Genomic DNA, 143,145 nt, shown 5'->3' with positions numbered 1-143,145 from the left:
AGCCTGGGCCACAAGAGTGAAACTGCATCTCAAATAAAATAAAAAAAAAAAAGAAAGAAAGAAAAAAAATGTTGGCTTTTCCTCAAAATTCTCAAGTAATACTGGCACTTAGAGAGATTCCTCATGTCTACCTGTGCCATTGTGTACTCCCTCCGATGCCATCAGACATTCAGCTTGAGAAGCACAGCTCTGGGCAATGAGGAGAAACTGAAGTGGTTTAACCCAGGGAATGATATGTTCTGATTACTGTTTCTAGAAGCGAAGGCCCTTTGGAACACGGTGGGTGTGATGGAAACGGAAAGAGGTCTCTAGATGTGGTTGGCAGTGTTAAAGTGGCACTGGCGGGACGTAGTGACAGAAAGAAGAAGATGATGGGGTCAAGGAGGACTCCTGCGTGTGGCTTGAGAGAACGGGTAAGTGGAGATAGCATTGCCTGAGAACAAGGAGGTGGGAGGAGAAGGGGAAGCAGTGAGCAGTTCACGTTTGGGCCTGCGGGTTGGCAGTTCCTGTGGGATCCCTAGGGAGACATTCAGCAGGTGCCAGACATGAGCGGCTGGAGCTTAAGGAATGGAGAACTGAGGGTAGAGTCTTGAGTTAGTAGGAAAGCATAGGTGACAATCCTATTGGAATTGAGGGGCCTCAGGGCCATAAACGAGCTTCTGTAGGGGGAGCAGGGAGGGTCCTCCAAGCTGCTCCCTCTTTATCCAGGTCTCATGGAGGGTTCACAGGAGCAGGCGAGCCCCATTGGCTCCTGTCCTGCACAGATGGGCAAAGGGGTCATCTCAGGCTCCAGCGAAGGGGTGGGCCCCGGAGCTCCAGCTGGAAACCCCATTTGGGGGCTGCAGGGGTGTGTGTTAAACTGCTCCCTGGGTGGCTCAGGCCAGAGCAGGGCAGCTCAGAGAACAAACTGTTGTCTCTGCCATAAATCCCGTCAGCCATAAAGTCCCTTCCCCTGTGACCCCTTGGTTGGTGTGAGAAACTGAGGTCAGGGCAGGGCAGGGTGATGACCTCCTGACTCCGGGGCCACTGGCCTCCCAGCCCACCATACTGTTACTTTCAGGGCCTCGCAAGCCTGTTCAGGGACCCAGCACTGAGAGACATGGCTCCGGCCTGGGAGGCAAAGCCCTGGTTCCAAACCCAACAATGCCCTGGTTTTCCCTTCCACTGCTCGCCCCCTCTGCCCCCTTCTGTATCTTGGTTTCTTCATTAGCAAACTGTGTTGAGAATCCCCGCTTTGCCTCTGGAGGGAAGTCTAGGGCTAAAAGGAAAAGCACAATTCAGCTTCAGAGACCTGAAGAATCTACTTGAGCATGCCCCACCAACTTCATCTCTCTGCACCTCCGTTTCCTCACCTATAAAACCGGGATCACGGGCCGGGCATGGTGACTCACACCTGTAATCCCAGCACTGTGGGAGGCCAAGGCAGGTGGATCACCTGAAGTCAGGAGTTCAAGATCAGCCTGACCAACATGAAGAAACCCCGTCTCTACTAAAAATACAAAATTAGCTGGGCGTGGTAGTGCCTGCCTGTAATCCCAGCTACTAGGGAAGCTGAGGCAGGAGAATTGCTTGAACCTGGGAGGCAGAGGTTGTGGTGAGCTGAGATCGTGCCACTGCACTCCAGCCTGGGCAACAAGAGTGAAACTCCGTCTCAAAAAACAAAACAAAACAAAACAAAAAAACTGGAATCATGATAAACCCAACTGCCTCAAAAAATTGTGTGAATGAAAGTGAGTACTAAATGAGGTACAAGTACAGTATCAATGCACTCTAGTAAAGCTGTTTGAAATGAAGCGTATGCATTGCCCTTCGCAAAATGTTTAAAGGATGCTAAGGTGATTAGATAACACTTAGACAACTAGGGAAAATGTGATCAACAATGATTTTATGAATTGCCTGGGAAATGACATAATTTTTTCAATTGCACTTAATTTTCCTAAGATTTTTCTTCAAGACCAAAGCACTCATTTCCCAGCTGCCTGGAGTATTACCTGATGATGACACATAGCAGAGTTGTCTCCAGGAACTGCCTTCAGCTAAGGTAAGCTGCCCCCTTCAAGGCTATGCCCCTCCTCAGGGGCAGCCCACGTCCAGTGACTGGTCTTGCTTCCATTCAAACCACCTGGAGGTGCCATCCCAGCTCCGGAGATGCTCGTGGAATTGGCCAAGGCCTTTGTCTCCACTGTGTAGCAGTTCAACTTCTCCCTCCACCCCATCCTGCTTTCCTCATTCCCTCAGAGGACTCCGCTGCCCTGCTGCAGTGGTACAACTCTTAAAACTTTACCAACCATGATTTATGATGGGATGCAGGTAGAAGGGAAGGTCACACAGATGCAAAACCTCAGATGTTTGACAGGTTGGGGAAAATATCTTTACAATGATAATGGAATCAAATGACTGTTGCCAAGTGTCATCAATACAGTGGATAAAGACAATAAAGGGCTGCCAGTGTTTAATTACTAATTGAAGGTGAAGTGTGAAAGCCAGACGTTCTGCTTGGTGACATAAGAAGAGATTCCCATCTCCTGAGCATCAGGTCCAGAGTTCATGAAAAAATGAGCTTCAGAGGTTGAATTCTCAACCCCAACAAGTTGGCTATGCCAGAGTCATGGTCCTGCTTGGATGGAGCGGAACTCAGAAGATGGATGTGGGAACATTTGGATGGAGGCACTGAAACCTCTTAAATTCCTGAATTTCCCTGAACCCTATGAGTGTGCAGACATGGCTTACCACTCCCTGTTCAAAGCTGGCATTTCCATCTTATCTGAAGATGATGCAGAGGTCTCTACTTTGAAAGACAGGATCTACCTCATTCAGAATCTACCCTCATCTTCTTCCTGGCTGCCAGACCAATAACTAGGGTTAATCACAAGATGACCCAGCCAGATGAGTGGCAGACCTGCTAAAGACAATGCTAGGGGACTACCACAAACTTAAACATGTAACTCCAGTTGCAGCTGCCATATTGGATATGGCCTTTTGGCTAGAGCAAATTAGCACCACGACAGGCACTGGGCATGGGGCCACTGGGTTGGCAAATGCATTCATTTCTATCACTATCAGGAAAGAGGACCAAAAAGAGTTATATTCACGTAGGATGGATAACAATCTTTCTCCAGGGCTATGGTAATTCTCCTAACCTCTGTCATAATGCACTCTGAAAAGATGTGGACCGTCTAGACATCGTGCAAAATACCACAATAGCCCACGATGTTGAAAAGCTACAGCATACTTGGAAGGCTAAGTCAGGAGAATCGCTTGAACCCAGGAGGCGAAGGTTGCAGTGAGCCAAAATCGCACCATTGCACTCTAGCCTGGGTGACAGAGTGAGACTCTGTCTAAAAAAGTAAAAAAAAAAAAAATAGCTGTAGCATGTTAATTAGGCCAGATAAACAAGAAGTGGCAAGTACGTTGGAGACCTTAGAAAGACACATACTTCACAGAGTAAGAGAGAAACTATACGAAGGTTCAGGGACCTACCACGTCAGTGATGTTTCCAAGAGTCCAGAGGCCAGGGCATGCTGGGTCAACCCCCTCTAAAGTAAAAAACGACTTATGGCATCTTGCAGCTCCCACCACGGAGGAGGAAGCAGAAGGTCTGGTAAGGCCCTTTGGGTTCCAGAGGTAACATATTTTCCACTTGGAAATGTGTTCTTTCTGATCCATTTACCAAGTGACATGGAAACGGCCAACTTTGAGTTGGACCCAGAGCAGGAAAGGGCTCTGCAAGCAGCCCAGGCTGCAGTGCAAGGAGCTCTGCCTCGTAACCCAGTCTGGGCTATGCTGTTGGAAAGTGGCCATGGTAGGGGCAGGGTGCAGTGGCTCACGCCTGTAATCCCATCACTTTGGGAGGCAGAGGCAGGTGGGTCACTTGAGGTCAGGAGTTCGAGATCAGCCTGGCCAACATGGTGAAATCCCATCTCTACTAATAATACAAAAAAAATTAGCCAGGTATGGTGGCGTGTGCCTGTTATCTCGGCTACTCAGGAGGCTGAGGTGGGAGGATCACTTGAGCCCAGGAGGCAGAGGTTGCAGTGAGCTGAGATCGTGCCACTGCAGTCTAGCCTGGGCTACAGAGTGAGACTCAGTCTCAAAAAAAAAAAAATTGAAAGTGTCCATGGTAGGAAAAACATGCCACTTGTATTTTTGGGGCACACCCCAGTAGGACAATTAAAATGTAGACTTCTAGAGTTCCAGAGCAAGGACATGCCATCTCCAGCAGCAAATGGCATCTATTTAAAAAATAGTCCCTGAGGGGCTGCCAGGCCCTGGTAGAGACAGGCGCGGGACCAGACAGCATCAAGTGACTATGGGAATAGAACTGTCCATCATAAACTGGGTTCTTCAGACCCACCAAGTCACAAAGTCAGGAAACCTGGCAGGAAATGCCACTCCCAGGATGGGATGTGAGCAGGGCCTGAGGGCAAAAGTGATCTGCACGGGCAAGTGGGCCAGACGCCCCATCGCCCACCACTGCGTAACTCACAGCCAAGCTCTAGTCGCCACTGCCCAGGAGCCGACCAGTTCCGCCAGCCTAACCCAGAGATGGCAATCATGGCAAGGTCTGGAAAGAACTAGAGGCAGGGCTGATGGGCAGGCAGGAAAATGAGAATCTGGAATCAGCCATGGCCCTCACCACATTCAGGAGGAAGCCCAAGTCCTGTGCAAGGCTGCACAATTCACCATGACCTTGAGCCCTATATTCTATTTCACCCCATTTTCCACCGCTCTCAGCTCTGTTCCACCCCTTACACACACACACACACACACACACACACACACACATACACACACACCATTCACAATGGTTGTTTGCTATGCTACAGCCACTCTGAACTTCTTCAGTTTCCAGAACACACCAGACGTCACTTTCTCTCTCTCCTCTGAGCCTTCACACATGCTGGTCCTTCAGCCTGAAACACTCTTCCTCACCTCTACCTAGCTAACTCCTACTCCTCCTTCAGGGCCCAACCTTAGATTTCATCTCTCTCAGGAAGCTTATCCAGGGTCACCAGAGACTGAGTTAAGTGATCCAACTCCTGCAGCCCTTTGTCACCCCCTCACTTCTCCATACCACTTCTTTCTGAATGAATGGAGTAGTTAACACCATTCTGTATTATAATTTAAAACACATAGACATTCAACTTGGCATTAATCAGTGCTCTCTAGAGAAACAGAGCCAATAAGATATCTATAGATATATAGAAAGATGATTATGAAGGACTGGCTCATGTGACTATAGGGATGGGGAAGTCTCATGATCTGCTGCCGCAAGCCGGAGACCCAGGAAAGCTGGTCATGTAGTTCCAGTCCAAGCCCAAAGGCATGAGAAGCAGAGAAGCCAGGAGGGTAAGTCCCCATCTGAAGTCAAAGATTCAAGAAACAGGACCACTGGTGTAAGTCCTGGTCCAAGTTCAAAGACCCAAGTACCAGATACACTGATGTCCATGGGCAGAAGAGACAGACGTCTCAGTTCAAGCAGAGGAGGTGGTCTTCACCCTTCCTTCACTCTGTTGTTCTACTCAGAACTTCAACAGATTGAATGATGCTCACTTCCATTGGAGAGGGTGATCTTCTTTACTCAATCTACTGATTCAAATGCCAATTTTTTCCAGAACACCCTCCAGACACACCCAGAAATAATGCTTCGCCAGTTTTCTGGGCAACACTTACCCCAGTTAAGTTTACACATAAAATTAACCATCCCAAACTTCAGCCTCCAAATTCAGCCAAAATCTGCTATTTGACTTCAACCTTATCCTGGGCTTTGGAAAGCAAATAGACAAATGCTAATGTCACTGTCATTTCTGGCATTCCTAAGCTGTGGGTGAGAACTGGTCATGTAATCATATAGGTTTCGCATGGCGTCCAATCATTGTAACAATGTCAGCAATACATAGAAGACATACCGTTCAGGCATGTTGTTAATTTCTGAATATTTACTTTTAGGGGTTTTTTTTTTTTTTAATTCACTCAGGCTGGAGTGGAGGGCAGTGGTGCAATCGTAGCTCACTGCAGCCTCAAACTCCTGTGCTCAAGTGATCCTCCCACCTTGGCTTCCCAAAGTGCTGGGATTGCAGGCATGAGCCACTGTTCCTGGCCCTGAACATTTACTTTTAAACATAGGAAATAATTCTAAATGTAACTTGAAGTGAAAATTGCCTTGTGGGATTTATATCTTATCAGACAGTCAAAGGGTAATGTATCATTGCAAGCATAAAGCCTGCAATAATTAATGACAATTGTGAACACTGTTGATTTTATATACAAAAACAATTAAGCAAAATAAATTGACAGCTATTGGTAGACAATTCTCTGTGAGTCTCTTGATTTTCTTTCTTTTTTTTTTTTATTTTCGAGACAGAGTCTTGCTCTGTCACCCAGGCTGGATGGAGTGCAATGGCATGATCTCGGCTCACTGCATCCTCCGCCTCCTGGGTTCAAGTGATTCTCCTGCCTCAGCTTCCCAAGTAGCCGGGATTACAGGCATGAGCCACCACGCCCGGCTGAGTCTCTTGATTTTCTGCACATCTTGGGAACAGAGGCACTGTCTCTTCAAGGTTGTTTGTACGTTATGAACAGCCCTGGAAGATCTCCATAGTATCTCCCTTCAGACCAAAGCGTAGGTTTGTCGAATGTCCAATATAACAAAGAAAAAGTCTTCTCCAGGGCAAAAGTCAAGTCAGTTTCCTGACCATTATAAACGATTCGGTTGCCCTAACTCAGGGTCTCTCCTCTGTAACACAAACCCACGGCATGTGCAGCCTCCACCTGGACCCCTCCACATCATCCCCGTCAATGAAGCTCATGCTGCCTGCAGTACTGTGAATAAGAATGTCCTTGTCTCTTGGGTTGATGGGTGCACCAAACCACCGTGGCACGTGTATACCTATGTAACAAACCTGCACATTCTGCACATGTATCCCAGAACTTAAAGTATTAAAAAAAAAAAAAAAAAAAAAAAGAATGTCCTTGTCTCTGACCCTGGAATCTTGTGTCTTCTGCCAGGATCCATGAAACAATGCAGGCTAACTTGTTAACTTGTATACAAGTAGGATAAAAATCTCAGACCTTTTACAGTACTTGACAACAGTTTACTTAAATATTAAGAGAGGGTATGTCCTAGGTCAGGTTTCTTGGGAAGCTGGCTCTAAGATTGCAGGACTCCTCTCAGCTAGTCAGGCAGAAGAGGTGGCCCCAGGCCATCTCCTTGGGTCTGGGGAAGAGAGGCAGGTATAAAGCATCAGGCAGTGGGTGAATTCCCAGATGCCGCTGTCTGAACCTGCACTTCTCCTGTTTCCAATCTACATGCTGACCCTCTGCAAGGAGTGCTGAGATTCAACCCAGCTGAACACCGAGCCCCAGGGATGGGAACTCCACAAGTTCTGCACCCCGATTAGCAGGCAGACGGGGTTGTCAACCAGAGAGATAGAGGGCTGCCCGGACCAGGGTGCAGACCTCTCCCAAAAGCTAAAGACTTTAATCGAGGAATTATACATGTGACTATTTTTAGCCAAGTGAAATCTGTAGAAAGCAGATAGGCTCAAAATGCAGCAAAAACCTGCTTGGAATTTACAGAGAAGACCTCCACGGGAGGGAGGAGGGGTGACTGGGGGGCTCTCTTTCCAAGAAGAAAAGGTGGAAAGAATTTGATAAAAATGTAAAGGAGGGGTATGGTGGCTCATGCTTGTAATTCCAACACCTTGGGAGGCCCAGGTGGGAGGATCGCTTGAGCCCAGGAGTTCAAGACCAGCCTAGGCAAATTGAAACCCTGTCTCGATTTGATTATATAAAATATATATGTATTTTTTAAAAAAAGGTAAGGGAGGACTCATTCCCACAGACACCCACTGTACATCAGGTATAATGCTCAGAGAAATGACATCTCAGTGTGGCCCAAACTCCAGACCCCATTCCACCACTCCCACATGCAAGGACTACCGTAAATTAGATACCGATTACAAATGCAAGCTCTGGTCAACATGAATAACAACAACAATGGACAGAAACACATCAGAGAAGCTGGCAAACTTCCCACAAAGGGCCAGAGAGTAAATATTTTGGGCTTGTAGGTAAGACTACTCAACTCTGTCACCATAATGCAAAAGTAGCCAGAGACAATATGTAAGTGAATGAATACAGCTGTGTTCCAATAAAACTTCATTTTTTAAAATGAATGTATTTTATTTTGGACTGGATTTAGCCGTAGACCCACAGTTTGCCAACCGAAAATGTCAAAGTAAAATTACAAAACACGATAGCCTGTTTTAAATATTAGCTCTGAGCAAATTAAAGGTTTTCAACCCCCATAAAATGTAAGATATTCCCAAGGTAATTTCAGGACATTTTAGAGATACCAATACAGGCTGGGCGTGATGGCTCGTGCCTGTAATCCCAGCACTTTGGGAGACAGAGGCAGATGGATCACCTGAGGTCTGGAGTTCGAGACCAGCCTGACCAACATGGCAAACCCCTATCTCTACTATAAATACAAAAAAAAAAAAAATAGTCTGGTGGTGGCAAAAAAAAGTAGGGTGTAGTGGCAGGTGCCTGTAAGCCCAGCTACTTGGAAGGCTGAGGCAGAATTGCTTAAACCCGGGAGACAGAGGTTCTAGTGAGCCGAGATCATGCCATTGCACTCCAGCCCGAACGACAGAGCGAGACTCTGTCTCAAAAAAATAAAAAATAAAGAAAGATACCAGCCCATAGAGCACTACAGGCCAGACAATTTGATAACATGACAAATTCTATCAAGGTGAAATTGTCTACTGTGAATCACATCAAGGTGGTTCTGGGACAGGATATAGGGTGGCCAGATGAAATGTAGGATGACCAGTGAAACTCATTTTAAGATAAACAGCGAATAACGCTTTCATATAAATATATCTCATGCAACATTTGGGACATACTTATACTAAAAATTATTTGGTGCTTAACTGACATTTAAGTTTAACCTGATGTCCCATATTTTTAATCTGCTAAATCTGGCAATCCTAATAACAGCATGTGTAATCTGAATTGAAGAGACTGTCAAAAGCCTACATCTACAGTTCTTTGTGACTGCAAGGCCAGGGCCAACTGAAGCTGGTATCCCGGGACTCCCTACCACCACCCCACAAAGGCCCTAGATCCAAAGTAGAAAATTCACTGTTGAAGCAGATAGATCCAGGTTCATACGCAAATTGCCTCGTACCTACTGGGTAGATGAGAAATTGTAGTTGTGGGTTTTAGTCATTTGCAGTTTCTTTTGTTGTTGTTGCTTTGTCTTGTTTTGTTTTAAGACAGAGTCTTGCTCTGTCACCCAGGCTAGAGTGCAGTGGTGTGATCTCGGCTCACTGGAACCTCCGCCTCCTGGGTTTAAGTGATTCTCCTGCCTCAGCCTCCTGAGTAACTGGGATTACAGGCGTGCACCACCGCACTGGGCTAATTTTTGTATTTTCAGTAGAAACGGGGTTTCACTGTGTTGGCCAGGCTGGTCTCGAATTCCTGACTTCAAGTGATCCATCCACCTTGGCCTCCCAAAGTGCTGGGATTACAGGCGTGAGCCACCACGCCCGGCCATTTGCAGTTTCTTGATGTGCTTTATTCTCCTTTTGTAAACGCTAACACTTGTTGGTGACCTTGGCCAAGTTTTTGAATTTTTCTTGAGCCTTAGTTTCCCCGTCTGTAACACAGGGATAATGCCAGCACCTTCTTCAGAAACTATTGGTATGAATTAAATGAGCCAATGTGTGTCAAGTGCTTGGCACCGTGCCTGACAACTAATGTGCTTTCTGCAGATTTTAACAAAGTCTCTGCTAACTGATTCCAGCTTCACATTCAACCTTCTATTAAATCTTCAGAACAACCAGAGAGTAGGTATTAAGATCCCCTTTTCGCAGAGCAGATACACTGAGGCTCTGTGCGCTCACTCATAAGGAAGAAGCAGGGGAGATGGGATTTGAACTGGCAGTTCTGGCTGCACTTGGCTCAACAACTGGCAAGGCTGGGCTGGGCTGGCTCCACACAGCCAGGATACAAAAGGCAGACTAGGCTATGGTTCAGCTTCCATAGACCTCAGACACAAGTCCCCCCATCTGCTGAGCAAGCTGCCAGCTTCCCAGCAGATGACACTAGCCTGCAGAACTGGCATTTTGACCTGGGTCAGGAATATTACCGTGGGCAATCAGCTCCAAGTTAGGCCACTGGAATCAGACCATCCAGGGGTTTTCCAGCTGCTGCGGGGTAGACAGGGGGAGAATTCCTCTGCCCCTTCAAGCATCCAGGGGTCTTCAGCCCTGAGGACCTCTCCCACTGCCCTAGATAGAAGCCCTCCCTTATGCCATCGGGGCCCAAGGCTTCCCAATCTCGGTTCCCCCCAAGCATCTTCCTTACCCACTTCTAGGCCTTACCTGACCCTGTACTTCTCCCTACCAGCCCAGGGCATGTTTAAAATCATCCAATCAATTCAATTATGTGTCATGATTTTCTTGGCAACTGTCTTCCTCATTTGGTTGGAAGCTCCATGGGGGCAAGACTTCATCTATCCCAGTAAACGTTTGTCGAATGACTAACAGACTGAGGCAACTAATATTTTTCAGGCATGTCTTATGTCCTAAGCACTTTACTTGCATTTTTGTTGTTGCATTGCCAGGCTAATTTTGTGAGGTTGAAACTAACAGTCTCATTTTACAGATAAGAAAACTGAGGTCCAGAGCCAGTCATAAAAAGCTGAGTGACATGGTAGTTAGGAGTGTGGCCTCTGCCACATGCTGGCTGTGCAGCTACAGGCACATCCGTCACCTGTGAGATGGGAACAGTCACTTTACTACCTCAAGTGGCTGTTGTGAGGATTCAGTCAGAGAAGGATGAAAGGTACTCAGTGATGTCTCCGAAATACAATTAATGCAGTGAAATTGTTAATATTATTACTTTTGCCAAACCAGACAGCTAATAAGTGCTGGTGCTGGGATCTGATTTCACTGTTCACACCACCACAGCAGAGAGAAGCAAGACAAAAAGGGGGTGGAGCTGGGAGCCTTGAGATTGCGGTCCTTGCATAGCTTTAGCCAGGCCTGACTGCACACTGAACCTTTTCCTAGAAAGATAGGCATGGCCTTGCCACCCTTGATGCCATGAGGCTGACAGGGTTGGCAGGCGAGTGGGCTACAAGCCCCATCTTTAACTTCATGGCTGAGTTACGCTGCCACCCAGGCTGGGGCTGGGCAGACTGTGCCAAAGATGGAAATGGGACAGGAGAGAAGAGATAGCCCAAGGCCTGGACTTTTCTGCTTCCAGAATAGCCATTCATCTCTGTTCTTGTCCAAACCTGGAAAGAGAGCTTTATGGTACCCCTGGGAAAGGTGTAAGATGCAGAGCGGATGAATCCTCACGAGGGAGCCATGGTCGCAGCGGCCCCTCCAGCTCAACATGCATCATGAGAAACGTTCAGACTCTGGAGCTGGACATGCCTGAGGCCAAGCCCCAGGCTCACCTCACCTGGACGTGTGGCCTTGGGCAGGCAGCTTTAGCCTCTGGGCCTCAGTTTTATCCATAAGGTGGGTAGAAAAAAACACCTCATCCTGGATTGCTGTGGGGTATAGAACAAAACGAAAACTAACGTGAGAAATGCACTTAGGCAAGGGGTGGGGAGCTAGGGGAGGGATAGCATTAGGAGAAATACCTAATGTAGATGACGGGTTGATGGATGCAGCAAACCACCATGGCATGTATATACCTATGTAACAAACCTGCATGTTCTACACATGTATCCCAGAACTTAAAGTATAATAAATATAAAAAGAAGAAGGAGAAGGAGGAGGAGGAGGAGGAAGAAGAAGAAATAATGCACTTAGGCTGGGTTAGGTGACTCAGGATGCTAAGGAACGTGGCCACTCCAATGACCATATGGTCCCCAGATATGATGGGACCTCCCAACACTTTGGGAGGCTAAGACAGGAGGATTGCTTGAGGCTAAGAGTTTGAGAACAGCCTGGGCAACATAGTAAGACCCTATCTCTATAAAAAAACATTTTTTAATTAGCCAGGTGTGGTGGCATGTGCCTGTGATTCCAGCTACTCAGGAGGATGTGGCAGGAGAATTGCTTGAGCCTGGGAGATTGAGGTTACAGCACGTTATGATCATGCTACTGTACTCCAGCCTGGCTGACAAAGTGAGATCCTGCCTCTAAATAAACAAACAAATAAATAAAAACAAACATAAATAGCTGGGCACGGTGGCTCATGCCTGTAATCCCAGCACTTTGGGAGGCTGAGGCTGGTGGATCACCTGAGGTCAGGAGTTCAAGACCAGCCTGGCCCAACATGGTGAAACCCTGTCTCTACTAAAAATACAAAAAATTAGCCAGGCGTGGTAGCACAAGCCTGTAATCACAACTACTTGGGAAGCTGAGGCAGGAGAATTGCTTGAACCCTGGAGGTGGAGGTTTCAGTGAACCAAGATTGCGCCATTGCACTCCAGCCTGCACAACAGAGCGAGACTCTGTCTTAAAAAATAGTAAGAATAATAAAATTAACATAAGAAAAGCACTTGGCACACAGGAGGGGCTCTGTAAATGTCAGGTGGAGTTCCCTCTACCTCCCAGTCCCCCTCTCCGTCTGAGTCTCTCTTCCCAGTTCATTTCAGAGCAAGAGTTGGAAGGAACAAGAAGACCATCTTGGAGGCAAGCCTTAGTTAGGCTCTGCAGAAGGGATCCAGGGCCAAACATAACATCAGATTATTAAAAATGTGGACTGTAAACACCGGCACAACAGGCCAGAACACAGTGGCCAACACACCACAGCCCAGCTGCTGCTCATGCCCGTGGCCACACCACCTGCTGCCCCTGATTCTGGGATGGACCCAGCTCCACAGGCACCGGGCACAGACTGGTGTGTTTTTCCTGAGCTGAGCCCTGGGGACCTGGCCAAACCCTGTCCTCATAGCGAGAAGTCCTGGCAGGGTTCCTCAGAGAGGAGAGGGCCTCCTACCCTGCCCCCTGCCCTTAGCCTTTAGGCTGGCCCTGAGGAGGTGACCAGAGACCAGGCCCCTCAGGGATTCCACAAGCTTGGGCCTGACAGTGTAGAGCCAGGTGCAGCATACAGGACGGGAACCCCAGCACCCCCAGTTGGCAGCTGTGTGAGCTTGGGCAAGCCACTTTACTTCTCTGAGCCCAAGAGTCCTCACCCAAAAAATGAGGGTATTGAAAGCCACCCCTCCCCAGCCTGTGGTGTGAGGGTTAAATGAGACAGTGCATGTAAAGCACAGTGCTGGCAGAATAAAGGTAGGACCAGGCCTCCGTGCACCCTGGCATCCCACGCCAAGCAGGACAAGTCTGATGCTGGGAACCAAGCTCCCATCATATCTGGGGGACATGTGGTCACTGGAATGGCCACTTTCCCTAAAGGTGAGCAGCCTGGGTGCAGAGCTGAGTGAGCAAGTCTTGGAGCCAAAGAATGCTGGATCTTTTTTGTTTTTTTTGAGTTGAAGTCTTGCTCTGTCGCCCAGGCTGGAGTGCAATGGTGTGATCTCAGCTCGCAACCTTCGCCTCCCGAGTTCAAGTAATTCTCATGCCTTGGCCTCCTGAGTAGCTGGGATTACATGGGTGCACCACCAAACCCAGCTGATTTTTGTATTTTTAGTAGAGATAAGGTTTCACCATGTTACCCAGGCTGATCTTGAACTCTTGACCTCAAGTGATCCACTCGCCTCGGCCTCTCAAAGTGCTGGGATTACAGGTGTGAGCCACCGATCCCGGCTGGAAAGGTGGATTTGAACCCCACCCCCATAGCTGTCACTGCCCCATCTATAAATAGTGATATTACTTACCTCACTGACATGCTTGCTCACTCAAGGAATTATTGAATTATTGAAAAAAAGCATGAGGACCTGCCTTGTGTGCAGCTCTAGTCTCCATGGAACCCTAAGGTTGGGTTCCTGTCCTTAAGATCATTGTGAAGATTCAAGGAGATACTGTATGGCAATGCCTGGCATTCGGTAAGTGCTCTTTCTGAATAAGCTGGCTTCCCTACGTTAATTACTGCCTGCCTCTCTCCCTCCCCACCTTCCTTCCTCCTTCTCTCTCTCCCTTGGTGGCCCTTGCCTCCTTCCTTCCTTCTACTCCTACCCTCCCTTCTTCCCTCCCTCCCTCCCTCTGTCCCTCCTTTCCTTCCTTCCTCTGTGGGGCATGAATCAGACATGGGCCCTCTGGGAATAATTACATAGAGAATGGGGCGGAGAGTTCAACCCCCTCATTCCCCAAACAGGTACCAAGCCCTTCTTGGCAGGTGCAGACCAGCGCCCGGAAGGAAAAGACAGGGCTGGTGGCCATAACAAGAGAGAGGATTTAACAAACAACCCACTCAGTTACCTTCAAAAGACCAAGGCTTTGGCCCCCAGACCTTCCTTCCAGCCCTGAATTCTCTGATCCTCAGTTCTGGGAGGGAAAGGAGAGGAGGGGCTGGATGACTCAGTGCCCCTCTGGGCAGAGTTTGTTCCAGCCCAGGGGCCCAGGGAAGCCCCTTGTGGGGAGGGGTAGCTGCTGGTCACATAAGCTGCAACTGGCCCTGGGACGCCCCATTGTCACCCCAGGGTCATGACCCCACAGGAAAAGAAGCTGTGGGACCCTCCCCCGGCCAAGGCCTCCCCAGCCTGCCCCGCCTGTGTCACCGCCCAGCCTGGCTGAAACCTGATCCGGAGAGATAGAGCCGGCCGAGCCAGCCAGTTATGTCTTAATGTAATTTAGCTGTAATCGCAGCGTGTTTTCCCTCGCTATAATTAGTAAAATGTGGTTGTTTTCTGTGTTCCTGGAAGATGTCTGAACCAGAGCCAGCTGCCCGTAGCTTCTCTGACAGGCTCTCCCAAACAGGCCCACTAGCAACACACTGGATTTCCCAACGCTATTTCCCCCTTTGACCTGAGTTCTCCTAATTCCTGAGTTGAGGCCTCTCTCTCCTGGCTCCTGAGGACACGTCCCAGGGTTTAGCATGGGGCCTGCATGCTGTAGGTGCCCAATAAACGTGAGTGGGTGATTGAGGGATCAAGCCAGCAACAACGAAAAACCATGTAGGGAAAGAATTCCTCATTTAGGAAGTCCACAAGACCCTCAAAGAAATGCGTGTGTTGTGTGTGTGTGCTCACAGGTGTGTGTGTTGTGTATTGTGTGTGTGTGCTCCCAGGCGTGTGTGTTCTCACAGGCATGTGTGTGCTCTGTGTTGTGCATATGTGCTTGCGGGCATGTGTGTGTTGTGTATGTGTGCTTGCAGGCATGTGTGTGTTGTGTATGTGTGCTAACGGGCATGTGTGTGTTGTGTGTGTGTGCTTGCGGGCATGTGTGTGTTGTGTGTGTGTGCTTGCGGGCATGTGTGTGTTGTGTATGTGTGCTTGCGGGCATGTGTGTGTTGTGTATGTGTGCTAACGGGCATGTGTGTGTTGTGTGTGTGTGCTTGCGGGCATGTGTGTGTTGTGTATGTGTGCTTGCGGGCATGTGCGTGTTGTGTGTTGTGTGCTTGCAGGCATGTGTGTGTTGTGTGTTGTGTGTGTGCTTGCAGGTGCAGCTGTCTGCATGTGGGTGTATCGGGGATAATGGGCACAGCCAGCTCTGCGTGGGGCTCTACCACCTTGGGACGTTTTGTTTGTGTGTTCCCACCAGACAGCGCTGGGTGTGAGTGTGGGAATTCTGTGTGCTGTGCACGGGGCCGCCCAGAGAGCACCAGAACTGGCCCTGAATGCTCTGCTGACTGCAACACAGCAAAGGATGTGGAGCCCCTGACTCTCCCTGTCCTGCAAGCACTGCTCACATCCTTCTGCCTCAGATCCTCCTTCCGCACAGTCCTTTGTCCTCTCACTCGGGCATCAGCAAACATCCCTCAGGTCCTCCTGTGCACTGTCATCTGTCACTCTCGGTGGCTTTCCAATGGGTCTCTCTGTACCTTCTTACTCCCCTACGAGTTCATTCATTCAATGAGCATTTCTTAAATAATTACGTGGGCTAGCTTGTGGTTTCGTGGTTTGTTTTTGTTTTTTTAATGAAAGGTCAAGATTCACGTTTTCTGCCTTTGCCAATTCTCTCCCAACAGGAAGCATGTTTCAGATCTCTTATTATTTTATTATCAATCGCTATGTAAAATAAAGTGGTGACAGCACTCACCCTTACAAGGCTCAAAGAGTTTTTGTGTACAGGCTACAGTCTAAATTCCTTTGCTCGGTATCCGTGACGACAGTGACGATGTCACAGAGGCAGTGGGGCAATCAGGGGAAGAACTCCCACAACACTTATTTGTGTGGCCTCAGGCAGGCGACTTCACCTTTCTGAGGGCAGTTTGAACATGCTTGATGTGTAAGTACGCAATAATGTTAATTATTATGTAAGTAATCGTGTGGGCTTTGCATTTTCAATTAATTGGTAATGCTTGGAAAGTGCCGCCAACAATCATTTCTCCAACCCAGCGCCCAAAGTTGTGTCCTTGGCAGAAATCAAGGGCATCTGCACTAGAGGAATGCCGAGTTCTGGTTGGCTGAATTCGCCTGGACTCTGGATGTTCTAATTGGCTGGAACACGAGTGGGTGTGGCCCATTTCCCAGAGCGCACTTGGCAGTCATTCTTGGAGACGGACGTCAGACCGAGGATTTGGCATTTTACCTGGGTTATTGTTCTTTTTATCTTTTCTCGGGAAATCTCACCAAATATCTAGCCCTACGATTTCTTCCAAATTCAGATAAATTCTTCCAAAACACATCTCTCCTTACAAAATGCGTAATTGTAGTATTTGCCCCACAGCGCTTGGGTGGCTGAGGTGGGAACGCGTGCTCCAGTGCGATGGTGCCGAGTTCCACCTTCTCACGTTGGGCGGGGGGTGTTCTGGGGACCTTGGCGCCAGGTCTTTACTCATGTGAGAGCCTCCGGTCCTCCTTGCAAATAGGGCATTTCTCCCGGCCAGGCACAGAAAGAAATTAGCTGTTTAAAAATTTTTGGTAAAATGCACATTAAAATGTTACCATCTCAACCATTTTTTAAGTACAGTTTAGTAATGTTAAATACATTCACATAGTTGTGCAGCCAATCTCCAGAAGTCTTTTCATCTTGCAAAACTGAAACTCGTATCTGTTAAACAGCAACTCCCCACTCACCCCTCCCTCCAGCCCCTGGTAACCACCACTCTATTGTCTGTCTTGATAAATGTGACCATTCTAGGCTGGGCACGATGGCTCATGCCTGTAATCCCAGCACTTTGTGAAGCTGAGGCGGGCAGATCACTTGAGGTCAGGAATTCAAGACCAGCCTGATCAACATGGTGAAACTCCGTCTCCACTAAAAATACAAAAATTAGCCAGGCGTGGTGGTGGGGACCTGTAATCTCAGCTACTAGGGAGGCTGAGGCAGGAGAATCACTTGAACCCAGGAGGTGGAGGTTGCAGTAAGCCCAGATCACGCCACTGCACTCCAGTCCAGGAACAAGAGTGAAACTCTGTCTCAAAAAAAAAAAAAAAAAAGACTATTCTAGGTGCCTCATATACGTGGAATCATGCAATATTTGTCTTTTGGGGACTGGCTTATTTCATTTAGCATAACATCTTCAAAGTTCACCTGTGTTGTGGCATATGTCAGGATTTCTTTCCTTTTTAAGTCCTGAATAATATTCCATTGTAGGTGTTGGTCACAGTTTATTCATCCATCAACGGACGCTTGGGTTACATCCCCCTTTTGGCTATTGTAAATAAAGCTGCCACGAACATGGCTGTGTAAATACCTGTTCGAGTCCATGCTTTTCATTCTTTTGGGTATATACACAGAAGACGAATTGCAGAATCATATGAAAATGTTATTTTTAATTTCTTTGAAAAACTCAGTGTATTGTTTTCTGTAGCAGCTGCACCATTTTACATTCCCACCAACACAAGTGTTCCCGTTTTTTTCATCCTCACCAATATTTCTTATTTTCTGAAAGTTTTTTGTATATTCTTTTGACAGTGGCCATCTTAATGAGTGTGAGGCAGTATCTCATTGTGATTTTCATTTGCATTTCCCTAGTGATTGCTGATTCTGACTAAGGGATTCTGTTTTAAACAATGAAACCAAATGGGGAATTTCTTCACCCCTGGTACCATCTGTACCATCTTTGAGACCAGAAGTGGTTGTGGGGCTTTTTCATTTTTGTTTTTGTATTAAGACAGAGTCTTGCTCTGTTGCCCAGGCTGGAGTGCAGTGGCTCAGTCTCAGCTCACTGCAGTCTCCATTTCCCAGGTTCAAGTGATTCTCCTGTCTCAGCCTCCCAAGTAGCTGGGATTACAGCCAGCAACCACACTGGGCTAATTATTATATTTTTAGTAGAGATGGGGTTTCACCATGTTGGCCAGGCTGGTCTCGAACTCCTGACCTCAAGTGATCTGCCCGCCTTGGTCTCTCAAAGTGATGGGATTACAGGCATGAGCCACCATGCCAGGCTGTGATTGTTCTTTTTTATGCATTCATTCATTCAATCACTCACTCATTCCTTTGCTATGCCTTGAATGCTGTACTGAGCTCTCCACAGATATTTAGGGGCAATACCAAGGCAATGCTACTGAGAGCAGATGTGTGAAATGACATTCAGATGCGACATGGAGAACTTCAAATGGCCACTGAATACATGAAAACATTCTTCACCTCACTGATAATCATAAAAATCCATACTGAAACAAGAAGATGAATTTTCTCCTTTTTTTTGCCCTGCCTTTCAGTAAAGATTTAAAAGATTGATATGAGTACTAACAATACGAGAAAACAGGTCCTAACACATATTATTAGGGAGAACATAAATTGAATCAACATTTTTGGAAGATAATTCAGCAAGTTCACATCTAGAATTTATCCTAAAGTAAAACTGGGGCAAACACACAAAAATAGGAATTTTACAATAATACAAATGACCATCAAGAGAGAATTAACTAAATAAATTATGATATGGTATGGGAGAAGACAGTGGCAGTGAAAGATGTCCAAAACAAAAGGCTGCTGCCAGATCTACGGGTTCCACATCCTTGGTTCAACAAACTGCGGATGCCAAACCTGTGGGCTGATTTCTTGTATCCACAGGTTCCCGCGAGGCAGACTGAGACTTGAGAATTCTTGTATTTTGGTATCGCGGGGATCCTGGAACCAAACTCTCATGGATACTGAGGGATGACTCTAAGCTAAAGCAAGTTGCAGAAAAGTCTACAGTGCATAGAAGCATACATATATACGTAATAGGGAGGTAGACGAATACTTTGTTTTCTGAAAAGATACGTGCTGCTCTTGACAGTGGTTCTTTTGATGCGATGGTTTGAAATATAGAAGACATAGACATAGAAGACAAAGATATAAGACTAATATCAAAGGAAGAGAAGTTTTAAAGATGTCTTCTATCTTTTGCAAGTCTGCATTTTCTTTGGAATGTTTACAATGTACTTGCATTTTTCTGCTTATAGTCAGAAAAAATAATAATATTTTAAAAATAAATTCACTTTGGGAGGCTGAGGCCGGAGGATTGCTTGAGCCCAGGAGTTCAACACCAGCATGGGAAACACGGTAAACCCCCATCTCTATCAAAAATGCAGAAATTAGCCGGGCATGGTGGCATATGCCTGTAATCTCAGCTACTCTGAAGGCTGAGGTGGGAGGATCACTTGAACCTGGGAGGTCGAGGCTGCAGTGGCGGTGATCGCACCACTGCACTCCAGCCCAGGTGACAAAGCAAGATCTTGTCTCAAAAAAGAGTTTATCTGGACAGATTATTGTGAGATAAAGGCCATTAAATATATGACAAAAAATATATATACTTTTCCAAGGGAGAGAAAAACAAACAAAAAATAGACAAACAAAATTATTCAATTAGAGTGGAAAGTTAAGTATTATCTGTGCATGATAAAGTCACAAGTCACAATACTTAAAATTGCAGAGTAAAGTCTAATCTCATAAACAAGTTTTTACAGGAATTGAAGCACATAACACAGATGTCATTTTGCCTCTACGGCATCTTGCAAGATAGGGGAGGGCGGGTTTTCTTACCACTGTCAGCATTTCCCGTTGATGGACGTGGATACCAGGTCCCAGAGGAGGAGGATCACAATCAGACCCTCTGAGGGGAAAGCATCTGAAGGTTTGGAGGGAGGGACAAGCTGGGTCGGTCAGGAGAACCCAAGAGCAAGGACAACTTGTCTTCCTTTGGAGGTGGAGTTGTCCACAGGCAGGAATAGACGCTGTCCCCCAGCTCGGCACCTTGGCAGGCTGATTCCATCTCAGGCACTCTTTCTTGCTGAACCCTGTGCAGCCTGAAATTCATATTTATCCAAAACCACGGCCAGTCCGCCCAGAGTGCCTCCTAAGATGGAAAGGCTTGCCATCTCAGTCTGGACCAGCCACCTTCCTTGGCAGAGAAAGAGCCCAGGGCATGGAGTGGGGTTCTGTGGCACCGCACTGTGTCCAGGGCCCTCCCGGCAGCCCAGCCAAACGCCATCTCATCACGTGTGACCCTGAGGCAGCTGGGGCCACCCTTCCCTTCAACCTGCAGATACAGCGCTCGAGTCCCGCCCCACAGGTACCTGCAGATCATGCGGCACCCTCCTCACTGCTTCCCAGGAGATCCCCCAGCGGCGCCACCTTCCCTCTGTATTCTGTCTCCTGCTCCTCAAGCCCACTGTCAGCCAGCTGTTCCCTGGTCGCTTCTGCCACCGTGGTCACCTTGGCCACCAGCTGCTGGCCCCACTCCACCCTGCTTGTCCCAGGTGTGAACACAGCCCACTCTTCTTCATTCCCCAAAGCACCCCAAGAGCAGGGCTTTTGCCCATGACAGAGGGATAGTGCTGCAAAGAGCAAAATTCAACTTAAAGCTGGAGAGAAAATCATCTGTCCCTAGAGTTTGTCAGCACTTCACCTCGACAAAGGATTTTCCTTTATGTTTCTCAGGAATTCCTTCTCTCTCTGTACCTTTACCCTAAAACCCAAGACTCCTACTATGGTGCCCCCTAAGATGGCTTCCATGAGAAGGGTGTGGGCAGTACAGGTGCCATGATACATCTGGGATACTCAGAAAAGCAAGTTGCCTGCAGCTCTGCCCTCCACGCCTTTGCTCAAGCTGTTCCGCTGTCCGATTCAGCTTTCCTCCTCTGCCTCTTCTCTTTCCTACTCTCTCCTCACCCTTCACGTCTCAGGTAAGGTTTCCCCTTTCTGCAGAGCCTCCCAGGATGAGTTAGAGTCCCAGCCTCAAGCATTCCACAAGCCCCTTACAACATATCATAACAGAGGTCGTAAGCCAAAACCCCAGGGGGATTTTGGTTGGTTTACTGTTGTCACCCAGGCTGGAGTGCAGTGGCACAATCTCGGCTCACTGCAACCTCTGCCTCTCAGGTTCAAGTGATTCTCCTGTCTCAGCCTCCCAAGTAGTTGGGATTACAGGTGCCCAGCACCACACCCAGCTAATTTTTTCATTTTTAGCAGAGATGAGGTTTCGCCATGTTGGCCAGGCTGGTCTCGAACTCCTAACCTCAAGTGATCGGCCTGCCTCAGCCTCCCAAAGTGTTGGGATTACAAGCATGAGCCATCGCACCCAGCCAACTTTGTTTTGTTTTGTTTTAATTTTTAACTTTTCTGTCGATGCTTTTTTTTTTCAGATTTTTAACACTAGTTTTAAGTCAATTTTCAAGTTTTGAAAAATAGGAGAATTCACATAAGTATCAAAATTTCTGATTTGACTTAAAAAGCTAGAGGCTCTGTCCACACAGGGTCCATTTTCCCATGAACCCAGTGTGGGAATATGGACCCACGTGGCAACAAGAGACTGCAGCTGATGGAAGCTACCACCACCACCAAGTGTGTCTTTGAAGTTCACCGCAATCCCCACCATTCCTTATTGCCTCACACTTGGTCCCCTCACTAATTTACCCTCCCCACCTGCCCTGTATCAGGGGAGCTTATGGCTCCTGCAAGGTTGGCATCCCCTGCCCTTGACCTGCCTTTTTCTCTCTAACACACTGTGAGCACTTTGAGAGCAAAGCTTCGCCATGTCTGCCTCTCTACGCTGAGACAGACACTGGCTCAGAGCTGGTGCTCAACAAATGCTTTGTCAAGAAAACACCTCAAGGCCCCTCTTCCCCCAGGAGGCCAGGACCCAGTATCTACGGCACCCAGGGACAGTGGGGCCATTGCTCTCCCTCTTGATCCAAGTTCCCCTTGGACACTGGAAGGCCCACATCCCATGTTCTCAGCAAGGCCTCTCCTTACCCTCTGGATTAGTGAGGGAAAACTCGTCAGCCCTGCACAGGTAGTCCCGGCTCCTCAGCGAGTGGCTTTTACACAGTGAAACCTCGTTTCTCCTTCGCATCACAGTCCAATGCAGTTGCTCCTGGCCAGGCAGCCTCCATGCAGTCACTCAGGGCCCAAGCCTCTTCCATCCTGTGCTTGCATCCTCTTCCAGGCCCTCAGAGTCCTCTCCTCTCAGCCAAGGGGCAAGAAAAGAGAAGGGGGCTCATTGGAGGGATTTTTGGTCCAGACCCAAAGTGGCATGAATCACTTCCACCACACTCCACAACCTAGAAATCACGCACATGGCCACACCTAATTGGAAAGAAGAAAGGGAATAGCAATGGAGCCATGTGACCAGGAGGGGTGGAAAACGCAGACACACATGAACACTGAGCTCTCGCTGCCAAGCCCTCCTTCTCCTTCATTTCTGCTCGGGAGGAATCCTGCAGAAGTGCTCCAGACTACAGGGACTTGATCTTTCAAGAGCAAGAAGCTAAAAAACAGTGTCCTAATCTCACTCCCAGCCTTGTTCAGTGACTCCTCTCAGGAACCGTTTTAAAGATCTATCGCTGCTACAGAACAAGTCACCCCAAAAGGGACTACGCAAGGGTGTGAATAGCAGGCATGCTTCACTGGACCAATCTAACAGTCTACACAGGTGCTCCAGCAGGGCAGAGTAGAACAATGTGGGACCTTTGAGTCCAGCCAACCAGGGTTCAAATCCCAGCTGCAACACTTGGCAGCTGGACGACCCTGAACATGCCACTTAGCCTCCCTGAGGCTCTGTTTATGCATCCTCATAGAGGGGTGAAAGCACTGTGGCCTTGGGGACTCTCAGGCTCCTGTAGCCCCCTCCTCCTCAGCTTCTACCCGCTTTTATCTCTTAAATATTGAGATTCTAGATACGATTCTTCTAAAGAAAGAGAAGCAGCAGAATGCGGAAGTTAAGTCACAAGCTCCAGAGTGCCTACCTTGCGGGGCTGCTGTACGGATTCAGTGTGATCATGCTGAGCCCTGGGCTTGGCCCCCACTAAGTGTTCCACACACATTATTGGTTCCCATGTCCCCAGCCCCAGCGGGACCCACCTGATGGTGTTCCCCCACTGCAGTGTATGTCTTGTACATACTGCAGCTATATTTAATTCCCCCAGCATCACTGCAGAAGCCAGACAATTGCAGAGATTCGACTCCTACAAAAGAACAAGGTGAATCTCAGGTGGGACCTGGGTAGGAATTCACTCCATTACACAGAAACAGGACTTCGCGTGGTACAGGGACCAAATCCCCCCTCAGTGCTCCCAGGCTGGACACATAGCCAGGGGGCCATTGATTCAACTCACATGACCACAGGCTGCTCCAGGACCCAGGATCCTACCCGGGAGAGGGTTTGGGACTGCTCAGAGGTGAGAAAGGGGCCTCTTGTTTACTATGGCTCGGGGGAAGGACTGATGGAGATTTAGGGGACCCACATATCCATCCCCTAAGCCACCCCTTGGCTGCCACTGCCTATGACAGCCCACATGTCCTAGAGTCTCCAGTCAGGGCGGAAGTCTCTTCATCAGGGATATGAGGTTCTCTGCCCAGTTGCTGAGGCCAAGGATTAAAGCATCTACCCGTATCACCCAAGGCCTGGACCTTATCTCAAAGTCAAGGCAGCACCCATAGAGGGAGCAAGTGGTGGTCTGGGGGCTCTACCCCTAACCAGCTCTGGGCCCGTGGGCAAGTCCATGCTCCCCTCCGGGGCCTGGAGAGGGGGGCATTCGATCAGGGCTTTTCAAAATGTGGCCTGGAAAGCTTCAGGCTCCTGTATCCCCACCTCCTCTGCTTCCACCCACTTTCGTCTCTTAAATGTTGAGATTCTGGATAAGATTCTTCCAAAGGAAGAAAAGCAGCAGAACGCAGAAGTTAAGTCACAAGCTCCAGAGGCAAAGAGACCTGGGTTCAAATGAGTAAGCTCAGGCAAGACAGTTCACCTCATTGATCCTCAGTCTCCCCATCTGTAAAATGGAAACCATACTGGAACACACGCCCGTGTGGGTTGTTCCTAGTATTAGGGGGAGATTGTGTACATAGAACTCTTGGTATTGTGTCTGCCACACGGTGAGTGCTCACCCTGTGGATGTAACCTACCGTTATCATTATTTTGAAAAGCTGCCAAATTTTGTGAAGGTTTACAGACTTTTGCTTTGGTGGTCTCTGATCTCATCAATCTCAGCCCCCACCTTCAGTTCCCATCCCAGCCATCCTCCCCACCTCAGGGGCTGACTCTGGATGCCATGGGGCCTCTGCACTGGGCCTGGGACCCCCATGCTTAGACCTGGATGGTGGACCCAGCTCTGTCACTGACCAGCTGGGTGGTCTTGGGTGAGTCATTTTACTTCTCCAGACCTCGGTCTTGTCATCTGTTAAGTGGGAATGATGTCACTATATACCTTCTAGGGGTGTTGTAGGGATTAGTACAGCACCTGACACATAATAAATGCTCAATGATTGCTGTAATGATTAAATTTGGTTGGGGTAGGTAGTTTGGGTTTCATTTTTTTAATCATGTTGGGGGGGTGGGCGCCCTCTAGTGGTGAAGCCCCATGTGGTGGGGGGTGCCTTAGCCTTTAGCCTGGGTGGGGAGGGTAGTGAAGGAAGGACCTGTGGACCCACATCTTAGACGGGGATCTTCCTGGAACCAAGGGTGAGTTCCAACCTAAGGTTACCACAGCTGGCCCTGGGACCAGTGATCTGTAAGCTGGCTTGGCAGGTTGGGCAGAGAAGGAAGTTCTGGCTTAGACCGCTGGGTAAACATCTCTGCAAAGAAGGAAGGCACAGTGGCCACCATAGAGCGAGAAGACAGGCATGAGAGGGTGCCGAGGCAGTTCTCATTCTCCCCTCTTCTGTCGCTCACCCTCACTACCATCCTCCCAGTCCATTTTACAGATGGAAAAACCGAGGCCCACAGAGGTAAAGGCGCTCTCCTGCGGTCACACAGGACATCCAAGGCAGAATGCAGGCCGGCACCTGAGCTCCAGGTCCAGTGCTCTCTGCTCCACACTACAAAGTCAGCTTGGCCACGCCAGGCAATGGGAAGCAGAGGACATTTCATTGAATCATACAGTGAAATTTCGAAGAAGAAGGGGAAAAAAGCAGCAGGCGGAGTTCCCAGGGCTGGAGCCCTGCCCAGCTGGTCCCAGAGCTCAGGGAGGGTGGGAATGACGCAGCCTGGGCCCATAGCGGTCTCAGGAGCACCATTCGCCGGGAATCTGCAGGCAACGGCGGCCAGAAGGGCTGCAGAGGCTCTGGGAAGGACGGCTGAGCCGGCGGCGGCCCAGGCTGACTCCACAGGGGCGCCAGGATTCCCTCCATTACAGAATCCAACAGGACCCCCACCTATCCCCAACCCCCCCAACACACAAACACAGAGAAGAGCCCAGGCCCAGCAGAGCGAACCGGCAACAGAAGCCTCCTCCACAAGGAAGGGGTCAGCCTGGAGCAGAGAAATCCCCGCAGACCCATGAGAGGGGCGGCCACGAGCAGGAATCCAGGCCCAGCTGTGGGCCGGGGCTGAGGCCGAGGGCTGGAAGCTGTGGACACGGCCAGCTCCCTTCCCCACTCAGATGGGCTCCTTTCCTGTCCTCCAACCTGGGAGGCCTCGCCTGCTATGTGTCCGAAAAGCTTTCTCACGAGTTATAGCTCAGCTGAGACTCACAACGCCTCTGTCGGATCATCCCAACCTACAGGCGAGGAAGCTGAGGCTCCATGCGGGGAAGGGAAGGGGCTGCAGGCTTTCAGAGCCATTCCCACCCAGCATGACTGTCTGACATCACCCCTTTTGACATCTTGAGATCTGCAGCATTAGGCTAGGGAAAGGAGGGCATGGATCTGGTCAGCCACTAGCCCCCAGGACCCTGGTAAAATGCTATCCCCTATCCCAGCACTCAGCAGCCCCCAGCCCCAGCGATCACACACTCCCAGAGCTAGATGTGGAAGGAGGTGGTGCATGGTGACACAAAGAAAGTAGGCTTTGGCTCAGCTGGACCTGAGTTCAAATCCTGGCTCTGCTGTGTGTTTTCTGGGTGACCTTGGACGTGTCATTTACATCTCAGCTGCCCAGTTTCCTGAGCTGACAGAAAAGCATAGTATCCTCTGCACTTGCCGTTCGTAGTAAAAATAAGAGCTACTGTTTATTGCACCCTTTGAGATTAGGTCCTGTTCTAATCACTGTAGCTGCATTAGATGATCTAAGCCTTTCAACAGTGCCGTGACATGTTATTACTCATAGCTCCATTTGCAGAGAGGAAACAGAAACATCCAGGAATAGGCAGAGAAGGGATTTGAACTCAGCCTGTCTGGTCCCTAAATACTAAGCTACGGTGTCCATTTATCACACAGAAAAAGCACATCAGCGATATCAGATGTGCTGTGGGGCTGGAAAGTTTGGGAGGAGTGGAGATGGCAAGGTTCAGAAACAGATTGGCCAGGGAGTGCCTGTCTCTGCCAGGATCCATTTGGACCAAGCTCATACCCTGGGTCTGGGAAGAGCTCCGGTTGTACTCTGGAGTCTCAGCTCACAGCTCCAGCCCGGTCCCTTCATCAAATCACCGACTTCTCAGTAGTCACTGAGGCTGTCTTCTGGGCCAGGCCCGGGACTGGACACGCAGGCGAAGGCAGATGAGGGGCACAACGCCATAGTCCCCTCAAGTGGAAAGAGGCCTCGCTAGATGCCATGATGGGGAGGAGGCAGGAAACCAGGGCCATCTCTATGGTAGGTGGACTCACTACCTGACGGAATGGAAGCTCTGCTCCCAGGGCTGAGAGGCCGAGCTCTCCTGGGGCCCCTCCCTGCCCAGGAGCTGCTCCTTTAAGAAGCCTGACTGGCCCCTTTAAGGAGCAATGGAGCGAGGCCATTTCCCACTGTGTGCCCCCTCCAGTTGCAACTAAAAGACTCCTGGCTTTCACACCCAGGCTGAGCCGGGGATAGGCAGCCCCCTGCTCCTCCCTTGACCTCCTGGCCACCCCTCAACCCACCCCAGCCCAAAGTCCCCATGCCTTCATGCCGCGGTCCCAGACCCTCAGTGGCCCCCATCATCCCATCCGCTCTTGATCTGTTCCCTGGCTGGGACTCCTGGCTGGGGCTGCAGAGCCCTTCCCTTCCCACTCCGTGCTTGGCAGAGGGGTGAGTGTCTGTTCTCGAGCTGGGCCCAGGGGGCTGGCCGAGGCCAGCGAGTGGAAAGGGAGGTGGAGGGCAGGGCTGTCTAAAGGGAACCCCTTTTTCCAAGGAGCCAGATCCACCCACCACAGGGATGGGGGATGAGGGCAGGCAGAAAGGGGGACCAGCCCAAAGTGAGTGCTGGAGAGCATCTATCTGCACAGAAGACTGAAGTAAGTGGTTAGGCTTCCGGAAGAACTGATTAACCAAGGAGGATCCAGACCCCTGCAAGAATGGGAAGTCCCATCTTCCTGGGAGTCTTGGCCTTCAGTCAGAGGAAGGCAGGCAACCATGCATCCAGAGGGGCACCCACTCTGCACCTGGCACCCTGCTAAGACACCCCACAGGTCTGATGCCAGCTCACGCCCGGACTTGCAGCCTTCCCACTCAGGTCCTCACCCAACTAGCAGAATGAGTAAGAACCTGGGCTTGGGAGTCTTGACAGATGCTGCAATTGAATCCTAGCCCCACCATTTACCACCCGTGTGACCTTGGACAAGTCATGTCACCTCTTGGGCCTTAATTTCATCATCTGTAAGATGGTGATAGGCTGGGCACAGTGGCTCACACCTGTAATTCCAGCACTTTGGGAGGCCAAGGCAGGTGGATCACCTGAGGTCAGGAGTTCGAGACCAGCCTGGTCAACACAGGTGAAACCCATCTCTACTAAAAATACAGAAACAAATTAGCCAGGCGTGGTGGCGCATGCCTGTAATCCCAGCTACTCGGGAGGCTGAGGCAGGAGAATCGCTTGAACCTGGGAGGTGGAGGTTGTGGTGAGCCGAGATGGTGCCATTGCACTCCAGCCTGGGCAACAAGAGGGAACTCTGTCTCAAAAAAAAAAAAAAAAAAAGATGGTAATAATAGTTCCCACCTAGGGAGCTGTTGCAATGAATGCTCAGGCAGTGCGTGCTCCTTTCTATGGTTCTGCCGGCCCTGCAGCCCCGCCCGAGTCTCTTCGGTCCTGTTGGAGCCCCAGGTGGGGTGTCCGGCCTTCCTCAGCAGTGGGGAAGGCCCTCCCCTTGGCTCTGCCATCCTCCTACCTATGTACTGCAGCTGTTCAGCAGAAGATGCACACAGCCATATTGTAGACTCCTGCAGAAAGACCTGCAGACGCTCACCACCAAGGCTCCAAGGGACCCTCCCCGGGGCACCCCTGTGCTGTCACCTACTGGAATCAAAGTGAGGTCGAGAGGGGCCACTGAGAAGGGGATGGATCTCCTCAGATCCATGTCTGAAGGCCCAGGTCAAGTTTGTGTCTCCCGCTCCTTAGCAGAATGGCCTCGACCCCTCTGAGCCCTTGTTTTCCCATCTGTGGTGTGGAGCGTGCAGGAAAGCTCCCAGAGACTTCTGCTGCTGAAGGAGCTTGTTAGCCTAGGCTGAGCAGAGCCAAGGGGATGCAAATTCAACCTCAAGGCTGCCCTTGCCTTTGTTTGCTTTATTGAGTAAAAGAAAATACTTTGAACATTTTATGGGGACTTGGGGAGGGGAGGAGGGGTCAGGGGAAGGCTCCATCCAAGAGAAACAGCTTCCAAGGAGGATCCAGCCAAGAAAACCCTAAGCGGGGGCCGGGGGTTTCTCTGAGTGTGGCCAGGGATGGGAGTCTGAGGGGACACAGGAGCCAGGAGAGGGGCGGAGCGCTGCAGACGGTGAAGAGACCCCTCAGGCTGGTCTTCCCCCGCCAGCTAGTGCCCCCTTTCCTGCTGCCGCTGCTGCCCCAGGGCCACCCAGAAGCCCCAGCTCCCCTATCACTCTCACTTGGGCTCGTTCATTCATTCTTTCATGCACTCCCTGACTCATTCACTCATTCACTCATTCACACAGGCAGTCACTGTTCCGCTCATTCTTTCCCTCTTTCATTCATTCCCTCCCTGGTTCATTCATTCTCTCACTGAGGCACTGGCTCAAAGGTGAACAGTCAAGGGCCCTGCCTTCAAGGCATTCTCTGGTTAGTACAGGACAGTCCCTGAGAAGGAGCATGCCTGAGGCTGTAAGAGGCCAGGGGACCCTCCCCAGAAGCGGTGAGTGTGGGGCACCAGCTGGTAAAGGGAGAGGGGAGGCCGTACAGGAGAATGGCACAGAGGTGGGCAAGTGTGCAGTGTGTTTTAGAAGGGGGCAAGAAGGCCAGGGAAGGGGTGGAGCTTAGCACCCACAGAAGGCCAGCCCTGGGCACATGGCAGGGGACCCCAGGACTGCTGTGGGCTGTCACCACTGCACTGGGCCAGGAGGCCCTAAAATTCCCCAGCACTCACTGTGGGCCTTTTCCCTAAATTTCCCAGGGGACTGAAGTCAGACTACTGTGGGACCCCTCCCATCCTGCCTGGGGAAGCCCCAGCATGGCCCTAGCTCTCCCACCCCGCAGGAAACCCCAGCACTTCCTGCCGTCCCGGCCACAGATCTGAAAACCTTCCTCTGGGCTCCTGTCCTCAAAGGCTGCAGGTCTTGAAATTCAAGCCCAGAGATTGCCAAAGCAGCTCGAAAACTGCTGAGTATTTTTCAGAAGAAGGAGGAGGAGGAGAGGTAGAAGAGGAGAAAAACAGAGAGCCTGGAAAAGAGTGAAGCTGGCCCCACATTGGAGCTCCTGTGGCTCTTCAAGCCCAACGGCTGCCCTGGCAGCAAGGGCTCTCAGGCGGGGTCCCTGGGAGTTCCAGGGGGGTCCCCAGGGTACGGCCTGGCTCCGCAGGGACACTGGTTCCCAGACCATATTTCCACCCTGAAAGGTCTTTCAGGCAAGTGTGTGATGATCCCCAGGGAAGCAACTCACTGCCCTTTGCCTCAGCTTAGCACCTGAAGGTGTTAAAAACTCCCAGGTCACCACTCCCACTGGGGATGCTGGCTGCCACCCAGAACTCCAGGAAAAAAGACCAAGATGGCCGACAAGCTCCCTCAAGCACAGCAGAAAGAAGAAGAGCTGAATCCAAACACCATCTCTCTCCTTTACTGAGGGATCTTGGATCAGTCAAGCAGCCTCTCTGGATCTCAGTGTAAATGTGGACAATAATAGCTGTGATAACAGCAGGAGTCCTATTTATTGAGTGCTTACTGCTTGCCAGATATAGGCTAAACACACAACTTCATTTAAGCCTCATGACAATTCTATGAGATTCCACTTTACAGATTAGGAAACTAAGCTCAGAGAGGCTAAGTACCTTGCCCAAGGTGATCCAAGCAACAAGGGAAAAAATAAAGATTCCAGCCCACCCACCCCAACTCCAGAGCCTGCAGACTTCACAGTTTTGCTGCATCTCAAGGCGTTTTTGTGCATTCATTGAACAAATGAAGAATGTCTTCTTGTGCTGGGCACAGGACATAGAGAGACGAATCTTGTATCTGCCCTCAAGGAGCTTCCAACCCAGTGGGTAAGACAGATAAATAACCAATTACAATGTAGTGTGGTTGTTGTTTCAGTATATGAATTACAAGATGCTGGGTGTATTTGTCAGGCTATTTAATGCAAGCTGCTTTAACAAGTAATCCCAGCATCTCAATGACTTAACAGGACATCACATGGTACAGTGCGTAAGCAGGAGCTTCTGCTCCATGCAGTCATTATGAGATCCAGGCCTCCTTGGAGTCTTCTGCTGGAATCCCCTACTGGATGTTGGCCAACAAGCAAGAGAAAGACGTCATGGAGGACTGCGTGGAACATTTTATGGGCTGGCCCAGAAATCGCATACCTCACTTGTCCATATTCCACTGGCTGGAACCAGTCACACTGCCCCACTTAACTGCAAGGGAGGCTGGGAATTGAGGAGATAGTGTTGGTGAGCATCTAGCAGGTGTCTGCCACCCTAGGGGAGGGAGACAAAGAGAACACATCCCTATTTGGGTTGAGCAGAGATGCTTCCAGGAAGTAAAGATCAAACTAGGTTTGATCAAGGAGAGCAGTGACCCTGAAGTGGGGCTTGGCTTGGCAAATCACAATATGTAACAAAGACCCTCCCCTTAGGTCCTCTCTTAACTGGAGACAGGTGGAATAGGGAAAGAGCTATGGACTGGGAATCTGAGCTGCAATCCTGGCTCTCTCCTCTGACTGGACAGGCAAGCAACCATCTGAGTTCAGTGTCCTCATCTGTAAAATGGTAATTAGAAGATTAACTTGGAGATTGGGGTCGGAACCAGGCACACAGAGCAGCACTTGATAGATGCCAACTATCCTTGCTGTTGTCTACTGAGGCTTCCTGAATCCACACTACTTAGCCCTTGGGTGTTCTCCAGCAGTGTTACCTAGACAGATTGTGAAGAAAATATTTAGTCTATTCCCCAGCATATGATCTGATTCCTACCACTTCGCAGCCCTGAAGGCTCCAAGGGAGTGAGACAGAAAACTCCATCTAGAGGCGGAAAAACCTGCCCCAGGACATAACTTTCCACCCAATGACTTAAAGACTTTCCTGTCCCAAACTGTCAGAACTGGAAGACACCTTACAGGTCATTTGGGTCATTATTCAACAGATGGAAAAACTGAGGTCCAGGGAAAAGAAGGAATTTTTCCCCAAGGCCCCACAGTCCAAAAACAGAACTCACAAATATGTTTCACCCCATGTGCCAACTCTGATCAATTGGTTGTGGCTGCCTGGAGCACACTGATAAGATTTCTGAGACTTGGTCTGGGCTCAGTGGGAAAGAATACCAGAATCGATTAGTCATGTCTGCTATGGGTGGCTTGGGGAAAGTAGACAGTACGTATTTACATTGCTCAGTAGATGACGAGAAAATGCATCAATCCTCCTCACCAACTTCTACCTTCTCCTTAAAAGGTTTAGCAACATTCATAGAAGATGGTTCCAAAATAAGTCAAAAGGACTTAGGGGACAAAAACCTAACTGTCCAAAATGAAGTGAAAGCACTTAATAAAAGCTCTAATGTAGACCCTACAGCAACAGTAACTCCTTAACCATCATTCAGGCACTATAACCCTGGACTCCAGTAACTGGCTCCAGTATCCTAAATTAAAGTAGACATTTGTTGTTGCTACTTCCCCTTCCTAGAAATGTCCCAATTTCCTCCTGAGGAGCTGCCTGTTCCCCACAGCACACAGTTTGTTGCATATGTTCCAATCTGCCCCGACCCCACCCAAAACTGGAAGTTGAGTCTTAAAGCAGAGACACAGGGAGACTGGAAAATTGTCGAGTCTTGGTGCCCAGCTGTCTAGGCTCAGGGTGAAGAGGTGACCCCCTCATCATAGGTGTTTCCACACAACATTGCCACTGTCTGTGTCTCCTGTTAGACAGTAAGTTCCTTAAGGACCGAGACCTTGTCTTATTCACCGATGAATCAACAAAGTTTAGCAAGCTGTCTGCATGTGGCAAGCATTCAATAATCTTTGCTATTCTTAAATGAATGAATAATTTAATGAATATTAAGAAAGCATATAAGTTCTGAATCAGAGGACAAGATTTAAGATTAGCTCTGCTTCTCACTAGCCATGTGACCTTGGACAAGCCTGTTACCTCTCCGAGCCTCAGTTCTCTCATGTATAAAATGGATACAATTCCACACACCTTCCAGGATTGTCGACAGGTTTAAATGAGATAATGGATGTGCAGGGCTTTGTAGACTGTCCAAGTGATGTTCAGAGGGCAATTACTCTCATCACCAAGATAGGAAAGAGGTTGATAATAGGCCTGAATAATACCAATAACAAGCCCACCCTAGCAGATAATTGAGTGAGGATGAAGCAGATGTTGTGTTTGTCCAAAAACAGTTTGTGATTCAATGTCTGTGTTGAAACGTAATTCAAACTAGCTTAGTCAACAAGAAGAATCTGTTGACTCAGGACAGAAAATTTTGGCACTAACTTCAGGTAAGGTTTGATCTGATAGCTTAAGTGATGTCACCAAAGACCTAGTTGCTAAGCACCAAAGATTCAGTAGCCAAACATTAATTGGTGGCTCCATTGCTGAGCACACAGTTAGAACCTAGGACATTTTTGTTCAAAAAAGATAAGCCAAATTGCCCTTAATGTGATATGCAGAACCAATAAAAACTTTTGATGAGTCAGGAATCAGGAACTTTGGTTGCATGAAACAGAAAGAAACATAAGGAAATGTATTGGAAGAAGTGACAGGGAGGTTGGAGAATAAGGCTTGGAAATAGACAGGAATCAGTGATTGGCAGGGCCAGCCAGGTCTGGAAGGACCTTGTAAAGCATTGTAGAGTCCCGGGGTCAATGAAAAGCATGGGGAGATTTAAGCAGGAGGGTGGCATGCTTCCATTCGTGTTTTAAAAATTCTCGGCCGGGCACGGTGGCTCATGCTTGTAATCCCAGCACTTTGGGAGGCCGAGGTGGGCAGATCACGAGGTCAGGAGATCGAGACCATCCTGGCTAACGCAGTGAAACCCCATCTCTACTAAAAATACAAAAAAAAAACAAAAACAAAAAATAGCCAGGTGTGGTGGCGGGCGCCTATAGTCCTAGCTACTAGGGAGGCTGAGGCAGGAGAATGGTGGGAACCCAGGAGGCGGAGCTTGCAGTAAGCCAAGATCGCCACTGCACTCTAGCCTGGGCAACACAGCAAGACTCCATCTGGAAAAAAAAAAAAATCTCTCTGTGACCGCGCTTGGTGGCTCATACCTGTAATCCCAGCACTTTGGGAGGCCAAGGTGGGTGGATCACCTGAGGTTGGGAGTTCAAGACTGGTCTGACCAACATGGTGAAACCCTATCTCTACTAAAAATAAAAATTTAGCCAGGCGTGGTGGTGCATGCCTGTAATCCCAACTACTCAAGAGGCTGAGGCAGGAGAATCACCTGGGAGGCAGAGGCTGCTGTGAGCCAAGATCGCACCATTACACTCCAGCTCTGGGCAACAAGAGCAAAACTCAATCTCAAAAAAAATTAATTGATTAATTAAATAAATAAAAAATAAATAAAAATAAATAAAAATCTCTGGCTGCAGCCTGCTGGAAAGATGGAAGGCAGGACAGGGCAAAAGAAGACTAGAGATGAGTTTGCCACTGTGGTCCAGGTGAGTGATGATGGAGGCACAGATCATGGTCACGTAGAGCTGGAGAGGTCTTGAGAAATGTGAATAAAAAGAGATCAACAGGATATGGAGATGGGATGGGCCAAGAGCCAAGAATGACCCGCAAGGTCCAAGCCTGGCAGCTGGGTGGGCAATGGCACCACTCACTGAAATGGGGGGCATGGAAAAAGGATGGTTTCACCTTGCTGGGTCTTGAGCTGGTGCCATTTGTCCTGCAGAAAGCCTAGGCCAGGCAGCTGGCCCAGGGAACTGGCCAGAGAGGGGCAGGCTGGAGAAGGACGCCCAGTTTGGTATCAGACGTCAGGGTAATTCCAAACTCTTTTGGGTACAGAGTTGGGCCTCCAGAGCCAAGTTCTGGGATGCTCTTTGCCTCTGGCTTCCCGCCATAGGCATCATCTGCAGAGAATATTCAAAGATGTAAACATGATGATTTCATCAAGGTCCGCGCGTTAGGGGACACATGTGCAGGCGATGGCAGCCCATCAAACCGTGGAAATTCTGACCCAGGATGTTGAGACACAACAATATGGAGGCTTCCCTCCCCCGCATCCCCTCTGGCCCGCGCCCAGTTCTCAAAAGTGGTTAATTAATGTAATGAATTATGACAAACGTGGATGGCGCCTCTGATTTGCTGACAGCTGATACAAACAGAGGCGGTGGCCAAGAAACCCAGTGCGTACATTACACACACACACACCCCCCACCACCACCACATACAACTCCACCAAAAATAGCTTGCAGCTAGGTTTGTAATTCAGTGACTTTTCCATCTGTACTGGAACGTGGCAAGAAATGACTGCTGCTGCGGCTCAGGGTAAATGAAGAGTTGGAAATATGTTGTCTCCCTGTGTTTTTAAATTATAAAGCCTTTCTTCTCCTCACCTCTGCCTCTCCCTATGACATACAGTCTAGGGTTACCTTTAGCCAACCCTGCATTCAGTGATGAAAGGAAGGGACTCACATTCACTGAGGACCTACTATGTGCCAGGGCTTTGTATGCTAAGTCAGAACTCTTTTGGTTGTAAGCAACAGAACCCCAACTGAATCAGCTTAGGAGAAAACCAAAAAGGGTGGATGTGAAAAGGCCTCTGAAATATTTCATATGATCAAACAAAAATTGAATAGTCGAACTATAAGAAGGACCAGGAGATAGCTAGGGTCAGTGACTCAATCCGCACCAGAGCTGAGGGCCTCCCCACCTTAACATAACATCTATCTATCTATCTATCTATCTATCTATCTATCTATCTATCTATCTATCTATCTATCTATCTATCTATCATCTATCTATCATCTATCTATCATCTATCTATCTGTCTGTCTGTCTATCTATCTATCTACATTTGATTCTCACTAGTCACAGATTCCATATTTGTGAATTCACCTACTTGCCAAAACGTATTTGCAACTCCCAAGTAAATATTCATGGCACTTTCATGGTTGTTCATGGGCATGCATGGAGTGGTGATAATTTTTTTTTTTTTTTTTTCTGAGACAGAGTCTCACTCTGTTGCCCAGGCTGGAGTGCAATGGTGCAATCTTGGCTCACTACAGCTTCTGCCTCCTGGGTTCAAGCAATTGTCCGGCCTCAGCCTCCCAAGTAGCTGGGACTACAGGCGCCTGCCACCACGCCCAGCTAATTTTTGTATTTTTAGTAGAGAAGGGGTTTGCCATGTTGGCCAGGCTGGTCTTGAACTCCTGACCTCAGGTGATCCACCCTCCTCAGCCTCCCAAAGTGCTGGGATTACAGGCGTGAGCCACTGCACCCACCTGTGATAATTTTTTGAGTCATATGATGCACATGTTTCCAGCTAAGGTCAAACAAGGCAATGCTCTGCTTCTTGTTCAGCTCTCATTTTATAAACAAGCATCCTTTTCAAGGTCCATTTAGTGCCATATTTTTATCTGGAGAAGCTTCATCCAGGAGTTACAGTGCTGCTGACCATGCGTTCAGTGTCAATGAATCCATAATATATATTAAATAAAGTGTTTAAACAGAAACACACATACAATGAGGTGTATGTTGATCCACGGATGAAAATGCTGTGACCAGAAGTTCACGGGAACCTAACCCTGTGGTTCCTCTGGGAGCAGTAGGTTGGTGTTCACTAGTTTCATTTGTGGCAACTTTACAGAACATAACTACCACCAGAAATGACAGTCAACTGTATCTCCTGTTTCTCCTTCTCTTGGCCTGCTTCCCTCTCTCCAACTCAGTGTCCGCGGCAGGGCAAGGAACAGGTCGCCAACAGGGGGGTGCCTCATAGCCTCTGCCACCAGAGAGGGGCTTTTCATGTTTGAAAAATCCAGGACCAGCTGGCGCGGTGGCTCAAGCCTGTAATCCCAGCACTTTGGGAGGCCGAGACGGGTGGATCACGAGGTCAGGAGATCGAGACCATCCTGACTAACACGGTGAAACCTCGTCTCTACTAAAAAATACAAAAAACTAGCCAGGCGAGGTGGCGGGCGCCTGTAGTCCCAGCTACTCGGGAGGCTGAGGCGGGAGAATGGCGTAAACCCAGGAGGCAGAGCTTGCAGTGAGCTGAGATCCGGCCACTGCACTCCAGCCTGGGCGACAGAGCGAGACTCCGTCTCAAAAAAAAAAGAAAAAGAAAAAAGAAAAATCCGGGACCAAATCAACTATAGTGGGAGTGGGGGATCTTGTGTATATACAGGGTGTCTCCTAGTGAAACTACATAAAATTCAGGAACACCAGTTCCTAAAAGAACAGAAGCCTGCTCTCATATGCCTGGAAAAAAGACTGAGCAGACAAACATGTCACTCATTCACACATACACACACACACGTGCACACACACGCACATATTTATTTAATTCTCATTGCACAAGTTTTACTATATCCACATACCACCTGTAACATTACCATCTAGTTTTTCTTAAATTAAGTCTTTATTTTTTTGCTTAAATGTATGTAAAAGGAAAATTTATATTTCTATCATATGTAGAAATTGATCATCAAAATAAACTTGTAACGTTAAAATAAAAAGCAAATGTTAGTCCAGAAGCCATCTGAAATCCTTTCGCCTGAAATTGGCCATATGTTTAGAAACATAGGTTTATGTTTTAGTCTCTGTCTCTGAACTGGGAGCTCTGTTCCAAGGAACCATCTCTCATTCACTGCAGCCCAGCGCAGGACTGGCACATATGAGCGTGCAATAAACATTTTATATTTAAGCTCAGGTTTCTGCCACCTGCATCTTCCTCTTAGGTATATTGGAGAGGACACTGGTTGAAGAGGAGCCCCTCAAGAGGAATGAAGGGGCCGGGTGAGGTAGCTCATGCCTGTAATCCTGGCACTTTGGGAGGCCTAGGTGGGAGGATCGCTTGAGTCCAGAAGTTTGAGACTGGCTTGGGCAACACAGTGAGACTCCCGTTTCTACAAAAATAAAAATTAAAAATTAGCTGAGCTGGTGGTGTTCACCTGTAGTCCCAGCTACTTGGGAGGCTAAGGTGGAAGGATTACTCGAGCCCAGGAGGGCGAGGCTGCAGTGAGCCATGATTGCACCATTGCACTCCAGCCTGGGCAACAGAGATCCTCCTCAAAAAAAAGAAGGAATGAAGGGATAGAGAGAGGCAAAGAGGGAATGGAAAGGGGGTGTGCCTAATGGGCTGAATCCTATCTGACCTCTTCTTAGAACTACACCTGCTACGGACCTACTGCCCCCCTGTGTACTTTTCCTGATTCCTCAACATCTTCATCTGGACTGTACCTACTTCCTAAAAAGCTCTCTCTTTTCTCTTCAAGACTCATTCTTCAAATACTACCTCCTCTTCTGTATCAGTTGGGAAGCTTTTAGCAACACATAACAAAAAACCCAGCTGCAAGAGACTTAACTACAAAAAAAGTTTTGTTATCTGAGACAATGAGAAGGCCCCATATTACTTAATTCAGCAGTGGAACAATATCATCAAGAACTCAAGCTCATTCCGTCACTTTGCTCTGCCATCCTCAGTGTAGCATCTAGTTTTCCTCATGGTCTCAAGATAGCTACAACAGTTCCAGCCCTCACATCCTCACAAAAATGCAGACTCAAAAAAGGAATCATGACTTCTTTGTGTCTGTTTTTAAGAATCATGAAGCCAGGCATTGTGGCTCATGCCTGTAATCCCGGCACTTTGAGAGGCTGAGGCAGGCGAATCGCTTGAGCTCAGTAGTGAAAGACCAGCCTGGGTAACATGGCAAAACTCCATCTCTACAACAAATACAAAAAAATTAGCCAAGCATGGTGTGCTTGAGCCCAGGAGGTTGAGGATGCAGTGAGCTGAGATCATGCCACTGCACTCCAGCCTGGGTGACAAAGTGAGACTCTGTCTCAAAAAAAAAAAAAAAAATCATAAAACTTCTCTAGAAACATGCCCCACCTCCACCACCACCCTTCAGACCCTAGTAGTTTGTTGACCAAAACATGATCACACCCCTCCCCGTCTGAAGCCAGTTATTGGCACAGGGGCTGCAGTTAGCGTGATGGGCTCTAATGAATCAAGACTCACACCTTGTTTGGGAGGCTGAGGCAGGAGGAGCCTGTGAGCCCAGGGTTCGAGACCAGCCTGGGCAACAAAGCAAGATGCTGTATCTACAAAAAATTTTTAAAAACTTAGTCGAGCATGGCAAAACACACCTGTAGTCCCAGTTACTCGGGAGGCTGAGGCAAGAGGATCTCTTGAGCCTAGGAGTTCAAGGTTGCAGTGAGCCATGATTGCGCCACTGCACCCCAGCCTAGGTGACAGAGAGTGACCCTGTTTCAAAAAAGAAGAAAATAAAAAAACAAAAAAAGACTCACCCTTTGAGGATGACGAGGGTAGGGGGGCAAAGTTTCTCTGAAGTACCTGACCCCATAGTGGAGCACAGAACCCGAGCCAGGCCCAGTTCTGCAGTGAGAAGCCGACCACATTCTTTTCAATACTTCTCTAAATACCCACCCCTCAGGCCACTTGGATAAAATCCCTCTTTGGTCCATGGGAGCCTCGTGTCTGATGGATTAAAATGTCTCCAGTTTTGTCCCCCTTTCTAGACTCCTCTACATAAAGACCACTCCACGCCATCTCTCTCCTTTGTCTAGACTTGTTGACTTACTTTGCACTTATCATAGCACAGTGTAATTTATAAATGATCGCTTACTAGTCTGTCTTTGTCGCTAGGCTGTGAGATCCTTCCAGATAGGCCAGAATTGTACTTAGATCTAAGAACCTGGCCCAAGGTAGGTGCCGGGGGAAATGCTAGTTCTATTGAATTTGCTGAAATGAATTGTGAGGCCAAGGGAGAGGGGGAGGAGGAAGAGGGAGAAGGAAGCCAGGAGGAAAGAGAGAAGAGGACAAGGCAGTCAATAAAATACAGGCTTTGGCTGCAGACAAAACAGGGGATGCCTGGAAGAGCCAATTCATTAACCGGGATGGAGATTCTATTGTGGGAAATAATCATTTGTTAGCTTAAATAAACCCTTTTACCTCAATTACATGTAATAGAATACAGAAGTATTGACTCAGCCTGGGGAGGAAGGCAGAAGTTCAAACCCACCACCACTTCACTTGCAGGCACTAATTGCCCCAGGGCTTAGGTCAAAGGTTATTACAGGACTGAAATTGTCAGTGAAAATAAAAGCAGGGCCTCGACTCCTGAATTAGCTAATTGCTCCTCTCCTCTGCTGGCTTTGCCCTGGCTTCATTTCTAATAGACGTGCTCTGTGGGCTGGCAGGTCCCCTGCCCAGCAAGCCACTATTTCCACCTCTCTCCTTGCTAACCCAAACCCTTATTCCACTTGGGCCCCTCCTCAGACTGTCTGGAGGTACAGAAAGCGTCTTAATGCATTAGAGGTTGGCAACAAGAAGGGAATTGAAGCAACTTGGATGAGTTGACTTCTGTCCTCAATCACAATATTACACAAGCGCTATGTTCTTTCTTTCTTTTTCTTTTTTTTTTTTCTTTTGAGACAGAGTCTCGCACTATCGCCCAGGCTGGAGTGCAGCGGCGCGATCTTGGCTCACTGCAACCTCCGCCTCCCAGGTTCAAGTGATTCTCCTGCCTCAGTCTCCCAAGTAGCTGGGATTACAGGCACCCACCACCACACCCAGCTAATTTTGTATTTGTAGTAGAGACGGAGTTTTACTATGTTGGCCAGGCTGATCTCAAACCCCTGACCTCATGAACCGCCCGCCTCGGCCTCCCAAAGTGCTGGGATGACAGGCGTGAGCCCCCGCACCCGGCCCACATGATGTTCCAGGCACTGTGCAAAGCCAGGTTCCAGCTTTGTGGGTTTCTTTGTGTCTCTGTTTAATCCTCACTAAGTCCTGACACTCTCCGCTAAATTAAACCAGGGCCCTAGGAAAAAGAGCTGATCCCAGGTCAGGGTTGGGAAACGCACAACACATTGAGACCACACGGGACGTCTTTCCACACCAGAAAGCAAAGAAGCCGTCAAAGCACAAAGGCCATGATGACAAAAAGACACAAGAGCCACTTGCAGGAGTCCTCACTGGCCAAAAATTGAAAAATTTGACCTTCAAAAAGAACAGTGACTACTGTGGATTGAAATCCATTAAATAAATTTTAAAATCCGGCCGGACGCAGTGGCTCACGCCTGTAATCCCAGCACTTTGGGAGGCCAAGACGGGTGGATCACTTGAGGTTAGGAGTTCATGACCAGCCTGGCCAACATGATGAAACCCCGTCTCTACTAAAAATACAAAAATTAGCTGACCACGGTGGCAGGCACCTGTATCCCGGCTACTCGGGGGGCTGAGGCACAAGAATCGCTTGAACCCAGGAGGCGGAAGTTTCAGTGAGCGGAGATCACGCCACTGGGCTGTAGAGCAAGATTCAGTCCCTAAATAAACAAATAAATAAATAAATAATTTTAAAATCCAAAAGTTCATAGTGAGACTTAAACAATGCACTCCTCATCTTTGGAGAGTGCTAGTTAACTAACGTTCTGAAAACTGGTAAATAAAGAGAAAGAATCAGGCACTTGTCCTATATTTCCTGTATGAATTGTATCTTGGGGTAACTGAATAGTTGATGGAAAGAAAGTTCCTGTTTTTAGGAAAATCCCAGTCAGTAGACAGTGAAGAGATCATAGAATTTGAAAATTGTCATTTTGCCATCCTCCTGTAATAATGAATTTAGGCCAAAGTTTTTCAGCCTTGGCACAGTTGGTATCTGGGGCCAGACAGTTCCTTGTGGTTGAGGCTGTGCTGTGCACTGCAGGATGTTCGGCAGCATCCCTGGACTCTCTCCGCTAGATGCCAGTGGCAGTCCCCCAGCCCCCAGTTGTGACAACTGGGGAGTTGGAGACAACCAACGGTGTCTCCACGCACTGCTGAAATGTCCCTGGAGAACAAAATCACCCCAGGTGAGAACCACTGATCCAGGCCACAGTCCTCAATGGCTGCACGGATCATTGGAGCCAAGGTGCTGTGGAATCAAGCCACATGTGAGTCTGAGGCAGCCCATGAGATGCTCAAGGAGGCTGTGGTGCCCACCACCACACATCATTAGCCCTGGCCCGAGCATCCCCAGTAGATCAGAAACTCAACGCAAATTCCCCGGTGACATTTCCCCAACCCTTCATTTTTTTCTAACAGAGTTGCCACTCCTATATGGAAAAGATAAGTCCTCCCCAGCTCCTTTTCTGTTTATTTCCCACAGGTTATGTTCTCTCTTAACCACGTGTTTGCACACGTTGCTGCTACTCCCTAGAATGCCTCATCCCCATTTTATTTCTGCCAATGCCTCCTCATTCTTCAGGTCTTCGATGTCTCTTCCTCCAGGAAGCCTTCTCTGACTCCTGTTTTGTACTATCCTTGCCCATTGTTGCTCTTGTCCCAAGTTGTGGTCATTGCTAACTGTCTGTCTCCTCAACAAGACTTGTAGGAGCAGAGACTGTACCAGATTCATTTTTTTTTTTTAATCTCCAAGGAAACCAGTGTAGAATAGGCACTTAGAAAATGTTCAAGTAGGCCAGGCACAGTGACTCACGCCTGTAATCCCAACACTTTGGGAGGCCGAGGTGGGTGGATGACCTGAGGTCAGGAGTTCGAGACCAGCCTGGCCAACATAGTGAAACCCTGTCTCTACTAAAAATACAAAAATGACCTGGGTATGGTGGTGCACGCCTGTAATCACAGCTACTTGGGAGGCTGAGGCAGGAGAATTGCTTGAACCCAGGAGACAGAGGTTGCAGTGAGCCAAGATCACACCACTGCACTCCAGCCTGGGCAACAGAGCAAGACTCTGTCTCAAAAAAAGAAAAAGAAAGAAAGAGAATGTTGGAAGTAGGAAGGAAGGAGGGAAGAGGGGAGGCCCGAGTTGGTGTAAGCTGTAAGCATCTGCATGATCGTCAGAGTGTGAGTGCACAAATGAGAAGTAGGAACACAACAGCCTTGACCATCTGATCTCCTTCCCTTCCTGCCTCCAGCTCCCATCGCTCCACTTGCTCCAAGCTCCTGTCATGCCACATTTCTGTAAACCTTCATACAGCTTTACTTCTTTCCACCTCTGCATGTGCTGTTCCTTCGGCCTGGGCTGCTCTTCCCGCTTTCTCTTTACAGTTAAAGCTCTATTCAGCCTCCCCAAGTCTCCTGACCCCCAGCTCTCATCCGCTTCCCAGCTAGTCATCACCTCCTCTGTGCATCCAAAGCTTTAGGTTCTGCCTCTCCACCTTCCTCTCTTGCTGCCTCAAAGTCCACCTGTTTCCAGCACTCAGCTGTGAGCTCCCCAAGGGCTACCTCTTGACACACCCACAAGGGACTGTGCTGAGGCACCTGTGTGCTCCCAGGGCCCAGGAGAATGTTTTCTAGGTTGATGCTGTGCATCTATGTGTGCATGTAGACCATCGAAGCATGGATTTGACTAGAGTGGGCTCTTCACATTTTTTACTCATGAACTCCCTTAAATAATTTTGAAAACTGTGTATTTTAGTAGAATCCATCTCATACTCAATTAAGTTCATCTAAATCAAATAAATATTCACTGAGAATGAATATATGAGCAGTGATGAGTGAGAGAAAATAAGATTTACACCCAAGTTTTTAAAAAGTGAGTGTGGATTTATAGTAGCCAGTAATCTTTTTGCACAAGTTAAGTGAAAATATTCCCCTCACAAATCAGAATAAATGTTCAAGAATTTACAAAACACAAACTTCAGCTAGGCGCGGTGGCTCACGTCTGTGATCCCAGCACTTTGGGAGGTTGAGGCAGCAGGTCACCCGAGGTCAGGAGTTTGAGACCAAACTGACCAACATGGCAAAACCCTGCCTGCACTAAAAATACAAAAATTAGCCGAGTGTGCTGATGCACGCCTGTAAACCCAGCTACTTGAGAAGCTGAGGAGGGGGACTCGCTTGAACCCGGGAGGCAGAAGATGCAATGAACAGAGATTGCACCATGGCACCATTGCACTCCAGCCTGGGCGATAGAGCAAGGCTCCGTCAAAAAAAAAACAAAAACAAAAACAAAAAACACAAACTTCCCTCCAAGACAGGATCATTTACTCAAAAATGACCAGTAGACAGCAAGTTTGAAACATTTTACCTCCTTCTCTTTAGAATTGGACAAAATACTTTACAGAGATATAAAGCAAGGAAGGAATGGATAAGAAAATGCTCCAGGCATTCCTCGTTCCCAGCATGCTGTCTCCAAATCTTAAACATTGTGATTCTGAGATGACTTTGTTGGTCAGCAGGTAGTTAGGTAGGTAGGTGGATGGACAGATAGATGGATGGATGGATGGATGAGAGAGTCAGAGAGAGAGAGAGAGAGAGAGCGCATGGTATGTAGCCATGAGTTTGTGTCCCTGAATGAGTTACTCTTACTGCCAATATTTCTCTTGCTATCATAAGACCCTCCCTTAGTAGTGAATACTGAATGCATTCCAGGACAATATTTGGGGAATGAAAGACACACGGTAACTCAAGAAAAACTGTCAATATTCCCCCCATCTGACTGTACAATATACCTGAATTCAGAGGAGCTCGACATGGGCCAAAACAGGGGCTGCATTTTGCCCTGAGCCCTTACCATGAATGCGTGGCACCAGGATTCAAGGGAGCTCCCCACACTGAGATGGGCCCTGTATTCCATAGTCTGGAGTTTTCTACCTCCAAGGGAACACACACAGTGAAATGCGGGGCCAGTAAGAGGTGTACCTTTCCGTTGTAAAATGCAGCTGAGTATTGTGCAAAGTGGGTGGGAAGAAGAAACACATGCAGTCAGAGGGGTGTTCTGCAGCAGATGGGTTAGGAAGGAGCTCTTGGAATATGTACACGGATTCCCTAAGATGACAGTATCCATGTGCCTCTTGGCCTGGGACTAGAACACACCCTTGTATGGCGATACTGTACAAAGAAGGCGGGAGCATGGGTATAAAAGAAGGGCGCAGAACAGTGGTTCTCAAAATGTGGTCCCAGACCAGCAACATCAGGATCTTTCGAGAACTTGCTAGAAATGCAAATTCTCGGGTCTACCCTAGATATTTAAGCAGAAGTTGTAGGGGTGGGCCCCCGCAATCTGTGTGTTCTCGAGCTCTCCTGCGGACTGATGCACATTCGAGTGAGAACCTCTGGTATAGACCTCTCTTGCTTTTGTGATCACCCCTTCTTCCGGTAACGACACTTCCATATTCCTAGCGGAAGCCACCCGCTCCCACTTTCAGACCTTAGAGTTGGGTAAAATTGGCTTATCCCTTCCCCAGCCCGGCTCCAGGGACTGGCCCATGTCCTAGGCCTGGACAATTAAACTATTCTGTCTGCCTCATCCCAGTGACTGATGTAAGAATACTCAAGAGAGAGGGTTAAGCCAATCAGAGTCCACCCGGGGACTTTTACTGGAGCCTCTGGGAAAGATATGTTCTCTTTCTGCTGAAGTTATTAGTGAGCCTAGAACAGCAAGGAAAGCCTTCCTGAGGATAAAGCCAATACAGCAGAAAGCAAGGAGAGGAGAGTGAGCACCTGGATCCAGCTTTGCCTGAAGCCGGAGGACTGTGCACTTTTCTGTTCCATAAGCCAATACATGTCCTTATTGGTTTGAGTCGGTTTTCATGTGTTTCTGTCACTTGCAGCCAAAAGAATCCTGAATAGCAGAGGAACAGGAGTGAAGGTGCAGAAGCAGGTTCCGGAACCTGGTAGACATGGCTTCACCACTTAATAACTGTGACTTTGAGCAAGTCACCTTGCCTCTCGGATCTTCCGTCCTTATGCAAGACAGGAGTCACACCAGCTCCTGGGTGTGGTGATTGGTGGAGCACTGTTCCATGTCGTAATAGTCACGCGCGGGATATGGGGAGTCACACAGATGGCGTGAGCAAGTGACCTCCCTTCTGTTTGCTGGTTTCCTCATCGGTAGGAAGCAGATTAAAAATAAGTATCCAGGAGGATTGTGGTGGGAATTAAGTGAGAGAATTGGGGGAAGGCCCCCGCCAAGCTGGTACTGGAAAGAGACTGAGGGTCTGTGACAGTCTTTTTAAATCGGCTGCACCTCCAACCCACCCCAGAGGGTGGATGACACGGGGCCTGCAGCTGCAGCGGTCAGCCTGGGAGACTGAAGAGCAGCGCAGAAATTCTAGCAAGTGCTAATTGGGTCGTGAAGCTGCCCCAGGGACGGGAAGGGATGCCTGATTAATGGCTGCTTGCTCTGCAGGGGGTCACACACCGGGGCTACCTGCCACCTTCCCTCCTTGCCAGAGCTGGAAACCTCAGCCAGGAAGCCAGGCCGTCTTGGGACAGCAAGGGTGAGCCTTGCCGCCATCTGGTCCCCAATTCGACTGCCTAATGTTTGTAACAGACCTGCAAGCTAATTGCATGGTCGGGGAGCAGCCTTCACATCTTTAGCACCTAATTCACTATTGTTCTTTGGGAGCCCCAATCCTGCTGCTGTGGAGGGAGGGTTCTGCCCCATTTATGGGGCTTTCAAGCCCGGGGCCATCCCAGCCTGGCCTTGTTAGGCTCCAGCTGGGCAGGCAGGCAGGAGGGCATCCCCTCAACGTCCCGCAGACAGCCTGGGGCTGTGCCTTCCCACACTTGTAACTCACCTGGCTGGCACTGGCAGTATACTCCCAAAACACAGCCTCTCCCACTAGTCATGGGAAAGGCCCTCCCCACCCACCCTGGTAGGGCCACTTGCTTCTCTGGCCCTCAGTTTTGGAGCTTTATTCCCCCACTCCACCCCCAGCAAAGGCAGGGATGGAGAAGAACGCTGGGAAGGTGAAAAATGGAAACGGGGAGGTCTGGGTTCAAATCTCAGCTCAGTCACTTTCTACCGTGGAACCTGGGCCAATTACATTCTCTAAGGTCCTCAGTTTTCCCATCTCCAAAATTTACATCCTAACATCTATCTTGCTAGGTTCTTGTGTCAACCAAATGAGATCAGAGTAACAACTAAGAGAGCAAGAGCTGGCCAAGCACGGTGGCTTGCGCCTGTAATCCCAGCACTTTGGGAGGCCAAGGCAGGCAGATCACGAGGTCAAGAGATGGAGGCCATCCTGGCCAACATGGTGAAACCCCATCTGTACTAAAAATACAAAAATTAGCTGGGCGTGGTGGCATGCGCCTATAGTCCCAGCTACCCGGTAGACTGAGGCAGGAGAATCGCTTGAACCCAGGAGGCGGAGGTTGCAGTGAGCCAAGATCGCACCACTGCACTCCAGCCTGGGCTACAGAGTGAGACTACGTCTCAAAAAAAAAAAAGACAAGAAAAGAGAGCAAAGAGCTTCCTCTGCCCCAGGAACCGTCCACTAGAAGCTGGATGTGTGCACATCAAGGGGGCTATAAAGCAGGAGGGCAAGGGGTGGCCATAGGGAGAGGACTCTGGGTCCAAACAACGCATAGGGTCGGGGAGGTGGGGAGAGTGCCCTTGTCCCCAAATCCACTTCTGTCCCAGATTCAGGGGCCCTTCGCCACCATACTTGCCTGCCTGCCCCTTGAAATGCTAGGGCAAGGTTCAATCTTCACTCACCTCCTGCACCATTATAGGGCTGGCGGGGTGGATGGTGAGGGCCTCTCCCCACTGCCCTCTGCTGCAAATTTGGGAAGGGTGAGAAGGGCCTGGCTGGCCACTGAAGGGACCCCCGACTCACCCCACCCACTATCATTCCTATGAATTGGTCATCTAATGGGCTCTGTCATTGATTCACTGGGGGACCTGGAGGAATTTGCTTCCTCTCTGTGGGTCTCGGCTCCCTCCTCTCTAAAGCAATGAGATGGAGAGAGAAGCCTGAGAGGATAAAGCCCCTTGCCTGGGTCCTCTCCCCTCTTCTGGGGCAGGAATCGTCCCCAGGTGTTTGCTCTGCTCTCTCTGGAGCATTACATTAGCCCCACAAGGTAGAATCGACTGGGATGATGAGAGACACCACTCACAGAAAAGATGTGCCTTGCCCAAGGTCACACAGCTGGCAAAGTGGCCACGTCAAAGGCAAACTGAAGCACTCCAGGTCCCATGTCTCTGTGGTCCCCATGACAGAAATATCCTGGGGAGGGTGTGGAGGGTGGGAGAAGGGCTGCCGTCGGCACCTGGGCATGTGGTCTATGCCTGCCTCCAACCTCTGGTGGGTTGGGAAATGATGGATGCCAAGGCAGAATCAGGGGTCAAGGGAAGAAGACTGGAACCTGGACAGATGCCAAGAGCTCCAAGCATCTGGACTTGGATCAAGTTAGAGCTCTAGAGACAGAAGGGCCTGGCTTTAAACCCCAGCTCCTCTATTTATTAGCTGTGTGACTTCAAGCAAGTGACTCTACCTCTCTGAGCCTGCTCTATAAAGTGGGGTTAAAAATGCCCACCTCAAAGGTTGGTGGGGTGGGCCCAGTAGGATTGTGCTTGGTACACAGTAGATGTTCCAAAAGTCATAGCTGTTTTCCCTGGGGTTCCTACCCAGCTGGACTATGGCAACCCTTGCCAGCCTCCTGCCTCAAGCAAGCGTGCCTAAGGAGACACGCGGCTGGGAAACGTGCCCCCAGACCACTGTGCTTATCATCAACATACTCATAGCTCAGGAAATGTCCAGAAAGTTCTGTCTAGAGGAAACAAAAGCTGGGCCCACATCTTCCAATGGCAGGGATGCTAAAAGGCAGGACAAGGAAAGAACGCTGGTCCCACTGCCCCCAGGGATGGAGCAAACGCAAGGTCTTTGGTGCAGGAGGTGCGAGCAGCCTGCAGACCCAGGACAGAGGCCTGGGCTGTGCTGGGGGCAGGGGTGCGTCAAAGCCAGCGGCAGGAGGCAGCGTCGGGTCAGAGTGAGAGCCCAGGCTATGGCACTGTGCAGCCAGCCGGGCCAGGTGCTGCCCAGCCTCCTCCACATGATAGCCAGAGCAATCCCTTTAGGTGTAAGGCACATCACGTGTGGCTCCTCATCTCCAAGTAGAAGCTCAGGTCGTGATCGTGATCTGCCCCCTCCCCTCAACCCCACCCACTCTGCTCCAGCCGTTCTGGCCCCTCTTCATCACAAACCTCCAGGCTGTGGTACTGTCTGTGGAACACGCTTCCCTCGCTTCCTTCCTGCTCAAATATCCCCCCTCCAGAAGCCTCGCTGACTACCCCATCTAAAACAGCATCCTCTTTGCCCTCACCACGTTTTATTTTTTCTTACGATTTGCCACTCCCTGGCGTTACATTTTGTATCTATTTGTTTTATTATTGACCTTCCCTAATAGACTGGAAGCCCCATGAGGACCAGGGAGGGCTCTGTGCAGTTCACTGCTGTATCTCCAGCCCCTGGGACGGTGTCAGGCACAGCGTAAAGTCAATAAATATTTTTTGGATGAATGAGCAGATGACTGCTTGCATTCTGGCTCCACAATTTTCTAGCAAACACCCATCTCTTAGGATTATTGTTTCCATTAAATAAAATGATACAGGAAGAGTGAACGCAGCTGACATGTAACAGGTGCTCCATCAATGACAACGTGAATCACTGTGATTATCAGCCAGAGTCTCAGGCTGTCGCCTGTTCACTGTGAGGCCTGGGGCAGGCTGATACTCTCTTGGAGTCTCTGTCCAGTGTGGAAGCAGGGGTGCCCACCTCTCATGCAGGGATACCCACCTCCTACACAGAGTTGTCTGATGGATACCCAGGCAGCGCACCTACTGAAGCCCCCAGCAGAGGTTCCGATGATGTTAGACACTTTCCAAGTGGCAGCCGTCACCATCCCAGAGAGGTTAAGATTTGGACACAGGCCCACCCGCTTCCGCTTTCTCATTCTGTGATCTTGGAGAAGTGGCGTAATGTTATTGAGCCTCAGTTCTCCTCATCTATAAAATGGGGATAATAATGGCATCCTGAGAACACCATGAGATGTGCAGCTAAAGAGCTTCACAAAACTCTACAGAAATGTGCTGTGATGGGCAGGAGGGCGAGCCACAGACATGCAGGACAGGGCCCGGGGTGAAGGGATAAGGCTTCATGACGCAGAGAGCGAGGCAAGACCAAGAGCTATGCTCGGAAGAAGTGGAATTGCCAACCCCGGCTAGGAACCTGCAGAGCAGACACTCCTACCCCTTCCCACTGCCTCTGCCCCCACCTCTCCTCAGGGTCTCAGGGGGACCTCTCCCGACCAGCCCTGGAGGGGGAGTTTTCAAGGCAGGCAGGTGACAGCCACAGGACCCCAGCAGCAGAGGTGCCTTCTGCCTCAGGCTATCTCCTGCCCCACCAGGAATATATGGTTTCCCCTACGAAGACACTTAGGTTGGAGGCCATGGAGAGGGGAAAAACAGAAACAGTCCCCCACTCTAAGCCTGACTGCTCACACAGCCCAAATCTCAGGGCAGAGGACTCACTAACCTTCAATCTGCCTCAATCCCGAGACTAACCTGGCCTCTCCCTGACATCCTGGGACAGGCCCTGGGAAATAAGACCTTGAAGGATGGGTTCTTGGAAGGTAACATCACCAGATTCCTCAAACTCCAGCCCCTGGAAGTTTGAGGAGAGACACGCCAGGTCCCAAACTGACCTAGATCCTCCCACCATATTCCCTTGTTCAACCTGTGCCTGGCAAAACACTGATGGGGAAGACACAAGTGATTCAATCAGTTAATCCCTAGACTCGAGCTCTGAGAGGCACGATTTCTTGTCTGTTTTATTCTTTGATGAGTTTCCAGTACCTAGAAGAGTGCCCGGCACTTACTAAGTGTCTAAGAAATATATATTGAATGGATGAATCCATCAATAAATGAGTGAATGAAGCAATGAATCAATGAATTACTAGAAGTGAAGTTCCCTGAGGGCCGGGATTTTTTTCCACGTTCTTTGATAAATCCCCAGGGTCTGGAATCGAGCCTTGGCACATGAGAGGTATGAGTAAATGCATATGAACAAATGACTGAAGCGGCCACTGAATCAATGACCCATTAGAATGGAATCTTCCTGAAAGCAAGGATTCCCATCTGTTCTAAGGCTGCCTTCTCGGTGCCTGGTGTAGAGTAATGTTGAATTCAAAGAATGAATGAATGGATGAATGTGCAAGGCCCTAGCTCTCCGTGCAAAGACCACAGATCGACCAGAAAGCATGAGACACAGAGGCCACCCTGCCCCCGCCCTGCCACCAGCCACCACTCGCCTCATGGTTTTTTAAATAATTTGTCTGTTGTTTTTAATTGTTGAGGCAGTAATACTTGGTTCATGAAACTGCAATATACAGAGAGGTGAAATAAATAGCTTATATATATATAATATATATAATATAGCTGGTTTTAAAATATTCCCTTATCATTGGTGTACTAGGTCACGTGAGTCACGGAAGGTCGATAGCAGCATCCTCCAGAACTGCGAGCAAGGCAGGGTCACCATGATTGGACGAGGCGTCTGTCGTCGGGAGGTCGAGGCGCGGAGAATTCCCAGGGGCACGCCTTCCCTGCGCGGTGTCTGGGGCAGCTTGCAGCGGACAATAAATAAATGACTGCAAACCAGAGAGCGATTTTTGTTGGAGTTTGGGGCAGGGAGAGAGGATTGGGAAAGTTCGGGGGAGTTTGTTGGTGGGCAGAGTACTACTTTCTCTTTGTTTTTCTTTTTGTTTTTTTCCTTTCAGAACCTTTGGGAAAAAGGACTTTGGTTTCTCGAAGTGTCGGTTTCCTCATTCAAGTCCTCCTCTGGGGACGAGTTTAGAGTTGTCTGTTCCTAGAGAGAGACAAGCACCTGTGGGTTGACGACAGTCCCTCTGCATGAGTCTTTTGTCATCGGGGGGTTTCAAGTCAACAATAAAATCCTTATCACCCCTCCCCCCAAGAGTTTTGGTTCAGTTTTTGTCTTCTTTTAAACACAATGTACAAAAATAGAGCTTCTTCCTTATTTTTCATGTAAAAATATTCCTCTGATGCAGTTCTCTGGGAGTGTGAGTGTGGCCAGGGCGACCTGAGGGGCCGCGGCGGGGTGGCCTAGGCGGGGTGTGTGGGCCGGATCCGACGGGACCTCTTGGTCACCGTCGTGTACTTGAAGGGCTTCTGAAGCTCCGGCTGCCCCTTGGGGTAGCGCTTCATGAAATGCACGTCCTGCTGGTTCTCCCGGGTCTTGGGACCCTTCCGCGGCCGCCCCTTCTTGGTGAAGCCCACGTACCAGCCGGAGTACTTCGCCGACATCAGGGCCGTGTAGTTGTTCTCCAGAACCTTCTCGATGAACACACACTCCTTGCTGGTGCCATCGGGCTGCAGGGGAGAGAGGGGGAGTATTCAAGAAAAAAAATGACTCAGTGATGCTCGCTAAAGCACAGTGAGGAAGGTTTTTTTCAGGACCATTGTGATCGTGGTAGGGACAACTGTAAGGAGGTTTTGCAGAGGGGGAGAGAGATTGAGCTCAACCCTGAATACAGCACAGGCAGGTGGGGGTTTATAACCAAGGAGCAGAGTAGAAAATGACTAAGAGAAAACATCGAGGGTGTGGGGGATTCTGGCTAAAGCCACCTAACAGGGTTTTTGCTGAGGACAGGCCAGGGTGACCAGACATCACCTGGGTGATGGAGGAGGATGAGGACCCTGATCATATATCAAGAGTGGGGGGTTCTTGCTAAAATGACTTATCACGGCTCTTGCTAAAACTGGATTTTACAAAAGTGCACAGATGGGCCTAAGAGAAGGTTCAAGAGCCTGACTCTAGTTTGGCCAAGTGAAGACTCTTTGTTAGGAGGAGAGAAAGGGGACAGTAGGTACAAGGGGCATGGGCAGGAGGCTGTGGCTGGGGCAGCACAGGAGAGACAGCCTTCACTTCCTGGATGTGTGGAGTAAACTTTTGTTACTGACTCCTGCATCTTTCCCCCACCCTCCAATTAGGTAACAGACTCCCACTGTCATTCAGAAATTTATTCCTGGCTGGGCGCAGTGGCTCAGGCCTGTAATCCCAGCACTTTGGGAGGCCAAGGCGGGTGGATCACCTGAGGTCGGGAGTTTGAGACCAGCCTGACCAACATGAAGAAATCCTGTCTCCACTAAAAATTCAAAAATTAGCTGGGCGTGGTGGTGCATGCCTGTAATCCCAGCTACTCGGGAGGCTGAGGCAGGAGAATCTCTTGAACCCGGGAGGCGGAGGTTGTGGTGAGCTGAGATCGCGCCATTGCACTCCAGCCTAGGCAATAAGAGCAAAACTCCATCTCCAAAAAAAAAAAAAAGAAAGAAATCTATTCCTTCTTCCCCACTCTCCACCCTCATAGCCCAGGGGCTCCACCTCATCCCTACCAGAGCAATATATCCAGACACTATTTTCCCTTTGGCCTCAGTGATTGGCTCACAGGTGAGCAAGTGACCCAAGCCATCCAGTCAGAGTGTTCCTTGAGACCTTTTCTAGGCAACCCCAAACATAGGTGGATTTAAGCTGGAGGAGTTTGTAAGGCTGAAGCAGAGGCAGCCACTTTATCACCATGGGGGGAGATCCTGTCTGACAGTGAAGCCAGCACAGATAAAGCAAAGCCAAGGAGGGGAGAAGGAGAGAAACTACATACTGGTCATATCATTTGGGCTCTAGATCCAGCCACGTCTGAAGCTCAAGTTACCTCACGGTTATGTGAGCCAATAATGGCTCGTTTCCTTTAAACCAGGTGATGATACTGTGTTCTATCGCGTACAACAGAAATGAGTCCTGATAGATTTGCATAAAACCCGACATTAAATCAGCAACTCAGCTGTAACTCAGCTCCACTGTGATCTAGTTAAATATAAATTACACGTCATGTGGGATGTGGTGCATCTTAATACTTGGTATGAAGTAAGGTGGGGGCCTCCAATAACAAGAGATTTCACATGGTCAAACTCCAAACTGTGCCATCGGTTGTGGGATCTCAGGCTCCTGGGCCGATGTGTGAAATCCCTTGGGAGCCTGGGTATGCTGGGCAAGGAGCACTAGATCTGGAGTCAGAAAACAAATGACCTCTAACACTTCCCTTGTGTAACCTCACGCCAGTGAGTCCCACTCTGTAAACCTCAAATTCCTCACCTACCTAATGGGAACAATGACTTCGGCATCATAGAGACACTGTAGGAGTGATGCTTATAAATGAATCTGACACACAGTGCTAGATTATTCCTGAAGGGCAGCTGCTCCTGACAGGGCGCTCTTGGATCTGATCTGGACAGGGGGTGGTGGGGAGGCAGGGTTTTAGTCTCCTCTCTGAGGCAGCCGAATTGTTCGATGGGGAAGAGTGGGAAACACACAAAGTTGGAAGGCCTGAATTAGCAGCACTCGAGTTTCCAACTGACATCTCCAAATTTAGGCCGGGCCCACTCCTCGTTACGGACGGATGCCCAGCCAAGCTGGAAGCCCAGCGGTCTGGCTGTGTGTGGAGACTGAGGTGCAAGTTCCAGCCTTTTGTTTGAAGTGGAAAACAGGCTGGAGCTTCCAGGAACGTTCACCTTTGAGCAGAGGGCAAGCTTGGGCCCTCCAGACAAAGTGCTGAACTTTGCAGAAGGGACAGGCAGGGTAAGAAAACACTCTGGAGGATGAGATCTTTCGAGGAGGCTGCAGAACAGGCAGGGGCAGGCCTGGGACACAAACGTGGGGCCCAGAGGACAGTATGGGTGGTGTGAGCAGCAAAGATCTATTGTGAGGAAAGCCAGGGTAAGCGTGCCAGGCAGGTGGAGAGGAGTCGTCCCTGGGCTCTGGGTACCCCATGGAAAATTCTGGATGCTGCCTGTCTAACCTGAATCCAGGTTCTTTGCCTGGTCTCAACTAAAGAGTAGGAGCAAACAGACCAAAGGCTACACCATGATGTTTCCCCATCCTAGAATACCTGCCACTGCCTGGAAAATGGCTTTCATCCCTCCAGGCTCAGCTCAAAAACTGCCTCCTCTGGGAAGCCTTCTAGGACTGCCCTTTATCTCCCTGGGCAATTCCTCTTCCTCATTCAAGACTCCATTCAAGTGTCAAGTCTTACTGGGCTCACGTACTCCATCTTCTGAACCCTATTCCTTCTCCCCACACCCCAACAGAGAAATTCCATATCTGCCCGCCTCCGCATTAGCCCAAGTGCCTGCTGAGGTCAGGGCTGCTTCTCAGTTCCCTTGTCACTGAGCACAGGCCTTAGCTCAAGACAGAGGTGTCCCGAGCATTTGGGGTTGAACGCATTTTCATGAGGATGGAAACCGTGGGATGATACATGAAAGGGGTTTCCTCCTGAAGAAGACAGACTCTCCCTCCTGGATCTGTTATAAATGTCCCACAGACAATCATAAGCTATGAGAGGTCCCTCCTGGGACACACTGATTAGGGAGACAAAGCAAGCTGAGCCCTAGAAATTGTCTAGCCCACTTGGTCTCCCTACTCATTCATTAACCATTTATTGATTGCCAACTACAGGCCAAACATTGCTACTTCCATTACTGCATTTCATCCTCTTCTTCGACTCTGCTTGGTAGAAGAAAGCAGAGCTCAGAAGCAAATTGTTTTGCCCAAGGTGATGGAGCTGGTAAGTGGCAGAGCTGGGATTTGAACTTGCCCTAGCCACTGCAGCTCACTTCTCCTCTGCCCAGTTCCGGAGAGGTCCGCAAGGGGAAAGGGTGGGGAAGAGCAGGTGCTGCCCATCAAAACATCTCACCTCCCCCAGGCCTACATAGCCACCATTGGCACAAAGCGAGGTTTTGGATGTACAAGGAGCTACCCAGTGCCAGACACACAGGCTCAGTGCATGCCTGGGTTCACTTAAAAGGGTTGAATGGCTTTGGCTGAAATTCACAAATCTTGGGAACCAGCCTGGGGCTATGATGATCACAAGTTCCCCTCCATGACCTCAGGCAAAAATGGATAAGCACCTAACAGCACGCTATACCTGGGCTTGACACTTGCCTCTGCCCCTGGCTACCACATGGCTATGACCCTGCTCACCACAGCAGATTCCAAAAACACCTATGCTTGGGCCCGGCCCCCAGAAACTCTGACACGATTAGTTCAGGCAAGGCAGAAGCATCAGTGTGTAGAGAGTAAGTGAATATTCCATCCCAGAACCCTGATGATGTAGCAGAACTTGATCTCTTTCCTACTACCACCTCCCACCTCTCGCTTCCCAAACTGCAGCCCTAGTCCTTCGATTTGATCTGAAGATGGAATCCTGATGACCTCCTCTGGCCCCTAGATCCAATCTTACCTGAAACTAGAACTACCCCCTGGACTGCTGTTTGTTGTTGTTGTTGTTGTTGTTGTTGTTTGCTATATAAGCCCCGTATTCCCTTTTTGCTTAAGGCATTTTAGATTAAGTTTCAGCCATTTGCAGCCAAAGTCATCTTAAGGAAGGTGTGCTGGTGGGCAGAGCACTCCCCTGACCTGAAAAGGTCTGTGGCTCTATGTTGCCCCAAAAAGGACTCATCAGTGATTGCAACAGGTGGTGGCAGATGAGAAAAATACAATCTGGGTTGCATCTCCAGAGATGGGAAAAAAAAAGCCTAGCACATCATGCTAGACACTCAACCACTGTTTACAAAATGAAAGGAAGCGCCACCTCCTGGGCCAGGTGACATGGGTTCCAGAGGGGTAGCAAGGAGAAGGGGGGCCGCCTGAGCATGCAGGGGCTGGGACAGAGCTGGCATCTGAATAGTACAACGCAGCAGAAAGAGTAACTCCAGCAAGGGCCTGCAACCTCTGGAAAGCTCTGTCAAGGGCTTGATGCAGGGACCCTTGCTGTGGCCAGAGATGTGCAGGGTTGGCACACAGATGGCCCAAGGAAGCTGCCCCACTGAGCCACTCCAAAGGAGCCGGCACTGGAGCTGAGACCAGGCATTCCCACAGGTGAAGAAGTGACCTGGTGACCCGGCTCCAAAGGGGAAAGGGACTAACACTTAGCAAGTGCCTACTCGTCTACTAAGTGTCTGGATTATCATTCCCATTTTACAGATGAGGACGCTGAGGCTCAGCAAGGCCAGGGGGCTTACACTCCCTTGGGTTGATGTGGATAATTCAGGCTCTAGCTTAAGAGTCAATCCACAGACAGCAGGAAACACGTTTCTAATTCTTTGGTGCCCTCAGAGCCCTTTGGCCAGGTACACAGATCTCAAATGAATGGATGCAGAATCGGCCCTCAGGGAGCTCCCAGTGTGACAGAGGATGCAGGCAGGAAGACAAACAGTGATAACCCAGGTCAGCAGACAGGCAGCACGGGGCTGCGCGAGGGCCTGTGGGGCTCCGGGGTGGGTGGGCTGACGGAGGGGTCCGGGAATGACCAGCCAGGACTCAGGGCAAGTGGACAGAGGGAAGGGCAGGCCCGCAGAGGGCCCAAAGACCCGGTCCATGGAACAGTGGTGCTCAGTGCCACGCATCTGGAGCATAAGGAATCCATGTGCCCAGGGAGGCTCCCTGGGGCCTTTGGTGTCCCATAGCAAGGTGGGAGGACCCATGGATGGGTTTGGAGCTGGGTGGGGGTGGAGGGCAGGCCATGTGCTGCCCTCCAATGCCGTATGTGCTGTAGAAAGCCGAAGGTGGACAGCAGGGAAAGGCCTGGAGGTGCAGAAGCCACACACCAGGCGGCTGGGGCAACGATTTCCGGGATGGTAGGAGGCCAGAACAGAGGCCGTGGCAGGGGTTAGGACAGGAGGGGACTCCCAGGACCCGAGGCCCGACTGGGCAGGGAGGCTGTGGCGAGGACCGCAGCCCAGGAGCCAGATTCCCACCTCGGGGGCCAGAGAGTGAGGGGGCGCTGGGCGGGGCAGAGGTCAAGCCTGGACAGGTGGATTTGGGGGCGTCCTCGAGTCCCCCGGGTGGGCCCAGAAGACAGAAGGCTGGCAAGGGATGGGGGCGGGCGTGGAGGCCCGGGCGGGAGCGGGGGAGGCGCCGGGGGCCGGGGCCGGGCCTCCCTCCGCTGCGCCAGGGCGCGCCGCGCCAGCTGAACCGTCACCAATATTAATGACGGGAGAGAGGGCGAGGGGGCAGGAAATCGGAGCCGGCTCCTGTGGAAGCGGTGACTCAGCGGCTAGCCCGCGGGCGGGAGGCGGCCGGCGGCGGGGTGGGGGGGCGGCCCGAGGGGACGGGGCTGCTCTTTTGACCCCCGTGCGGCCCTCCTGGGGTCAGGATGCCGGGAACCGCGCGCAGACGGCGAGGGCGGGCCGCGGCGTGGGCACGGGCACTGGCTGGTGCCGCTGGCCCCTCCTGGGGGAGAAAGAAAAACGAGCCGAAAACTCAAAGCAGGTTGGGCCTGGGAGGTGGCCCAGGCGGGCAGGAGAACAAAGCGCCTGACGCGGGGCTGGGCCGCGCCGCCACAGGAAACGACCGGCCAGGCCAGGGGGACCGGCCAGGCCAGGGGGACCCAGCGCCCGCGCCCCAGTCCGCGGCCCCGGCCCCGACCCCCCTCGCCGGCCGGCCGGCCTTGCAACGGCGGAAAGTGAATCACTAATTAAAACCACTCCTCGGCATCCCGGAGCCGCGCTCTGCGGATTACTATTATTTTGCTGTTTGAGAAGCCTCAGTTGGTGTGGGCAGTGCGGCTGGAATCTTTTCCTTCCAAACCAGGCTTTGAATCCCGCCGAGCTCTAGTGTGGGACCTGGGACAAGTGCCCGGGCGTGGCCGAGCCTCGGCTTCCTCATCTGTGGAATGGGGATGGTAGCGGTGGCAGCCTCCTGGGATTCACCGGGAGCGTTTCAGTTCAGTGCCAGGCAGAAAGTCGGTGCTCAATTAGCGGAGGCTATTATGACTGTAATTATTAACAAAATAATGCGACAATGCCCTGAGATTCCTGGCCTGTTACATCCTCCCCAGCCTCTTGGGTATGGGGGAGGGGGGAGGGATAAGACTTGGAGAATTCAAAAAATCAAAAACATAGCTTCAGCAAGACTGAAGTCATCTCCCCCATCCCCAACAAGATGTAATGAACCGCAAATAATCAGCTAGGGCATTGCCCCCAAGCACAAGCCCATCCCCCTTGGAATCCAGGCCTACCCTCCACCCTACTCCACCTATCCAGGCAGAACCCCCTCAATCCTGGTTACCCAAGCTGGATATGGGAGTCTCCCTGCAGAGAGAAGAGGACAGAAAACCTGACCCTACCATAGAGCTCCTGTGGATAACACCTTCCATTCGAACACCCAGAGGAAGCCAGTTCGTGACTTCTGCAAAGAAGTGCATCCAGGAAATGAACAGGGGTGCTGAGAAGCAGCATCATTGGAGACTCAGATCCCCACACACGTGGGTCTTCCCAACCTGAGGGTCCCCCTGACCTGCACCCTCCCCTGCCTCCGCCCTAATTTGTTACATGCAGCTCTCTTGCCAGTTTCAAAGTAATAAAATCTTCCTGAAATGCTAGAACCATGAGGCCCAGCGCTGCCAAGGTGGCCAGGTTCCAGAGGCCACTGCTGCAGGACGGCGCTGTAAGCCCCTGGCGATTATTAAAACGATCGCTGCAGTCACAGCCCTTGGCCTGCTGGTTCCTTGCTCCCAGAGTCAGGGACAGGTAGCTGGGGTGCCCCAGAGCCCCTCAAGGATCCTCCCACTACCAAGCAAGCCAGAGCTCCACACCCAGCAGCAGAAACCAGGGCCCTGTGTGCACCATAAGTCATAGCCATGGATACCTCAGCCTGGTGAGCTCAAGTGCCTGGGCAGAGAAGTGGGGGATGGGGTGGGGTGAAAGAAAGAGATTACAGTCTCTCTCTCTCTCTCTCTCTCTCACACACACACACACACACACACTCACACACACACACACACACACACACACACACACACACACACACGGCCTGTTTTCCATTTGGGGCTGACAGTGCCATGGACACATTGTTCCAGCTCCCAGAGCTGCCAGAGGGGAAGCCCACGTTCCCAGGAATCCCAAACCATCACTCACCTTCCCCACCAGCTTGCCTTTGCGGTTCATGCACAGGTAGAATTCCGTCTCCTTGCCCTTGATCCGGACTTGACTACCGAAGGTGTCTGTCTCCACTAGGAGCTGGGCTTCGAAAGGCAGAAAGAGAACAAGACACATTTTATTACCAGGGGCAATGGCTTGGTCTAAAGGCTCAGTGACATGGTCCCTGATCCTATCTTTGGTCCCTCACTCCCCCAAAATCAGGCATGGGGAGGCCTAACAAGTCCCACAGGACAGATGCCTAAATAACCACAGAGAAGTCAGGGAAGTAGCAGTCCCTGCCCCTCAGGCAGGGAGATGGACGCTGCCGATCACCTGTTCCCTTCCCTCCAGCCTCTCTTGGCTCCGCTTGGGATCCAGATGGCTCCAGCCAGAAGGGAGTTCTGCCCTTGTGGCTAAACACCAGTGTGCCCTTCTCCCCATCGTCACCCACCTTCCCTAGCCCCTCAACTCTACTGCACCAAACAGGACAAAGAGCCGTGCAAAAAACCCATTTCCCAAAGCAGGACAGACAGCCATACAAAAAGGCCATTATCCCAAGCAGGACAGGCGGCAGTGCAAATAACTCCATCCCGCAAACCCAAAGCAAGACAGACAATCATAAAAATAACCCCATTCCCCAAATCAGGACAGATGCCATACAAATAACCACAGAGAAGTAGCTAAGGGGACCAAGGGGACAGATAGACACAGATGCAGGCACGTGCACGCACACCTCCCCTGCCTTTCAGGACGTCAAGCCATTTCCTCCAAAAGTTAGGTCTATGGCCCCCTCCTGCAAAGCAAACATCTGGAGCCCCTGCTAGTGCCCCCTGGCACCTTTACCCTGGCTATTCATAGCAGGAAGGGCACAGGGAGTGAGATGCGAGCTCCCTGAGAAAGGGTATGCAGGATATTCCACTGCCTTCCATGGAGGCCACCAAAACTGAAGGGTAATTAACTCCCAGGAGCCCAGAAATTCCAATCAGGACCCAATTCCCCCTGCGATCCCCCCAGGGTGGGAGACCCCATGCTACATCATCCATGCTCCACAGAGCCTCCCTCAGGATGAGGGGTCCAGAGCTGATCCCCCAAAGCCCTGCCTGAACAAGGACGTCAAGCAGGCAAAGAGTGACTGTCCCTTGATTAGGTGTGCTGTATCCAAATCGAATTTTCCTCTCCCTCTGCCAGCCCACATTTTTCTCCCCAGTAGGCTGCTGTGTGACTTTGGGTAGGCCACGCGCCCTCTCTTAGCTCTCTCTCCTCTCTGATCTTAAACCCCTGTGCCTGACTCCCCAGTACCACCTGCTTTCTTTGCCTGTGACCGCCCCCCTCCCAATTCATGCACTCTTTCTCCTGACCCCTTGCTTCCTAGCCCCTGCCCCTCCCTCACCCACAAAAGTTTAATTTCAGTGACAAGGGACTTGCTTCTCCATAACAAAAATCATAGCCCCAAATTCCTGAGTACAGTATCCTTGGAGCCACAAAGAGTATACCTCAGTGCCCCTAAAATACACTAGGTATGATTTCAATAAAAAAAATTACAAATATAGACCCTGGTGCCCTGCTGTGAAAATTAAAACCATCTGGAACTTGAGATTTCCAATAATTAATCTAGCCCTCCTTTGACACCACTACTAATTAAAATACGATACCCACCTTTCCAAGAGGGAAAAAAAGAAGAATTTACATAAAATTTAAAGATCTAACAAGAATTTAGTAACTCTAGAAACAAGGGGAGGCACATTCTTCCCTCCACCTCCCGCTAGCCCTAGTCAACAATGTGTCAGGGATATTTACCAACGCTGAGATGGCGGTGGGTACAAGCCTCTCATCCTCCCTGTTCCCCTTAAGTCAAACTCCCTGTCATTTCGTCTGTGAACTCCCTCCCCAGGGCCAAACATCACTGCAGCTCTGAAACTTGCTTTCTCCATCTCTTCGCAAAGCTCAGGCCCCACAGCGGGTGAGGAGTTATGGGGGCATCAGGACAATTTCAGGCGCTTCTGATGAGGGGGAAAGGTGAGAGCTTTAGGGTGCACAAATCTGGATATGAATCCATGGCCCCAACCATATGACCCTGGGCCTCAGTTTCTTCTCCTGTAAAATGGGGGTATAATCTTCAATAGTTATTGTGAGGATTATACAAAATGACGCTGTGAATAGCTTAGCACTCTGTTCTCAGAGGTCAGGGAGAGAAAACTCAATAAATGTTAATTTTCCTACAAACTGCAAAACCAAACTGTTTTCCCAAAAGAAAAGAAAAACGAAAATATAGTGGAAGGAAATCGGAGGTGTCTGCAAGGGTGGAGGAGCAACAGAGCTTCCCTCCCCAGGTCTTGAGTTATGACCTGACCTTCCCAGCATCCTTCAGGGCTGCAGGCGTCCCACACTGTAAAATGCATCAGAAAATGCCTGGGGCTGGGGCTCACCGGGTCTAGTTTCCTTCTGGCATTGCCATCCTAGGCTGTGTGACCTTGAGCAAGTCATACCCCACTCTGAGCCTCAGTTTCCCTACCTGTGCAAGGGGGAGGGGCTCGACCCTATTCTCCTTCTCCTTGGGATTAGGAAGTGGGGTCTAGCAGAGGGGCAGGGATGGGAGATGCAGGAAGTAGGTAAAGCCACTGAGCTGGGGCCCAGATAACCCCAAATAGGCCCAAGGGGAAGACTCCCTCTCGGCCCTTCCCAGCACATGCCTGGGCCTCTGTCCTCGCAACAGTTCCTGCTATGCTCCCCTTAGAGCGCACTGAACCATCCAACCCTATGAGATTGGGTGTCTTTGTCCCCATTCTACAGTGTAGGAAACTTAGATTCAGAGCATCAGCCCGGTAACAGGGGCTGACCTCAGGACTGCCTGCCTCTTTCTACTGGGGCCTGGGCTCCAGGGGAGAGGCCCCCAGCTCTGGAGGGACAGGCCTCCCAGCGCAACCCCCACTCCTCACCAGCCAGCACCACCAAAGGAAGGAAGCCCTGGTCTTGGCCTTTGCCTGAGCTGTCCAAAGGGCCTGAGGCAGCCTCACCACCCCACCCCAGCATGGGGAGGGTCTGCGCCTGGCCGTCACGCCAGGGGAGCCAGAAGTCTGTTCTCTCCCCGACCGCAGCATGCGATGGAGTGACCTAGACTCCACTCAGCACATGACATCATGAGGAGGGAGCCGGGCCAGAATTATGTAAATTTTTTGGGGAGTAATAGCAGCAGCAGTTCTCAGAGAGAGAGAGGGGGAGAGAGGAAACGAGACAGAGAGAGACAGGAGAAGGAGAAGAGAGAGACACCACCCAGGCCAGGTCCTCAGCATCACGCACCCACTCCCATGACTCAAGCCCCCAGGATGCTGCTCTCAAGAGCTGTAAACCTCATCCGGGCTCAGGCACAGCTCCATTCGAGGGGCCTGCACCAGGCCAGGCAGAGGAGCTGATGACATTATCTCACCCTGCTCATCAGACTTCCTCACGGCCCCGGCCGGGCCACTGTCCCCTCCAGCCTGCACAATTCAACAGCCCCCTCCCCTTGCCATTCTCACCCCCATCCACCTCTCCTCCACACCACAGCCAGAGGAATCCTTTCAAAATATAAATTTGCCAGGCGCTGTGGCTCATGCCTATAATCCTAGCACTTTGGGAGGCCAAGGCGGGTGGATCACCTGAGGTCAGAAGTTCGAACCCAGCCTGGCCAACATGATGAAACCCCATCTCTACTAAAAAAAAAAATACAAAAATTAGCCGGTCTTGGTGGTGCACACCTGTAGTCCCAGCTACTTGGGAGGCTGAGGCAGGAGAATCACTTGAACCCAGGAGGCAGAGGTTGCAGTGAGCAGAAATCATGCCATTGTACTCCAGCCTGGGCGACAGAGTGAGACTCCACCTCAAAAAATAAAATAAAAAATATATCAATTTAATTTTGTCCCTTCTCTGCTAAAGACCTCCTAGGGATCCCCAAGCCACACAGAAGAACATGTAAACTCTTCACTGGGACCCACAAAGGGCACACAGCCTGGCCCCTGTGGGCCAGCCCCGCCTCCCTGCCTTGTTGCTCCCCTCTAACACACCAAGCATGCTCCTGCCACAGGGCCCCTGCACATGCCGTTCCTCTGCCTGGAGGCTGCTTTGCCCAGAGCTTCCAGAGTGGCTCCTCATCTCCTAGGTTGTGGCACTAATATTGCCCCTCAGAGAGGCCTTCCCAGACCATGATGTCTAATGCTGGCACCACCCTCCCCAGCCCAGCCCTACCCCATCCCCCTGCTCCATTTTCCTGAGAGCTCTTCTCCGAAACTCCTATTTTTTTTTTTTTTTTTTTTTTTTTGAGACGGAGTCTCGCGCTGTGTCACCCAGGCTGGAGTGCAGTGGCGCGATCTTGGCTCACTGCAAGCTCCGCCTCCCAGGTTCAGGCCATTCTCCTGCCTCAGCCTCCGAGTAGCTGGGACTACAGGCGCCCGCCACCACGCCCGGCTAGTTTTTTTGTATTTTTAGTAGAGACGGGGTTTCACCATGTTAGCCAGGATGGTCTCGATCTCCTGACCTCGTGATCCGCCCGCCTCGGCCTCCCAAAGTGCTGGGATTACAGGCTTGAGCCACCGCGCCCGGCCGAAACTCCTATTTTTATTGTCGGTCTCCACCCAGCAGAAAGTAAGCTCCACGAGGACAAGAACCTGTGTGTCTTATCACCACTCTGACTTCCAGTGCCTATCCGACGCCTGGCTCAGAGTGACCAACCGGCAAGCCAGTTTTAATAAGCTCATCAACAGTCTTGTGGTGTGGAGATGACTAACGCCATTCACTGGCTAATGAAAACGAAATTCAGGGAGGTGAAGTGGCTTGCCTGACTCACATGGCTGGGAAGAGCAGGGTAAGGTCTGAGTCCAGTGTCTGATTTCACAGTCAATGCGCTTCACCACTGTGCACCTTCCTGGTGTGACTCTCGGTGCCACTTGCAGGAACCATGGGTTCCCACCCACTCATCCCCAGCCTCAGGGACACAGCAGAAAACCTTTTCCCTCTCTGGGCCAGATCTAGGTAACCTCTGAGGCCTCTTTCAGTTCTGCCCCACTGGAAAGTATCAGTAACTGACATTTCTTTAGAGTTTATGATGCGCTGGGCATTGTCCTAACTACCTTACATGCATTATCTCATTTAATTCTTACCACCATCCTAGAAGGTTTGAACTATTGTTATTATCCCCAATTTACAGGTGAGAAAACCAAGTCCCACAGTCACACAGTGATAGAGCTGAGATCCAAGCCCAGGCAGTCCGACCCAGAAGTCTCGAGCTTTGCCTGTCTACCCCAGCCCTCACTTCTCAGAGGCCGCAGCCCCTTTCCTGAGGAGCGAGTGAGTGAACAGTGAAGGAGGCAGGAGGATCTTCTCTTTGGCCCCACTTTCTTTGGGCAGCAGTTAGTGGACGGGGATGTCCACCTTCCCTCAGCTCCACTTCCAAATGACTTTGAGGAAGGAGGGAGCCCCTAGGGTCACCCTGAGAAAGATACCTTTGATATCGGGAGAGGGGGAAGCCCTCAGGACCACCCAGGGCTGGGCTGCGACCACAGCCAGAGAGAGGCAAGGCAGATTTCAGATCTGATCAAGAGGAGAACAGGCTGCATGAAACAAGAGGAATACAAAAAGGGAAGCCCCGGGCCACAGCTGCCCGAGAAGGAGGGCCCACAGAGCCTGTCTCCCCAGGGCTCCACACAGAGCAGGAGCCCAGAGGCCAACCAGGGCTGGGGCCAAGGAGAGTGGTGTAAAGAAAAAGGGCTCAAAGGCTCTGCTCCCTTCTCCAGCATCCAGAGAGGAGAGCAGCAAAGGGGAAAGAGTGCAGGAAGGGAGCTGGAGAGAAAACTTTCTACAAAAAACTCACGTTGTCTCTTCCCACTTTAATACCTGCAGCAAAAATGACTAAATAATGATGGTAACAGTGACTAGTTATCTGAGCATCTACCATGTGTCAGGCAATGTTAAGTGTGAATGTGGGGTGGTGGCTCAAGCCGGAAACCCCAGCACTTTGGGAGGCCAAGGCAGGCAGATCACCTGAGGTCAGGAGTTCGAGACCAGCCTGACCAACGTGGTGAAACCCCGTCTCTAATAAAAATACAAAAATTAGCTGGGTGTGGTGGCGCGTGCCTGTAATCCCAGCTACTCGGGAGGCTAAGGCAGGAGAATCACCTGAACCTGGGAGGCGGAGGTTGCAGTGAGCCGAGATTGCACCACTGCACTTCAGCCTGGGCTATAGGGCAAGACTACATCTTAAAAAAAAAAAAAAAAAAGAGTGTGAATGTGGAATATCTCATTTGATCGTCACAACAGCCCTATGAGATAGGAACCATTACTCCATTTTACAGACGAAGAAACTAAGTCAGTTATGCAGATAAGTTAAAAGGACCCGGATTTGAACGCAGGCAGAGCAAGGCCAGAGCCAGTTTGAGACAGATGGAGATTCCGACCGAGGGACGCAGGCAGTGGGAACAGACATTACGCAGGCTGGTGATGACAGAAAGGGGAAGTGGCATTGACTGATTGATTGATAGCTTGACTAATCCCAGTGTGCTTCCCCAGCCGGGTTTCCCAGAGGGTGATCCGGGGCCTTGCTGTGAAGACTTTGGGTTTGAAGGGTGGGAAACAGCAGGGAAAGACTCAGAGAGGCAGCCAGAGGCCTGGAGAGAGACACAGCACAGAGACAGAGCTGAATCCCACAGACACAGGGGACAAGACCCAAAGAGGCGGAACCCAAGGAACAAAGCTGGAGGGTGAGTTTGTTTTCCCCAAGCCTGGGGTAAAGTCCCCGAGACCCGCAAGAGCAGCAGGGGAGCTGGGAGCCAGTGAGGGGCTGGGCCCCCGGTCCGGGGCCCTGCGAGGGCTGGACGGTAGCTGACCAACTGCAAAGATCCCAGTGCTGACACAGCTGCTGGCTGCTCTCCAGGCGTCTTCCCCCAGTGAAGAACCATCCTCACTACAGACAGCACTGAGGGGTCACCCCGAGTCAGCCCTCCCTCCTTCCCCACTGAAGGCAGACCAGGTCTTGAGAGAGGGAGAGAGAGGCGGAGTTGGAGGAGAAGGTATCCTTGCTGGAGTCGCTTCCCGGTCCACTGTAACACACACACCCATGCACACACACACAGACTGCTGTATATGGTCTTTTCTCAAAGGTGCCCACAGTTCCCTTTCTCCATATGGACACACCAGAAAGTCGGGGGGAAAAATCAGTAGGGTTCCTCGGGAGCTCTATTTAACCCTAGCTGTAGCTCTAGTGCCGCCATGTCAGTCAGGGGGTTGGTGAGGTGTGGATGGTCCTCCCTGGGGATAGAAGTTGTGGGACATGAGCTCAGAGGGGCAGGGGTTTAGGTGGAGATAGGAAGTTCCACTCCCAGCTGGGAGAGCTCCTGAAGAAAGCTGGGTCTGATGATCGCCCTATCCCCATTGCACAGTGCAAGGTTGGCTGGATAGAAAGGAAGGGTGGTGGGAAAGGAGGGAGGGAGCACCGATTTGCCAAGTACCTACTGTGCACTGAGATCTGTGCCAAACAGAAAGAAGCCCCTTTGCCCCAATGCGCCAGGGGAAATGATATCTGCCACGCACCCCGACGCACACAGACGTCAACCGTACATTCACTTGCTCAAGCATACACTGAGAGCGTCTTCGTGGTTGGCCCTGTGTACTGGGGATGCAGGAGTGAAGAAGACAGACAAAACCTCCACCCTCCAGGAGTTTACACTCTAAACACGGGAGACAGATAGTGGGTAACTAAATATATAACAGAAGGTCAGATAGTGACAAGTGCTAGGAAGTGGGGACAGAGCTGGGAACTCTCTGATAAGGGGACAATAGTACAGAAGCCTGAGTGGGTGAGGGAGCAGGCCAGGGGGATATCTGGGAGAAGAGCATTCTCAGGACAGCAAATACAGAGGCCCTCAGATGGACAGCGCTAGGGCGTTTACAGGATGCCCGGAAGGCTGCTGTGGCTGCGGCCACGTGAGCAAGGAGCTGAGGCAGAGCCTGAGGCTGCCACAGGATCAGGAGCCAGGCACACCAGGCCTGCAAGCTGACTCAAGGACATGAGTGTTAATCTAAGTGAGACGAGCACCTCTGCGCTGTGGAGGAACTCGCTCACATTTTGGGATGTGCGTGGAAAATGGACCATGGGGGCTCAACTCTGAGACTAGGGGTCCCTGCTACGTCAGCCACCCAACCAGTCCAAAGGACCTCTGGCAACTACCGAACGAGGGAAATAGGGAGGAGAGGACCTCCTCCCAGCTCCACCACCAACTCAGCAATAGCCCTGAAGCCCCCACCTTCCTCCCTGTGTGAGCCACTGAGGGCAGCCCCCGGTTCCACTTTGAATTGCTCGTACATATTTTATGCATCCTTCTGGCCGCCTTTAAAGGGGCCCTGCTCTCTGCCAGGTCTTGTGCTGGACATGGCGACATGGCAAAGAGCAAGACAAGGTCACTCCCTCCAAGGAGCTCACACTCTCACAGGGCACCAGCCATGTCAACAGATGGTTCCACCGCAGCAGGACCCTTGTTGGGACAAGGGTGAGCACAGGGGCTCCGGGGCTCTGCACCCAGCCCGGGGGCTCAGGGAAGCATCTGCACTGGGGCCGCTGACTCCCTGCGAAGCTGGAGTCACAGACTCACCCCATGCCTGAGCTGGAGGAAGCTGCAGAGTACCAGCTGCATACCCTTTACTCCACCCACATTACAGGTGGGGAAACTGAGGCTCAGGGAGAGAACGGGTGGGCTCACAGTCACGTGGAAAGTTCATAGCCTAGGTTCTTCCTACTCAAAGCCAGCCTCTAGTAAGGAACAGGGGGCCCTAGACTGAAGGCTCCTTGATGACTGGGACGAGGCACGTCACTCACCACAGCAGCCGCCTCCCCTGGTGCTTGTGCTTGGTAATTTATGTTGAATGAATAAGTGAGTGAGGGGAGACACACCCAATCAGGGGAGCCAAAGGCCCTCCTCCCTCATCAGGGCAGACCTTGCTGCTGGGAATCACTGGAGGACGCCTCCTCTACCTGCATCTAACCTGCCAGGGTCCCACTGACAGCAAACAGGAGCACCGCTTCTTCTTCCCTCAGGTCCTTTCTGGAAGCCTCTGGAGCCAGTACCTGATGGCAGCTCCTCACCCGAGCCCATGACAGCACCACCGCCCCACACACCCACAGTAAGGAGGTCAGGTGGTGATTATTAATACTGGTTTAATGATCACATGATCTTTGAGCAAAAGATTCTCCCATTTCAATTTCCCTGTTTGTAGAAGAGGAAACAGGATCAGAAAGGCTAACTCAGATCCATGGTCTCCCACTCAAAAGTGGTGGAGCCAAGATTCAAATCCCATTGGATTCCCGAGTTGACAAGCTCAGTCCTCCAAATACCATCTCCCTGGCTAGCAGGGCCCCTGTGCTGGCCTGCCCAGAGTTATTCTGGGCGACGTCAGTCTGGAGGCTGGCCGACGGCAAAATGGGGTTTTTTCAATCATTTTTTTTCTCAGAGAAATCTTTTTTCAAATAAAATCAGGCAGGTATATCCAATCATAAGGTTTCATAAACTTTAAAAGCAGAGTTGCCCCAGAAACTCCCCGATGCTGGAGTCTCCCTGCGTGTGGGCTCAGCTGGCCCCTCCTTCTGAGGAGTTGGTGCCTCCCGCTCTGGTCACATCCCAGGCTTAGGAACATCCACCTTGAGGGCGGGTGGAGGGGGCCTTCTCCTCCCCACTTGGCAGATAAAGAAACTGAGCCCAGACATGGAGGCTCTTCCCCAGCTCTGCAGGATGCTCAGCGGCAGAGCTGCGGCTGGAACTCAGTGTCCTGCTTCTCATTCCAGTGGTGTTCTTTGACTGGCAACTGCCTGCAGGACAGAGTGTCCAGCACCAAGGGCAAGAAGAGGGGAGGCTGATATTCTCCCAGGTGGGCAGGATGTCCCTCCCCCACAACCTCCCACCTGCCAGATATTCAACTCCCTAAGTCTCCAGCCCTCTGGCCAGCTGTGCTCTCCCTCCAGAACCCAGAGCAAGGCTGAGAAAGTCCCTTATTCCTGGAGCGGCCCACTCTCCGAGCCCCTCAAGCTCTTCGGTACTGGGAAAGCTTTAGGGGGCCACAGGGAGACCCTCTCGCAGAATACCAAGGTGCGGAAGCCCCACTGACGTCTAAGCAGATTTCACTGAAGGACCACCCACTGCTGTGCAGCAGGCCAAGAGCCCCTCGTGCCCCCCCCACAGAGCCGGCACCTCAGGATTCTGGCCTTTACAGAGGCAAGTCTGAGTTTCTGAGTGTCCATGTGATTCCAGATTCCAGGTGTTTACAGGGATGTATCCGTGGTGTTTGCTGAGACTCTGAGACTGCATGTTATCAAATCACACGATTCTGACAAAGTGTGTGGTACATGTCAGACTGCACCATTCTCAGTGGGAGCAGGTTCCTGAACTGAACTGTCCTGGGCGCCCTGGCCGCCCTCCCCTGAGACAAGGCGGGCCCCTAATGCAGGGCAGCCCCACCCTCCTGCCCCGGCTTGGCCACATAAATCACCCTCCCAATAATATTTGTATTGATGATCTAGATTGGAAGCCTCAGTTGGCTCCATTGTCTCACTTCCTCTCCCCGGGCTCACAGCTGGGGTCCCTTGGCCTCATCTGTGTCTCTAATGTGGCATTTAAATGGAGCAGCAGCAGCAAGGCCCTGCACTGCCCTGGGTGTCGGCGGGTGGGAGGAGTACAGAAACATATTCCTTGAGAGAGGATCATAAAATCTTAGAAAGTGTGGTGCTGGCAGAGAAGCCAAGAAGGCCTAGTCCCTAGCCCACTGGCCCCACCCAGGCGCTTGTCAGATGCAGCAACTCGGGCCCCACCCCCGAGCCCCACTGAACCAACACGGGCATTTGGACAGGATCCCTCTGTGGTCACACGCATGTTACACTTAAGAAGCATGGCGGGGCGCGGCGGATCATGCCTGTAATCCCAGCACTTTGGGAGGTCAAGGCGGGTGGGTCACCTGAGGTCAAGAGTTTGAGACCACCCTGGCCAACACGGCGAAACCCCGTCTCTATTAAAACTACAAAAATTAGCTGGGTGTGGTGGCGGATGCCTGTAGTCCCAGCTTCTCGGGAGGCTGAGGCAGGAGAATTGCTTGAACCCGGGAGGCAGAAGTTGCAGTGTGCTGAGATCGTGCCACTACACTCTCCAGCCTGGGCAACACAGCAAGAGTCTGTCTCAAAAAAAAAAAAAAAAAAAAGAGAGAAGAAGAAGCAGCACTGCTTTAGCCCAACCATTGCATCATGCCGAAGAGAAACCAAGGCCCAGAGAAGGCAAAGGGCTTGTCTGAAGTCACACAGCAGGAAAGATTCTCTGAGTTCCCAGTTCAGGCAGAGGGAATGAGAGGGCGAGTTGCTTCTGGGGTGAGGGGCCGGCCATTTCCGGGCTCCCCTCCCTCTCGAGCTCCCGCCTCCTGTCTCAGGGTGTGGACAGATGGTTCAGACCAGAGTCTGACCCCCCTGTACTCTCCCAGCCTGGAGGGGCCAATGAGAGCTCCGGGGACTCCCCAGAAGGGCACCTCCTCCCGCCACGGCCAGCCAGCTGCCCCTTCTGGCAGCAACTGGACAGCAGATCCCAGGGAAAACCACCACCTGGGTCAGCCCAGCACAGCCAGGCGTCTGTGGAGGGGGGCACGAGGGATGGGAGGCCCCATAGAGGCGGCCAGCAGAGGGCCTGGGAGAGGTGGGGAGGAGGGAAGCTGTGGTCCAAAGAAGGGAGGCAGAGCTGGTGGGGAGGGGGACAGAGAGGTGGACAGAAACAAAACAGGGAACGGGGAAGAGCCGGGAAAGGAAGAAGGGGAAAGAGAGTGGAAAGGGAGCAGAGGCGGTGAAGAGTGATGTCGGGGAGAAGGGAGGCAGCTGGTCCGGAGGTGCACAAGCCCAGTGTGGCCCAGCCCTACCCAGCCTGGCCTGGCCTGGCCCAGCCCCCAGTGACGGTGCAGCTGCCACACTTGGGCCCTACTATGAGGTCAGTCCTGCCCCGGGGCTGAGGGAAAATAAATGGTGTCCAAGATAAAAGGTCCAAGAAATTATTTGTCTTGTTGTCATGTCCTGACTGCAACAGGCAGGGCTGGCAGGCAGGCGGGGCATCACCCCCAAAACACTCAGGCTGGCAGGTTTGGCCCCACACACAGGACCACAGCCCCAGATCCCCAGAACCTGGGCCTGAGAAGGCAGGAATGGGTGGGGGCAGGTGCTTTCCCAGTGAGTGGCAAGGACCAGGAGGCCTCGCAGCAGTCTCCGCTTTTCCTGCCTGGCAATTTTAAATAAATAATCTGTGTGGTATTTGCTCAGTGTCTGTCTAGGCCAGATGCCCTCCAAGCTCTGGGAAGGCGGAGCGCTGCCTGTTTCGCTCACTGCTGAGCACCTTTGTGGACCAGGGCCTTGAGATGTCTCACTCCTCCCAGCCATTGCAGAGGCAGCACAGGCAGGGGAGTGGGGAGAGCTCCCAAGTACTCCAGGAGGGTTGGGCAGTTCCAGGGTCAAGGGCAGGTCAACAGGACCATGGCCCAAGGTATTACGCATGCCACGTATCACAGGTGCACAGGCTCAAGCTCAAAGCGCCCATATGCACACGTGCACATAACACACACACTAGGCTAATTTCCACCACCAGCAGCTTCCACAAAGCATCACCTAGAGGCTCCTGCCCCTTGAAGTGGCCGAACCTGGGGCTGGTGAGTGGTGGCATGGGAGCAGCCACCTGCTTTAGGCCATCCCAGGCAAGCCACCGATACCACAGCAAATGCCACTTAGGGGGCATTTACCAGCCAAAGATCTTCTCATTCACATCTTCAGTAAGTACGCCTGACAATGCTCTCAGGGATTCACTATTGCATCCCCATTTTCCATTTTACAGATCAGGAAACAGACCCAGAAAGGATCAGTGCCAGGTCCAAGATCACACAGCCAGGACCAGCAGAGCTGGCATTTGAACTTGAGGTCTCTGAGGCCAGGAAGGACATGTATACGGGGTAGGAGAAGAGGGTTGGCACATACCATACTTGTCCCCATCCTCGCCGCGGGCACTGATCCTGCGGCCCAGGACCTGGATGTGTTTCCCACTGGTCCGGCTGTAGAGCTGGTACAGCCGCAGCTGCTTACGGCTCACATCGTCCCGAGCCCGCGTCTGGTTCTCCACGTGGATGCGGAAGTCCACGTTCTCCTCGGCAACCAGCACCTGGACAGGGAAAGGGACATAATGAGCCACCCCAGATGTCCCAGACCCACTGCATGCAGGAGCCAGCCACGCCCACCACAAAGACCAAGGGCATGTCTACACCGGCTCTGAGCCAGGCCGTGGCACACACTGATAACCACCCCCTCACTACCCCCATTCAAAGACAAGGCAATGGGGGCTCTGAGAGGTGAGGCAAGTTGCCCAAGGTGGTCCAGCCAGAAAGTGGCAAAGCTAAGAATCAGGTCTAGGTCTATGTGACAACAAAGCTTCTCTTTCCACCACAGCCCCCAGTTAAAGCAAGAACAATTCTCGGTAAAGTGGTGGGGCAGAGCCCCTACCCTGATTCCATCCCGGGGTAGCTGTGAGGACTAAGTGAGCAAATGGGAAGAAAAGTACTCAAATCCATATGGAGATGGGTGAGGAACGAGAGGGGACGGAACGCTGCATCCATGGGGAAAGAGGAAGGCCTGGAGAGCCTCATCCGGGGAACCAACAGGCCAAGTCCTCTGTGACTGCAGCTGATGCTGGGGTCTCCTCCTCACACCCTGAGGGTCCTCATGCTCGCTCCCACACCATTTGCCCACATCCTTAACTCCTCTGGTGAAGCCTTTGTTTTGCGTCTGCCACCAAAATTCCAGCTCCCTTGAGGCTTAGCTTGTGCCTGTCCACATCCTTCAGGAAGCCTTCTCTGGTTACACCAACACACACCGCGCTCATCTTCCTTCCCCTCTCATTGGGACGACGTGCACCTGCCTCCTCACTGGCCTTCTGCTTCTACTCTCGCCTTCTGGTAGTCTCTCTTTACCAAACCCAATCCCCTCTTCATACTCTCCGGGGCTTCCCATCACACTGCGGTGAAGGACTCCTCCGAGGCCTCAAGGCCCTGCAAGGCGAGCCCCTGAATGCTTTTCCACCTTCCTCTCCCACCACTCCCTCCCCACCAGCCACGCTGGCCACTGGCCACCTTGGCGTGACTCTGGGCATTCCAAAATCAAAGCACACTCCTGCCCCAGGGCCTTTGTACTTGTTCTTCCCTCTGCTTTGATGCTCTTTTGCAGATCCTTACATTCTAACCCCTTGAGCTCACTCGGGTCTCTGCTCAAATGTCACCTCCTCATGCAGGCCTTCCTGGACCCCTTTCTGAAGCCACCTCCAGCTCTGACACTCTCCCTCCCCCCACCATGCTTTGTGCTTCTTTCCAGCACTTATCTGGGTTCTGTCTTTTGGCCCCAGTAGACTGGTAGCACCATCAAAAAAAAAAAGAAAAAAGAAAGAGGGAGAGAAAGAGAAAGCTGGAGCAGTGTCTCTCATTTGCCACTATATCCGCAGCACCTAACACGGTAGAAACTCAAACCCTTCTCGAATGGATGCATGAACAAATGTTGAAAAGGCCGGGAGTCCTGTTGTGCCATTTAGCATTGGGGCAGGGTCCCCTGTACCCTGCTGGTTGTATGCATGTCCTACCCCATGTCAACCATAAGGCTGAGCCATTCCTGAAGCCCAGACACCATTCTGGGTTTGTCCCCTGCGTGCCCACAAAGTCTATCACGATGCTAGGCACAAGGGACCCCCATTCCCACGCTGGCACAGCCCCACTCAGCCCATGGCAGAGCTCTTAGGACCCTGGCTGCCAAAACATCTGTCTCACCTCTCAGCTGTGAGCTCCCAAGGGCAGGCCTGTGTTTCCTTCATTTGCTACAGTAGGATCTCTGTCCCCAAGCAGACCTGCATGTATCTCCTGATCCTGGACTGGGCCCGCAGGTATGTCAGCAGGACCACATTGTTGAACCTTCACGATTGTCCTCAGGGCGGAAGCATCATCCCACATTACGGATGAGGAAACTGAGCAGTAACGCAGAATTAACCCCAGGCCTTGTGACCCCAAAGACTGTGTTTCCTGTGCCCCACCCCTGCAGGCAGCCCCAGGCCACTGCCTTGCAGGGCCCTGCCTGCCCCACCAGTGCCATCAGGAGCTGGTCCTGGGTTCAAAACCCAAGGTGTGCCACTCTCCAGCTAAAGAACCTTATGCAAGTTATTAAACTCTAGTGCCTGTTTCCTCGCCTATAAAATAGGGTGATGATAACAGCACCCTCCTCGTGAGTGGCTGTAAAGATTAAATATATAAAGCCATATATTAAGTGCTCAGAGCCGTGCCTGGCTCACTAGGGGTAACTAGTGGGAGAACACAAGGGAGTTTTTCACGGGGCTCTAGGTAAAGCCCTGCAAACAAGATTAGCATGTGGGAAGATGCTATTGCTTTTCATAGTCCTGACAACCATGCACCATGAGAACGCTTTTCACCCGCACTGAACGGATGCAGACACTATGGCCCAGAAAAGTTAAATCCATTGCTCCAAACCACACAGCCCAGTGAGGCAGGGCCTGGCCTGCTGGCCCACCAAGTGTGCCCCCTCTTCACTTCCCCCTCCCCTCAGTGGCCACACACATCACCACTCCACCACTGGCAGCCCGGGTCTGATACCTGGGGCCCGCCTCCTTCCACATCCTGCTGCTCAGGGACAGAACTCCAGTGCCCCTGAGGCCCACACCTGGTGGGCATTTGTCCGGAAGACGCCCCACCCGTGGCCTTTGACCTTCCTGGAATGACTTCCGGAGGTGGCTAGCCCTGTCCCCTCCCCCAAGGGCAGGCCTCTGGCGTCCCCTCCCCGTCCTCCAACTCTCCTCCTGCTCACAGGAGACCTTATCGACCAGAGGTCAAACCAATCTCCTTCCCCCGGGTCCCCGAGGGGAGCTGCCCTGCCCCAGAAGCCGGCCTCCCATTAATGATTTTCTCCCTGGCCCACTGGACAGAGGCAGCGTGGGTGACCCAGGGTCAGCAGGGGCTATCGGGTGGCACTTCCCCAGGATGCGGGAGGGAACAATCCATCTTGCCCAGCTCTCACCATTGAAGCCCCACTCTGTGGCCAGATCAACTCCCAGGGAGGCGGCGGGGGGTGGCCTCTGGTTTGGAAACAAGGTCCGTTCTCCTGGAAAGGCAGGAGGCACCCCGGGCTTCCCAGGCAAGACCTCTGGAGGGTGTGACACCCCCCACCCCAAAGCCTTTCCTAGCCCCACCTCCCAGGCTGGGTGAGGGCCCCCAAACACTCTACTGCAATGGCTTATTGTCCCAAGTCCAGTGTGACTGGTTCATCCCTGAATCTCAGTTCTGCCCTCAGAAGGCAACCAGCAAACGCATGCCAAAAGGCTGAGGCCAAAAGCGAGGGAAACCTGGAGGCCAACATCAGCCCTCCCACTCACCAGCCAGAGTGCCCCACAGAGGGATGTGTTAAGGCAACTGACTGCTCAGCATTCCTCTGTTCCAGACACGCTGCTAAGAAGACCCCTAGGCCAGTCACGGTGGCTCAGCACTTTGGGAGGCCGAGGTGGGCGGATCGCTTGAGGCCAGGAGTTCAAGACCAGCTTGAGGAGTTCAATACCATCTTAACATACTGAAACCCTGTCTCTACTGAAAATACAAAAATTAGCCAGGTGTGGTGGTGCACGCCTGTAATCCCAGCTACCCAAGAGACTGAGGCCGGAAAATCACTTGAACCCGGGAGGCAGAGGTTGCCGCGAGCAGAGATCGCACCACTGCACTCCAGCCTGGGTGACAGAGTGAGAATCTGTCTGAAATAAATAAATAAATAAATAAATAAATAAATAAATAAATAAATAAATAAAAATTTAAAAATAATAAGAAGAAGAAAATGACCCCTAGACATGGCACCTCAACGACCCGTGGAGGTGAGCACCAGTTAAAGCCCATTTCAAGGTCTGCTGCCAGAGTACATGCATAGTGGGGCTGCCTTGGGAACATCCACTTCTCCTGTGCTACTAGCCGGGTGGCAGATCACTTGGCTCGGTGCCCTGCAAGGGGGACCTATCTTCAAGGTCTTCCCAGTACAGTCAGTGTTGCTGTCGGCCTGGCTAACACCCCTCCAGGCATACAATGATCAGGGGTGTTGAAAAGTTGCGGTTTGAACAAAATCAAATTGTTGAAACTCTTTTTTTCTTTTTTGAGACTGAGTCTCACTCTGTCGCCCAGACTGGAATGCAGTGGCACAATCTCGGCTCACTGTAACCTCCACCTCCCAGGTTCACCTCACCTCCCTGATTCTCGTGCCTCAGCCTCCCCAAGTAGCTGGGATTATAGGTGCCCACCACCACACCGGCTAATTTTTGTATTTTTGGTAGAGATGGGGTTTCACCATATTGGCCAGGCTGGTCTTGAACTCCTGACCTCAGGTGATCTGCCCACCTCGGCCCCCCAAAGTGCTGGGATTACAGGTGTGAGCCACCATACCCAGCCTGCTGCAACTCTCAAAAGGAGAGAAGGGTTGGTGCATAAAGCAAGTCTTCGACGGAGACAAGGTGCCTTTTGTCATTCTACCTTGCCTGCCACGCCATGCACATGGATTATCTTTTGGGCCTAGGGTCCTCTTCAGCCTAAGATTCCAGTTGTCCCCAGCCCCTGCTTCCCCTGCCTCAAAGGCTTCAGTTCTGGTAGAAATCTTCACTCTTCCAATGCAGCAACCGCACAGAGGCAAGGAGGCCCCAAGAGGCTCAAATCCCTCCCCCAAGCCTGCCAAGGTCCCCCAGCCCTGGGGACAATCATGGGGCTCAGTGGCACAGAGCCCACCCACCTTCTGCCTTTGGTTCCATCCTCTCCCGGTGCAGCTCTTAACATGAAATGTGATGCCATGTCCCTGCCCAGGCTCCCTATTACCCGGGACAACAGTCAAGTGTCATCCTTACAATCAAGCCCCGTCTACCTTGCAAGCCTCCCCTCTTAGGCACCTTGGTAAGAACCTTCCACGGGAAAAGAGGTTGAGGTAAGCCCCCAGCCTAGTGCCAGCTTCCAGGGATCAGCCAAGGTACCATCTCACACCAGGGCATCCAACAGCCTCCATCACTCCCTCTGGCCTGAAGACCTCAGCCTCTCCAGCCCACTCATGGCTGAAAAGCATGTTTGGGATTTTCCTCTTTCTTCCTGGCCCCCCTTTCCACCTCCCACAAATGTGCATCACATCACACATCACCTATGTACACACACCACCCAGGCAACACTAACACAGCAACCAGCACTGACTGACCTTAGCTGTCACCTGGCTTCACCCCCAGTCAACCAACTTACTTGACTTCTTTAGCTCTCAGTTTTCCCATCAGCAAAATGGGAACTGTTTACAATACGTATCTCAGAAAGAGATTATATTAGTAACAATCATGACTCTTTTTCCTTTAGTTTTGTTTTGTTTCTTAAACAGCCACTGTGTGTTGAGCACTTCCTCTGTGCTAAGAATCTCTTGAGGGACATCTTCGTATGTAATGCCCAGAACAACCCTATGACTTGCCACGATTTTTTTTGAGACACAGTCTTACTCTGTTGCCCAGGCTGGAGTGCAATGGCGTGACCTTGGCTCACTGCAATCTCTGCCACCCAGGTTCAAGCGAGTCTCCCGCCTCAGTCTCTGGAGTAGCTGGGATTACAGGCGCCTGCCACCACACCTGGTGAATTTTTGTAGTTTTTAGTAGACACGGGGTTTCACCATCTTGGCCAGGCTGGTCTTGAACTCCTGACCTCATGATCCACCCGCCTCGGCCTCCCAAAGTGCTGGGATTACAGGCGTGAGCCACTGCGCCCAACCTGGTACGATTATATCCCCATTTTACAGAGAGGGAAACTGAGGCTCAGAGAGGTTACAACACTTGTTTTATGTCACAGAATTGGTGAGAAACCAAGATTCAAATCCAGCCCAGGCTCTCTCCTGCTTTGCCCTCACCTGCCACTGTTCTCCCTCCTCTTCCTCACCCACCTCCTTTCTACTTTTCCAGGATGACAACTGGTTCAGGCCACAGGCCATAGTTTGGGGGCAAGGAGATTGGAATATTGTCCACAAAAAAGCTGGAGCCCTTAAGCCTTCTGCTCCCATTCAAGAGAGAGGGATGGGGCCCCACAGCCTCTCCCGCCCAGGTCCCCATCCTCTGATCCTTGAGGCTTCATGTAACCCGTGCTCCTGTCTCCAGGCAACCTGCCCAGAAAGGGAAGGTTTCCCTGGTCCCAGAAGGGGCAGCCCCCAGACTTTCAGCCACCTTCCACACCACCTGCCTCCTCCAGCAGCAGCAGCAGCATCAGGCCAGCCAAGGCTTTCAGATCTTCTCCAAACTCTAGATTCAAACTGGAGACCTTCACTCCTCTCCAGCGAAAATGCAGTCTCCACTGTGGAGAGAAAATCCACTCTCTCCACCTGAAAATGCAGCTCCCCTAACTCTTCCTGGACTCTGGCCCAAGGGGCACTCTCTGGATTACTGTCATTGAGAGTGAAGCTCATGTTGGCTCCCACTGGTTGGGCACCTGCGCCCATGCCAGGCCCATGTCCACTCCTCAAACAACCTGAGCAGCTGAAACTATTACTATCCCTGTGTTCCAGGTGACAGAGGAAGACACAGAGAGGCCATGAGACTGGCCCAAATTGAACAGAAACTGACAGAGCCACGATCTGAACCCATCTCTGGATCTGAAGCCCATGAGTTTCCCATGGACGGAAAGGGGAGGAGGAAGGCTGGGCCCACCCTGAATCTGAGTGTGGCTCCAATGGGTGCCCCCACATCCTCAACCCCAGGCTTCTGGCCTCTTGCCTGTCACACTCCGCACACCAACTCAGCCAGGACAGACAGTGATGCCGCAAAGGGCCCTTCCCCACCCCCCAGCCTGTCCATTAAGCTCCCAGGGCTATCAATGTATTGATTGGCGGGGCTGAGCCATCAGCAGGGGAGGGGGCGCTGCAGGATAGGGGGCTGGGCCTGAGGGTTGGCTTCCTCTCCCCATACATCAGCCTTCATGGTACAGATCGTCAATATGGGCCCTGCTGCTGCAGGCAGTCAACCCTGGAGCCATAAAGACGATGCCCTGTTCTCTCCCTCCCTTTCCTCTTCCCACCGATCCCTGTTTCAATTCCAGCTCTCTAAAGCCCCCGGGTAGGGAGAGTAGCCATCCATGCCCATGAGCTAACAAACAAGCCCTTTATCCCAGCATTCAAAACCCACCACAGTCTTTTCCATCACCCCCATTCCTGGGAATGGATGCGCCAGTCACCCCAGTCACGCGGAGGCTCACAGTGTCCTCTTCACCCGGTTTGCTCTTATTTGAAGATCTGCATGAAGCATCGACCCAGGCCAGACCCTCTTGCCCCAGAGTCTGGTTCCGGGCCTGTCATCAGAGTCCCCACTGCACCCTTGAGCTCTTGCTCTCCAGCACATACCCCCCCGTTCCTCTCAAGTCTCCAAGGGCTAGGATAGGTGCTGGCCTTTGCTGTGCCCCAGCCCCTGGCACAGATGAGTGGGTGGGGGGAGTCAGTCTGGGTCCCCACCCCCCGGGAACCTCTCCGCCAAACCTCCACTCACTGACCCAACATTCCTCCAGCATGCCAGGTCTGTGCCAGGTGCCATGGTGCCTGCAACACAGGTCAGACCTCCCTTTGACTTCCAAGAACCCGTGGGCTGGTGGACAAGCCGGCCTTGAGACACCCCAGAGTTGAATGCAGATACACAGCTCACGTTTACTCAACACTTATCATCAGCCAGGCGCTATGCCAAGTGCATCCCCCAGGCAGGGGGAACTCACCCTTCCAGCAACCCCGGGAGGGAGGTTCTGTCCTAATGCCTACAGGAATGATAAGTCACAGAGAGGCCAGTCAATCACTCAATCACATGGCCAACTGAAGCGTGCTGGGCCTGGAACCCATCCATCCCCGTGAGCCCCGCAGAGTGCCCTGGATCAAAGACAGTGGCCAAGTGCTATGCGATTCCAAAGCAGAAGGTGGGATGGGGATTGGGGGAAACAAGAGCTGCCCGAAGTATGTGCCATCTCTTCATGGAAGAAGAGCCTTGGATACCTTCTTCATTCCCCTCAAAACCAGTCCAGGCCCAGGTATGCAGCAAGTGTCCCGTAAATGTTGGTGGATTGTTGATGATGAGCAGCACTATATTTAAGTGCCTACTACATGTCTGGTCATCAATTACTCCTACCAACAGGCCAGGGGAGTGGGATTAGTATCCTTAATTTGCCCATGGTGAGGAAGGGGAGACTCAGAGAGGTTAAGGGCCTTGCCCAAGGCCACACAGTCTTGAGTGGTAGAGTGGCAATTAAGTCCAGACTAAGTCCAAAGCCTGTGCTCCCAACGCAGACTGGAGGAGGCCTGGTGCCACTGATCCAAGGAACACATCCTTTCTAGCTTTCTTTAGCATCCCATAGCATGTTATGTACCTAACACAGACAATATCATTGATTGAACAATTACTTTTACTCAATTATTCATGGAGTGTTTTGCCATTGTGCTAGCTACTCTGTGTGCAATATCCCACTTAGTTCTCACAATAACCCTTAAGAAGTAGGTATTTCTCTCTTTTTTTTTTTTTTTCAGATGGAGTTTCGCTCTTGTTGTCCAGGCTGGAGTGCAGTGGCGTGATCTTGGCTCACCGCAACCTCCGCCTCCCAAGTTCAAGCGATTCTCCTGTCTCAGCCTCCTGAGTAGCTGGGATCACAGGCACCCATTAAGCCCGGCTAATTTTTGGTATTTTTAGTAGGCATGGGGTTTCACCATGTTGGCCAGGCTGGTCTCGAACTCCTGACCTCAAGTGATCCGCCCATCTTGGCCTCCCAAAGTGCTGGGATTATAGGCGTGAGCTACTGCACCTGGCCAGAAACAGGTATTTCTCATGATCCTATTTTACAGATGGGGACACTGAGGTGTAGAAAATTGAAGGTTAAGGAATATTTGCTGAGCAGCTGCCAAGAAGCACAGCCAGGATGCAACCTAGGTTTCCCCTACGCCAAAGCCTACGCATTCAAGCATTACAGAAGCCACTGACCTCACCTCACTGATACCCAGGTGTGTAAATCAAAGCTCAGAGAGAGAGGTCAGTGAGCCTCGGCCATAGCCAGGACTGGAACCCAGGTATTCAGGGATTCTTCTCTGTGGCCCACATGGGGTTGTCTTTGGCCCCATCCTTGGCACAACAGCATTTTGAATGGCCTGAGGCCTTTTGCCACTGAGATGTCAGAGCAAACACACTGCTAGCAAGCCGGACTAAAGCCCAAGGGGCCTACTGACCTGCTGGGGTTTCAGAACAAATCCCCATGCTCAGGCCCAAAGTGCTGACAGCAGGCCCAAGCCCCTTCTTTTTTTTTTTTTTTTTTGAGACAGAGTCTCCCTCTGTCACCCAGGCTGGAGTACAGCGGCCGGATCTCAGCTCGCTGCAAGCTCCGCCTCCTGGGTTTACACCATTCTCCTGCCTCAGCCTCCCGGGTAGCTGGGACTACAGGCGCCCGCCACCTCGCCTGGCTAGTTTTTTGTATTTTTTAGTAGAGACGGGGTTTCACTGTGTTAGCCAGGATGGTCTCGATCTCCTGACCTCATGATCCGCCCGTCTCAGCCTCCCAAAGTGCTGGGATTACAGGCTTGAGCCACCGTGCCCGGCTGGCTCAAGCCCCTTCTAAGGCCAGCCCTCCCCTCCATGCACTGCCACGGGGTCTTATGCATTAGAGAAGAGCTGACACAGCAAAAGCTAGGAGCATACAGAGGTTCCTCAGAGCAGCCCTCACCCACAGAAAGGAGAAATCAACACCTCCCCTCCCACAGTGACGACAAGACAGCAGCCCTGGGGAAGGACTCACTATACCTGCTGGGGGCGGGCAGGGGGCAAGGGAACCTTCCTAGAGTAAGAGGCATAGGAGCGTGGTCCGGACTACAAACAAGAGTTTGGATCATGGACTGTCCCTCCACAACTATCTGAGGCAGTAGGGACGGTTTCCTTGGTTGCTTTTTCCCATTGTACACATGCAGAAGCTGAGACCCAGGGAGGTTAAGTAACTTGCCCAAGGTCACACAGCAAAGAGAAGGCAGAGCCACACTCCAGAGCCCTCAGACAAGTAAGCTTGAGTCCTAGAGTCGGGCAGACCCAGAGCTGAATCCAGCTCTGCCTCTCTCTTGCTATGTGACCAAAAGCAGGTTACTTCATGCCCCGGTGCCTCTCTTTTTCTTCCTCTGTAGAATTCCCTAGTTCCAGGCTGGTTGTGAGGCTTGACCTGGATAATGTGCAAAATCACATGGCGGGCCGGGCACGGTGGCTCACGCCTGTAATCCCAGCACTTTGGGAGGCCGAAGCAGGCGGATCATGAGGTCAGGAGATCAAGACCATCCTGGCTAACACAGTGAAACCCTGTCTCTACTAAAAATACAAAAAATTAGCCAGGCGCGGTGGCGGGCGCCTATAGTCCCAGCTACTTGGGAGGCTGAAGCAAGAGATGACGTGAACCCAGGAGGCAGAGCTTGCAGTGAGCCGAGATCACACCACTGCACTCCAACCTGGGCGACAGAGTGAGACTCCGTCTCAAAAAACAAAACAAAACAAAACAAAAAAGCACACGGCAGCCGGGTGCGGTGGCTCACGCCTGTAATCCCAGCACTTTGGGAGGTCGAGGCAGGTGGATCACCTGAGGTCAAGAGTTCAAGACCAGCCTGGCCAACATGGTTAAACTCCATCTCTACCAAAAACACAAAAATTACCCAGACGTGGTGGCATGCAGGCTGAGGCAGAAGGATTGCTTAAACCTGGGAGGCAGAGGTTGCAGTAAGCCGAGATTGCACCATTGCACTCCAGCCTGGGCAATAGAGCAAGACTCCATCTCAACAACAATAACAAAAAAAGCACTTGGTCTGTAGTGAGCGCACTATACCTGGTGGCCACCATGAATACTGTTGTTGTTTTTGGTGGCTTGATGTGCCTGCACCCCAATTTTCCACACCCACAAGTCTCCTGCTAGAGGACTAGGTCAGAACCAAAAGGCCCTGCAGAAAATGGAAATCTCTTCCCGATCCCCCTCTAGTCTCCCTTTGGGGGTCCAGTGTGTCCTTGGAGCTGCCCAGGGCAGGGTAGAGGCTGCATCTGTGACCCTGATGGGTTGCCCCAAGCCTGCTGACACTGGCCGTGCCAATCACAAGAAATTCTAAAAATCCACCTCCTTATCTCAGAGCGGGTGACACTCCCGAGCTTCAGGAATGCTGGTGGGGAGCCCCGCCCCGTCCCCCTCCCCCTCCTCCTCCGCTGGGGAAAGGCTGGAAGAAGACTGCTGAATTCTCCAGGCCCCAGCCCCCAAGTATCCCCCGCTAACTCTGGGACCCTCTCAGATCAACACATTCCAGGAGGATCAGGACCTGCAGACTCCAAGTCAGACACCCTCAAGCCCAGAGACGCCTACCTGGGCTCTCAACATCCCCCCCTACACCAGAATCCAAAGAGAATCTCACTACAGAGCCCTAGCATGTCCCTAAGGACTCCACGGGCACACCAATGTTATTTCTGAATAATTTCAGGATCCTTTGAGAAGACGGTCCATCTGCTATGGCAGAAAGAATACAAGATCTTGAATCCAGCATATTGGGTCTTAGCTATGACCCTGAACAAATCCCTTCCTCATTCTGTGCCTCGGTTTCTCCGTCTGTGAAACAGAATTGTTACCCTCTCTTACCTTGCCCTCCCTGTAGAATGGTTGAAAGAACCGAACCAGCTTCCCAATGTAAGGGACACTTTAGAATTTCTACAAGCACCTTCTAAACTTCACGCAAATCACTGCTCCTCGGACTCAGTTTCTTCCCCTGCTAAACGGAAGGAAGATGTACGTGCCTGCCTCACTCCACTTCACAGTGCTGGGAGAGGAGGGAGCAGAATAGACAAGACTCTGCTCATCTGGCACTTTCTCCCTTTAAACTTAGAGGCCAGGGACTGACCAGACCTTATTCCCAAGGCAGCAAGAAGCAGGCTCCCAGCAAGCATGTGCTGAATGAATACCTGACTGTGGATGGATGGATGATGTTGCTTTAAGAAATTAAAAGGCCAGGTGGGTGGCTCACACCTGTAATCTCAGCACTTTGGGAGGCCAAGGCAGGCAGATCACCTGAGGTCAGGAGTTTGAGACCAGCCTGGCCAACGTGGTGAAACCCTGTCTCTACTAAAAATACACAAATTAGCCCAGCATGGTGGTGTGTACCTATAATCCCAGCTACTTGGGAGGCTGAGGAGAGTCACTTGAACCCAGAAGACAGAGGTTGTGGTAAGCCGAGATCACGCCACTGCACTCCAGCCTGGGTGACAGAGCTCAAAAAAAAAAAAAAAAAAGTGCCATCCACTAACAGAGCATTGCATCCTCTTTTTGTCCCAAAGGACACTGTCTCCAGCTTCCCCATCCTAGCCAGCTTAAAGAAAGGGTCTAAACCTCACTGAGGAGGCTGGGTGTGGGGGTGGTCACGCCAAGAGGGGGCATGGAAGGAAACTTCCAAACTTGAACACTTCTTGTGGTGAGAGAGGAAGTGGCGCTGCAGGAGGGACAAGAGGCTAAGGGGCTGGCAGGAGGGACAAGAGGCCGGGGATGCCCCCCCGCACCCCGCCCGGCCTGGCCTGCGTCATGCCTGGTCTGTCTGGGGAAGGCCAGGACCTAGCCGAGCCTGGCGGCAGGAACAATGTCAGGCAGGTGCCGGCCGAGCTGCGGGAAAGGCCCAGCCCGGTGTCATTGTCAGAGCTCAGCCAAGTGCAGAAAAGCAATTTACTGGTCACGCCGCTTGCTCCCCACGGAAATTTTTAAAATTCTTCCAATTTGAGCTATCTACGGTGTCCCGAGTCGTGTGGAGAAGGGATGAAGGGATTTTATTAAATTCCCAGCTTCCTACTTCCTAGGGTGGCCAGCGGGTGAGGGCGGGGCTCACCACTTCGGGGGTGGGCAGGACGGTGTCTGGCATTGAATGTGCTCATGGAAACGTAGCTGGGGGCAGGGACCCATTCTGAGCCTGGTAGCGATGGACAGGAGGAAAGGAGGGGCCCAGAAACTCCACTGCTGAGACTGGACCAGTCCTGGAAAACACTGAGGTGGGGGAGGGAAGGGTGTAGGCACATCCATTTCCCAGCAGCCACAGTGTGCCTTCCTGGGGGGATGAGAACTGGCAAAACTTCCCCACCCCTATCATATACCAGTTTAACTCCATGACCAACCATTTCACAAATGATGCAGCGAAGATTCTGGGGATCCACAGAGAGGGAAAGATGGCGCTGGAGCTGGGGTTCAGGCCTAGGCCACTGGATTGCAAAGCCCTGAGCCCTTCCCTCCACGCAGAGAGGCTTCCCTGGGCCCTGCTCACCCTAAAGGAGCTTCAGCTGCTACCCGCTAAGTGCAGCCTACCCAAACCTCAGCAGGGAGCAGGCCTCAGATTCCTGGCAGTTAACATCATGTGGCTCCCACCCCTCATTTCAACCATTAAGGCCACCCGACTTTTGTTCCTATAGTGTAAATGGGGACATAAGCCTGACAACCTTGCCCATAACTCCCAGGATAACATTTCTTTATCTTTAGGGGTCATAGATGTTTTGAAACTCTGTGGGGAGCAGACAACGCTCTTCCAGACACAGCACATTTGAGCACCATTTTTGTGCAATGTTTCAGGGGCCTCCCCCTCCCACAATCCCATCCTTTGACACTCCAAGGGTACATGGACCATGGGTTAAAAACATCAGTCCTATGGCACTTTGGATGCAGAAAGGCCGGTGGGGACAAAGGGGCGATGGAAGGGGGAAGGTGGAGGTGGTGGGGAGAGGAGGTTCCCTCACCTGCTCTAAGGCTGCCGCTTGACCTAACCAGGGCAGACCACCCAGCTCTGTCCCAAGATGCTGGCTCTAGCTCTGGCCAGGAGGTGGAGGTGGGATGCAGAGTCCACACTCCCTCCCTCCAGCTCCCCCGGAGAACACAAAGACCACACAGCAGCCCCTCCTGGGCCCCACTTCAAGAAGAACCAAGAGCAGCAGGCATCCAGAGGCTTGAGCCACACGTCTGCAGGCCTCCCTGCTACTCCATGCCCATTTCATCACTCCTGCCCCCAGGCTCAGAACTCTGGAAAAGAGCTCTTGCCCAGGTCAGACAAGCAGACCCCCTGGAGTGACCCCGGGGCCTGCCCTCTGCTTGGGGACTCAGCTGCAGACCAGGCAGGCCATGCCTGGCACTGGCCTCCCTCTTTGACACCAGCCGTTCCCCACCCCCGCCCCCATCACCACACAGGGTCACATCTGCTTTGGCAAACAGCCAGTCTTAAGTTACTGACTCCAGTTATATTGATTCAAGGAGTCACTGGGGACTCCAGCCTGGCCAACAGGAGGAAAGAACCCATCAGTCCGTCCACCCTTCCGTCCCCAAGCCCTACTGGATGCTCCCAGCTCAGTGCCTATCAGGAGGGTAACAACCCTCTCCTGGGTGTGGAGAGAAGATAACAGGCCCACCACCGCCAAACACGGCGAGAGGCTGCTGAGTCCCAGCAGTGCTCAAGGCACACAACACTCCTTGAGCCAGAAAACCGGGAGAACCACCAATTTCCTGTGCTTAAGACTTGCTCTGGGGATCTCCTGAATCCAGAAGGCTAAGGTCTAAGATTCTTCTCTAATCCCGGAAAGCCACCTGCCTTCCACCGAGGGGGAAGGGTCAGACAACCTTCTTTTGGCCTGTGGCCAGTTCCTCCTGGCCTGGCCCCTTGCAGCGCTAGGTGGGTGGGGGCTTGGGGAGCTGACGCTTCCTATTCCCTTTGCCCGCCGCCCCCCCACCCCCAACATGCAGAGGCAGCCCTGGTCTGGTTCTAATCGGGGCTGAAGTCGGCTCCCTTTTTCGCTCTTCTCTCTCCCTCCCCCCAACCCTTTTTCCTTCATTTCTACGGCTTTGGAAGCCAGAGCGTTCCAACTGTCTGTGTGCCAAGACCTTCCCGAGTCTGAAAGCTGCTGAAGTAACAGATCAGATTTTAGCAAGTGCTTTCCAGGCTGAGCGCCAAGCCCTCTTCTGATTCACGGAGAGCGAGCGAACGGGGAGCAGGCGGGGAACCAACGAGGGCTGCACCACCTTAGGCGAGGGAGTGCGGAGCGTGGCCCGTCCGGGAGCGGCCTCGCGGGCAACGGCCACTCGGCCTAGGCGCCCTCGAGGTTCCCCTTGTCCCGGGCGTGTGTGTGTCTGTATGTGTGTCTCAGTGCTCCAAGCGCCTTCAAAACCACAGAGTAATTTACAACTGAAGCTTTCTCCCTGGACTCGAAATCCACTCGGCTGAAAGCCTTTTTGTTTGGAAGCGGTGATGTTAAGGGAAGGTTGGCAGAGAAAATCCCTAGGTCCTACCCCTCGCTGACTGCGGGCAGGGGTCTTAGAGCCGGGTATATTGCTGCGGCTGAACCCGCCGGGTCTGCGGGATCTCCTTCCAGCCGAGGCCGACAGGGGCCGCGACAGCCAGCGCCGCCTCGGGCCCCGCGGCAGAGCCCCTTGCCCTTGGCCGGTCCCCCGCCGGCGCAGGGCGCGCGCGGAGCCGCCCTTCCGCGCCCTGGGAACAGGTGCACTGGGCTCGGCGCCCAGGAGGGGTGGGGCACAGGGAGGGGGCGCGGCCGGGGAAGGGGTTCGGCGTGTACCGCGAGGCAGGGGCGGGAGGAGGTCAGAGTCAGGAGCCCACGTACCTGTACCTGGAAGCACAGCAGCAGGAAGTGTAAACACCTGCGGGAAACAGATGGAGAAGCGGTCAGTGGGACCTGAGGAGGGGGGCGCACGGACAGACAGACACGCAGTCGAACAGTCAAGCGAACGGACGGGCGGGTAGACAGAGGCACAGGGCACAGGCACACGGACAGACGGCCAGGCAGGGTGGGCAGCCCCGCGCGCGGGCGCTTACAGGCAAGTGCAGGCGGAGGGCGCTGAATACATCGCTGGGCGGGAGGGAGGCGGCGGCTCCTAGCCCAGCCTGCACATGTCCGCTCCGCGCGGCCGGGACCGGGCGCCTCCGCCGCCGCCGCCGCCGCCGCCGCCGCTGCTGCTGCTCCCTCCTCGCCGGCTGCTGCTGCTGCAGACTCTGCTGCTCCGGGGCGCTCCGCGGCGCGCCCTGCGGCATCAGCGCCCCGCGCGGCTCCTCCCGAGCGCTGCGCCCTCCGGGCTGGCGCAGGGGCTGCGGGGCGGCAGCCGCTGTGCAGGAGGCGCCTGGCTGGTGCGGGGAAGCTTGCTCACTGCTGGCCGGCCGGCCGTCCGGGCGTCCGTGGGAGGTTGGCTTCCCGGCTCAGTTCGGGGACAGCATGCGCAGCGGGGCTGGAAGCCGGGTTGCACTCTCCGGCCCGGGCGCGGAGCTGCGTGAGGCCAGGGGTCAGCGCTCCGGGGTCGGGGCGCGCGGCTGCAGCACGAAAGCGTCACGGCCGCTCCGTCTGGGCGCCCGCCGGCTCATGTCTCCTCCTCCGCGTCTCTCCGGCCGTGCGCATCGCCGCCTCCCACCACTGGCGGCGGCCGGGGCGTTTTCTACGCGCTGGCGGCGAGGGGGCGGGGGGCCGGGGGCGGGCCCGGGCCAGAGCCGGCACAATGAGGATGCGGGGCCTGGGGGCTCCCCCCTCGGGGCGCGGCCGGACGGGCGCTCAGCTCGCCTGGGTGCGCCCAGCCCACATCAAAGGCGGCCCTGCCTGCTCGCCTGCCTGCCGCGGCCTCTCGCTGCCTCCTCCTCCTTCTCCCGGCGGCTCGGGGTTGGAGGGGAGGCGCTCAGACTCTCGGCGACGGAACCGGCAGCTCCGAAGGGGCAGGACCCACGAAACTGAAGCTGGTGAGCGCTGGAAGCCGTCGGAGCTCTGCGCCCGAACGCAGTGACCCGCTCCTCCGCGCAAACGTTGCCCAAACTGGGCAGACGATGCTTCCCAAGAAAGCAGTTAGGTACGGAGCGTCCTCACCTGCCCACATTCGCTAGTCGCACTCACCAGCGCTCGAGTGGGGAGCCGAGAGGGGGCGGGTCAGACCCAGCCCCGGGGCGGCTCCACTGAATGGGGGTCGCTTTTACCCGCTCTGTGATCGTGGAGTTTCCCAGCCACCCTCTTGACTGGCTACGCACTTAAGTGAGCCCCCTTTCTCTTCTTACGTCCCTGCCGCTGCGAAGGGGGCTCCGGGGCGTCTCTCCTTCCCACCCCTTGCCGCCTCCAGGGTTCTGGGGTCGGTTCACGGGATCCCAGCTGGGCTCTCCCGTAGGCGAGCCAGCTTTGGAAACACACGGCTACCACCAAGCGGCCCCGAGACGTCACTGCAACCCCAGCACGGACGGCTGCACGCCGGGGAGCAGCCAGCAGGACTCTGGTCAGCGACCACGCTGAGGCCCTCTTCCGGCCTCCTCCCAAAACCGGGCTGAGACTTGCCTCCGTTTGCATACTATGCAGCTTCGTTCCTTTAACCAGGGTCCCATTCAGGACACTGGTTCTTACCGCCTCCACCCCTTCCAGAGGCATAAGTCCTGTCCTTCCCACCAACTCCAAAACGTAGATGTTTTTGTCACGCACCTGCCTCACTGTCTAGAGCCGGTGTCAGCCAAGCTCTGCTTAGGCCCGATGCTAAGGAAAGTAGGTCAGTGAGAAAGACATTGGAGTACAGCCTCAACCAAAACTCAGGAATCTGGACTGTTTGGTTAAAGCCTCCTTGCGTTGGCAATGGTTGATGGTCCACTAGAGCATAAACTGAGGTAGGACTGTGGAACGGTGCTATTTCCTGAAGCCATGAATATAAAACATTAGTAATTGTTCCAAATATTAGGCCTCCTTGCAAGCTATTTTAAGTTCCCTTTCAAAGCTGAGGCTATTTTAAACAGCCTCTGTTCCAACACTGGACACAAGTGCAGAAAACCTTTTCAAAACCAGGTGCTGAGTGATGGCGAAAATTCCTGCATGAAGCTTTTGAGCTGAATTTACTTAGACATTCTGATTGCCAGAGCTGGACTTGCAAAGTTACTCGTAACTTTCCAAGTTCTGGAGAAAATGAACCAATCCCAAGATAGGATGCAATGACGAACCATAAATAGAAATGGACAGAAATTCTCCCACCGATGACCTCAGTCATTGCCACCATCTTTGATCTTGCTTTATAGGAAGATTGACAAACCCAGTCAAGAGGGGTTTTTGGCTTACCATCTGCTAGTTTGAAGTATCTCCTGGCTAAGAATCATGCTTCAAATTTTCTGTACTGTTACTATTATTACTTGTGAATGGAATGGGTATATAATTATTTATACCCTATCTAAAATGCTTGCAGTATTTTTCAATGCTCGGATAAAGTATATTTGCCAATCTCACCTATCAAACAAATCAGACTGACCAAAAAGTCCAGCCAAGAGAACACTTCTGAGTAAGAGCATAAACTCAGGAGTCAGAGGTAGCGCATTTGAATACTGTCACCAACATTTACTTACAAATTCCAGCAAGCAACGGTTTGAGACTCTGCTTCCTCCTCTACAAAATACGGCTAAGAACAGTAACGACTCTCACAGAGTTGTGAGTACTCAATGAGTGTCTGGCACACAATGAAAACTCCAAACATTTTAGCTAACTAATAATCCTAATTACGGTTTTCAGGTTATTTTCACATTTCTTTCTGAACAACTGTATGAAGTAGGGAGGCAAGATCACTTCCAATTTACAGTTGAAGAGGCATCTAGTCAGAATGTCTTTTGACTCCAAATCAATTTTATACTACACATTCTTTTCCCCACCACTCACACCCTCACGTCTGGTTTCATGTACCTATTTACCAATATGACCTATTTACCATATGCCTGAATCTTAAATGGGTTCTATCTGGATTTAGCATGTTCATACAACACTTAATGTATACCACTATTTTAGTAGTCACTTCTTACTAGTTCAATCACAATTTATTGAGATCCTACAGTGTCGGGCCCTCACTGAAAGACAGGCAAGATCCCTGCACTAAAAAAGTACTTCGTCTCCACTAGGGAAGATGAGCCATAAGCAAACACACCAAGAGATAAATGCTGGCTTGTTACCAGTGCTTTGAGAGAAACCAGTGGGATGAGATGAACAGTACAGGAGATAGAGCAAGCTAGAAGACCTCTTGGTAACATTTAGGCCAAGACCCAAAGACAGGAGATAGCCATGCAAAGGAATATTCCAGGTAAAAAACGCAAAGTGCCTCCAGTAGAAAAAGGCTAGGCGACTGGCAGGGTTAGCCAGGGAGAGTGTGGCAAGAGATAAGGGTGAAAGCAGGCAATGTTCTTGACCAGGCCTTCGCAGGAAATGAAGTAGCCATCAATGGCTTAAGGGTACCAGTTTTGCAATGCATCCGTTTTAAGTGTACGGTTCAGTTCTGACAAATGTATCTAGGTACAAACACCACCTCTTCTCAGGCAATCTTCCAGCCCCCAATTACTGGTCCCAAACAATCATTTATCTGGCACTGGTTTATTTTCAATTTCATATAAACAGAACCACCTAGTATGTGCTTGTGTCTGGCTGAGCATGTTTGAGATTGGTCCGTTGTTGCATTTTGCAGTAGTCAATTCTTTTTCATCATGGGATAGTATTTCATAGTATAGATATGCCACAATTTGTCAATTAAGGGCTTTCAAACTGAGTCAAAAATCAGTTTGTTAAAAAAGCTTTACCCTGGCTAAGAATGAAGTGGAATGCTGTTACACCATCCCACTTCATTCTTAGTAGCTGGAGTAAGCAGGACACTAAGAAAGCTAGCTGTTACCAGTCCAGGTAAGGGTACTGTAGCTTGGGCTACGCAGCCATGTGCTATTTTGGGGTCGGAATCAGACACACCTGCATTAAATTCACAGCTCTAAGTTAATAAACTCAGGCAATTTTCTGAGGGGAGTTAAGAATGTATGTTGACTGGTAACACAATGAAATGAAAGCCCTGCAGAGCATCTCGATGCCTTGCCTACTGACTAACCCTAAGCACCTAGAACTCTTGTCTAAGACAAAGTATGTATTTAAATCCCTTTGTTCAAGTGTGCAAGTAAACTGAGCACTGCAATCTTTCCACTTGTTTTCCACTTCTTCCCAGTCTTGACGGAGAAGACGCCTAAGATTCAGGGAATCTGTGGAGTACAAATATTGTGGAGACAGAGATGGAAAACATCTAGCCTAAGAACACAGGACAGGCCGGGCACGGTGGCTCACGTCTGTAATCCCAGCACTTTGGGAGGCTGAGGTGGGCGGATCATGAGGTCAGGAGTTTGAGAGGAGCCTAACCAACACAATGAAACCGTGTCTCTACTAAAAACACAAAAATTAGTCGGGCATGGTGGCACACACCTATAATCCCAGCTACTCAGGAGGCTGAGGCAGGAGAATCGCCTGAACCCGGGAGGCGGGGGTTGCACTGAGCTGAGATCTGGCCACTGCACTCCAGCCTGGGGGACAGAGCGAGACTCCGTCTCAAAAAAAAAAAAAAAAAGGACAAGCAGCCTCAAGCAGCACTGTCTTCAGTAGTATCAGATAATCAGCAAAGTAGACCCTTAGCACAAATAGGCTGTAAAGTTTTCTCAAAGCCAGCTCCTAGAACGCGCACAGCATTAAATCTTGGGACCTCTACTGCCAAGTCCACGAGTCAGGGAGCAACTGGCTTTTCATTAAGGAACTGGCTAGAAAGTAGCCTCACTTTCTTAAACTTTAACCCTGTATTTCCAGAGTCCAGGACACCTTTATAATAGGCTCAGTACAAACTTGTAACCCTCAACTTTTTTTTTCTTGGACAATTTCCAAGAAAAGACTCACACCCTATACAATGCTCATCTCTCCTTGCTCATTAAGCTAGTACTATCAAGAGCTACATAGCGGGTCGTAATCCCAGACCTTGGGAAGCTGAGGCGAATGGATCACTTGACGTCAGGAGTTTGAGATCCTCCTGGCCAATATGGTGAAACCATTTCTATACAAAATACAAAAATTAGCCGAGTGTGTTGGCGTGCACCTGTAGTCCCAGCTACTCAGGAGGCTGAGGTGAGAGAATCACTGGAACCCGGGAGGCGGAGGCTGCAGTGAGCCAAGATCACACCACTGCACTCCAGCCTGGGCAAGAGACTGAGACCCTGTCAAAAAAAAAAAAGAAAAAAAAAAAAAGATTTTATCTGTTAAGAAAAAAAGAAAAAAAGAAAAAAAGCTGGTCGGGCGCCGTGGCTCACACCTGTAATCCCAGAATTTTGGGAGGCCAAGGCGGGCAGATTACCTGAGGTCAGGAGTTCGAGACCAGCCTGGCCAACATGGTGAGATGCTGTCTCTATTAAAAATATAAAAATTAGCTAGGCATGGTGGCATGTTGCCTGTAATTCCAGCTACTTGGGAGGCTGAGGCAGAAGGTTACTCACTGTAACCCGAGAGGCAGAAGTTATAGAGACAAAACTGCACCACTGCACTCCAGCCTGGGAAACAGAGCAAGACTCTCTCTCAAAAAACAGAACAAAAATAAAAGCTACTTAACAATGGTTTGGTTAACAACAGACCACCTGTATGGTGGACCCAGACTAAAAGGGAGCTGACCATTGTACCAGATGCATTACTCGTGTTCATGATGCTGGTGCAAAGAAACCTGTACAGCACATACTTGATACTATGAAAATAAATGTTACTGATTTACATATTTATTGCATTTTATCAGTGTTATCCTTAACCAAAAAAAAAAAAAAAGCCTCAGGCAGTATTCCAGATGGCAATGTTATAGACGACAGCATCGTCTTATTGCCCCTGAAGACCTTCCAGTGGGACAATGTATGGTGGATGAGTGACTTGTTGATGATCCTGACCCTATGGTAGGCCTAGGCTAATAACCCTATCGTAAGCCTACGCCTAGTTAACAAAAAAGTTGAAAAAAACTTAATAGAAATGTACAGAATAAGAAGGTATTTTTGAGGCCGGGCACGGTGGCTCACGCCTGTAATCCCAGCACTACCCAGTGGGTAGATCACATGAGGTCAGGAGTTCGAGACCAGCCTGGCCAACATGGTGAAACCCTTACAAAAATACCAAAAAAAAAAAAAAAATTAGCCAGGCATGATGGCGGGTGCCTGTAATCCCAGCTACTTGGGAGGCTGAGGCGGGAGAATTGCTTGCACCCAGGAGGCGGAGGTTGCAGTGAGCCAAGATCACACCATTGCACTCCAGCCTGGGCAACATAAATGTGTTTTTGTAGTTAAGTATTATGAGTCAAAGTTTTTAAAGTTTATGAAGTTCAGTAAGCTAAGATTAATGAAGAAAAACATTTTTATATTTAACGTCTAAGTATACCATGTTTATAGTTTACAGTAATGTCCTAGGCTTTTCATTCTCACTCAGCAACTTCCATATACCGTGTTTATAGTTTACAGTAATGTCCTAGGCTTTTCATTCTCAGCAACTTCCCCTTCTGCAAGCTGTATTCATTCCAGTGCCCTATATAGGTATGCCATTTTCTTTATTTTTACCATGCCTCTGTTAGAGACACAAATACTATTGAGATACAAGTACCTATAGTATTCAGTTCACCTATACTGCACAGGTTTGTAGCCTTGGAGGCATGGGTTGTGCCTTACAGCTTAGATGTATGGTAGGCTATACCACCTAAATTCACGGAAGTAGACTCTGATGTTCACATGACGAAATCACCTAATGGTGCCTCTCTCAGCACGTATCCCCATCATTCATTAAGTGACCCATGACTACATATTAAGTCAAAACCATGTATTTTCTGCATTGATACACCTATTATTCTGTATTTGCGTGTTTTTAAGCTCATCTGCTTTCCCTGCATGGCCTTACTTTTTACTACTGTAACCTATTCTACCTGTTCTCTGGTTGAGACTGAAGGTAGCTCTGTAGTTACATTGACTATTGACTTATGAAAAGCTTGTCAGCCAACCTGTGCAACATGCCCTTCTCGGCACTTAAAATTGTTCATTCCCTTGTTTTTCAAAGGGTCTGGTCTGATCTAATCAACCGACTACCCTAAACCCAGTATTAACAAGCAATGTTCCCACCCAGACAGTGGTCTACAAATACCATTATTTCTAAGGGAGGCAGGGTTCTTTGGGGGAAATGGCCACTCCAGGTCTGAGGAAGAAAATGAGCAAGATGAAACACCCTGTAACAGAAGAAGTCAAAGAGTGATCAGATTACTGAGATCTACTATGACAGGAGCAAGCTTGAAGGGGATTCCCTTGGTCAAAAATAAAATATCAGCATCAAAAAAATACAGTGGGTTGAGATATATACAAATACAAAAAACCTGAATTAAGGTTAAACTCACTCACTGATTCCTTTTCACAAGCTGCTAGGTATCAATCCATCATTCTAAAAATTGGCAAAAAAGAAAAAAATCACATTAAAATCATTTCCAGCACAGAATGAAAGCCTGTCTGGGCACACTGGCTCACACCCGATGCCAGCACTTTGGGAGGCCGAGGCAGGCAGATCACTTGAGGTCAGGAGTTCGAGACCAGACTGACCAACATGGTGAAACCCTATCTCTACTAACAAAAAAAATTATATATATATATATACACACACACACACAATATATTTATATTTTAGTATATTTATATACTATATATATTTACATATTTGTTTTTATGTGTATATACAAACTTAGCCAGATGTGGTAGCACACACTTGTAATCCCAACTATTTGGGAGGCTGAGATGGGAGACTGCAGTGGGCTGAGATTACACCACTACACTCCAGCCTAGGGGACAGAACGAGAATAGATCTCAAAACAAGAAAGGAAAAAAATTCAAGACCACTTCAAAATGTTGGAATAAATAAAATGTTGAGTGATGTTTTTAGATTTCAGATACACACCCAAAGCAGCAAGCAGTTGGTATATTAAAATCAACACAAAAATTTGAAAGACAAAATAAAAGTCTCTTTCCCGAGTTTAAACAAAAAGGAATGAGAAAAACTATCCAAGACAATCAAACAAGTCTAAGAATGGATAGAAGTGGGAGATGAAAATCTCCCAAGGAAAACGGCACAGAACTGGAGAACATTCCCTCATCTGCTCAAACTACTGGAGTATATACCACAGCAAAACAATAGAAATGAAATCAGTATATCCAACTCAGATCATGTGTAATCAGCTTAAGGTAGAACATATAAAGGTGCTAATTAGTCCCCGAATATCCTCATATCTATGTGATAATTTTTCTCCTATACATCTGTAAGAAGTACTATTAGGCAACTTCAGCAAATAGTCACTGAAATAATTGCTTTGATTCAGACAAGGAATCCAGGTTGAGGTCAGGTGCGGTTGCTCACACCTATAATCCTAGCACTTTAGGAAGCTGAGGTGGGCAGATCACTTGAGGTCAGGAGTTCAACACCAGCCTGGCCAACATGGTGAAACCCCATCTCTACTAAAAATACAAAAATTAGCCGGGCTGGTGGTTCACACCTGTAATCCCAGCTACCTGGGAGGCTGAGGCAGGAGACTTGCTTGAACCCAAGAAGCGGAAGCTGCAGTGAGCTAAGACTGTGCCACTGCACTCCAGCCTAGGGGAAAAAAAACAAGAATACAGGTTGAAAGGCTGCTTTTAAGCTGTTTTAACATGTCAGATTTTCTTTGTGAGTGAGGCTAGAACAGGCGGATAGGGGGTCTAATGGAACATTTGGAAACATGTTGCATAGTTATAATTGTTAACTATCATCAGGAGGTGGGAACACAGCACTAAATCCTTATGATGAAAAAGTGGTTAGCTCCAGTGAACTATTTAGAATACTATTTGCCATTCCTAACTACGTAAATTATTTCTTTGACAAAGTATAAAGCAGTTAAATAAGTCAATAGAAACCGTGCTACTTTATTAAAATACTGAGTTTTATTTCACATGTATATTTTTGTCTCCCCACCATTTCCATGTCTGACCACCGCTACTACTATGTCCTATCATAACATTCCATACATACTTAAAACCAAGCAAAGGGTGGAGTTCCATCTTTAAAAACTAAACAGGCATTTTGGACAACACATTCTTGGCAATGGAACCTGGACAACATTTATCAAACACGGTAGGGAAAGTTCTCACTCTGCATTATAAAAAGGACAGCCAGATATCAACTGTTACAGAAATGAAATAAGACGGAAAATTTTTAACAAATTGTTTAAACTATTTTCTTAAAGAGACTTCCTCCACTGCCAGAGATCTTGAATAGCCTGGAAAAAAAAAAAAAAAGAAATGTGGTTAAGGAACCACAACACTTCACAGACATCAATAAATTAAATGCCTCTTTGCATAGTTCAACATCTATTTTTCATTCTACCACCAAATAGGTTAACTCTAGATAAAGAAATGACTCCAAGAAAATTTATGCTCAGATATAATTTAATTCCTAATACTTTAATCAGTCATAAAAATAATATGAATATACTAATATTTAATAGTTCATTTACTTAAGGAAATAAAGAGAAAGACCAGAGACCCATTTGGCCAATGTTACTTCCAACTTCACCTTCCCTGAGATCAGCTTTAGAGTTGGCCAGATTTAGCAAATAAAGTTAAACACCAGAAACGTATTCTGAATTGCCTGTGCATGTGTGCCTGTGCATGTGTACATTTAGAAAAAACTATCTGCTGAAGCTAGGCATGGTGGCTCACGCCTGTCACCCCTACACTTTGGGAGACTGAGGTGGGCAGATCACTTCAGCTCAGGAATTCGAGACCAGCCTTGGCAACATGGTGAAACCCTGTCTACTAAAAACGCAAAAATTAGCTGGGCATGGTGGTGTACAACTATAGGAGGCCCAGCTACTCAGGAGGCTGAGGAGGGAGAGTTGCCTGAGCCCAAGAGGCAGAGGTTGCAGTAAGCCAAGATCACACTACAGATGGGTGACCAAAGCAAACCCAAAAACAAAAAGCAAACAAAAAACAGCTGGCCAGACATGGTGGCTCACGCCTGTAATCCCAGCACTTCAGAAGGCCGAGATGGTGGATCACCTGAGGTCAGGAGTTCAAGACCAGCCTGGCCAACATGGCAAGGTGGTTCTGAATAAAAATCCAGAAGTTCACCAAGAACTAGAAAATGAGATGACAGGATTCTCTCAGCTGTCACTGTTTCACAGCCAATGGGTTCTCAGGTACAAGATAACTGAATACTGAATGCCAATATTAAATATCATAGAAATCTTTTTTTGTTGAGATGGACTCTCACTCTGCCACCCAGGATGGAGTGCAGTGGCACTCTCTGCAACCTCTGCCTCCCAGGTTCAAGCGATCCTCCTGCCTCAGCCTCTTGAGTGGGTGGGATTACAGGTACATGCCACCATGCCCAGCTAAATTTATTATTTTTAGTAGAGACGGAGTTTTGCCATGCTGCTTCCCAAAGTGCTGGGATTATAGGCATGAACTACCACGCCCAGCCAAAGATCTTCTCATCATCAGGTTCAAACAAATATACATTGTCATTGCTTGCATCTTGCATCTCTATGTCAAAGACGGGAAGCATTTAGTTTTGATAATCTCTAATAGTAATTCAAGTTATTAAACATTTACTATTTATTGCAGAAATTTCATTCTGACACGAGAATACTTTCAATTCTAGAGCAAGATAATACTTCTGGTAGGCTGGGCAAGGTGGCTCATGCCTGTAATCCTAGCACTTTGGGAGGCCAACTTGGGAGGACTGCTTGAGGCCAGGAGTTCAAGACCAACCTGGGCAAAAATACTTTTAAAAACAAAATACTTCTGGTAGAAGTGCTGGTTCAGTAATTTAATAGCTACAAAACTTTGTAGCTACAAGCCTTTGTTATAAAGTACAGAGGACCACTGCAACTTAATTGTTAAATTATCACTTTCCTTGGCTGTACTTGAAGAAATGCATCTCTTATGCTTAGTTGTTAGTATATATTGGTTATTTATGTCTGACTTTCCACTATTTTCAATATTAAATAACCTGTTGCATAATGCTTCAAAATAACCTGTTGCATAAAGTTTCAAAATAACTTATGCTCAATCAATGTTTAGTATTCCAAATAAACTCCCAAAACTCACACTTTAAACTTTGGGATTCAAATGTAGAGAAAAAACAGAATAGCAACCAAAAGACTGAATCTGATCATCTTAAAGCCCATCACTGCAACTTTAGCAAAGCCCAAGTCAAAATTAACCAAATCAGGGTTTTATAAACCCGAAAACTAAAAATTAAGGTGCAATTAAAATAACTGACCTGCTAAATATTATGGCAGAAAAAAACCAGCTAATTGCCAAATTTTCTGAAAAAAGCTGACTACAGGAAACCTAAAAACCATTAAATGCAGCCATCGGTTCTCTACACGATACCTACCTAACGCCCCTATTTAACCACTTTTACATTTTCCTTACACTTATAAGTCAACTGTAAATAAGAGCAAAAATAAATGCATAAACTGTATGTTGACTAAGACTTTCGTACTAATTGTAAAATCTAACAGCTAAACTCAAGCTTATATATCTAGTAGTAGCCACAATTTAGTGTCTTGCTTCCAGGTTTCACGTTAGGATGATTTTGGCAAAATGTATTTCCCATAAGATCTATGGAAAAAAAAAAAAAAGATCTCTACCAACTCCCAAAAAAGCAAAGACCAGACTGCCCCAAGCCGCCAAATGGAGCAACAAGGAAAACCACAGCAATTTCCTTAGCCAAAATAGTACCAAAAAAGTAAAACTGAATTCAATAACCAAGAAATAATTTGCCAACTATAGGAAATCTGGAAAATATACTAAAGTTATCGTCTCAGACTGCCAACTGTATTCATGTACATGAATTTTCAGATTATCTCATTAAATGAATTATCTGTGGCTAGGAACTTTTTAAAAAGAGCCAACACTTAAAAAGGGTAAAGGCAGAATCATAATAAATCACGAAAAACTTGGACTTCATCTTGTCCCCAGAAAATTCAGTTACCTCTTGGTCAGTCATCCGGAAGCAATTCTTCACATAATTGATGAACTTGGCTTCCACTTTGGGAAGAGAACCACCCTATTGAGACAAAAGCATTATTACAGGTAAGTAGAGAAATACACTGAGAGAGATACCTTTAGAAAATTCCTCAATCTGCAATGCTACTACATAGAGCAGTTTACTCCTTTTCCCTTCAACTTTCCAAGAATACTCAATGTCTTTTTCAGGGCCAGACAGCCCTATTGGGCAGCATGGCTAGTATCTCTATTCAAACAGATTTGCCAAAGGGTCAAACCTTCCCAGACGACCTCTCTAGGAACATAAAATAAAAGCTACACTTGAGATTCTACAGACAAACATGACATGGCAACTCAGCTGCTTATCTGTATTATCTAACAAGCCGGTTTTATCACCCAGAACCAAACACAACCTATAACACTCCTTTGGAGAACCATGTCAAGTGACCCAAACTGTTGTTTAAAAAAACAAACAAAACCCCACAAAACACTTGTTGATCACAAACCAGTTCAGAACAACAATGATCTGGTCATCAGTTAAAGATATATAAAGTTGAATGGGGAAAAAATTACAGTAATTACATTTCACTAATCACTCTTACCATTTCCTTCAAATTACGGATATACGCAAGAAACTACAATGGGGGAGAAATTACAGTAATTACACTTCACTAATCACTCTTACCATTTCCTTCAATTTCCTTCAAATTATGGATATAGGCAAGAAACTACAACAGTGTTGGCAATACCTGTAACTTTTTGTCACCAAAATTTCAAAACATTACTATTGCAAATATCTTGAAATGTTTATTTATCTCTACTTTGGAATTACCTTAAAGCACTGAATATATCTGTTTTTATTAAATTTAATACTTTTCCCTCTAAGTATCTTTTATGCATTTTTAAAAGATTGAAAAGGTTTTCAAATGTCCAAGGGACCTTGGCAGAATCGAGTATAGCGTTAAGAAACTTAACTGCCTCCAATAACCTAGTAAAATAAACCTCAATTTCCATTTCAAAATTATTGTCACATACATTCTTAATTGATTCATTCAAATATTTATTGAGCAGCTAAGGAGATACAAAGGCGATTTAAAACATTGTCAGAGGTGAGGCAAATGCACAAGTAATAGAAGCAAAGGGCAAGGTTCACTGAATCACAGCAGTCAGAAGAAAGTGCTTTAGGGAACCAAGAGTGAGATTGTTTCCAGCCTGAAGAGGCATGGGTGGCAAATCAGAAAAGGGGATTGAGATTAAAATAGAAGACTTCAGTCTGGATTGTTGATGACACTCAGTATGGACTATATTTGTCTCTCCTTTTCCTTTCTCCCCATCTTTGGGCTTAATTTACATGTAGTGCCCAGGGCTGTTCAATGCGCCTGCAATTAAACCAAGGAGATAGGACCATATTAAAATGGAGGGGAGGGGAATCTAAAATATGTCATTTTAGCATTGTATCCAAGGGACAAAAATCTGATAAGCAGGAAGGCTAAAGGGTTTCCAGTGTGACTAAAACAAGAAATATGTTCCAGTTCTAAAATATTTTTTCCAGTGGACTTATCACTGTACAAGGAAATCTACACAAGCCAACAAAAAATCTATAGAGCACAGGAAAAACATGGGGAAATGAGTTGGCAATTTTTCCTTACCACCCCACATTTGTTCTCAATAATTGCAGTCTAAAAGTATTGTTCATTGAATTAAAGCTTCTCTCAAATGTGCTTCCAAGGCATTTAAACCATTTATTTCATATCCTACTCAAGTCAATCAGACAAGAGACCTAATCGTCTTCCCACATTTCCATTATTTAAGACAAAAGGAAACTAGATTTAAACCTATTAGTCATTCACAAAATCTAGCTATTACTACACGTATTTAACTGGTGACAACTTGGTGTAAAGGGCAAACAGAAATGTCTCAATCTGCTGAAAATTACTTCTGACTAGGGTCAATCATGAATATTTAACTATAATACCAACCAACCAGTCTACTTTTCCAGCTGTTTGCAATTTTAATGAAGTCTCATACGCCCTCTGTTGGTTCTCTAGCATATCTTACAACCAGAATAGGTCAAGGCTTCTCACTGATCTATTTTAACATGGAAGGTCAGAATGTTATCTTGCAACCAGTGCACTACATTCCTTTTATAATGGAAAATAAGGCATATTTAATTTTGCATATGCAAATCACCATAGACACGATTATGTTTTATAATTCATTTTTTTAAAAATTCATACCACAAACAGGGCAAGTACATTAAACCAAAACAAAAAAAACAAGAAACATTCAAGTCTACGCAAACTAGACACATGCAATTTGAGCAGGGAGAAAGTTTTTTTTTAAAATAACTTTACTCACTTTTTCTATACTTGCTTGCATTTTTGCTTTAATGTCTTCTACGGAACTAGGTCCTTTTGGTGTTTTAGGAGTTTTTTCCTGTTTTTTGAAGGATTCTTGTCCCTGAAAAGGAAATGAACTTCCAAAAGGTCATAAGAATAAATACAACTCCTAATTTAAAACCCATTCTATCTGGATTTCCTCAAATAGTCTTACAAAACTCCCTTATAAAGCTAATTATACAACTGGAATTATCAATAAATTCACACCACACAATTTTGTTCTTAAAAATCTTTCTTGTAAGATTAGCTAGGCATGGTGGTGCATGCCTATAATCCCAGCTACTCAGGAGGCTAAAGCGGGAAGATTGCTTGAGCCCAGCAGCTGCAGGCTGTAGAGAGAGCTATGATCATACCACTGTACTCCCAACTGGGCAAGAGTAGGACACCCATCTTTTTTTTTTTAAAAAAAAAAAAAAAAAAAAAGGAGTAACTTGGGAGTTCACTTTTTTATGCACAATACTCAGTTCAAAAAATGAAATCAGAAGATCCCTAAGAATAAAGCAAGAAAGTCATTGCAGTCTGATGCCTGGGGCCCACCCCAGACCAATTTCATGATAATCTCCATAAGCAGAGCACAGTATTGGGTTCTTTTAAAGTTTTTCTCCTTTAAATTCCATTTTCTGCAAGGAAGAGTGTAAGGCCAGAAAGGAGACCATCACACCCTGTCTGGCCCTAAATGTTCTACTTCAATCTAATATGCAGCCAAGGTTGAGAATCTCTACTCTATGCAGGTATACTTTTCAACAAAGATTCCTTACAGGAAACAACTATTGACTTCACAATCATAAAAAATTCAGGCCAGGTGTGGTGGCTCACGCCTATCTCAGCACTCTGGGAGGCCCAGGAGGGCAGATCACCTGCAGTCAGGAGTTCAGGACCAGCCTGGCCAACGTATATAGTGAAACCCCACCTCTACTCAAAAATACAAAAATAAGCTGGGCCTGGTGGCACACACGTGTAGTCCTAGCTACTTGAGAAGCTGAGGGAGGAGAATCGCTTGAACCCGGGAAGTGAAAGTTGCAGCAAGCAGAGATCACGCAGCTCTAACCCAGACTCGCTGACAAAGCGAGGGTCCGTCTCTCTCAAAAAAGTCTGTTGGTTTCCCCCCGCCACTGGAACCCCAGCAGCACATTACTTAGTATGTTTGTCTGTCTGTGTGTACCTGTAACACATAACAAGCTGATTTTTTTTTTTTTTTGGAGGCAGAGTCTGACTCTTTCGCCCAAGCTGGAATGCAGTGGTACAATCTCACTGCACCCTCCGCCTCCTGAGTAGGTGGAATTACAGGAACATACCACCATGCCTGGCTAATTTTTGTGTTTTTAGTAAGGACGGGGTTTCATGATGTTGGCCAGGCTAATCTCAAACTCCTGACCTCAAGTGATCCCACCAACCTTAGCCTCCCTCCCAAAGTGCTGCTGGGATTACAGGAGTGAGCCACTGCGCCCGGCTGCAGCAAGCTGATTTAAACTTTAAAACAGCAATTACAGGGGTTCTATAAAGGCCTATGAAATTTCAGACACACTAGATTCTTCCACAGTAGAATCTTTTTTCCCCGACTATATCAATGAGACCCATATGTAAATGTAACCACTTACTTTTGATCTTGGTGTTGATGATGGTTTTGAGTCTTTTCCATTCTGATTTGACTTTTGTGCATTTTTGGCTGGAGTATCTCGTATAGACTGCAATTAGAAATTTATCTTAATCACTGTCCCTGACCCCAGCAACAGTGCAAACAGAACTGTCCAAGCCATGTAAGAAAAGCAGCAACCACAGGCTGGGCGCAGTGGCTCACGCCTGTAATCCCAGGACTTTGGGAGGCCGAGGCAAGTAGATCATGAGGTCAGGAGTTCAAGACCTGCCTGGCCAACATGGTGAAACTCCATCTCTACTAAAAATGCAAAAATTAGCTGGGTGTGGTGGCCTGAGTCTGTAATTCCAGCTACTCAGGAGGCTGAGGCAGGAGAATCGCTTCAACCCGGGAGGCAGAGGTTGCAGTGAGCCGAGATCGCGCCACTGTACTCCAGTCTGGGTGACACAGACTCCGTCTCAAAAAAAAAAAGAAAAAAAGAAAAGAAAAAGCAGCAACCACTTGAACAAAAGGTTACACAAGACTAACAAATTGGGTGGAGGGCTACATGGATAAAGAAAACAGACCATTCCCCACTATAAGTTTTCTGTAGTCCTCCTAAGGACTAATTTTCAGTATGAGATGATCTCCCACACCAGCTTCCCTCAACTACAAAACAAGCAAATAGCACTAAAAAATTACTATTTCTATTGTTAGTTTAACAACCTTGTAGCATTGTATCTACTCACTTTCTTCACTGGTGCTTTTTCTTCAGCTTCCTCATCATCAAAATCATCATCATCATCACTACAAATGAAACATCAAGACATTAAGCACTTTCAAAATTTGGGAGTAGACACAAGAATTGAAAGCAGGACCTTGACGTGATTATTTGTGCACCGTGTTAATCGAAGCATTCATTGTTCACAACAGCCAAGAGATGAAAGTAACCCAACTGTTAAATGGCTGAATAATGAAAATGTATATGCACACACGATGAAAATCCTCTTGCATGCTACATGACTGAACCTTGAACAAAGTAAAATAAGCCACCCACAAAAAACACTGTATGATTCTATTCATTAAGTATCCAAAAGTAGTCAAACTCAAAAGAAATGGAAGGTATAATTGTGATCACTAGGGGCTGGGAAACAAAGCTGCTCAATAAGTAGTTTTGCATGAATATACACTATGCCAATGTATAATATATGTATATTTAAGTAATGTACAGTTACATTAAACTGTACACTCAAATAGAGTGAATTTGTGTTTAAAAAAAAAAAAAAAAATTAAAGACCTAAATAGAAACATTCCATGTTCAGATATTGCCAAGATGGCAACACTCCCCAAATACACAGGTTAAATACAATCCTTAGAAGACTCCCCAAGCTGGTTTCTCTGTAGAAATAGATCCTAAAATTTATATATAAACCCAAGAGTCGGCAGTGTCTCACAACTATAATCCTAACACTTTGGGAGGCTGAGGTGGGAGGATCTCATTTGAGTTCGAGACCAGCCTAGGTAACATAATGAGAACCCTCTCTACAAAAAAAAAAAAAATTTAATTAGCAGACTTGTGTGTGCCTGTAGTCCCAGCTACTTGAAAAGCTAAGGCAGGGCCGGGCGCGGTGGCTCAAGCCTGTAATCCCAGCACTTTGGGAGGCCGAGACGGGTGGATCACGAGGTCAGGAGATCGAGACCATCCTGGCTAACACGGTGAAACCCCGTCTCTACTAAAAAATACAAAAAACTAGCCGGGCGAGGTGGCGGGCGCCTGTAGTCCCAGCTACTCCGGAGGCTGAGGCAGGAGAATGGCGTGAACCCGGGAGGTGGAGCTTGCAGTGAGCTGAGATCCGGCCACTGCACTCCAGCCTGGGTGACACAGCGAGACCCTATCTCAAAAAACAAAAACAAAAAAAGACACTTAAGGGACCCAAAGAGGCCAAATGCAATCTTGAAAGGAACAAAGCTAGAGAACTCACACTTGATTTCAAAAAATCAGCTGTAAGACCTACGAAGGGGTCAAGGCACCATGGCTCATGCTTGTAATCCCAATACTTTTTACAAGGCTGAGGCAGCTGGATCACCTGAGGTCAGGAGTTTTGAGACCAGCCTGGCCAACAGGGAGAAACTCAGTCTCCACTAAAAATACAAAAATTAGCCAGGAGTGGTGGCGGGCACCTGTAATCCCAGCTACTCAGGAAGCTGGAGCAGGAAGACCCAGGAGGCGGAGGTTGCAGTAAGCCAAGATCGCACCATTGTGCTTCCAGCCTGGATGACAGAGTGAGACTCACTAAAAAAAAAAAAAAAAAAAAAACACTGCAAAGGAACAGTGTTGTAACTGTTCTTACCTGTTAAGGATAGACACATACATCAACAAACAGACCAGAAATAAATACGTATATTTATAATAAGTGATTTTTTTTTGTTTTTTGAGATGGAATCTCGCTCTGTCACAGGCTGGAGTACAGTGGCGCAATCTCTAATCACTACAACCTCTGCCCCCCAGGTTCAAGCGAATTCTCCAGCCTCAGCCTCCTGAGTAGGTGGTACTACAGACACAAGCTACCATGCCCAGCTAAAATTTGTATTTTTAGTAGAGACAGGGTTTCACCATATTGGCCAGGATAGTCTCTATCTCCTGGTCGTGATCCACCTGCCTGGGACTCTCAAAGTGCCGGGATTACAGGCGTGAGCCACCGTACCGGGCCGTAAGTGACTCTTTTAAAGGTTGCCAAGATCCTTCAATGGGGAAAAAATAGTTTTTGAACAAATCATTTGGGGAAACTGCTCATCTACACCCCAAAGTCTGTATTTGGACCCCTCCATTCACACCATACACAGATATTTACTCAAAATGGAACAAAGCGCTAAATAAAGCTACAGGACAAAACTCAGAATTAAGGGGGTAAATTTTCACAACTTTGAATTTAGCAATGATTTCTTAGGATTGACACCAAAGGCACAAGCAACAAAAGAAATCAGACATAAAAATTTAAAACTTGGTCAAAGGCCACCATCATGAAAGTTAAATGACAATTCACAGAATAGTGGAAGATAATCTGCAAATCATGCGTCTGATAAGGTGCTTGTTTGCAGAATGTATAAAGAATTCTTAGGCCCGGTGCAGTGGTTCAACGCCTGTAATATCCCAGCACTTGTGGGAGGCCGAGGCAGGCCTGAAATCAGGAGTTCAAGACCAGCCTGGCCAACATGGTGAAACCCAGTCTCTATTAAAAATACAGAAAATTAGCCGGGCATGGAAGGGATCGGGGGATGCCTGTAATCCTTGGAAGAAGCAGGGGAACTGCTTGAACAAGGGAGGAGGAGGTTGCAGTGAGCAACAGCCAAGATCACATCATTGCACAAGCCTGGGCAACAGAAAGAGACTTGTCTAAAAAAAAGAATTCTTGCCAGGGCACAGTGGCTCACAGCTGTAATCCCAGCAGTTTGGGAGGCAGAGGGAGTTGGATCACTGAAGACAGGCATTTAACGACAGCCTGGCCAACAACGGTGAAACCCCTTCTCCTACTAAAAATACAAAAATCATAGGAAAGAAAAAAATTCTTACAGCTCAGTAAAGACAAAGAGAAGTAACTGGATATTTTAAATGGGTAAAGACATCTCCCCAAAGATATATGGCCAATGAATACATGAAAAGATGCTCTAATAAAGACTAATAATAGTCCATAGGTCTGAAATGCAATCAAACCCACAACTAGCACTTCATATCACCAGGATTAGAGAGTCAGATAATGGCAAGTGAGGGTGTAGTGAAATCAGAAGCCCCATACACTGCTAGTGGGAATACAATGGGTCAGCCACTCTGCTTTAGGTGTACACCCAAAAAAAATGACATGTCCACAAGCGTTCATAGCAGTCAACAAGTAGAAGCAACCCAAATGCTCACCAACTGACGCATAACCAAATAATATACCCATACAATGTATTCAACCATAAAAATACATGCAGTTCTGATAATGCTTTCACATGGACGAAACTTGAAAACACTGTGCTAGGAAAACAGTCGCAGAAGTCCATTCATGCAAAATACGAGGGACAGGAAACCTACAGACAAAGTTCATTTGTGGCTGACTAGAGCTGAGGAGCATGAGGGGTAATACCTATAGAGGACGATTTCTCATTGAGGTGATGAAATGTTCTAAAATTGATTGTGGTGATGGCTACACAACTAAGCACACTAAAACCACTGAACTGTACACTATTTTTTTTCTTTTTTGAGTTTTACTCTTATTGCCCAATCTGGAGTGCAATGGTGTGATCTCGGCTCACTGCACCCTCCGCCTCCCAGGTTCAAGCAATTCTTCTGCCTCACCCTCGGTAGTAGCTGGGATTGCAGGTACCGACCATTACACCCAGCTCTTTTGTATGTTAGTAGGGATGGGGTTTCACCATATTGGCCAGGCTGGTCTTGAACTCCTGACCTCAGGTGATCCGCCCACCTCGACCTCCTAAAGTGCTGGGATTACAGGTGTAAACTGTACACGTTAAATAGGTAAATAATGGAGGGGAGTAATCCAATCGAGTCATTGGAGGGCAAGTCAGGCAGAAGTCTGTATCAGCAAATACTAAGTGGTTCCCGTTTAATTCAAAAAACTGAACATACTGGCCTCTAAATCCCAATACGGCAACTTCAAGTAAGAAACATCTATCTTTCCAATACCGAAGAAATAATTTCTGTATTTAGAAAAAGTATCATAACTTTAAAAAGTTGCCACGAATAGCCTTTAAAGTGCTTTTTAACAGTGATTTTGTCATTACAAGTTTCTGGCATTAAAACCCAATCCCGGCAGGTGCCTCCCCTGTGCTAGAAACAAGATGAGAATGCTTTTCTTAAACGTTTCTTCTTATTCGTTAAAACAAGTCTATTAAACTACTATCAAAACAGCTATCAAAACTACTATCAAAACAGCTTTACTGGCAGGGCGTGGTGGCTCACACCTGTAATCTCAGCACTCTGGGAGGCTGGGGTGGGCAGATCACCTGAGGTCAGGAGTTCAAGACTAGCCTGACCAACATGGTGAAATACCATCTCTACTAAAAATACAAAAAATTAGTTTGGCCACGCTGGCATATGCCTGTAATGCCAGCTACTTGGGAGGCTGAGGCAGGAGAATCACTTGAACCCAGAGGCAGAAGTTACATTCCAGCCTGGCGAACAATGCACTTCAGGTGGGGCGACAGAGATTGTCTCGAAAGAAAAAAAAAAAAAAAATGAAAAAAGAAAAAATCCAGCTTTACTTAAGAAATTCCCCAATAAATTAAAAAAGACATTTAAGTGTCACATATTATCAAGATATTACATACATCTACACATAGGATACATCAGCACTATGCACATTATCTAGCTTTTCTTGCTTAAATCAAGAGTCAACTAAGCCCACACTATCCCCTTTCCATCCTCAAAATGGGATCACTGATTTCCCTTTTTATCTGTTTAAAGGGTTAGATTTCTAAGTAACTATAACAAACCTTCCTGCACCTCTTTGCATTTTCATTGCCATCTAGCATATGCTGGGCCCTTGCCATCTCACCACTGAAGTTTCTATTAAGACTTGTTTGCCTCAAAGCATCCTTTACCACTATGCCTAGACCTTAGTACGCTTTCTTCAACTTATATGAAAACTTGCAGCAGGGAATGGTGGCTCACGCCTGTAATCCCAGCACTTTGGGAGGCCGAGGCAGGCGGATCACCTGAGGTCAGGAGTCCGAGACCAGATTGGCCAACATGGTGAAACCCCATCTCTACTAAAAATACAAAAATTAGCCAGGCATGGTGGCAGGTGCCTGTAATCCCAGCTACTCGGGAGGCCAAGGCAGGAGAATTGCTTGAACCCAGGAGGCGAAGGTTGCAGTTAGCAGAGATCATGCCATTGCACTCCAGCCTGGGAGTCAAGAGTGAGACTTAAAAAACAAACAAACAAACAAAAAACATTGTGGTTACATCATGAATTTACATTCATTGTGTCTTGCACACATAAGACCAATTATAAACAGTACTTTATACCAGTGTGCATGTAACTGTTTATACCAAGTTTGATCCAGTTTAATATAAAAAAATTAATGTTTCCAATCATATTTTAAATCCCAAGAAAAATCTTAATATCCCTTTTAGGATCTTATTTTTGTCCATTAAGTGTCTACATAAAAGCACAAGCCAAAATCCTTTTGGGGAATAACAAACCTTCAGTAACAATTTGTAAAACGAATATAGAGCTATTTAGTCAGATTTTCTTTCAACCCAATCTAATTAACTTCACCATAATACATACCAGGCTTGATGGGTATAACATCCACTAAAAATCTTTAAAAAAAAGGGACATAATCAAACTTTGCAAATGCTATATAGCCTACCCTTCTGAAGAGTCACAAGTCACAGCACTGTAAAGGCTCATGACCCAATATCCTTTCAATTCAGCTCATTTAACTTAAACTGACAACAGATGACCACTTGCCCTTTTATTATAAACTATTACACAGGATGGCTTTTCATAAATGACTTTTATAAAATCCTCATGCATATGATGTCAAATTCCTTTTTTTCTGTTAAGATTTCAGAAGTGTATCAAATTTCTAAGATCATACTTACTCTTCATCATCATCATCTTCATCATCATCATCATCATCTTCATCAGCAGCAAGTTTTACTTTTTTCTTTTAAAAGAAAAGGCACATACTCATGAACAAGAGCTGTTCTATCACCAAACTAAAATCTGTAATACAAAACCTATAATAAAATTGCCATCTCTACCTGTGGAACCTTGCTACCACCTCCAGGGGCAGACCGCTTTCCAGATATACTTAACAGTTTCACATCCTCCTCCTCTTCATCTTCTGACTCTGCATCTTCCTCCACAGCTAAAATACAATTTATTAGACATTATAAAACGCAAGCAGCAAAGAAATCAGAAAAAAAAGAACACTGATAGCATACAGTAAATATTCTAAAAACTGAGATTTCTATTTTTTAAAAAAAAGAGCAAATGGGAAAAGGAACTTTTTAACAAAGGTATTCTGAGGCCTAACGTTCAATGCAAGAAGCCCGAGCAGGGTGGCTCCTGCCTGTAATCTCACTTTGGGGAGGCCAAGGTGGACCACTTGAAGCCAAGAGACCAATCTGGGCAACACAGTGAGACTCCATCCGCACATATACAAAAAAAGTTAGCCAGGCGTGGTGGAGTGTGCCTGTAGTTCTAGCTAGTCCAGAGGCTGATGTGAACCCAGTAGTTCAAGGCTGTAACAAGCTACGATCACTGCACTCCAGCCTTAGAATGAGACTGTCTTTATTAAAAAAAATTTTAGGCCAAGCACAGTGGCTGATGCATGTAGTACTAGCACTTTGAGAGGCCAGGGCGTGCAGAACACGTTAAGGCCAGGAGTTTAAGATCAGGCTAGCCAACTTCACGAAACCCCTTCTCCACTAAAACTATAAAACACAACTAGGCTTGGTGGCACACGCCTGTGGTCCCAGCTACTGGGGAGGCTGAGACAGGAGGATCCCTTGAATCCCGGAGGGAGAGGTTCCAGTGAGCCAAGATTGTGCCACTGTACTCTACCCTGGGTGACAGATCAAGATTTTGTCCCCCCGTCCCAAAAATTTATTTGTCCTCTCCAATTATAAATTTCTAGACTCACACTGGAATCTATTTTAAAGACAGTAGTACTATACCCATGCTTTAAGTCCAAACTGGGAACCAAGCAACTGCATTAAAGAGAATAAACTAAGTAGTATAATACATAAAAATAACATACCTACTAAGTGCTGTCCACTAATATGCACTGGCCCTGAACCACACTTCAACCTTAAGACCACTGGTGGTGTTATTTCAAAGCCCCCAAGGGAAACCTAGAAGGAAGAAATTTTTAATCACTAAACATACGAAGAAAATGTACAATAAACATTACAAGCAAACACATAAGCCAAATCAACAAACCAGTGAACCTTTTTTCCACCTCTGATAAACTAGCAGAAACCCCCATGTTCAAGAGCTGACCATTGAACTTCAGTGACAGAAGATAAAGAACCACTTTCTATCTCTTTGGCACAACGAAATGACACCAAACCTACCTTAAAACAGAATTAAACCTTGACACAACATCCAAAGTATACAAGTGCCCTTACCGTTGGCTGTACAGACATTTTCAAAGTTGCCAGTGTTACTTTAATTGGACTGCCTTCATAATTCATTGCCTCTGCTTCAACAATGTGCAATTCATCCTTTGCACCAGCCCCTAAACTGACCTGTGAACAAAAAAAAAATACCACTTCAACTTTGAGTTCCACCTATTTTACACCCCCCCACCACTAAATGTTATATGCAGCCATGCGTCACTTAACCACAGGGCTAGGTTCTGAGAAATGTGTTGTTAGACAATTTCATCTTGGTACAATCATAAGAATGTGCTTATACTAACAAACCTAGATGGTATAGCCTACTACACACACCTAGGCTACAAACCTGTACAGTATGTTACTGTACTGAATACTGTAAGCAACTGAAATACAATAGTAAGTATTTGTGCATCTAAGCATAGGAAAGGGCGGTGGTGGCTCATGCCTGTAATTCCACAGCACTTAGGGAGGCTAAGGTAGATCATGAGGTCAGGAGTTTGAGACCAGCCTGGACAACATGGTAAAACCCCGTCTCTACTAAAAACACAAAAATTAGCTAGGCATGGTGGCACATGCCTGTAATCCCAGCTACTTGGGAGGCTGAGGCAGGAAATCACTTGAACTCGGAAATCAAGAGGTTGTACTGAACTAAGATTACGCCACTGCACTCCAGCCTGGGTGACAGAGGAAGACTGTCTCCAAAGGAAAACAAAAACAAAAACAGGAAAGGTACATTAAAAATAGGGTATAATAATCTTACGTGACCACCGTTGTATGACCCATCTGTTGACCCAACAGTTGCAATGAGGCACATGACTATGACTTTTTAAAAAAACAAGTATAAACCTATCACTGTTACCTCAGAAAACAAATCTGTGCAATGCTATCCTCAGGTTTTGTGATCTTGGCAAATCAATTTCTCATATTCAGAAAATTTAAGAAATGCATAAATATGGATACACACAATATAGATCACCTAACTTATTTATTGAGCAACTTCTAAGTTGAGAGAAAAGCTAGTCTCTGGTAGACATGTAAGATTATCGATGCCTTTTACAAGGGCTTTATAATCCAACTGAAGAAAATAAGGCAAGTTTAACAATGTGACTGGATTTTACATGGTTACCAAATGAGTATAGATGCCAAGTTCTTCATCAAAGATGTACAGACAGTGAGGTACACACAATACCCAAGTGTAAGAAATAGTATTTTATAAGCAGTCAGCAAAGGAAAAGTCTCAAGCCACATGAATAGAAACTAAAAGGCTGAAATCAAGTAGGGTTAAGTAGTTTATTTTGAAAGTTTAAGTACCGTTCTTAAAGATAACTGGTGCTCATTTTCATCATTATCCACCTTAAAGTGATAATCTTTGTCGGCCTTTAGTTCACAACCTGTAAATGAAGAAAAAAGCAACTCTAACAAGGAGAAAAATAACACTGAAACTTAAGTGTGGGTAACCAAAAAGGTCAGGTCTAACTTTTGAACTAGTTTTTCACAATTTTAGCTACCAGAGGGCAAAGCAGAATGATCAATTCCTAGATTTCTTTAACAGAAACCTCTACAAACAAGTAACACCCATAGAAGTCTACAATTCTATTTTCTCATCATACCATATTTCATCTCTAACTACGCTGATAGGCACTGTTACTCTGCATACAGAAACGAGCTCAACGGTTTAGTAAATCTGAACCTAAAACAATTACCTGAAACCAAATGTAATGTCCAATGTTAAGTTTCCCACTATTTAAAACAGCTGATTTACCCACCTAAATTCCCAAATGGAAAGTTCGAAATGAGAATGGTTACAAACATTACAAAAGAAAAACGACAAAGGTAAAAGAACCAAAGCTTGCTACAGGGGTCAGCACTCTACTCTTTAAAGCAACAGAAAGTGACATACGCCTGAAACTATATTCAGAAACTATGTTTAAGACAAGGAGGGTTGTTTCCAACAGTTATCAGAAAGTACTGATATAAATTTATCAGAATTCTCAGTTATCCAAAACAGCTAGGAATTAAAGCCTTCATGTTTTAAATACATGTGTCTACTGCCACTCCATCCATGCATGGGCAAAATTCTTTAAAATACTGTCAGAATAAAAATTTTAAATAATTCCATTTAACTACCATCTAACTGTTACCAATATATATACATGCTTAAATGTGAAGAGGTTTAATTAACAAATCTCAGCACGGATAATGAACAAGATAAAATTCACGGTAGGATTCGCACTTACTTCAAAGTCTGAATAGTACAAAGATTAGGCTTCTGTAATTAAACCTACTGACATTAAAAACCCAAGTGGGACTCTCCTTTTTGGGGCAGGGATACCGCAAGTCGAAGGGGGTGGTGGTCCCAAAATTCTGGGAATAGTTTTAGGTCTTGATCTGACTCAAATCGAACACTCTACGTGTTTCTTGTATTTAAATAAGCGGTTTGGTCAATGCCGCACAAATGGCGGCATGCGAGGACGTCCCCCTAAAACGAAGCCTCATTAATATTCACGAAGCAGCAGCTACGAGTCAAGGGTCTTGGTTTAGTTTTAGCCTCTTTGCCTATAAGTACAACCTTCGTTAAGTGAGTTAATCTCTGGGCACCAATGCCGTCATCTGCAAAGTGGGGCTAGCTCCACCTACTGCAGTAAGACAGAAAAGGGGCTCAAAAAAAAAAAGCTGCCATCACAGTACATGCTGTAAGCACTGAACAAAGGCCTCCAGAATCCTAGTGTTACCAGCCTCTTAACATTTCCCACTTCAACTGAGCCACAGCATCCCTTGATCTGGAGTAGCAACATGCTGGTGAGCCCCGGATGTAGTGCCCACACCCCCCTCCCTCCCCCAACCACGTGGCAACCACGTGCTCCCAGCGGTTGCGGCCTCCTCACGCCGCGCCGCGCCTCCCCTCCCCCAGTAACTGGCCGAAGCACGCGAGTGAAGTCTGGGTCCGGCAGCTCCAGACTGTGAAGTCAGAACCACGCCAGGCTGTGCATCTACCCTCTCCAACAAGCAGGCCCATGCTTCCCGGTAAACCCAGCCTCCAGGACCACAAACCCGGGGCCTGGGATCAGAAGCCTACGAACGAACTCCGTTAGAAAATAAACCACGCCTGGGGCTCCGCGGCGTATCCCCGGCAACGGCCGAACTTCCAGGCGGCCAGTTCCGCTACACCTCAGGCCCTGGGCCTCGGACTGCTCACGTTCCAGGCGCTTCAGGCCGCTCGTCTCCTCCCCCTTCACGCCTCCGGCTCCCTCCGCGGCTCCAATCCCACCAGGTCCAGGGCTCGGGCAGCTCTTCCCACCCGCTCAGGCCTCCAACCGGTCTGGCGGTCTCCACCAGACCCTGCTGCAGCCGGATTCCCTCCCCTCACCCCCACCTTCACCGCCACCAGGCCCCGCTCGGCCTCGCTCCAGCTCCCCCCTGCAGTTACCGAAAAGATAGTTCTGGGGCCTCAGGGGGCTCATGTCCATGTCCATCGAATCTTCCATCAGGTGGCGGCACGCACTTAGGTGGGAGAGAAGGCGGACGGAGATAAACGAACGCTGCTCCAGAGAACAGCCGCGCAGGACGGAATCTCACCAGGGAAAGGACGCAAGCTCCCCGCGCTTATATATAGCCCCTGAAGATCTCGCGAGCGCTTCTCAAGTCCCGCCTCCGCGCGCGTGCTCCGGAGCCTTCCCACCACCGTACCGTAGCCCTCCTGCGCAAGCGCTCTTCAACCACACTCCTTTCTACCTCGCCCCCCACCTCCTTCCAGGTACTCCGCGGGCTCCCACCGAGCACGCGCGCTCGTACACTGGCCCCACCCCTCCGCCGCTGTCGCCTGTGCGCACGCGTGCTTTCCAGTCGTAACGCGCGCTCCCCACCTCCAACACTTCCACGTCCTCTCCCGCTCAAGCGCTCCGGCCTCCCGCCAAGAGTCTGCGTAGCCCACCCTGCAAAATGGCGTCGGCAGCTCTTAGCTGTGTTAGATATGGCGGGTTGTTAGCTGGCTGGGAATGAGCCGGAGAGCACCTCGATTCACTTTCCCCATACTCTAGTGCCTTGCAAGCCTCCAAACAGGCGTAATCATTTCAGGATTTTTTTTACTTGCCTGAAGGCTTGGGATCGCAGTTAATCGTTACCCCAAAGTTCAGGTGCCGGAGAGAGTGAATTGCGGCTTATTCTTTGTTAGGAAGGAAAGATGTAGCTACCGGCCAGGCTTACGGAACTGTGTTTTTACAGCTCTGCCCTTCCTGAGAAAACATCTCCAAAGTCCTCATCTTTATGTAACTTGGGGGCCTAAAGGGGACTGAATCAGTCTCCAAATGAGCAAGGACATCGCCCTAAGAGAGCTCGGAGGGTGGGCAGACTCTTGACTTCTTGCCGCTCTTAATCTTTAGGATTCCTCCTGAAAGAAAGCGGGTGACTTATAAGAACTACAGAAGCCTTAATCGAATATTTGGTAGCGAGTATGGGAATTAACATTTTAAGCTACACCTTGACAAACTCCGAGGTACCCCAGCAGCCCCGGGCATTGGGGCGTTCTGAAGACTCGTAATCTTTTTTTTTAGCCTCAACGTATCAAACAAATTTAAGAAGTGAGGAATACAAATGATAGCCTCAGAAAGGAAGACCCTCCCCCCACCCCAAGGCATTATTTCTTACAAGAAAATTATAGAGACGATTTCAGCATCCATCAAAAGAGGAATGAACAGTTAAATTATAACATATCCATAATATGCGTTAGTTGTGGACACATACTAACGCATAATATGGATATGTTATAATTTAACTCTTCCTTTCTGAGAGCGCCTGTGTCACATAAAGCTTTGAGTCACTAAATTTGTTATGTGTTTTTTTTTCTTTTTTTTTTGTGGAGACAGAGTCTCGCAGTGTTGAGTGTTGTCCAGGCTGGAGTGCAGTGGCGTGATCTCGGTTCAATGCAACCTCCGCCTCCCGGGCTCAAGCAATTCTGTCTCAGCCTCCCGAGTAGCCAGGACTACAGGTGCATGCCACCACGCCCGTCTAATTTTTGTATTTTAGTAGAGATGGGGTTTCACTGTGTTCGCCAGGCCGGGCTCAAACTCCTGACCTCGGGTGATAGGCCTGTCTCGGCCTCCCAAAGTGCTGGAATTACAGGCATGAACCACCGTGCCTGTTTTTTTTTTTTTTTAAGTAGACACTAGGCTTCACAATGTTGGCCAGGCTGGTCTTGAACCCCTGACCTCTCAGGTGATCCACCCACCTCTGCCTCCCAAAGTATTAGGATTACAGGTGGGAGCCACCACGGCCAGCCAAGAATTATTTTAAATTCTAATTTGTACTATAATGTCATTATGGTTACACTTAAAAATTGTTACCTGTTAAAGATCCATACTGAAGTATTTGTAGGTGAAATTATGTATCTGGGATATTTTGTTTTATTATTTATTTATGTATTTTGAGACAGGGCCTCACTCTGTCACCCAAGCTGGAGTGCAGTGGCTGGATCTTGGCTCACTGCAACTTCCACTTTCCAGGTTCAAGCAATTCTCATACCTCAGACTCCTGAGTAGCTAAGGACTACAGGCCCACGCCACCACGCCAGGCTAATTTTTGGATTTTTAGTAGAGACAGGGTTTTGCCATGTTAGCCAGGCTTTATTTTATTTTATTTTTGTTTATTTGTTTGTTTGGGACGGGATCTCACTCTGTCATCCAGGCTGGAGTACAATGGCACAATCTTGGCTTACTGCAACCTCAGCCTCCTGGGTTCAAGCAGTTCTCCTGCCTCAGCCTCCCAAGTAGCAGGGATTACAGGCACCTGCCACCACACCCAGCTAATTTTTGTATTTTTAGTAGAGACAGGGTTTCACCATGTTGGTCAGGCTAGTCTCAAACTCCTGCCCTCAGGTGATCCACCCGCCTCAGCCTCCCAAAGTGCTGGAATTACAGGTGTGAGTCACCACACCTGGCCACTATTTTATTTTATTTTTTTAATTTTTTTAAAATTTTTTTTTTTTGAGACCGAGTCTCACTCTGTCATCCAGGCTGGAGTGCAGTGGCATGATCTTGGCTCACTGTGACCTTTGCCTCCTGAGTTCAAGTGATTCTCCTGCCTCAGCCTCCCAACTAGCTGGGATTACTGGCACCCCCTACCACACCTAGCTAATTTTTGTATTTTTAGTAGAGTCAGGGTTTCACCATGTTGGCCAGGATGGACTTGAACTTCTGACCTGAAGTGATCCACCCGCCTCAGCCTCTCAAAGTGCCGTGCTTACATGCATGAGCCATGGCACCTGGCCTTATCTGAGACTTTAAAAAAAAAAAAAATCCAGCAAAAGGGGAGGAGAAAGGAGAGTGGAAAGGTATGTATGAAATAAAATTGACTACGTGATAATAATTGTTAAAGTTGGGTGATGGGCATATGGTTGTTCATCATACGATTCTTTCTATTTTTGTTCTTATTTGAACGTTTCCATCATAAAATGTGTTTAAAAATGAAGATTAAAATAAAACTTGTATTTAAGAAATAGTATATCAGTTTATCCTATGGAATACTGTGCAACTTCTAAAAAGAATACAGTGGTCCCCTATACATTATATCCTGGAAAGATAGCTACACCACATGAAGTGAAAAAGCAAAGTTGGAGAACTATATATATATATATATAAAATACAACCCTACTTACGTAAATGGTGAATGCCAGGCGCAGTGGCTCATGCCTGTAATCCCAGCACTTTGGGAGGCTGAGGCAGGAGGGGCTGGAGTTGGAGACCAGCCTGGACAACATAGTGAGACCCTGTTTCTACAAAAAATAGAAAAACTTAGCTGAGTGTGGTAGCACATGCCTGTAGTTACAGCTACTGAAGAGGCTGAGGTAGGTGGGAGGATCTCTTAAGCCTGGAAAGTCAAGGTTGCTGTGAGTCATGTTCACACCACTACTCTCTAGCCTGGGTGACAGAGTGAGAGCCTGTCTCTAAAAAACCCAAACAAACAACCAAAAAAAGAAAAGAAAAGAAAAGAAGCATTTATATGTACTGTATATATACTTGTAAGTGCCTGCTCTACTTACTGTGCAAATCCATTTCTTAGAATACGCTACACAACTACTTTCAGACATTAATAATAATATATATACAAAAATACTTACTAAGGCATTCTCTCCCTACTTGGAAGGCTGAGGCAGGAAAATCACTTGAACCCAGGAGATGGAAGTTGCAGTGAGCCGAGATTTAGCCACCGCACTCCAGCTTGGGTGACAGAGTGAGACTCCATCTCTCTCTCTCTCTCTCTCTATATATATATATATATATTTCTAATATTATGAATTATCCAGTTCAAATACCCCTAACTGTCTCTTACAGTTGATTTGCTTGAATAACGATCCAAACAAGGTCTACACATTACCCTGAGTCATGTTGTCATTTAACATGTTCCTGGCCGGGTGTGGTGACTCACGCCTATAATCCAAGCACTTTGGGAGGCCAAGGTGAGTGGATCACCTGAGGTCAGGAGTTCAAGACCAACATGGAGAAACACTGTCTCTACTAAAAATGCATAATTAGCCAGGTGTGGTGGCATGCCTGTAATCCCAGCTACTCAGAAGGCTGAGGCAGGAGAATTGCTTGAACCCGGGAGGCGGAGGTTGCGGTGAGCCAAGATGGCGCCATTGCACTCTAGCCTGGGCAAAAAGAGTGAAACTCCGTCTCAAAAAAAAAAAAGTTTCTTTGTCTTCTGTATTTTCTGTAAATTAGTAGATCAAGAGATGCACTGTTGGCCAGGCACAGTGGCTCACGCCTAGGAGGGCAGATCACCTGAGGAGTTAGAGACGAGCCTGGCCAACATGGTGAAACCCCGTCTCTACTAAAAATACAGCTTTGCGTGGTGGCTCATTCCTGTAATCCCAGCACTTTGGGAGGCCAAGGTGGGTGGATCACCTGAGGTCAGGAGTTCGAGACCAGCCTGGCCAACAAGGCAAAACCCTGTCTCTACTAAAAATACAAAAATTAGGCGAGCGTGGTGGTGGGAGCCTGTAATCCCAGCTACTTAGGAGGCTGAGCTAGGAAAATCGCTTGAACCTGGAAGGCAGAGGTTGCAGTGAGCAGAGATCGTACCACTGCACTCCAGCCTGAGCAACAGAATGAGACTATCTCAAAAACAAAACAAAACAAAACAAAACAAAAAGCCGGTCCTGGTGTCACACGCCTGTAATCCTGGCTACTAGGGAGGCTGAGGTGGGAGGGTCGCTTGAACCTGGGAGGCAGAGGTTGTAGTAAGTTGATCCTATCTTGAACAATAAATAAAATTAATTAAAATTTAACTAAAATTAAAAAGTTAGTTCCTCAATCTCACTAGCCAAGTACTCAATAATCACATGTGGCTAATGACTACAGTACAGGATAATACACAAAGGCCATTCCCATCATCACAGAAAGTTCTGTTTGGACAGTGCTGATCTAGAGGCTTGACTAGATTCAAGTTCACTCTCATGGCAAGAAACTTCATAGGTGGCAAGAATATTTCCCTTTGTATCAGAGACACATAATATCTCGTTGTTTCTCTTGTTAATTTATGGAATTGTCAGCCTGATTCTTCCTTTATAATGTTCACCATTCACTTTTCACCAAAGAGTTTTAGCAGATTTATTGCTTCAGTTCATCCTAATTCTATCACTTACTCAGCATTTATTAACTGAAATTCTTCTGTAAAGGAGAATGTTTCTTGATCAATTATTTGATTACCCTAAAAACTCATTTTCAGCCGGGTGCAGTGGCTCACACCTGTAATCCCAGCATTTTGGGAGGCCGAGCAGATGGATCACCTGCGATCAGGAGTTTGAGAGCAGCCTGACCAACATGATGAAACCCTGTTTCTACTAAATACAAAAAATAAAAATAAAAAAAAAATAGCTGGGTGTGGTGGCATATGCCTGTAATTCCAGCTACTTGGGAGGCTGAGGCAGGAAAATTGCTTGAACCTGGGAGGCGGAGGTTGCAGTGAGCCGAGATTGCACCATTGCACTCCAGCCTGGACCACAGGAGCGAAAACTCCATCTCAAAAAAAATAACAGTTTTCTTTCTGAGATGGGGTCTCACTCTGTCACCCAGCCTGGAGTGCAGTGGGGTGATCTCAGCTCACTTCAGCCTCCCAGGTTCAAGTGATCCTCCCATCTCAGCCTACTAGGTAGCTGGGACTGCAGGCACAGGACACTATGCCCAGCTAATTTTTTGTATTTTTGGTAGAGATGGTTTCACCACGTTGTTCAGGCTGGTCTTGAACTCCTGAGCTCAAGCAACCCACCCACCTCGGTCTCCCCAAGTGCTGGGATTACAGGTGTGAGCCACCATGCCTGGCCAAAAATAATTTGTACCACCCTGGACAACATAGGGAGACCCCAGCTTTACAAAAATTTTTAAATTCGTTGCGTGGCTCACACATATGGTCCCTGCTACTCAGGAGGCTGAGGTGGGAGGATCACTTGAGATGGGGAGGTCAAGGCTGTGGCAAACCATGATCAAGCCACTGCACTCCAGCCTGGGCAACAGAGAAATACACTGTCTCAAAAAATAAATAAATAGAAATAATTTGTACAAGAAAAGCAGGAAAATGATTGAGTCTTTCCCTTTATTTCCTTGTTTTCAGAATAAGGTGGAATCCTAAGTGTCTCCAAAGGTGACTAATTTTTTTTAGTATCTTTATCTGCACATGAGTTTTACTACAGCTAATGTTTCAATTTGTTTTAATAATGATTTTTTGGTACTCAAATGGTTCATTGTGGCAATGAGAGCTCTTTCAATTTGGCATTTATGTTTTTGTGAAATAATTCCAGCAATCTCTGACAGCTTTCTTACATTCTGGTATGATAAAATATTCCAAATTCAGATGGAGCTTTGTGGATTGTGCCTATAATCCCAGCTAGGTGACTCAGGAAGGAGGATCCCTTAAGGGCAGGGGTACGAGACCAGCCGGGGCAACATAACAAGACCTCATCCCTCTCTCCTTTTTTTTTTTTTTTTTTTTTTGGAGACAGAGTCCTGCTCTGCCACCCAAGACTGGAGTGCAGTGGCACAAACTCGGCTCACTGCAACATCCAACTCCCGGGTTCAAGCGATTCTCTTGCCTCAGCCTCCCAGGTAGCTGGGATTACAGTCACCTGCCACCACTCTCAGCTAATTTTTTTTTTGGTATTTTTAGTTGAGACAGGGTTTTGCCATGTTGGCCAGGCTGGTCTCAAACTCCTGACCTCGTGATCCACCCGCCTCGGCCTCCCAAAATGCTGGGATTACAGGCGTGAGCCACCGTGCCTGTAAATAATAGATAAATAGGCCGGGCGCGGTGGCTCAAGCCTGTAATCCCAGCACTTTGGGAGGCCGAGGCGGGTGGATCACGAGGTCAGGAGATCGAGACCATCCTGGCTAACATGGTGAAACCCCGTCTCTACTAAAAATACAAAAAACTAGCCGGGCGTGGTGGCGGGCGCCTGTAGTCCCAGCTACTCGGAGGCTGAGGCAGGAGAATGGTGTGAACCTGGGAGGCGGAGCTTGCAGTGAGCCGAGATCGCGCCACTGCACTCCAGCCTGGGTGACACAGCGCGAGACCCCGTCTCAAAAAAAAAAAAAAAAAAAATAGATAAATAAAACATAAAAATTCCAGGTTCAGGCTGCTCAGCCTATAGAGTAGCCATTCTTTATTCCTTTACTTTCCTAACAAACTTGCTTTCAATTAAAAAATAATAATTCCAGGTTCACCTTGTACATTTTCTGCCCCATCACAGATTAAGCCATTTCTTTAAGGACTCTGGTTCCTTTCAGTGGGAAGTGGCGTTAGAGATCACATTCTGGTTATGAAAAGCACTCATTGCTATTGCATTGGTGGTTTTTCTAGTGTTTTTCAATGGATAGAGCTAGGAAATACTTTCTTACATAGCAAGTAATATACAATACTCCATTGTTTTGCATTTTCTTTTTCCTTTTCTCTCACTTAGCAACATATTGTAGACACCACTCTATGGCAGCATATAAAGTTTTTTTCTCACATATACAGCTGCATTTTCTATTTTACAGCTGTGTGGTGTGGATATACTCTAGTTTATTTAACCAGTTCCTTATTAATGGACATTTGGATTGTTTCTAGTCTTGTGCTGTTATAAATTGTAGAGCAGGCTGGGAGCAGTGGCTCATGCCTGTAATCCCAGCACTTTGGGAAGCTGAGGCAGGAGGATCATCTGAGGTCAGGAGTTCAAGACCAGCCTGGCCAACATGGTGAAACCCTGTCTCTAGTAAAAATACAAAAACTAGGCCAGGCACGGTGACTCATGCCTGTAATTCCAGCACTTTGGGAGGCCGAGACGGGTGGATCACCTGAGGAGTTCCAGACCAGCCTGGCCAACATAGTGAAACTCCATCTCTACTAAAAATACAAAATTAGCTGGGTGTGGTGTCAGATGCCTGTAGTCCCAGCTACTCAGGAGGCTGAGACAGGAGAATCGTTTGAACCCAGGAGGCCAGAACTGCAGTGAGCCGAGATTCGCACCACTGCGCTCCAGCCTGGGCCAGACAGAGTGAGACTCTATCTCAAAAAAAAAAAAAAAAAAAAATTAGCTGGACGTGGTGGCAAGCCCCTACTTGGGAGGTTGAGGCATGAGAATCACTTGAACCTGGGAGGCAGAGGTTGCAGTGAGCCGAGATCGCACCATTGCACTCCAGCCTGGGAAGAGAGCAAGACTCTGTCTCAAACAAACAAACAAAAAAGACATTATATAAGACACAGATGGCCGGGCGCGGTGGCTCATGCCTGTAATCCCAGCACTTTGGGAGGCTGAGGCGGGCGAATCACTTGAGGTCCAGGGTTCGAGACCAGCCTGACCAACATGGAGAAACCCTGTATCTACTACAAATACAAAATTAGCCAGGCATGGTGGTGCGTACCTGTAACTCCAGCTACTCGGGAGGCTGAGTCAGGAGAATTGCTTGAACCCGGGAGGCAGAGGTTTCGGTGAGCCAAGATTGCGCCATTGCACTCCAGCCTGGGCAACAAGAACGAAACTCCGTCTCAAAAAAAAAAAAAAAAAAACCGACACAGATGGGAGGAAGGGAGTGATGAAGAGAGGTGGGTTAATGAGTACAAACACATTTTGATACAAGAAGTAAGACCACTTAGTGTTCAGTAGATCAGTAGGGTGATTATAGTTATCATTAATTGATGGTACATTCCAAATTAGCTAGAAAAAATAATTTGAATATTCCAACATAAAGAAAATATAAATATTTCAGGTGATGGATATTCCAATTACCCTGATCTGATTATATGAATGTATCAAATTATCACAGATACCCTCCAAAATATGTACATCAAATTTGTATCAACAAAAAATAAATGAATAAATGAATAGGACACAGATGAACCGCCAGATGGGTACATGGGGCGAGGTTTGAAAGCGCAGGTCATCAACACAGGAGCTTCTGTCTTCACGGAGATGGGGCGTGCCACTCTCCTGGCGATGGATGCTTTTACTCAGCTCATCAAGTTTTTTTTTTTTAAGTTTTTTTGCTTGTTTTTTTGAGACAGAGTCTTACTCTGTCACCCAGGCTGGAGTGCAATGGCACAATCTCCGCTCACTGCAACCTCCACCTCCCAGGTTCAAGAAATTCTCCTGCCTCAGTCTCCAGAGTAGCTGGGATGACAGGCACCCACCACCATGCCCAACTAATTTTTGTATTTTTAGTAGAGACAGGGGTTTCACCATGTTGGTCAGGCTGATCTTGAACTCCTGACCTCAAGCATTCCATCTGCCTCGGCCTCCCAAAGTGCTGGGATTACAGGCATGAGCCACCGCACCCAGCTTTTTTTTTTTTTTTTTCTTCGAGATGGAGTCTTACTCTGTTGCCCAGGCTGGAATGCATTGCAATGGCGCAATCTCCACTCACGGCAACCTCCGCCTCCTGCGTTCAAGTGATTCTCCTGCCTCAGCCTCCCAAGTAGTGGGGATTGCAGAGGTGCACCACCACACTGGGCTAATTTTTGTATTTTTAGTTGAGATGGAGTTTCACCATGTTGGCCAGGCTGGTCTCAAACTCTTGACCTCAGGTGATCCTCCCGCCTCGACCTCCCATAGTGCTGGGATTACAGGTGTGAGCCACAGCACCGGGCCCATCAAGTGTTGTTCAACAGGTTTTATGAGGCTTTGGCCAGAAGCAGTGGCTCATGCCTGTAACCCCAACACTTTGAGAGGCTGATGTGGGAGGATCACTTGAGCCCAGGAGTTCAAGACCAGCCTGGGCAACTACTGAGACCCCCGTCTCTACAAAAAAAAAAAAAACCACTTTATTTTAATTAATTTTTATTTATTTATTTTTTTGAGATGGAGTCTTGCTCTGTTGCCCAAACTGGAATGCAGTGGTGCGATCTCAGCTCACTGCAACTTCCATCTCCCGGGTTCAAGCAATTCTTCCTCAGCCTCCTTAGTAACTGGGATGACAGGCAGGCACCACTATGCATGGGTAATTTTTGTATTTTTAATAGAGTTTCACCATGTTGGCTAGGCTGGTCTCGAACTCCTGACTTCAAGTGATCCACCCACCTCGGCCTCCCAACTTGCTGGGATTATAGGTATGAGTCACTGCACTGGGTCCCTAAAATTTTTATTAATTTAAAAACATGGCCGGGCATGGTGGCTCATGCCTGTAATCCCAGCACTTTGGGAGACCGAGGTGGGTGAATCACCTGAGTTCAGGAATTCAAGACCAGACTAGAAAACATGGTGAAACCCCATCTCTACAAAAACACAAAAATTAGCTGGGCATGATGGCGGATGCCTGTAATCCCAGCTACTCGGAAGGCTGAAGCAGGAGAATCACTTGAACCCAGGAAGCAGAGGTTGCAGTGAGCCGAGATCACACCATTGCACTGCAACCTGGGGAACAGAGCAAAGCTCAGTCTCAAAAAAACTACAACAAAAAATAAGAGTTTTTATAAGGCCTAGTCTCCAACTCCACCCACCTCTTCCCAGAGGTCAGTCAGTGGAGCTGAAAGTTCCAATCCTCTAATCCCTTTGCCTTTCTGGTGGCCAGCCTTATCCTGAGGCTATGTAGGGGCCCCATCCTCACCCACCTCATTATTGTAAACTCCAGTGTGATCAAAAGGGCCTTGGCTGGCAAGGTGACTCACACCTGTAGTCCCTGCACTTTGAGCTCAGGAGTTAGAGGCCAGCCTAAGGCTGAGGTGGGAGCATCGCTTGAACCCAGGAGGTGGAGGTTGCAGTAAGCTGAGATGGCACCATTGCACTCCAGCCTGGGTAACAGAGCTAGACTCTGTCTCAAAAGAAAAAAAAAAGAGACGGAGCACAGTGGCTCACACCTGTAATCCCAGCACTTTGGGAGACTGAGGTGAGTGGATCATCTGAGGTCAGGAGTTCGAGATCAGCCTGGCCAACATGGTGAAACCCCGTCTCTACTAAAAATACAAAAACTTAGCCATGTGTAGTGGCATGCCCCTGTAATCCCAGCTGCTCAGGAGGCTGAGGCAGGAGAATCACTTGAACCCAGGAGGCAGAGGTTGCAGTGAGCTGAGATCATGCCACTGCACTCCAGCCTGGGCAACAGAGCAAGACTCCATCTCAAAACAAACAAACAAATAAAACAAAACAAAACAAAAAACCAAATGCCCATCAATGATAGACTGGATAAAGAAAATGTAGCACATATATACCATGGAATACTATGTAGCCATAAAAAAGGATGAGTTCATGTCCTTTGCAGGGACATGGATGAAGCTGGAAACCATCATTCTCAGCCAATTAACACAGGAGCAGAAAACCAAACACCGTATGTTCTCACTCCTAAGTGGGAGTAGAACAGTGAGAACACATGGACACAGGGAGGGAAACATCACACACTGGGGTTTGTCGGGGAGTGGGGAGTAGGGGAGGGATAGCATTACGAGAAATACCTAATGTAGATGATGGGTTGATGGGTGCAGCAAACCACCATGGCACCTGTATACCTATGTAACAAACCTGCACATTCTGCACATGCATCCCCGAACTTAGAGTATAATAAAAATAAAAAAAGATTGCTAACACCACTTGTTTCCCAAAAACCTATTGAAATAAAAATTTAAAATAAAAAAAATCCACAAAAAATGCTCATTGTGAATTTCAAAATGCACTCCTATCACTCAGAAAATTCCAAGGGTTTTAGGAATTTCTCTGTGACAGGGTGACAGGAACTGGCACAAAGACCAAATATATTTCATATTATACCATATCACCACAAATAAATAATAAGTATGTTAAGTATTGAATTTGTTAATGGTTAATAACCATTCCACAATGTATGCATATTTTAAAACATCCTGTTGTACAATATAAATATATATATATACACGTTAATTTGTCAATTTAAAAATAAATAGGAAAAATAAATATTTTTCCCCTAAAAAGCTTCTATATATATTTGTGGACAATGTTTATATGCAAGCATCTGCTTTGATTTTTCTTGAATAAACATGTAGTGGTGAAAAAGTGGTTCATCTGGGACATCTATGTTAAAATCTTTTCTTCTTTTTTTTTTTTTTAAGACAAGGTCTCCCTCTGTTGCCCAGGCTGGAGTGCTACGGTGCAATCTCTGCTCACTGCAGCCTTGACTTCCTGGGTTTAAGCAAATCCTCCCACCTCAGTCTCCTGAGTAGCCAGGACTACAGGCACTTGCCACAGCATGCTGCCGATTTTTTGTATTTTTAGTAGAGACAGAGTTTCACTATGTTGCCCAGGCTGGTCTCCAACTCCTGGGCTGAAGCAATCCTACCACCTTGGCCTCCCAAAGTGCTGGGATTACAGGTGTGAGCTACCGCGCCTGCCCATATTAAACTCTTTAAGAAATTGCAGAGCGGGGGGCCGGGCGTGGTGGCTCATGCCTGTAATCCCAATCCCAGCACTTTGGGAGGCCAAGGCGGGTGGATCGCTTGAGGTCAGGAGTTTGAAAGTAGCCTGGCCAACATGGTGAAACCCTGTCTCTACTAAAAATACAAAAATTATCCAGGCCTGGTGGTGCACACCTGTAAATGCAGCTACTCGGGAGGCTGAGGCTCAAGAATTGCTTCAACCTGAGAGGCATCATAGCCAATCCCGGTCTTTACTAAAAATACAAAAAATTAGCTAGGTGTGGTGGCACATGCCTCTGGTCCCAGCTACTCAGGAGGTTGAGGCAAGAGGATTGTCTGAGCTCTTGAATGAGCCTGGGAAGTTGAGGCTGCAGTGAGTTGAGATCGCACCAGTGCACTCCAGCCTGGACAACAGAGTGAGACTGTCTCAAAGAAAAAAAAGAAGAAGAAGAAGAAGAAAAAGTAAAGAAATGGCCAAACTGTTTTCCAAAGTTATTGAAGTTGTAGTACCATTTTACAGTAAATTGCCATGTGTGATTGTTTTAGTTCCTACACATCCTTATCCTCACTAACACACTTTCATTTCAGACGATCTATTATGTGTGCAGAGGCATCTTATTGTGGTTTTAATTTGCATTTCCCTAACGACTAATGATAGTCAACGTGTTTTCATGTGCTTATTTGCTATTCATATAACATCTTTAGTGAAATGTCTGTTTAAATCTTTTGCCTCCTTTTGTTAAATCTTTTGCCTTCTTCTTCTTTTTTTTTTTTTTTTTTTTTTTTTGAGACGGAGTCTTGCTTTGTCACCCAGGCTGGAGTGCAGTGGCGCGATCTCAGCTCACTGCAACCTCTGCCTCCCGAGTTCAAGCGATTCTCCTGCCTCAGTCTCCCGAATAGCTGAGATTACAGGCATGTGCCACCATGCCCGTCTAATTTTTGTATTTTTTTCTATTTTTAGTAGAGGTGGAGTCTCACCATGTTGGTCAGGCTGGTCTCGAACTCCTGACCTTAGGTGAACAATGCCCTTGGCTCAATCTCTTGAGTAGCTGGGGTTACAGGTGCCCACCGCCACATCTGGCTAATTTTTGTATTTTTAGTAGAGACGGGGTTTCACCCTGTTGGCCAGGCTGGTCTTTAACTCCTGACCTACTGTGATCTGCCTTCCTAGACCTCCTAAAGTGCTGGGATTACAGGTGTGAGCCACCACGCCCGGCCCTCCATTCCCCCCACACCATTTTTTTTTTAAGAGACAAGGTTTCACTATGTTGCCCAGGTTGCCCTGGTTGGTCTGGAACTCCTGGCCTGGAGTAATCCTCTCATCTCAGCCCCCTTAGTAGCTGGGATTAGAGGCTTGAACCATCTCACCAGGTTTTTATGCCCATTTTTTAAAGTTGGGTTATTGGTTTCTCATTATTGAGTTTTGGGAGGTCTATATATTCTGGATACAAGTTCTTTATCATCTAGGTGATTTGCAAATATTTTCTCCCAGCCTGTGAATTGTCTTTTCATTTCCTTGACAGTGTCTTTTGAAGAGTAGAAGATTTTAATTTTTATGAAATCTCATTTACCAGGCTTTTTCTCATATGGATCATGCTTTTGATGTAGTGTCTAAAATATCTTAAAATATCTTTCCCTGACCAAAGGACAAAAAATATCAAAATATCCTCTGTTTTTTTGTTTGCTTGTTTTGAGACAGGGTCTCACAAGTCATCACAGCTCACTGCAGCCTCAACCTCCTGGGCTCAAGCGATTATCCCATCTCAGCATCCCCAGTAGCTAGGACTACGGGTGTGCGCTGGACCACACCTGGCTAATTTTTGCATGTGTTATTGAGATATTGTTTCTCCATGTTGTCCAGACTGGTCTCAAACTCCTGGGCTCAAGCAATCTTCCTGCCTTGGATTCCCAAAGTGCTGGGATTACAGGCATGAGCCACTACACCTAGTCTCTCGTTTTTTGTTTTTTTTTTTTTCAGAAGTCTTTCTTTCTTTCTTTCTTTCTTTCTTTCTTTCTTTCTTTCTTTCTTTCTTTCTTTCTTTCTTTCTCTCTCTCTCTTTCTTCTTTCTTTCTTCCTCTTTCTTTCTTTTCTTTCTTTCTTCTTTCTTTGTTCTTCTTTTTCTTCTTTTCTTTTTGAGACGGAGTTTCACTCTTGTTGCCCAGACTGGAGTGCAATGGTGCCATCTTGGCTCACTGCAACCTCCACCTCCCAGGTTTAAGTGATTCGCCTGCCTCAACGTCCCAAGTAGCTGGGATTACAGGCATGCACCACCACACCAGGCTAATTTTGTATTTTTAGTAGAGATGGGGTTTCTCCATGTTTGTCAGCTGGTCTTGAATTCCTGACCTCAGGTGATTCGCCTCCTCGGCCTCCCAAAGTGCTGGGATTACAGGAGTGAGCCACCGTGCCTGGCAGAAGCTTTTTTATTTTAGTAGTTTAAAGATGTTGCCCCAATGTCTTCTGGCTTGCTTTATTTTTTTCTTCTAACAAGAAGTCAGCTGTCATTTTAATGTTTTTTCCTCTCTATGCAATGTCTTATTTCTCTGATTACTTTTAAGATTTTCTCTTTATTGCTGATTTTAAGCAATCTGATTATAATATATAGTATATATATTATACAGTAAAATATAGTATAGTTTCATGTTTCTTTTGTCTGGGGTCTTTTGATTTTCTTGGATCTGTGGACATATAGTTTCCATTAAATATAGAACATTTGAAGCCATTATTATTTAAAATACTAAAATATTTCCTTTTCCCTCTTTTACCCCCTCTCCTAAGAGATTCCAGCTCCACATACATTGGGATATTTGATTTGTCCTATAGCTCACTGATACTCTATTTTCTTCAGTCTTTTTTTTTTCTCAATGTTTCATGTCTGATAACTTCTTTTTTTTTTTTTGAGACAGAGTCTCACTCTGTTGCTCAGGCTGGAGTGCAGTGGCGAGATCTCGGTTCACTGCAAGCTCCGCCTCCCGGGTTCACGCCATTCTCCTGCCTCAGTCTCCCGAGTAGCTGGGACTACAGGCGCCTGCCACCACGCCCAGCTAATTTTTTGTATTTTTAGTAGAGACGGGGTTTCACCGTGTTAGCTAGGATGGTCTCGATCTCCTGACCTCATGATCTGCCGGCCTCAGCCTCCCAAAGTGCTGAGATTACAGGCTTGAGCCACTGCGCCTGGCTCATTTTTGATAACTTCTATTTTACTATATCCCTATGTTTCACGAATCTTCTTTTATTATGTAATTTGCTGTTAATCCCATTCAGTGTATTTCTCTTTTTTTTTTTTTTTTTTTTTTTTTGAGATGGAGTCTCGCTTCATCGCCCAGGCTGGATTGCAGTGGCGTGATCTTGGCTCACTGCAAGCTCCACCTCCTGGGTTCACGCCATTCTTCTACCTCAGCCTCCCAAGTAGCCGGGACTACAGAAGCCCGCCACCATGCCCTACTAATTTTTTGTATTTTTAGTAGAGATGGGGTTTCACCATGTGAACCAGGATGGTCTTGATCTCCTGACCTCGTGATCCGCCCACTTCGGCCTTCAAAAGTGCTGGGATTACAGGCGTGAGCCACCGTGCCCGGCCTCTCATTATCTTATGCATATTTTTATCTCTGAAAGTTCTTTTTTTTGAGACAGAGCCTCACTCTGTTGCCCAGGCTGGAGTGCAGTGGCATGATCTTGGCTCATTGTAACCTCCACCTCCTGGGTTCAAGTGATTCTCCCACCTCAGCCTCCCAAGTAGCTGGAACTACAGGCATGCACCACCCACGCCAGGCTATATCCCTAAGAGTTTTGTTTTTTTTGTTTTTTGTTTGTTTGTTTGTTTACATCATTCATGTTTTCTTTTAATGCCTATGTTTTTTTTCTGTGTTCTTGACCATATATAATATAATATCTGTTTATTGTCTTTTTCTGCTAATTTTATCATTTGTGTTCGTTCGTTCTTTCTCTCTCTCTCTCTCTCTTTCTTTCTTTCCTTTTTTTTGTTGAGACAGAGTCTTGCTCTGTTGTCCAGGCTGGAGTGCAGTGGTGTGATCTCAGCTCACTGCAACCTCCACCTCCTGGGTTCAAGCAGTTCTCCTGCCTCAGCCTCCCAAGTAGCTGGGACTACAGGCGTCCGCCACCACACCCGGCTAATTTTTTGTATATGTAGGCGGGATTTCACCATGTTAGCCAGGATAGTCTCAATCTCCTGACCTCGTGATCCGCCTGTCTCAGCCTCCCAAAGTGCTGGGATTACAGGCACCCACCAGCACGCCCGGCTAATTTTTTGTATTTTAGTAGAGACGGGGTTTCACCGTGTTAGCCAGGATGGTCTCAATCTCCTGACCTCGTGATCCACCTGCCTCGGCCTCCCCAAGTGCTGGGATTATAGGTGTGAGCCACCGCGCCTGGCGCAATCAGGTAAGTTTTGATCAGATGCCAGGGTGCCAGGTATTGTGAATTTTACCTTGATGAGTGCTGAATATTTGTTTGTTTGTTTGTTTGTTTTGGAGACAATGTCTCCCTCTATTGCCCAGGCTGGAGTACAGTGGCACAGCCTCGGCTCACTGCAACCTCTGCCTCCCAGGTTCAAGTGATTCTCCTGCCTCAGCCTCCTAAGTAGTAGGGATTGCAGGCACGTGGCCACCACACCTGGCTAATTTTTGTATTTTTAGTAGAGACGGGGTGTCTGCCTGTTGACCAGGCTGGTCTCAAACTCCTGACCTCAAGTAATCAGCCCACCTTGGCCTCCCAAAGTGCTGGGATTATAGACGTGAGCCACCATGCCTGGCCGAGTGCTGAATATTCTTGTATTTAAAAAAAATACTGCCCAGCATGGTGGTTCACTCCTGTAATCTCAGCACTTTGGGAGGCCAAGGCAGGGGATAGCTTGAGCCCAGAAGTTCAAGACCAGCCTGGGCAATATAGTGAGACCCTGTCTCTACTAAAATTAAAAAAAAAAAAAAACAAATTAGCCAGGTGGGGTGGCATGCACCTGTAGTTCTAGCTACCCAGCTACTTGGAGGCTGAGGAGGATCTCTTGAGTCCAGGAAGTCAAGGCTCCAGTGAGCCGAGATCAAGCCACTGCACTCCAGCCTGGGTGATAGAGCGAGACCCTGTCTTTAAAAATTAAATTAAAAATACTATCGAGTTGGCCAGGTGCAGTGGCTCACGCCTGTAGTCCCAGCACTTTGGGAGGCCAGGGCAGGTGGATCATCTGAGGTCAGGAGTTTGAGACCAGCCTGACCAACATGGTAAAATCCCGTCTCTACTGAAAAATGCAAAACTTAACCAAGTGTGATGGCGCACACCTGTAATCCTAGCTACTGGGGCAGCTGAGCCAGGAGAATGGCTTGAACCCAGGAGGCAGAGGTTGCAGTGAACTGAGATCGTGCCACCGCACTCCAGCCTGGGTGACAGAGCAAGACTCCATCTCAAAAAAAAAAAAAAAATTCTATTGAGATTTGTTTTGTCACACAGTTAAGATTCTCAGAATGAGTTTGATTCATTGTGAATCTTGCTTTTCAGTTTCATTAGGTGGAATTAAAGCAGCCTATTATCTAGAGCCAGTTTTCTCACCATTTCTGAGGCGAAAACTCTTGAGTACTCTGCTGGATGCCCTGGACAGGATGAGGTGCTCCCGCTCTGCCTGGTGGGAATGTGAACGATCCCCAGCCCTGTGTGAGCTCTAGGGATGATTCTTTTGAGGGGATTCTTTCTCCAGCTTCAAGTGGTTACTTTTCTTTTCTTTTCTTTTCTTTTTTTTTTTGAGACGGAGTTTTCACTCTTGTTGCCCAGGCTGGAATCTCGACTCATCACAACCTCCACCTCCCGGGTTCAAGCGATTCTCCTGCCTCAGCGTCCCAAGCAGCTGAGATGACAGGTGCCCGCCACCACCCCTGGTTAATTTTTTTTGTATTTTTAGTAGAGACAGGGTTTTACCATGTTATTCAGGCTGGTCTCGAACTCCTGACCTCAGGTAATCCACCTGCCTTGGCCTCCTAAAGTGCTAGGATTACAGGCATGAGCCACCACGCCCAGCCTCAAGTGGTTTCTGTCACACGCCTCCGTGTGAAGAGACCACCAAACAGGCTTTGTGTGAGCAATAAAGCCTTTTTTTTTTTTTTTTTTTTTTTTTGAGACTTAGTCGCTCAGCTCACTGCAAGCTCCGCCTCCCAGGTTTACGCCATTCTTCTGCCTCAGCCTCCGGAGTAGCTGGGACTACAGGCACCCGCCACCTCGCCCGGCTAGTTTTTTGTGGTTTTTTTTTTTAGTAGAGACGGGGTTTCACTGTGTTAGCCAGGATGGTCTCGATCTCCTGACCTCGTGATCCGCCCGTCTTGGCCTCCCAAAGTGCTGGGATTACAGGCTTGAGCCACCGCCCCCGGCCGTAATAAAGCTTTTTAATCACCTGGGTGCAGGTGGGCTGAGTCCGGAAAGAGAGTCAGCAAAGGGTGGTGGGATTATCATTAGTTCTTACAGGTTTGGGATAGGCAGTGGAGTTAGGAGCAATTTTTTGGGGCGCAGGGGGTGGATCTTACAAAGTACATTCTCAAGGGTGGGAGAATATTACAAAGTACCTTCTTAAGGGCGGGGGAATATCACAAAGTACGTTACTGCAAGGGCGGGGAGGGTATATTGTCTTAAGGTCAATTGACCAGTTAGGGTGGGGCAGGAACAAATCACAATGGTGGACTGTTATCAGTTAAGGCAGGACCTGGCTATTTTCACTTCTTTTGTGGATCTTCAGTTGCTTCAGGCCACCTGGATGTGCACATGCAGGTCACAGGGGATAATGATGGCTTAGGTTGGGCTCAGCGGCCTGACAGTTTCTATACATGCCTTTGCTGATTCGTCTTCAGTTGAAGACTTGAAGGGAGCCTTCTGCAGCTGTCTGGGTCTCTCTGTGTGTAACTCTGTCCTCCCCAGTACTCTGCCCTGCAAATGCTAGCCACCTGGGCCTCCCCAAACTCCCAACGCTACCTCAACTCAGGGAGACAAGCAGGCTCCACACATCCCCCCTCCCTTTGCTGTGGCCTGGAAACGCTCCTAGAACTCAGCCGGGCAATCATCTGTTTCCTCTCTCAAGCGTGATTGCCCTGTGCTGACTATGTTACGTCTGAAAACACTTATTTCATATATTTTGTCAAGTTTTTAGTTGTTTAAAGTGGAAGTGTAAATCCAATCCCTGTTATCCATCTTAGTCAAACACATTAGTTTAAGACTGTCGTTTTTTGTTTTTGTTTTTGAGATGCAGTCTCGTTCTGTCACCCAGGCTGGAGTGTGGAGTGCAGTGGCACGATCTTGGCTCACTGCAACCTCCACCTCCCGGGTTCAAGTGATTCTCCTGTCTCAGCCTCCCCAGTAGCTGGGACTACAGGCATGTGCCACCACGCCTGGCTAGTTTTTTGTATTGTTAGTAGAGACGGGGTTTCATTGTGTTAGCCAGGATGGTCTCGATCTACTGACCTCATGATCCACTTGCCTTGGCCTCCCAAAGTGCTGGGATTACATGTGTGAGCTTTTCAATCTCTTCAGGGTCTCTGTAGAAGCAGAGATCAGGCATAACCTCTTGTGGGTGTTCACAGGAGACAGTGCCAGGCATGTGCAGAACTCCCTTAGCCAGCATTCCCCACATCAGACCCCCTAAGCGAGCTCCCTTGTTGCATGGGATGGAAATATCCACACAGCGCAGAAGAGAACCTGTGTTCCCCAGAGGTATGGTAGGTAGGTTATCATGAGATGCCTCCGTGAGAGGCCAGTGGCTACCCTGGGATCAGTATCTACCAACAGACGCAGTTCCCAGAAGGCTGCCTGGACCTGGTTACTGAAGGTTCCAGGAGTGAAGTGGCCAGCAATAGGAGTGGCTCCTGTGGCAGCAGCAAAGCTTAGCTCAGCCGGCTGACCAGGATTCCAGGAGGATATGAGACTGACATCAGAAGGGTTTTAATTTTTTTTGGACAGGACGTAGAACGTATTGGTGAATATTAAGAGGGGGCAGCACAGTAGAAGCCTTCATGAGTGCAGGGCCCGCCACTTGTCCAGAGGGCCACGACTGGGGATGTACTTGACCCCACAGCCGTCTGGGATCAGCTGCTTCTCAGCCACCATGTCTTCAAATGCATCGGCATTGAACTTGATGAAGCCCCACTTCTTTGAGATGTGGATCTTCTGGTGGCCAGGAAACTTGAACTTGGCCCTGCGCAGGGCCTCAATCATGTGCTCCTTGTTCTGCAGCTTGGTGCAGATGGACATGACAACCTGGGCAATGCGAACCCTGGCCACAGTGCCCTGGGACTTTCCAAAGGCACCTTGCATTCCTGTTCGGAGCCTACACTGGGGTAGTGCAAAGTCAGAAACTTGAACATCCATCACCTGTCTCCAAGGTCCCTTAGAGCAACCCATACAATAAACAGGCTGCATACGCTAGCAAGGAAGCTGGGTTTGCAGCGACTGCACACTGGGCCCCCATGAGGAAAGGAACTCAGTCAGCTTAATTGGCTGCAGAATCAGAAGGGTTTTCTTTTTTTTTTTTTTTTTTTGAGACGGAGTCTCGCTCTGTCGCCCAGGCTGGAGTGCAGTGGCGGGATCTCAGCTCACTGCAAGCTCCGCCTCCCGGGTTCACGCCATTCTCCGGCCTCAGCCTCCGGAGTAGCTGGGACTACAGGCGCCCGCCACCTCGCCCGGCTAGGTTTTTTTTTGTATTTCTTAATAGAGACGAGGTTTCACCATGTTAGCCAGGATGGTCTCGATCTCCTGACCTCGTGATCCGCCCGTCTCGGCCTCCCAAAGTGCTGGGATTACAGGCTTGAGCCACCGCGCCCGGCCCAGAAGGGTTTTCAATGGCAACAATGGTACAAGCTGCCAACAGAATTAGATTCTTCAGATTTAGGATGTAAATGCCGTCAGTTTTCCTTTTTTTTTTTTTTTTTTTCGAGACAGCATTTCGCTCTTATTGCCCAGGCTGGAGTGCAATGGCGCAGTCTTGGCTCACTGCAACCTCCACCTCCTGGGGTGATTCTCCTGCCTCAGCCTCCCGAGTAGCTGGGATTACAGGCATGCGCCACCATGCCCAGCTAGTTTTGTATTTTTCGTAGAGACGGGGTTTCTCCATGTTTGTGAGGGTGGTCTCGAACTCCCAAACTCAGGTAATCCGCCCTCCTCGGTCTCCCAAAGTGCTGGGATTACAGGTGTGAGCCACCGTGCCCAACACTTTTCCTTTATAGATATACTGTTCCATCTGGAACCAGGTTGGTGCCACCTAAGTGGGTTCCTGCTGCAAGAAACTAGAGGACATTCCCCTCCTTCATTTGCAGGACATTGAGGCTCTGGACATTGTGGAAATTTCCCTTTAAGTTATGATAAGAATGCAGAAGAGCGCTGTATGGCCCCCTCTATGGGTAGCATGAAAAACCTACAGAATGTTAAATGGGGTCTTACTGATTATCTCAGGCTCCCGGTTCAGTCTCCAGTCTGAGGAAAATAGCTGACATGTCTCCTTCTTTCTAAAGTGCACCAATCAAGCAGAACCTACTAGAAGCTGCTAACCCATCTTATGGCATATAGTTCATTACATATCTCCAGACCATAGAGAAGAGTAACCAGGAGAGTCATTGAGGAGACTGATCGGAGGAGACAGAGGATTTCTTTGAAAGGAGTTACTGGCCTAGAGGTGAGGGCTATTCCTACCCTGGACCTGAAGTCAAGTCAGAAGGCTCTATTAGCCGAAGTGCTGTCCTGTACTGGAGCAAAAGATGCTGAGAGAGATCTGGAAAACGCGACCTGTGTCTCCTGGAGTTAAGGGAGTGTAGAGTCCTCTTCCCAACTCTTTTTTATTTTTTGAGAAGTCTCGCTCTGTTGCCCAGGTTGGAGTGCAGTGGTGCGATCTCGGCTCATCTGCCACTTCTGCCTCCTGGTTTAAGCGATTCTCCTGTCTCAGCCACCTGAGTAGCTGGGACTACAGGCATGCACCACCACACCCAGCTAATTTTTGTATTTTTACTAGAGACAGGGTTTCACCATGTTGGCCAGGCTGGTCTTGAACTCCTGGCCTCAAGTGATCCACCCACCTCGGCCTCCCAGAGTGCTGGGATTACAGGCGTGAGCCACCACGCCTGGCCAATGCTTCCCAACTCTTGCCTGGAAAAGTCTGAAGGCCAGAGGCTGGCTAGAGCTACCTGTGTTGGCAAAGAAAGGACTGTGGTGAGCTTGACTGCACTTCCAGAAGTAACCAGCTTAGAGAATTCTTAAAAGGACCTTACTAAGAGGACTTTACCTACTGGGTGAGGCAACACCAGGCTACAAAGGCTGATTTTTTCCACCTAGATTGATTGATTGATTGATTGATTCATTATTTTATTTTGTAGTGACAGGATCTCCCTATATTGCCCAGGCTGGTCTTAAACTTCTGGCCTCAAAATGATCCTTTCTGCCTCATCCTCTCAAAGCGCTGGGATTACAGGCATGAACCACTGTATTCGGCCTCCAGATTTAAATACATTGCAAAAATAGTCCCCGAAAAAATTCCTTATACTTTTTGTCCAGATTCTTCAAATATTAACATTTTACATAACCACAATACACATATAAAAGCCAGGAAATTAACACTGATACAGCACTATGATCTGATCTATAGACCTAATTCAAATTTTACCAACTGTCCCACTGATCTTTTTCTGGTTCCGCATTCAGTGCAGCATCTCACCACACATTAAGTTGCATGTCTCCTTAATCTTCTGTCATCTGGAACTGTTCCTCAGCCCTTTGTCTTCCATGACCCTGACGTTTGTAAAGATAACTGGCCACTTATCTTGTACAATAGCCCGCATCTGGAGCTTGCAGTGAGCTGAGATCCGGCCACTGCACTCCAGCCTGGGCGACAGAGCGAGACTCCGTCTCAAAAAAAAAAAAAAAAAAAAAAAAAACAATAGCCCGCATCTGGGGTTTGGCTGAGGTTTCCTCGTGACTAATTTCAGTTCTGCATTTTTGTTGTGAATATCAGAGAAGCCATGCTATGTCCTGTGTGCATCATGTCAGGAGGCACATGATATTTTTCCCATTTCTGGGGATGTTCACTTTGATCACTCGACAGGGTGATGTCTAGAGGTTTCTCCACTACAAAGTTACTCTTTCCCCTTTGTAATTAATAAGTATTAGGCCGGGCGCGGTGGCTCAAGCCTGTAATCCCAGCACTTTGGGAGGCCGAGACGGGTGGATCACGAGGTCAGGAGATCGAGACCATCCTGGCTAACACGGTGAAACCCCGTCTCTACTAAAAAATAAAAAAAAACTAGCCGGGCGAGGTGGCGGGCGCCTGTAGTCCCAGCTACTCGGGAGGCTGAGGCAGGAGAATGGCGGGAACCCGGGAGGCGGAGCTTGCAGTGAGCTGAGATCCGGCCACAGCACTCCAGCCTGGGCGACTGAGCGAGACTCCGTCTCAAAAAAAAAAAAAAAAAAAAAAAAAGTATTTTGTGGGAAGATCTTTAAGACTAAGTAACAATCCCATTTTCTATATTATTTTACCTACTCATCCTAGCTTCTGTTGAAGTGTTTTTACCTAAAAAAGTTATTAGCATAGTATTTGCCAAACAATGCTTTTCAATGTCTATTTGCTAGTTGGAATTCTACTGTAAGGAAGAACTTTTCCATCTTATCTCTGTATTTATTTATGTCAGGATGGATTCATGATTCTTACTTTATTCTATGTGTTGTAATGTATTACTGTTAGTATTTACTTTCTTTTTTCTTTCTCTCTCTGTCCTTTTTTTTTCTTTTGAAAGAGGATCTTGCTCTGTTGCCCAGGCTCAAGTGTGGTGGCACAATCATGGCTCACTGCAGCCTTCACCTTCCAGGCTCAAGCAATCCTCCCACCTCAGCCTCCAGAGTAGCTGGGACTACAGGTGCACACCACCACACCTGGCTAAGTTTTAATTTTTTTGTAGAGCTAGGGTGTCACTGTGTTGCCCAGGCTGGTCTCGAACCATGGGTTCAAGAGATCCTTCCATCTTGGCCTCCTAAGGTGCTGGCATTACAGATGTGAGCCACCAGGCCCAGCCTGCTCTCTTGCTTAAACTGTTTAAGGTTTGGCCATTGGAACCCCTTCAAATGGGCTCCTGTGTCCTTTTGACACATCCCATCATTTTGTGTGTGTGCGGTTCCTATTTTCTGTTGCACATTAATTTTGTACTTTCCCTGCCCTAGCACTAAAATCAGCCACTTCTTCAAGGAGATGTAATTCCTTTCATTGGCTAATGGTATTTAGGAATCCAGACCTGGGTGCTAGTTGTATTCATTGGTTGTAGGATGCGCGCGCGCGCGCGCGCACACACACACACACACACACTAGTTCATACCTCCAATTGCAAACCAAAATAATAGGTTTCATGCAGCCTTTCCCATTTCTTATTTTAACTGCTTTCTCTGACAAAGAGAAATTTAGCTTTCATTGTCCATAACGCATTTATTTTCTCCAACACACATAAATTAGTTTCAGAGATGCTAGTATATGTAGCCATGAGAAAAACTACTAAGTATAATACTTATGCTCAATTTTTTTCTTTGGCCTTATAGGACATAGCCAAAAATGCTCTTTTCCAGAGTTACTTAGGCTAGTTATTTTCTTCCTCCAGCCCCAGTGTGGTTTGGTATTCATTTTTGTTACAGCCAGGTTTTTTTTTATTTTTTATTTTTAGTTTTTGAGATGAAGTCTCGCTCTGTTGCCCAGACTGGAGTATAGTGGCAAGATCTCAGCTTACTGCCATCTCCGCCTCCCAGGTTCAAATGATTCTCCTGTCTCAGCCTCCCGAGTAGCTGGGATTACAGGCTCACACCACCACGCCCAGCTAATTTTTTGTATTTCAGTAGAGATGGAGTTTCACCATGTTGCCCAGGCTGGTCTTGAACTCCTGAGCTCAGGCAATCCACCCGCCTTGGCCTCCCAAAGTGTTAGGATTACAGGCGTGAGCCACTGCGCCCAGCCAGTTTATTGTTTTTGTTTGTATTCCATTTGGGGCCCTATCCTATCTTTGTTGATTACATTTTTATTCATTTTTAAGTATGTGAAATATTTACATGGTTCTAAAAGTCAGAAATATACAAAAAGGATGGCTCAGAGCAGTATCCCTTCCCCTATCCTTTCTACCCTATTCCTGTCTACTGCCGATAAATTACCAATCTCATTTGTTTCTTTGTTTTTTTGAGATGGAGTCTTGCTCTGTCACCCAGGCTGGAGTGCAGTGGAGTGCTCTCAGCTCACTGCAGCCTCTGCCTCCTAGGGTCAAGCAATTCTCGTGCCTCAGCCTCCTGAGTCGCTGGGATTACAGGTGCCCGCCACCACGACCTGCTAATTTTTCTATTTTTAAGAGACAAGGTTTCACCATGTTGGCCAGGCTGGTCTCAAACTCCTGACCTCAGGTGATCCACCCGCTTTGGCCTCCCAAAGTGCTGGGATTAAGGCGTGAACGACTGCACCTGGCCCAATTGTTACAGGAAAGTGGCCCCGATCTAGACCCCAGTAGAGGGTTCTTGGATCTTGTGCAAGGAAGAATTCAGGACGAGTCTGCAGTGCAAAGTGAAGGCAAATTTATTAAGAAAGTAAAGCAACAAGAGAATAGCTACTTCATAGACAGGGGAGCTCTGAGGGCTGCAGGTTCCCCGTTCCCCATTTTTATGGTTATTTCTCGATGATATGCTAAACAAGGAGTGGATTATTCATGCTTCCCCTGTTTAGACCGTATAGGGTAATTTCCTGACGTTGTCGTGGCATTTGTAAACTGTCATGATGCTGGTGGGAGTGTGGCAGTGAGGACGACCAGAGGTCAGTCTCGTGGCCATCTTGGTTTTGGTGGGTTTTGCTCAGCTCCTTCAGTGCTACCTGTTTTATCAGCAAGGTCTTGATGACCCGTATTTTGTGCCGACCTCCTATCTTATCCTGTGACCTCCTATCTCATCCTTCACCGCCTGGGAATGCAGCCCAGTAGGTTTCAGCCTCATTTTACCCAGCCCCTATTCAACATGGAGTTGTTCTGGGTCATATGCCTCTGACACAATCTGAGGTTTCTGGATTATTCTTCTTGTGCCCTTTTTTGCACAGTTGAGCTGTAGAGATGAGATTGGGGTAAGATGTGTAAGGAACTCACCTTGGGCACAAAACTGGGGGGGTGTCAAAAAATCAGTAGCCAGGATAAATAATATTTTAATGCAACGTTTTAAAAATCAAAATGAATGCAAAACAATCCATGATAACAAAATATCAAAAATTTGAATAAATGTCACTGCTGTACCGAGCCATATTGGAACCAGAAGCAAAAGGAAAAGTTTTCTCCTTCTCAAAAGTTTTTTGAGAAACTGAGTCTCAAAAAAGTTAATCCCAGCACTTTGGGAGGCTGAAGCGGGTGGATCACTTGAGGTCAGGAGTTTGAGACCAGCCTGGCCAACAAGGTGAAACCCCGTCTCTACTAAAAATACAAAAATTAGCTGGGTGTGGTGGTGGGTGCCTATAATCTCAGTTACTTGGGAGGTTGGGGCAGGATAATTGTTTGAACCCAGGAGGCAGAGTTTGTGGTGAGCTGAGATTGCGCCACTGCACTCCAGCCTGGGTGACAAGAGTGAAACTGAGTCTGAAAAAAAAGAAAAGA

General features: G+C 48.7%; 2 protein-coding genes and 1 non-coding gene across 10 annotated transcripts; all 3 read right to left on the bottom strand.

Moving 5' to 3' along the window:
* Positions 1–50,983: 50,983 nt before the first annotated feature.
* FGF18 (fibroblast growth factor 18) lies at positions 50,984–89,143 on the bottom strand. The gene is made up of 5 exons (XM_025388407.1): positions 88,575–89,143; positions 88,363–88,399; positions 72,663–72,843; positions 59,657–59,763; positions 50,984–52,060 (listed from the first exon to the last, which is right to left on the bottom strand). The coding sequence occupies exons 1-5, from the start codon at positions 88,604–88,606 to the stop codon at positions 51,794–51,796; spliced, it is 624 nt and encodes a 207-aa protein (XP_025244192.1). The 5' UTR covers positions 88,607–89,143; the 3' UTR covers positions 50,984–51,793.
* An 8,342-nt stretch (positions 89,144–97,485) lies between these two features.
* NPM1 (nucleophosmin 1) lies at positions 97,486–117,006 on the bottom strand. 8 transcript variants are annotated; one of them, XM_025387336.1, is made up of 12 exons: positions 116,117–116,476; positions 114,001–114,080; positions 112,699–112,818; positions 112,329–112,422; positions 111,328–111,434; positions 111,166–111,230; positions 105,305–105,362; positions 104,581–104,667; positions 102,942–103,043; positions 100,570–100,644; positions 98,201–98,214; positions 97,486–97,833 (listed from the first exon to the last, which is right to left on the bottom strand). In XM_025387336.1, the coding sequence occupies exons 1-12, from the start codon at positions 116,172–116,174 to the stop codon at positions 97,797–97,799; spliced, it is 897 nt and encodes a 298-aa protein (XP_025243121.1). In that variant the 5' UTR covers positions 116,175–116,476; the 3' UTR covers positions 97,486–97,796. The 8 variants fall into 8 exon arrangements, 6 of the variants coding, with proteins under 6 accessions (XP_025243121.1, XP_025243120.1, XP_025243122.1 ...); XM_025387335.1 differs by lacking the exon at positions 98,201–98,214 and adding an exon at positions 116,893–117,006 and having other exon boundaries at positions 97,487–97,843; positions 116,117–116,190; XR_003119792.1 differs by lacking the exon at positions 98,201–98,214 and having other exon boundaries at positions 97,487–97,843; positions 100,570–101,962.
* A 19,877-nt stretch (positions 117,007–136,883) lies between these two features.
* On the bottom strand, positions 136,884–137,017 carry LOC112627253. The gene has a single exon (XR_003120101.1). It is a non-coding gene; the product is annotated as a small nucleolar RNA SNORA70 (small nucleolar RNA).
* Between the last annotated feature and the right edge of the window lie 6,128 nt (positions 137,018–143,145).

Source organism: Theropithecus gelada, chromosome 6, assembly GCF_003255815.1.
Source record: "Theropithecus gelada isolate Dixy chromosome 6, Tgel_1.0, whole genome shotgun sequence".
Lineage (NCBI taxonomy): Eukaryota > Metazoa > Chordata > Mammalia > Primates > Cercopithecidae > Theropithecus > Theropithecus gelada.
This window is presented reverse-complemented; position numbering and strand designations above follow the sequence as displayed.

What these genes read in the sequence shown, in the direction of transcription:
- NPM1 (XM_025387335.1), bottom strand. Translation starts at nt 116,948, where the DNA reads ATGAGGACTTTGGAGATGTTTTCTCAGGAAGGGCAGAGCTGTAAAAAC. An exon ending in ACCAGTTATCTTTAAGAACG is followed by an intron (nt 112,819 to 114,000) that starts GTACTTAAACTT and finishes TTTTGTTCACAG; the next exon opens with GTCAGTTTAGGGGCTGGTGC. An exon ending in GTGGTAGCAAGGTTCCACAG is followed by an intron (nt 111,231 to 111,327) that starts GTAGAGATGGCA and finishes TTCTTTTAAAAG; the next exon opens with AAAAAAGTAAAACTTGCTGC.
- FGF18 (XM_025388407.1), bottom strand. Translation starts at nt 88,606, where the DNA reads ATGTATTCAGCGCCCTCCGCCTGCACTTGCCT. An exon ending in CCCTCCGCCTGCACTTGCCT is followed by an intron (nt 88,400 to 88,574) that starts GTAAGCGCCCGC and finishes TGTTTCCCGCAG; the next exon opens with GTGTTTACACTTCCTGCTGC. An exon ending in AAGGCAAGCTGGTGGGGAAG is followed by an intron (nt 52,061 to 59,656) that starts GTGAGTGATGGT and finishes TCTCCCCTGCAG; the next exon opens with CCCGATGGCACCAGCAAGGA.